Genomic DNA, 137,037 nt, shown 5'->3' on the forward strand with positions numbered 1-137,037 from the left:
GGGAGATGTTGGCGAAGGACACCTCTGATACAGGACTGCTATCCAAAACTATGTCAAGAACTCTTAACGCAACAGCAACAACAAACACAATCCAATTTAAAAATGGGTCAAAGACCTCAACAGACACCAAGATATAAAAAGAACTATTAAAACTCAGTAACAAGAACGTGAACAACCTGATTTTAAAATGGCAAAAGACTGGAGCAGATACTTCATGGAAGAAGACATACAGATGGCAAACAAGCATATGAGAAGATGGGCTATCATATGTCATCAGGAAAATGCAAATTAAAACAACCATAGGAGTTCCCATTTTGGCCCAGCAGTAATGAACCTGACTAGTATCCATGAGATGCAGGTTCGATCCCTGGCCCCACTCAGAGGGTTAAGGATCCAACGTTGCTGCGAGCTGTGATGTAGGTCACAGATTTCGAGTTGCTGTGGCTGTGGCTGTGGCTGGCAGCTGTACTCCAATTCAACCCCTAGCCTGGGAACTTTCATATGCCACAGGTATAGCCCTAAAAAGCAAAAACAAAAACAACAGCAATAAAATAACACTACACGTCTATTAGAATGGCCAAAATCTGGAACACTGACAACACCAAATGCTGGTGAGGATATGGAGCAACAGGAACCCTCACACTTTGCTAGTGGGGATACAAAATGGTGCAGCCTCTTTGGAAGACGGTTGGGCAGTTTCTTACAAAACTAAGTATACTCTTACCATATGATCCAGCCATTGCATTCCTTGATATTTACCCAAAGGAGCTGAAAACTTAATTCTGCACAAAAAGCTACACAAAGATGTTTATAGCAATATAACATAACTATTTATAATTGACCAAAACTTGGAAGCAACCAAGATGTCTTTCAGGTTAAAGAAACTGTGTTGCAACTAGATATTCGGCACGAGAAAGAAATGTACCACCAATCCATGTTCCCCCTGACCTCTCCCTCACCTTGCTCTCTTTGACCTAAAGTGCCTACCTTTATTAGCCTTTCCTTGGTTTCCTTTAACTCTCGCTATTGGCTCCTTTATTAAATTGCACTGATGGAACTTACCATTTGTTTTCCAATAAAGATACTGACTGAAACAACTAGAGATTCTAAATTCTAGCTATCAAAGATAACCTTTGGCTTCTTAATACAACAGTTGCCTGTTTTCTTGTCTGTCTTCATTCCTGGATTTGGCCCCTTGGAATCGGGAAATTGTCATTAAATTCTCAGAAGTTAGCCAATGTCGTGATCATAATAAACACTCAGTAAATGTTTCTTGCCTGAACTAATGTGATTTCTCCTTTTTGTGTCTATTTAACATTCAAACTTTAAACAGAAGTCACTGGAAAGAGGTAAAAGAAGCTAGACCAAATCTGTCACTCCAGAAAAACAGCCCTTTTTAAATCACGTTTGTTTCAGAGACAGACACTTAAAGGAAGAACCAATCCTTGCCATTTATTTGTCTTTGTCAAAGGAAAATGAGTGAAACAATTGTATTTAATTTGCCCTGTTGCCCACGCGGGCCATCACAATGCTCAGGTTGAGTGTTTACTTAGGGCTAAGATCCACCATTTCTCCAGGGAGCCCAATAAAGACATGCTATTGTCTTGACAAAGGAAAAAGAGGAAAACAATAGTGAACAGAAGACTTCCTTATGAAAAATGTTTGCTAGTTAGTATCTTCATGAATAAGTACACTTAGATCAAACTTACTGTATTTCATTGAATTGAAAGTAAAGCTGTTATAGTTTCTATATCTGTAAAATCTGACTCTTGGTGAACTCCCGCATCTCTTCCAGTGCTAAATTTCTATTTTTGCATAATTTTATGCATACCACATCCTTACTATGATGGCCAGTTTTTACTAGACTGCCAGATTTTCACCAGCTCTTTTTGGACTCACACATTATTTTCATGATGCTGTAACTAATAGCAATGCGTCAAAAGCAGAAAAATATTTTCAATTGATTTTAGTTTATCACAAGTTTGCTTCTCTTAGGATCAGCCTAATTTCTGCAGATCTTATTTTCTATGTGTGTCTAATTTTTTCCTGAGTTGTAAATACAAACTCTAAACATATTGAACCAACTATACGTTGTGAGATTTCAAGACCCCTTCAAAGAGATTGAACTCAAAGCCTCTGGCTAAGACAAGAATTACTAGACCCTTATCCTCACTCCACCTGTCTTATTATAATGCTCCCTCCCCACCTTGAGCAACCTGACCTACTCCTTCCTGCCCCTACTACAAAAGGTATGTGGCCCACTCCTCACCCTATCCCTATGGGGGCCTTATATGTCCCCCACCAACCAGCAAGTGTATCCTAAGACCCCTCTTTCCCCAACAAATCAGCAGGTCAGCAGGTGTATCATAAGACCTCTACTCTCTCCCTGGGCTATGGAAACAGACATGACCTCACACTCTGGGTCAGCTCTCCCTGACCATTAGAAAGCTGTCCTACTGTGCTAGCAGTGTCTCTTATCTCAATAAACTCTTCTTTCTTTTCATCTTGCTATGAATCTGGAAAATTCTTTTTCTGACTCATGTGCATGAACCACGACATACTTCAATAACACTTTGTAAAAAAAAAAAATCTACACAAGAAGTTTCACTTTAGCTCTAATTCATTGGAGCTCTGACAAATTTGATGAAACACAGAGAATGCGTACATGATAGTGAAAAGCTCAGAAAAAAAATAACTTTTGAGTTGTGCAAGTGCTTCCTGCTAGCAGAAAGGAAACTTAAATCTGCATGATTAGGCAAGAAATCACCCTGGTTTGACAACCACAAACACTCAGGAACCCTGTGCCTCTCATGGGATTTGCAGATCATCACTCTTGAATCTGTTGAACAAATTCATTGGAAAACTATTGATATAGACATAGAAAACTGTTCACTTCCCAAGTTAGATTGTGATCCTGCTGTTGGGAAATTTTTTGTGGGCCCCTTGAGAGTGAGGCTTTTAGAAAAACTGGTCATGAAAAAAATTACCCAAGTAATTTCATTAACTAGAACTTGAGAACACCAGCTCTCCCCACTTCTTTTTTTTTTAATCTATCATTTAATATCTAATCAACATTGTTAACACACCCATCTTGTAGGCACTGGGGACTATAAAACTCTATACTAAGACTATAAACCAAGAGCTATAACCATCACTCAGAATCCAAGCCACCGAAGTTGTGAATATCGTCAAAATTCTACCTGCCATAGGTTTGGTCCTGAGAGCTGTTCCCCAAGGTAGGGAGACTAGACCCTGACATGGCACCTCCAGGGAGAAGAGGCCCTGGACACAGGTGGCTGAGAAGTTGCCCTGTTTCAAGGAACAGAGGCTATTTGTGTAGGACCCCACAGGAGGTTGTGGAACAAACTGATCCTGAGCACACTGAGTGGTTAGTGCATTAGTTTTACCACAGGCTACTCTTAAGGGTCAGACTATTCAAGACATGGTCTCTTGCATATGAAAGAGAAGCTGTTAAGAGAGTCAGTGCAATTCCCCTTGGGAATTCTTTACGGATAAACCTTGAAGATTTGGGGAACAGAACTGCCTGACCACCAAAGTTTAGGCATTGAAAGCTGGATTCATTTAGAAACTGAATGCTTTGGAAAAGGTGAAAGCAATGAACTTTAAAATCTAATACAATCCCAAATGCCCAGATGCCTTCTCTCTGTAAATTTTCACCATACTCATGACAAGTGGTAGGAAAAAGAAAATGCAGTGATCTTTATTATACAACCTCTAACAGTGGGGCGGGCAGACTGCCTGCCTGCCAGGATTGACCCCTGCAGGTGAGATTGAGAAAATGGGTACATCAAGGCATGCAGCTGGCACCTTTAAAGAAGACACTGTAGTGGGTCTCTGGCTCTGGGCCCAGGCGGCAGTGTTCTTCTGTGTTATTTTAGTGCAGTGAGCACTAGATTTAACTGTTTGGGAGTTTTCCTCCATTAACTGCATACCACATAGGCCAAAAGAACTTGAGCTCCTTAGCAACCTCCCCAGACCCCACCCCATAAACTCACATTCTTCTTTCTAGAATGCTACCCTTTGGTGAAGTAATATGTCACTTTAAAAGACAGAAGATTATGGGCAGATGACTTAAATAGACATTTCTCCAAAGAAGACATACAGATGGCTCACAGGCACATGATGCTCAATATCGCTAATTAGCAGAGAAAAGCAAACCAAACCTACAATGAAGTTCCACCTCACACTGGGCAGAATGGCCATCATTAGTAAGTCTATAAATAACAAATGCTGGAGAGGGTGTGCAGAAAAGGAAACCCTCCTACACTGTTGGTGGGAATGTAAATTGGTGCAGCCCCACTATGGAGAACAGTGTAGAACTTCCTTAAAAAGGTAAAAACAGAATTACCATAACTATAACTAGAAAAGACACATGAACTCTAATGTTCATAGCAGCCCTATTTACAATAGTCAAGACGTGGAAGCAACCTAAATGTCCATTGACAGAAGAATGGTTTAAAATGTGGTACATATATACAATGGAATACTACTACAATGGAATACTACTCAGCCATAAAAAATCATGAAACAATCCCATGTGCAGCAACATGAATGGACCTAGATATTATCTTACCAAGTGACGTAAGCCAGGGTAAAACAAATATCATATCACTTATATGTGAAATATTAAAAAATGATACAAATGAACTTATTTACAAAACATAAGCAGACCAACAGACATAGAAAACAGCCTTGTGGTTACCAAGGGGAGAAGGGGCTGGGGAAGGATAAATTAGGAGGTTGGGATTAACACATACTATATATAAAACACTTCTACATATAAAACAGATAAACAACAAGGACCTACTGTATAGCACAGAGAACTATATTCAATATCTTGTAATAACCTCGGTAAAGCTACAATGCCATGCTGTGATGAAGTAATTATGATGCTTTAAGAGACAGAAGATTATTCCCAGATAATACTTCAAATCTACCAGCATTCTAACTGCCTTTGGGGATGCATTTCTTTAAGGTTAAGACACATTTTTTGAGAGCTTAGCCCTTTAGAGATGATTTATATTTGTTAATGTTTAGGTTAAAAATTGTGATTTTGGATTTTTCAGGATTCCTAGTAGCCCATCTCTGCTAGAATACAAAGCTGCACAGCTCATAAAATAATCTATTTTTTTCCCAAGCCAGTGCAGTATGTGTTTCCAATTTCTACACATTTATCCATTCTTTTTGTTAAACAAGATGACAAGATTATATAGTAAATGTATGTGCATAGAAAATAATTATTTACCCAGTCCTAAAATAGAGGACTATGGCACATGGGCCTTATCGACTAGGGAGGAATAATTAATTATCTACCACAACAGATGCCTAGTCTAGCCAGTCTGCTGGGGGTGGGGGTACCATGTCCAAATATTTAAGGTTATTTCTGGCTCTTTAGCTTAGACTTGTTGGCTCTGCCAGCTGAGCACCCTGCCAGGAAATACAGCAAGCCTAGCAAAACAACCAGCTCCATTCGACGCGCTCAGTGCAGATGTGCTCATGACCTGGAAAAGGCACTGATTCCTCTCTCACTTCCATCCATCTCTGCCAGCTTTGAAATGTAATGTTTTTATTTCATCAAAGCAATATTCAGTGCCTGGCCTGAGGATCTTTGTTTTTTTTAATTAATATGCATCCTTTTTTTTTTTTTTCTTTTTAGGGCACATTGAAGTTCCCAGGCTAGGGGTTGAACTGGAGCTGCAGCTGCTGGCCTACACTATAGCCACAGCAATTTGGGACTCGAGCCACATCTGTAACCTATGCTGTGCCTTGCGGCAACACCGGATCCTTAACCCAGTGAGCAAGGCCAGAGATTGAACTCGCATTCTCATGGATACTAGTCAGATTCTTAACCTGCTGAGCCATAATGGGAACCCCAATGTGCACCTTTTCTTTAAAAAATGTTATTATGTTTGATTTACAGTGTTGTGTCGATTTCTGCTGTCAATGTGCATCTTGATTTTGTGCGGTTCTTGCCTGCTCTTCCCTTTGAGCAGCAGGAGCCTGTAGCATCTCTGCTCAATGAGGAGCACACTTGCCTAGGGCATTGGTTGGTTGCCACTGACACAAAAACAATGATTGAAATTGTACGTGGAGGCACAACGCTTGGTTCTGCCTTTAGATGTTTTTGATGCTGGCTAAGTCTCGTTTCATTTGTCAAAAGTCCAAGGGCTAATTTTCATTATAAGTGAGTTTTTGTAGTTCTTGCTTTATTTTTAATGAAATTATTTTTACTGTGCATTTTTTTGGCCACATTCATGGCACGTGGAAGTTTCCAGGCCGGGGATCAAACCCTCGCCACAGCAGTGACAATGCCAGATCCTTAACCTGTTGTGCCACTAGGGAACTCCATACTGTGCATTTTAAATACAAAATCTGTATGTCTCATTATAGAAACAATGTATAAATAAAAGCACACTATAAAGCCACCACAAAGAATGAACTGTCTTCATATGGCAATAAGAATACTGTGCTTTTCTGCAACATCTTTTTTGGTTTTGCCCCAGGCTATGGATCGAACCTGTGCCACAACAGTGACCCAAGCCATAGCAGTGACAATGCTGGATCCCCAACCCACTGAGCCACCAGGAAACTCCCCACAACATCATTTTTTATATGTAGAATTCTACGAATCCAATTTTGCAGTTTTTAAAAAAAATCATTATTTTTTCTAATAACCTAGGTCTTATAAATATTTAATGTGAACTTTTAAATGCACGTAATGTAAGACTAATCTGATTTTATGGGGTTCCCGTCGTGGCGCAGTGGTTAACGAATCCGACTAGGAACTATGAGTTTGCGGGTTTGACCCCTGGTCTTGCTCAGTGGGTTGACGATTCGGCGTTGCCATGAGCTGTGATGTAGGTCACAGATGCAGCTTGGATCTGGCGTTGCTGTGGCTGTGGTGTAGGCCAGCAGCTATAGCTCCGATTAGATCCCTAGCCTGGGAACTCCATATGCTGCGGGAGTGGCCCTAGAAAAGGCAAAAAGACAAAAAAAAAAAAAAAAAAAAAAGACTAATCTGATTTTAGAAAAATCAGGTAATCAGTCCTCTACAAAATTATTACTCCCCTGATTGGTGGAAGTGTGTGTACAAAAAATGTGTTTTGTCCTTTGAAATTTCTATGTTTCAACCAATATTTTGTAAATGCATTGAAAATGCAGTTTATATAACTTTTTTTTTTTGTTTTAGAAGCAACTCCTCTCTTCAAAACAACTGCATGAGATCAAGTAGCTGTTTAAAAACTTTCAATGTCAGTGGCCAGGCAAGAAACATTTCAGACCATATCAATGGGCAATACTAACTCCTGAAGGCCCTCTTCACTCCAAAATTTTGTGCTTGGCCTTTTTGCTGCTCTTGCTCCAGGCTTTTGCTGTGTGTTGGGGCAGTGCAGGGGCCTGAGTTAGAAGCTGGCCCTTAAGAAGCTGGGGAGCCCCAAAGAAAACCATTCCTTTAACCTGACGATTCTGCTATAATTAGTATGGCTAAAGAGACGTCAGAAATAAGGATGAAGGTGTGCTAACAGATGTTTATCTGAAAATTCAGTGCCTTCTTTCTGATAGCCAGGGTCCACTGTTTACCTCCTTTTTCTTCCTTAAAGCCCCAAAGGCGGACTGACCCTGTTTTTCTTTGCTTTCCTAAACCTGTGGCCTCCTACATTGCTCGCAATGCCCTTGGGCACCGTGGAAGGCTCCAGCGCTGCCCCAGGCTGTCGTTTCCAGTCACCCACAGCCCAACACCTGTTTCTTCCTCCCTCTCTCCGATCCTTTCTCCCTCCCTTCCCTCTCTTCCCTCCTTCCTAGATTTTCCTGAACTCACTCTAGGGAAATAGACAAGGCTTTCAGAAAATAATAAGAGGGGTGCAACTGCAGACATTCTGAGGATCATATGACTCATGGTAGTCATTTCCAAACGTGTGTTTATGCACTTCCTATCTTTTGGTTGTTTTGAAACCACAGCAGAGGGTTCAGCACAGAGTCTCTGGGACCACACTTATGGGTTAGAATCCTACATGACCTTAGGCAGGCGACCTAATCATTCTGTGCCTCCATTTTCTCCTCTATAAAATGGAGATAAGAAGAGTGCTTAGGGAGTTCCCCTTGTGACTCAGTGGGTTACAAACCCAACTAGCAACCATGAGGATTTTGGATTCAATCCATGGCTTTGCTCAGTGGATTGAGGATCCTGTGTTACTGTGGGTGTAGGCCGGCAGCTGAACTTCCATATGTCCCAGGTGCAGCCATGAAAAGGAAAAAAAAAAAAAAAGAAGAAGAAGAAGAAGAGAACTTAGCTTTCACGGCTGTGAGGACTATGGAACATACACAAACATGGAGCAAATGATATATAAGTTCATTCGCCATCATTACTTTTATTTATTTATTTATTTAGTCTTTTTTTTTTTTTTTTTTTTCTTTTTCCCCAGCTACACCCACTGCATATGGAAATTCCCAGGCCAGGGGTTGAATCGGAGCTGCAGCTGCCATCCTACCCCACAGCTACAGAAATTCGGGATCCCAGCCAAATCTTCAAACTACACCATAGCTCACAGCAACACCGGATCCTTAACCCACTGAGCAAGGCCAGGGATCAAACCCGAGTCCTCAAGGATACTAGTTCCGTTCATTATCATTGAGCCACAATAGGAACTCTTCACCATCATTACTTTTAAAATTCTGGAAATCCCACATCCCTTTTGGTTTGTGTATGATTTTTGCTCCCAAGGAATCAGGACATGAATTATTTAAGAACCCCAGTACTTAGATCTCAGACACATCACAGAATATCTCCCCGATAACGAGAGAAAAGAATAGGTTCCACCTTGACTTAACATTTATCATGTTTTATCCAAGTCTTTCCTCACAAAATAGCCTAAGGAACACCCATGGGGCAGCCAGAAATGGACACATGTTTTCTGACTCATACTGCACAATTCAGGGAGCTGCTCTCCCAGCCAGTTATAGGGATTTAGGTGCAGACACTAGATGACACTGAGAAAAAGGAAGTTTGACCCTTTCGATACTCTCGGCACTTAACCTCTCTTTTTCAGAATAAGTTTCTTCCTCCTTCTGCCAGTCATTCTATTGTATGATACGGAGAATGAAAAAAAATTTCCCGTGAGTTGGCCTTAAAATTAGTTTAGTATTGAGAGTCCCTCGGTGGTGCAGCAGGTTAAGGATCTAGCCTTGTCACTGCAGCGGCTCGTGTCTCTGCCATGGCTCAGGTTTGATCCCTGGCCAGGGAACTTCTGCATGCCTCTGGCGGAGCCAACATGGAAACAACCTAAATGTCCATCGACAGAGGAGTGGATCAAGAAGATGTGGTACATATACATAATGGAATATTACTCAGCCATTAAAAGGAATGAAATACCAGCATTTTTAGCAACATGAATGGACCTAGAAATTATCATGCTAAGTGAAGTCAGCCATACAATGAGACACCAACATCAAATGCTTTCACTGACATATGGAATCTGAAAAAAGGACAGACTGAACTTCTTTGCAGAACAGATGCTGACTCACAGACTTTGAAAAACTTATGGTCTCCGAAGGAGACAGTTTGGGGGGTGGGGGGAATATGCTTGGGTTGTGGGATGGAAAGCCTGTGAAATTGGATTGTTATGATCATTATACAACTATAGGTGTGATAAATTCATTTGAGTAATAAAAAATAAAATAAATAAAAAACCAAACAATTAATTACTTATCTAACTAACAATTAGATTAGCAGTGCACACCCAAAAGCACTGCACAGCTTCAGAAATGTTTCCTGACTTGGGCAGAGCTAAGAAGAGGGCTTTCACTCCACATGCAAAGTCCTCTTTTTCTGATTCAAGTGTCTTTATTGTAGACACTTGGGGGTAGAGCTTGGGTGATTCTCCACATGATGCTCTGCGCTAAGGCCTCGATAATTTTTTTTTAAATGTATTAAAGGGTTGATTTTTCCTAAAAGTACTCTGGGTTTAGGCAAACATGCTGACATGCTTGGGTGGTTAATTTTATGTGTCCTCTTAGTGGGCCACCAGGTGCTCAGACATTTGGTCCAACACGGTTCTGGTTGTGTCTGCAAGATTGTTTTTGGATGAGATTAACATTTGAATTGAGGAGTTTCCGCTGTGGCTCAGCAGGTTAAGAATCTGACACAGTATCCATAAGGATATGGGTTCAATCCTGTCCTCGCTCAGTGGAGTTAAGAATCCAGAATTGTTGTGAGCTGTAGCACAGGTTGCAGATGCAGCTCAGATCCTGCATTGCTCTGGCTGTGGCACAGGCCAGCAGCTGCAGCGCCAATTTAACCCTTAGTCTGGAAACTTCCATACACTGCAGGTGTGGCAATAAGAATTAAAAAAAAAAAAATTGAATTGGTAGACTCTGTAAGCAGCGGGCACTCCCTAACATGGGTGTCATCCGTCAGTAAACTGAAAAAAAACTTGATCCATCGTGGCGGGTAACGAATCCGCTAGACATGGGTGGGTTCATCCCTGCCGTCAGTTAACATCGGCGGCTGGTGTGGTGCAGACACGGCTCGATCCCGCGTGCTGTCTCGTAGCGGCACAGTCGATTCGAAGCCTGGAACTCATATGCCGGACGGCCAAAATAGCACAATAAAACAAAGACAAAAAAAAAAAAAAAAAAAAAAAAAAAAAACTCTGCGGACTGGCAGCCTTAAGCTGGGACGTTGGTCTTGTCCTGCTTGAATGGAAACACTGGGTCTTGAGCCTGCTGACTTTCAGAGCTCAACTCAGCACCACTGGCTGTTCTGGGTCCCCAGCTTGCAGACCTTGGGATGTAATCATTTAATCATATGAGCCAATTTATTCCTAATAAATCTCTTCCTACATGTGTATGAATATATCCCATTGCTTCTGTTTTCCGAAGAACCTTAATACACATGCATTTTGGAAACTGCCTCTTTGTTAGCTGTGATGGGAAAAGCGTGCTGCTTGATCCAGCACCCAGAGGGAAGAGTTGGACCTGGGATAGTGTGTGCCCTGGACCCTGGGCGTCCTGCTCAGAAAGCACATTTGACTAGTTTCTCAAGGCCTGGGACAGGGCTTGCATGATCACGTTGTTTTTTTTTTTGCTTTTTATGGCTGCACCCATGGAATATGGAGGTTCCCAGGCTAGGGGTTTAATCGGAGCTATAGCTGCCGGCCTACGCCACAGCCACAGCAACGCCAGATCTGAGTCGCATCTGTGACCTACACCACAGCTCATGGCAATGCCAGATCCCCAACCCACTGAGCAAGGCCAGGTATTGAACCCATATCATCATGGTTCCCAGTTGGATTCGTTTCTACTGTGCCATGAAGGGAATGCCTCGCCTTGTTTTTAAGAAATTTTCAGACACTTTCTAGTGAATACCATGCCCCCATTTGAAAACTTTCTAATTACACAGTTAAGTGTTAACTTGGGCAAAACATAATCTGTATAGTTATTCTGCTTGTTAAGAGCCAAGTTGTCTTTGCCCAAAACAGGTAAGACAACGTCCACATTTTTTTTCTTTTCCTTTTTTTTTTTTTTTTTTGGCTATATCCATGGCATGTGGAAGCTCCCAGTCACCAGAGCCACTGCAGTGACAGTGCTAGATCCTTAATCCACGGAGCCACCAGGGAACTCCCACTATGTGTTTTCATGAACGGTTCGTACAAGAAGCTTTTGTTTTCATGAATGGAAGTGAAAACAGATCCACCAAGGACCAGAACATGGCTTCTAGCTACCAAGAGTGTGTCTGACCTGGATTGAGTGTCTAAAACTGTTTTTAGATTGAGTTTTAAAAACTGTTTTTAGATTGAGTTTTAAATTGAGTTTTTAAATATGATTAGGTTGTCCTTGACAATGAGGCTTCATCACTGTGGCTTGAATAAAATCATGATATACATATTCTGGACAAAGGTTTAGCACATCCCTAGAAAGAGTGAAAGCAGTCGCCTTTACTTATTGGGACAGTTACTTTGGTTGGTTGGGGGTGGGAAGGTGGGGGAGGGTAAGGGAAGCCAATTGAGGAATTTGAGTAGAGCAGTAATGTGATGTGACTGTGACTTGGGATCCCTCCAGCAGATGTGTGAGGCATGATCTGAGAAGCGGGTGGTGAGGCCTTAAGGGAAACTGGGGGCAGGAGACCAGGTATGATGCTGGCCAGAGGCCAGGCAAGAGAAGTTGAGGCTATGGCTGGGTTGGGTGGTAGAGACTGAGGCAGGGTCAATAAGACTGGCGTCTGACAGCATGTAGTCATGAAGGAGAGCAATGCCAAACTTGAATTCCCCATTTCTTACTGGGTTAAGTGAGCACTCTTCACTGAGACAGGTAATGTAGAGGGAAGAGCAGACACCAGGTAGGAGAGGATGCCTGCCATCTTGGAGGGATTCTATTTGAAACCCCTGAGACTTCCATGGATCACGGCATTGAGATATAGGAGGCATAAGGGGCAAACAGGGCTGAAAAATAAAATGATGGGTTACCAGCATAGAGGTGGGAATTGAAGCCAGAAAGATGGAGCATGACATGAAAAGAGCAGGGAAGGAAAATGCAATGATGAGGGCCACCAATATGCAATGAGACGGCGTGGTGGTGGGGAGAGGAAGTTCAAAGGGGATGAGAAGGAAAAAAACAAAACAGAGAAGTAGAAAAGAATATGGAGAAAGAGGTAGAAAACCAGGAGAGAATGGAGTCTCAGCAGCCAAGGGAGGGCTGCGTTTTCATGTTAAATGTAACAGAAAGATGGGTCTTCCTGGGCTCTCACCTGCAAACACGTGCCCTCTGTGCCCTTGGAGTCCTCTCCAACCGAAAATGGTTCCCCAAGAGCCCTTAGGGGGCATCGCCCCTGTGTTTCTCTCCCTTGGGATTCTCAGGCTTCCGTGGAGAGGGCATGTCTTCCCTGAGCATGGTGGACCCTCTTCCATCTACAGAGCCCTGGCTCTGCAGTATCTAGGGGTCAAGGGCACCGCATCTCCCCACTCTGCCCTTTGTGGGTCGTTTCTGCCACTAGCCCCCCGACAGTCAGGGTACCAAAGCTTCAGGGAGATTTGTGATTGAGTGATAGAGCATGGTTCTCTCTCCTGTGAGTTTCTGTTTGCTGGAGGTGGGTTCTTTGCTGGTGGGATCTCAAAGTGTGGAGCATCCATTGGGAGGAGAGTCAAGACACATCCACTAAGATGTGCTTAAGACGCCCGCTTCCTTCCAATGAGTCTGTGTTGGTTCCTCAAAAGGCTCTTTTGCCTGGTTCCTTTGTCAGGATGTGCTCACTCCTGGAGGCCCCTGCAAAGTCCCCTGTAGCCCCAGATCCACCTGGAAATTGCCATAGCTGTGTTCATTCTCAGCAATTCCTCAGATCCCATGCAACCATCCTCTGTTGGGTCTGTCATGTCATTTTGTCAACAGATGTGAAGCTCACCACTGGACACTGGCGGCCATGCCCACAGCAAGGCGAGCTCTTCTCTACAGAAGGACACGGGTTGGTGTGGATAAGCAGGTGGCTGCGGCAAGTAGAAGGTCACCCTTCACCTCAGCCAGACCCTTTCACTGGAGTCAGACTTCAGCAAGTCCCAGAATCCAAGAGGAAATAAGAGTTCCAGAAAGAGGTGGTGACTCTTCCAAGAGGTGAGGCTGTGAAGGAGAGAAGGGAGGAGGTGGACGGGAGCTGTAGACAACCGTGAAGTTTAACTCGGGTCTTTTGATCTGGAAGAGATTTGCATGGAAGGAAAAAAAATCATCATAATTTATATTTTGCTTTCAGTTTATGCTCCCTTCTGTTTTCCTGGTCCGGTTGGTTCTCTCACATTGTTATTTACTGAGCCCACATCAAACATGTGATGCTTTTCTGTAACTTGGACAAATCCCACAGCTACGGCCCTGATTGTTTCGGCCTCTTTGGCGGTTTTGTCCTGTGCTGTCCCGGGGGCGGGAGGGGCTGAGGGCCGGCAGGGTGACGCGAGTGGACGGAGGGTCCCACTCATGGTCTTGCTGAGGAACAGGAGCTGCAGGTCTCCAGGGGAGAGCAGGGCGCCAGAGTGCTTGTGTCCTCATGGCTGTCACCAAGGAGATGGGGGACAGGTTGGAGTCACAGAACCTTCTTCGCTGGCTGCAAGACCAGCCTCTTGCCCACTTTGCCCTCTGCCTTCACCCCACTCCCCTTAGCTGCAGACGCCTGCCTCTAAGCTGGGAGCTGCTGTTTCTGCCTCACTTTCCCTGTGGAGACCACACTGACTTAAAAAAAAAAAACCAAAAAACTTTTTTCCCAATTGGGGGTATAACTCACACACCATAAATCTCACCATGTTAAGCATTTTCAATTGTACAATTCACTGGCTCTTATAACGTCGTGTAAGAGTCACTATCATCTAAATCTAGAACATTTTTGCTTTGATCGTTTAAGCCCAGAAAATGAATGCAAGGGGAGGAACCTCATGAAAATAAAAGCTCCCGGAGTCCCAGAGGCATTCACAGTTTGGTAAGTAAAACCCCTCATTTCGTATTTTCTGTTTAAAAACCTTTTGCTCCTTGAAGCCCATGATATTGTGTAAAAAAAAAAAAAAAAAAAAGGTTTGCTTTATTTACAGTCTTTGTTAATTCACTAGTTCCTTTTTTTTTTGTCTTTTTGTCTTTTTAGGGTCGCTCCCGCAGCATATGGAGGGTCCCAGGCTAGGGGTCGAATCGGAGCTGTAGCCGCCGGCCTACGCCAGAGCCACAGCAATGCGGGATCCCAGCCACATCCGCAAACTACAGCACAGCTCATGGCTCTATTTTATTCTTGCAGCATGTTTCGAATCACTTCCAGGCCCGTTAGAGATGAGGGCAGAGAGTGAACAGTGAACAAGGCCCCTGGGTTTGCAGGCCTGCCGGGCCGATGCTGGTCATCAAGGTTCCACTCTGGTGCTGTGTGCTGGGGGGTAAATAATAGAAAGGCAACCAAGTCCGGGAGTCAGGTGCCCTTTCCCTGAGAAGGGGGCGTTAAAGGTGAGACCTGGGGGCTAGGGAAGGCTGGCGTGTCCAGGTCTGAGCTTGCCTAGGGTGTGGATGGGGTCAGAGGAGGCAGCCTGTGGTGCAGCCCTGGGCAGGAAGGAAGGATGGCCCTGGACCTCGCAGTCCAATGTGGCTGAGGCCCAGGAGTGTCATCGGGAGAGGAGCCAAGTCACACAGGACCTCGGAGGCCACGCTGGCGATTCGGGACTTTATCTTCCAGGGGCACCCATCGAAGGGTGAATGCGAAGGGGATGGCAGCTTCCTCAGCTGGAAGGAGACCACCTGGGAGGCAGTGGCAGGGCCTACCTGCCTCAGGCAGGAGGGCCTACCTGCCTCAGGATGGCCACGAGCATGCAGAGGAGAGAAGAGATTTAAGAGAGATTTGGGAGGTGGGAGAGAGAGGGATGGAGATAGGGGTCTTGAGGATGATGTCACTGCAAGGTGGATGGTAAGACTGGATGGAGTGCTGGTGACAAACAAGTTTGGAAGGAAGAGACCTGGGTTCCTTTGGGACGGGTTGGGTTTGAGGTGCCTGTGACGCATGTGTGTGGAGACATCAAGCTGGAGGCTGGGGTGTCTGGCAGTGCAGGAGACCAGACTGGGCTGGAAAGAGAAAGTTAGGAGAGGCAGAAAGTAACCGTGAAATCGCTCTTCACATCCAGGTATCACAGCATCCGAAGCACTTCGCCAGAATGCTCATTTACCTGGCCTTCCTCCTACCTGGGGGTGCCCACCTTGCTCTGCCTTGCTCCATGCGCTCCATGAACATCTCTCTTCGTCCAAGGACCCTCCCTCACTTAAGGCTCCATGGGGGAAGGAAGGTGTTGATTATCTGTGCACCCCCAGGACACATTTTAGAAAGTCACTAGGTTTCTGACTGATGGCTAAGAGAACACACAAATCCATGATTGTGTTAGAATCGGCATAAAAGCACGGATTAGAGATAGTGCTTGACATCAATTTAATTTCGTAGCACCCATTATTATAGTTAAAATAATCTCTGTTTATAAAGAGAAATATAAGATCATACAGGAGATCAAAAGGAAGGCAGCTTAAAAAGTACAGCCCCAAAATACATAAACGCAGAGTATCACAAAAATTCAGTAGTTTAAAAGCACTGCTTTCATCAGCTGAAGAACTGTTCTCCCTAGAACTTGCAGGGCATGCTTCAAAGGAAGACGGTCACTGGCGGTCACATCATACGGAAGGGCATGGCTCAGCTCAGGAAGTCATAAGAAGCTCCCCTCCGTAGTTCCAAAAGGGCTGGTCAGCTCAATCATTTCATTTCCAGTTGCACAGTTGACTCCTTTGATCTCTTCGACTCTACTATGGAGTCAGTTTCCAGGAGCCAACCTCGGCTAAACATGCCCCCAGGCAGAAAGAGAACAGGCACCCACCCTCCGCAGGGTGGGGGTTTTGGGGCAGGTGAGCAGCCCCAGTTGTGGTGCCCACCTGCCTTGAGGCACCAGCAGGCCTAGCGTTTGGCTCGGCATCACGGCCACCACCCTTTAAACCCAAAGGAAGCAAGACTTGTCCTCATCCATGTATAACCAAGTGCCCACAGGCTTCAGAAGGTGGAGTCTGAATCCTCAGGTACGACATCATAGAACAAACAGGGAGACTGTTTCTCAGTCACTTGCTCAGGTGCACGCAGTTTCAGTGACAAGGCAGAAAACAGTTTCAAATGATTAGGCCCGAAGCGTCATTAAACATGAAAGGTTGGGAGTTCCTGCTGTGGCACGGTGGGTTAGGAATCAGACTGCAGCGGCTCAGGTCACTGTGGAGGCACAGGTTCAATCCCCAGCCCAAGGCAGTGGGTTAAGGGTCCAGCTTTGCTGAAGCTGTGGTGTTAAGTCACAGCTGCTGCTTAGATTCGATCCCTGGCACTGGAACTTTCGTTTGCCGTGGGTGTGACCATTCAAATGAATATATATGAAAGACAACTGAACAAACTGCTTCTGCATGTGAAAAAAGAAAGCTGATGTGAGCCCACAGCCGCCGGGAGAGAGAAGGCCACATTTAGAAGGCATCTGGCTCAAGAAGTGAATGAAAGGCCCTAAAACAAGCAATACGCAGAGCAGACACATGGACAAAAAGGAGAGGAAAATTCTAGAACAGGGAGGACAGAGATGGGTAAATGTTCTAAGGAGGAAAGTCCTGGCCCAAAACTAAATGAAACATATTCATTCATCTGAAAAGGGGAAAGGAACTCTGCCAGACCTCAGTCCCGAGGACCGTATTTCCTACAATACATCATAGAGCAAGAGGAAAGGCTGGGTTCCTGGTTGAGATCTGTTATAACCACGGGAGCTGGACCCCTTTGCCTTTTTACACAGAAGCCACTGTTCTCATGATGTTAAAGACGGAACATCATTAACTTGGAAGCAAAAGAGACCAACTATCCAGAGATGGCCAGCGTAAAATCTCCATGAAGGAAAAGTCCTACTGCATGCTTAGGAAGAAGCCCCAGAGGAAGGAACTGTTATTAGAGTTGATTGCTCCACATTTCATCTGAGTGATGGGTGACAGAACGATGGGTACCTTCGGTACCTTCGGGGGACTGGAACCCTTATGTCAGTGATGCCACCTCATTCCACTTGTATTCATCAATATGTGGAATAACCGCACTCTTCCTCTTTTAGAGCGGCTACTTCTAAGGGTTCTAATGTACAACCAGTAATTAATAGAAGGTTGGTTCTAGGCTGGAACAAGTCGGAAGGGATGTGTGTAGATCTTAACCTCCAGTAGAGGGCAGTACCACATAAAAATTACTATTCAGGAAAAAACAGGTTCATCATCCTTTGTCTATTACTATGCTTTTTCTTTTTCTTTCTTTTTCTTTCTCTTTCTTTCTTTCTTTCTTTCTTTCTATCTTTCTTTCTTTCTTTCTCTTTCCTTCCTTCCTTTCCTTTCTCTTTCCTTCCTCCCTTATTTCTCCTTTCTTCCCTTTTTTCCCCTTCTCCTTCCTTCCCTCCTTCCCTGCTTCCTTCTTTCCCTGATCCTTTCTTCCTCGCTTCCTTCCTTCCCTCCCTCCCTCCTCCGCCACACCTGTGGCACGCAGAAGTTCCCAGGCTAGGGATCCAACCCAAGCCACAGCAGTGACTCAAACCACAGCAGTGACAATGCCAGATCTTTAACTTGCTGCGCCACCAGGGAACTCCACTATACATTTTCTATGTTATTGAATAATTATGATTTCGTGTCACAAAACAGAAGACTCGTTCATACAAGTTATCTTGAATATCGATGGGCAATCCTGGCAAACAATTTAAGCCCTAACCATTTAAAATCTTATCATTTTTAGATAATGTGTGCTTTATTTGCATCTCCTTTCCATGTGTCTCCTTCCTCAGTGTGTACATGTTCTGGGGCTGTGTGGGGTCCAGTACAGCTCTGCTCTCTATTCCCTTGGTGCAGCAGTCACTGCCACCAAATAAAATGCTTCTTACATAGGGTTTCATCACATAACATTGCAGATGGGAGTTTTGTTTAAAAGACTATACCTTGGAACTTAGCTAAAGAGATTTCATCCAGAATTCTAATAGCAAAAGGACCTGGTCATAAGCAATTTAGTTTATAATGTGGGCAACTGAACATCAGTCCCTACAGACAGTAATAGTGAGCAAAGCTCTCAAGTATTAATAATCTTAAATTTTAACAATTATTTGATTAGTCATAAAATAATCTCTCTCCTTTACCACTTTTGCTTTTGTAAAGTATCAGTATATTTATGCTACTACAGCATTTATTCGCTAAAAATTAGCTTTAAAGAAAGTTATTTGAGGTTATTACACAATTGAATTATGGCTCTATTTCAGTTGAGATTTCCTTTTGCTATTTCTGTATAGCACAGATAAAAGTCGTCCCCCACTTGGTCAAAGTCTAGAATCCAAATGAACTTTAATTAAAAAAATTTTTGGTTAAATTTCTCTCTGCTAACATCATACTCTTAATAATTAAAACTTTTCATAAGGTAAATGCCCCAAAATACAGACGTCTAAATGTGCAAATAATGGTAGAATGAAATGAAAATAACACATTTATACCAACTCTCTTGTTCTTAAAAAAAAAAAAAAAAAAAAGAATCTGGAGTTCCTGTCGTGGCACAGCAGAAACGAATTCGACTAGGAACAATGAGGTTGCGGGTTCGATCCCTGGCCTTGCTCAGTGGGTTAAGGATCTGGCATTGTCATGAGCTGTGGTGTAGGTCACAGACGTGGCTCAGATCTGATCTTGCTGTGACTGTGGCTGTGGCCAGCAGCTGTAGCTCAGATTGGACCCCTAGCCTAGGAACCTCCATATGCCATGGGCACAGTCCTAAAAAGCAAACAAACAAACAAACAAACAAACAAAATCGCTTCTACCCTGGCATTTTCCCCATAAAATTATAATAGGAACTCAGGCTTTCATAGCTAGTGATGGAAACTATCAGCCATCAGGACTTTGGCACCAATGCTGCCAAATACAAAGACGAATGGGTGGTGCTCTGTGGTCTCATGGTTTTCCTGTCACTCCTGGATACAAAGATACGAGAGTGTTCTTAGCTCTGCCCAGATCTGATCTAGCTGAACCCTGTTTTAACATTTTGACCCAACCCAAAGGTAAGTTTGGCTGACATTTATGAACAATAGCTATGTTCAAGAGACCTATGAGGATACAACCTGTCCAAAGTCAGTTAAGAGGCTGAAAACCTTCAGTCTGGAATTTTGGAAACATGTCCCTCAAAAGCAGTGCTGGTAGGGGCTGGTGTTCCCAAGTCAGCCCACAAAAAGCTGTGAATTCGGGAACCTGTGAAGTACAGAACTGAGAGTTCTACAGAAACATGTGCACCAGTCTTTCCATGGGAAGATTCCATCCCATTTTCTGGATTGTCACCCTGGGATTTCAGCAACGGATTTAGTTTCTATTTGCAGCTATGGCTCTGCTGGAGGGAGTTACAAGCCCATCTCCCTCAGCTGTGTTCTGACCACGGAGAGTGGTCCAGGGCATCCATGCGGGGGCCCTGAGAGACCAGGGACTGGTCAAGAGGGAGGGGGGCAGGGCAGGGTGGGGGGGCTGGCTGTTTTCCACCCCCTCCTTCCAGGCTGCCCTCTGTCAGGTGGAGGTGGAGGAAGTCTGTGGACACGGTGGGAAACCCGCCCATCCCCCCTCCAGGGTATGATGCTGAGGGTGGGACTGAAGGTACCACCTGAACAGGTCAAGGCCAGATGCCAGTGGAGGAAGCAGGTCTCCTTCCCATCCTCCACCCTCTCCCCTCCCCTGCTGCCTCTCAAGTGGTCACGGGCCCCATAGGCTGGTATTGAGCTGAGGGGACAAGTCTGCCCCAGTGGAAATGAGCTGCAAAGGCAAGGAGCCCAGGGAGTCCTCAGCAGCCAGGGGAGAGAGAGGACTCCTTGGTGGCACCTAACCTGGCAGCAGTGAGCAGGTCACTGGCTGTCAGGCTGGGACCCACTCCATCTATCCCCAGGTAGTGTCTGTGACTGCCCCCGCCCATCGCCAACCACTGGGGGTGTCAGGATACAAGGAGCCATGACCCCTGCCCCCAGCGCTGAGAGTCTGGTACCACAAAACACTAAAAAATCACACCCTTTCAGTTCCATCTCCCTAAATGTCAATAGTGAGTGTCACTGGCTCATCTATACCTTCCCACAATAAATCTTGGGCTGATACAAGGGACCATGTCACACACAGCTTAATGAGAACATAGTGCATAAAATCAACCTCCTAGAAGACAGCCCCCCACCCCACCCCCGGCCCCTTACAAGGTCTGTATGGAACCTGGAACTTGGCTGACAGTCAATACGGAACAATCACCTCTTTGGACATCACGCTGCCCAAGAATCTTTTTTTTTTTTTTTTTTTTTTTTAAATCTCTACATTTCATCACTGGCTGTTACTCCGAGGGCATCTTTCAATAAACCTGACATTTATCTGCTAAATCTGACAAGAGAAGATGAGCTAGATCTGACTAACATTGAATCAGAAGTGAGTAAGTCTCTATGGTAATTTTGTGAGGTTAGAGTTTACATTTGATGGTGAGGTGAGGCTGGTGCTATACCAGCAACCTCCCAAAAACTGCTGTAGCAGTTAGTGGGAAGCGATGCCGGCAGTTTAGAAAATAACTTTCTTTTAAGTTAATCCTAATCATTCTTGTACTCCAAGCAATGTTATGCATCATTTTTGCTTCTTTTAGTCAAGAATTTATACAGAATACTCCCAAGTTGGACAGAGTGCCTTAATTTTTTACACCCAAAGCCAAAACCAAACGGCACCTTTACAAAATTCTGAAGTAAACCAAGGCTTCTCTCTTTTTGACCCCCAAAACAACCCATCTCCCCTACAGCAAACTCTCCCATCTCCCACGCTCTCCACAGTCAACCATCAAATAAGAACACTGGTTGTTCTTTGGACCCAATTTCTCATTCAGTTTAAAATCCAAATTTTGATTTTTAATGCATAGCTTTCCTCCTAGCATCACCGTTAAAAGATTTCTGAGTCTTGGGTAAAGGGCTGTGTAGTGTTACAGGGTTCTGTTTTAAGCTGGGGTAGTGGGTACCAGAGGGAGTTACAGTTCACCCACTGGCCAGGTAATTTCTATTTCTTTCTGAACCGAGCTTCCTCTTGGGATGAAACATTTGGCCTGATATAAAAAGATGTAAAAGTGCACATTAATTTTTTAAAAGCAGTGGGTACCAAAAGAGCCTCCTGTGTCCTCCATCACCTCCCCCCACCGTGGTCCCCACGACCCTGCGAAATCCCTGACTCTCCTCCCAACATCCATCCGTTTTCATATTTCTTTCCAAAACACTCAAGCAGACATCTCTGCCGGTGCACAGCTTACACAAGGGTTTGCATAAGGAGGACGGCACACGTGTTCTGGAGGGTATTGCCACACAATGCCAACAGCTTGTGAATCCACCTAGTCCTTTACAGCCAAAAAAGTAACAGACAAAAGGGTAACTTCTTTCTGTTGCTTTCTTCTAAGCCAGTGGGAGGGCCATGGATCATAAAGGATCTTGTGGATGGTGACTGGTTGAGGCCATCCACAATCTTAGCTCCGACGGCAACCTTCAGGATTTAAGGGAGAGGAAACTTTTATTTTCACCCCGGCATGAATCCAAGTGACGGTAGCTTTGGCCCCGGTCCCTATAAGGAGCCTACCGCACCCTGTCCCCAGTTTCAGATTCAAATATTAAATTAAAACATGTGCAACACTAAAGGAAAATCCGCCACCCAGAACACACCCCATCCCTCCACAAAAGCACCAGGTGTGGGGAAAACCAAGGTCCACTGTTCCACATGCTCACCCTAAACTTAAAAAAGAACAGATTCAAGTCACTCCTTAACCTGGGCTTGTTTCAAAGTCCGGGGAGGCCAACAAGAAGGAGCCGGGGTCTAGACGTTCCGGGGGTGGTCTTCACGGCTCCTCTTGGGCCACTCCTCGTCCACCCACCTGCGCAGGACCTTCTCCACGTCGGCCCTGTGGTAGAGCCTGCAGAGCTCCATGAGCTGGCCCACCGTCCTCTGGCTGTTCCGGAGCAGGAACTCCAGGGTGGGGCTCTGCGGCCGCTGCTCCAGGAAGCACAGTTCATCGTAGGGCATGCCCCACTTGCTTGCAAAATTCCTCCAGTTTTTGACCGTCGGGTGACAGGGATCCAGCTTTATCCTGATCACGTCTAGTAAGTCCTGGTCGTTGAGCAAGTCGCTGATGGTAGGGGCCCGGAGCGAGCAGGAGGAACAGGTACACTTCTTGGCGCAGGGCTCGACCTTGCTTAGATCTGCAGGAACAAAGGACACAGCCCACTGTGTCAGCAACAGGCCCAAGACGTGTGTGTGTGTGTGTGTGTGTGTGTGTGTGTGTGTTCATCTCTTCCATCCTTTACTTTCCCGCTGAAGGGTAAGCAGCGTCAGTGTCGGTGGGTATCTCACAGAGGACTACACGCAATATTCATTTCTACATACGCACCAATAACATGCTGTTCTTGTCCTGTTTTGTTTTGTTTTACAACCACACTGCGGCATATGGAGGTTCCCAGGCTAGGGGTCAAATTGGAGCTGTAGCCACCGACCTACATCACCTACATCACAGCCACAGCGCCAGATCCCAGCTACATCTGCAACCTACACTGCAGCTCACGGCAACGTCAGATCCTTAACCGATTGGGCGGGGCCAGGGACCAAACTGGCGATCTCATGGATACTAGTTGGGTTTGCTACTGCTGAGCCACAATGTCCTGTGTTCTTGATGGCCAAGGGCAGTTGCTTTGCTGAAAGCTGTGGCCAGATTTTACAAAGCCAGTTTTCCTTCCTTTCTGAGACTCTATGTCCTGTGCTGTGGGGATGTGAGACTGTGAAACTGCTGCCAGAACGAGGGCTCCGGGGGCAGATGGCCAGGCAGCAGGGAGGGTGTCAGACACCGCCGTCCCATGAGAAAGCCGTGCATCCTTACCCGCACCTCAACCTTTACCCCTTCCAAGTCACAAGTCAGCCCTGACAGCTTTTTAATGCCAAGCGCAGCCTGTTAGGGTGTAAAGGATTTGCACAAGTCTTTGAAGGGTCTCTTAAAAAAAAAATACACACCCTAAAAACTGGAATATCCACTCTACTCCATATGTGTATTTGAAAATGAGTGATAACTGATAATGCCAGAACACTTACTTTTTAAATTTAGGGCCATCTTATCATCACTTTGCCTTTATCTGTGTTTTCCTCACCTAGTGGGGCTGCCTTTGAAGTGGAGCCAGCGCCCTGAGGTGTGTGAGCTGGGCTGGGCCAGCAGGTGGCTTGGGCTCAGCCTTGCCTAGAAGAGCAGCTCCAGCGTGGAAGGAGGGCTCCCTTCCCCATCAGCCATCTTGGGCCTCGATGTAGTACTTGGAGGCATGTTAGCAGGAGGATGAAGTTGGTAGGTAAGCGGTGAGTAGGTCAGAGGTAAGAAGTTAGCAGGGAAGAGGCAAACTAGTTATACTACAGCTGAGTCTGTATAGCATGGTAACCCCAGCGACCTAGATTCTGCAATAGCACTGGACCTCCTGTCTCCCCTGACCAGGAACATTAACAGCCAAAGACTGTGTTGGTGATCACTGGCTTGGAAACTTCTGGGAGGCTAGGATGCCTTTTTCTTTTTAGGGCTGCACCTGCAGCATATGGAGGTTCCCAGGATAGGGGTCGAATCGGAGCTGCAGCTGCCGGCCTACAGCACAGCCACAGCAATGCAGGATCTGAGCCACGTCTGTGACCTACACCACAGCTCATGGCAACGCTGGATCCTCAACCCACTGAGTGCAGCCTGGAATTGAACCCGAGTCAGGTTTGTTCCCACTGCGCCATGACGGGAACTCCTATGATGACCTTTTCTGCACTGAGCAGCAGACGTCCCCACTTAGGAAAGTAAAGAATTTGGAAAAAAAAGGGAGTCACTTTGGTGATTGGGAGAGTGAGAACCAGCCATTTTGAGGCACGTTCAAATGAAAAGATAATAAGAGCCATGGAAATTGTGCTCATACTCTTTGACCTGTTAATATACCTTCTGAGAATCACCCTGAGGTCATCTAACATATGTGTATATATGAACATTTTTATCACAGTCGTATTCATGTTCTCCATTAAAAAAAAAAAAACCTTAAAAATCAAAGGGGACTAGTGAAATAAATTATTATACTACTTGATGAAATATTATTTAAGTAATTATGAAGATGGCAGAGCAACCTAGAAAAATGTTTGTGCTGTTAAGTGAAAAGCACAAGACGTAAAGAATGCATATCCTCTGATTAAAACTGCGGGAAAACTGTGAATACTCCTACGGAAGTAGATGTACAAAAATAACCATAACCACCGTGGTTAAGGTGGTGGGATTTGGGTTCTATTTTCCTTTCTCTAGCGCTGTTTCTTTAGTTATTTCTATGAAAACTAAAACAATGTGTTCTATGAACAAATACATGATTTAGCACAGAGAAGACTTATCATGGAGTATCGTTCCTCCTTGCCAAACTTGTCTTAGGTCTTTGAGCCCAGCCCTGCCTACCTTCCCCCTGATTTGGTTCATCAAATAGCTCCTTTCTGTTCCCTCATCTCCAGCCACCCATCTCTACGGAGTCTCTTTCCTTTGTCTACAAATACGTACAGCGCTCCTCCACCATAAAAAAATGAGACTCTCTGGAGTTCCCTGGTGGCCTAGTGGTTAAGGATCTGGCATTGTCACGTCTGTGGCTCAGGTTACTGCTGTGGTGCGGGTTTGATCCCTGGCCCAGGAACTTCCCAGGTGCAGCCAAAAAAAAAAAAAAAAAAAAAAAAAAATCTCAAAGTGCCCTTTTTTGATTTCCTAATTCACTGAAGTCACTTTCTCTTACTTTTTTTTATTCACGGTTAAACTTCTAGAAGGAGAAATCAAAATCTGTTGCCTCCAATTTTTTTTTTTTTTTTTTTTTTTTTTGTACCTGAGGCATGCAGAAATCCCCAGACCAGGAACCGAACCCAAGCCAGAGCAGTAACCGGAATTGCTGTAGTGACAACACTGGATGCCTAATTGCTAGGCCATCAGGGAACCCCTGCCTCGTCAGGTTCTTAACGTTCATCTTCTTTGGCTTTGAGTGGCATCTGACCCAGCCTAGTTCTTGCCAAACCCTACAGAGACTGAACAAAGGTCCCTGCACCCCAACTGCAGAGTCCAGTCTCGATGCAGTAGAAGAATCCAGAGAAGCAGATCCCCACCTGACTTTGAGCATCACCCATACCTCCTGCTGCTGCTGATGTCCTCATCACACCAGCTCCCTGTGGATTCAGCTGCCTCTGGAACTGGGCCCAGGACCCTTTTGCCACTTCAGACACTGTCTATTGCACTGAAGGCTGTGTTTTCCTGCAGGTTCCTTCTGACAGCCATGCCCCACACCTCCCCAGGCACATCCTACCGTGTCTGGGCCATGGCCCTTCCCGTGTCTGCCTGACATTCTGAGACCCCCGCCGGCCTCATGGCTGAGTCCTTGGGAGTTACGGGGGCGTGCTCTAGTCCTCTTCTCAGCCTGAAACTTTTCCTGTCCATGTGCCCCCCCATCCCTTTGGTCATCTTCTCCACTCCCAACAATTCTACAAGGCCCTCCCGTTAGAATGGATGACCCTTTCTTTCAGCAATGGCAGGACCCAACACAGCCCTTGGCATGTGGTAAATGCTGTGCCCACGTGTGCTGTGTGAGTGAATGAATGAATGGTCAGCCCTGCCTGCTCAGCTAAGCACCAGAACAGACTGCTGAAAGGCTCCTCACGGTGTCCAGGTGACAACTCCAACTCAAAGGACCTGAAGCAGTCCTTGGATTTCTCCCCCTATGCACCCAAAGCACCTCAGTTCCCCTCTTTGCACCCGCAGTTTCCCAGCATCCTTACAGGCTTTTTTCTCTCCATCCAACCAGTTATCAGGGTCACAGCCTCCTTTGAAGCTCTTCATGCCACTCTTCCTTTTTCTTTTTTGTCTTTTTCTAGGACCGCTCCCACAGCATATGGAGGTTCCCAGGCTAGGGGTTGAATCGGAGCTGTAGCTACTGGCCTATGCCACAGCCACTGGGGATCCAAGCAGCATCTGCGACCTACACCACAGCTCATGGCAATGCCAGATCCTTAACCCACTGAGCGAGGCAGGGATCGAACCCGCAACCTCATGGTTCCTAGTCGGATTCGTTAACCACTGCACCATCAAGGGAACTCCTCTTCATGCCACTCTTCTATTTCCCATGACTACCCTGAATATAATCTGGGCTCCAGAAAAGCAGGGTGACTCAGTTCTCTGAATAGACCACCTGTATTTTCTTTTTCAAAGTTTGATTGAACTTAGAAAACCATATAAGCCCAGGGTAGAATATTTTAAAATTATATACAATTAGAAATTTTGTATAAACTTGCACATTAGGGTTTTCCCACGTGCTCATGACTAAGAGTAACAATTCGATGCAGACCCTTCTATTAAAATTTTGGGCCACATCTTTAATCATCTCACCAGTAATGGGATTATTAGGCCACAGGGTGTGGGCATTTTTTCTTTTAAGTTTTTATGTTGTTTAATTCTATACATTTGATTACCAAGATGTAATTCTATACATCCGATCAGATCTAATTGTCACAAAATATGGCCCTGTTGTTAATAGAGTTTGGAACTGCATGCCAAACCAACAATTCTTACGTGTGCTTTGTTATCTTGGAAACATTATCATCAGAATCCCGGGGACTGCTTTTCAAAAATACAGATGCCCATACCTCATCCCAGACCATAAAATCAGCATTTTGCACAAGATATTCAAGTGACAACACCGACTTTTGGAAATCCTACCCTGAAACCTCTTCTACCTTGCAGATCGAACCACATCATTTCAAAGCTCAAACACTTTGACCAACACCAGGATACATGTACAGAGTAAACTCTGACCAAGACTTTTAAGATACCGGGTAGACTTTCACTCTGACAGCTGTTTCTATGCAAACTTCTCAAGGGACCATAAAGCATTCATTATGGCCCCCAAGGGCTCAGCCTGTGTCGCTGCTCAAGGTACATCATTCGGCCTGGAGCTCTCCTTCCCTCACCTTCTTTGCTGGGCAAACCGAGACACTCAAGCCCAACTGGAACACCTACCTCCTCTGGAGAGCCTTTTCAAATCTTTTTTTTCTCCAATTTATGCTTATCTGGTTTTGGTAGACATTACGATTATCACAATTATTTGCCTATATTTCTGCCCATTTTGCAGTCCTTGAAAACAAAGTATGAGCATTTTAAGGCCATCAGTGCATAGACCCCAAACTGCTTTCCAGAATCAAAGCTGGACCAGTTTACACTCCAGCTGGAGTGTAGTAATGGTGCTTATCTCCTCTCACCTTTGTCAGCACCAAGTATGCGCTTCAAGAATCTTTGTCAACTGCATTGGTGGAAATGGATAGATTTCCTCCATGCCTTTTTTGGTGTTTTCTCTCCAATCAGTTTTCTGATTCTTTCCCTTTCACGGACCTTCCTCTAATTGAACTTCCCTGCAGCTACCAAACTTCGTCCATTCTATAAATCTCATCCCAGATACAGGCCTCCCAAGAAGTCTTTCAGCTCCTGCCTAGAAGGCTCTCTTACCCAGAATCCCATCATTTTGCTTGCACTCCTGACTCTGCCTTGCAGTGAGATACTCTGTCTGGTTTTATTGTTGTTTTTGCTCATTATACCTCAAACGCCCTGAGAACAGACCCATATCCTTCTGCAGTGGGTTCCACATCTTAGAGTTTTAAAATGTGGAATTATATTTCTATATAATACAGTGGGAGTTATTCTTCAGCTCCATTAGTAATGGTGAATAAAGAAGTAAGACTTTTGCTACATGATGGGACAGAAGTTTAATTCTTTAAAAAGAGAACTTTCTAATGTCGAAAGCAGTTTTGCGGTACAAGAGGGAAATAAGAGAAGTTGTGCAACTTTCTTTGCCCTTATTTAAAGGTGGGGCAAAATAATAATATTCTGTCAAGTGGAAAAGAAAGTGGTTTACTAAAGGATATGCATAATTCAGTTTTTGTAAAAGAAATAATTCAGTCATTCATATCCACATAAAGCATAAACAAATTCACAGGCATAGAAAAGAATCTGGGCATGTGCATAACAAAAATGTTAACAATGGATATTTCCTGGAGCTCCCTGGTGGCTCAGCAGGTTAAGGATCTGGTGTTGTCACTGCTTGGGTCACTGCAGTGGCACAGGTGTGATCCCTAGTCTACGTCATATGCCATAGGCACAGTTAAAAAAAAAATCCCAAACAATGGATATTTCCTAATTTTCTATAGTTACTGTGTTTATTGGATACTTATAAATATTTCTTAAATATCACAGAAAAATAAAGTAGGATTTAACCACTAAGTCCAGAATTACATGTATTGGTGTCTGAAGGTCTGCCCTGTATTACCTCCAAAAGGTTCAGGGTTGGCAGTGTTTTCTACTTTAGTCAAGAAGGGGAATGAGGAGTTCCCGTTGTGGCACAGTGGTTAATGAATCCGACTAGGAACCATGAGGTTGTGGGCTCGATCCCTGACCTCCCTCAATGGGTTAAGGATCCGGCGTTGCCGTGAGCTGTGGTGTAGGTCATAGACGCGGCTCAGATTCTGGGTTGCTGTGGCTCTGGTGTAGGCCAGCGGCTACAGCTCCGATTCGACCCCTAGCCTGGGAACCTCCATATGCCGTGGGAAGCGGCCCTAGAAAAGGCAAACAGACAAAAAAAAAAAAAAAAAAAAAAAAAAGAGGAATGAAAACACCAGTAAAGTTTCCATGAAACTCCTTTAAGCTTCTATTTCTTTCAACAGCTCATTGACCATTTACCAGTTTGTTTTAATATACATAGTGTGCCAAAAATCCATGGATTTTTTTTTCCTTTAGTATTTTCAATGGCATGCAGGCTAAGCCATTTACCAAACTGGAATCTACACAGACTGCCAACAGTCATGAATTTAAAGTTGCCTTTTAGAATCATAAACTGTAATTAGCTCCCTGAGGACTTAAGCAGATAAACATATTTCTTTTCCTATGAAATACACTTTGTCCTGCCCTGCTGTGAACACTATCATGTAAGAGTACATGAAAGGTCAGACTGGGTGATGCCTTGGGGAAGAAACAATTGTGGGGAGACAGACTTAAGACCAAAGAAGTTTTCACCAGAAATAGGGGAAGTCAGAAAGAGAAAGACAAATACCATATATCACATCACTTATATCTGGAATCTAATATATGGCACAAAGGAACCTTTCCACAGAAAAGAAACACGTGGACTTGGAGAACAGACTTGTGGTTGCCGAGGGGGAGGAGGAGGGAATGGGATGGACTGGGAGTTTGGGGTTAATAGATGCAAACTATTGCATATGAAATGGATAAGCAATGAGATCCTGCTGAATAGCACGGGAAACTATATCCAGTCACTTGCGATAGAATATGATAGAGGAGAATGTGAGAAAAGAATATATATATATATATGTATGTATGTCTGGGTCATTTCGCTGTACAATAGAAATTGACAGAACACTAAATCAACTGTAATGGAAAAAATAAAAATAATTTAAAAATAAAATAAAATGGAGATAATTAAGAAATAGGGGGAAAGGGGATCATTATTTGATGCTTTTCAGTGGCAAGCACAGGGTTGCTGTACAGAAACTCAGAAATTGTCCACTAAATGAATGAATAAGCTGTTATTACTGTTTGATGAATTTTAGGACCTGAAGAGAGGATAAAAACAGGACAGAAGGTCTTTTTATTTTTTATTTTATTTGTCTTTTTAGGGCTGCACCCTTGGCATATGGAGGTTCCCAGGCTAGGGGTCTAATCAGAGCTGTAGCTGCCAGCCTACACCACAGCCACAGCAATGAAGGATGTGAGCCACGTCTTCAAACTACACCACAGATCATGGCAATGCCAGATCCTTAACACACTGAGCAAGGCCAGGGATCGAACCCTCAACCTCATGGTTCCTAGTCGGATTCGCTTCCACTGCACCATGATGGGACCTCCCAGAATTGGTCTTTAAATACAAAAAGATGGGTTGATTCTTGATTGGGAGGAGGAAAGGAGAGTGTTATTGAGAAATGAGGAGTTAATTGTGTATAAAAATTTGCCTAGATGCTCTAACAAGTAGGCTCCTCGCTTGCCACATTTTGACCCTTCATGTGTCCTTCCATCAATGTAGAGCAAGAATGGATCACAGCATTAACTTAGGATGACTTCTTAGTTTAGAAGCCAAAACAGTGGAAGAACTTGCCCTTGGTCAGTTTTGTTTGAGGACTGGCTTAAACTAAGGAAGAATTTATCACAGGAGGAAGGGCCCAACTTCTCAGGGGTTTCCACCATCCCAGTAACTGCTGTTTATCAAATGCCTCACGGATAACCACCCCTGCACTGAGTCCTTGACATCCCGATCACCCAGTTCTGGATCTGTATCAGATGGGACTCATCAAATGCCAGTGCTCCGACTTCTGGAGCTTGCCTGCTCATGGCATTTAACATCTGTGGATTTCAGATTCCCCATCTATCAAATGGAGATAATAATAACTTCTGTATCTCATGAATTAAATGAGATAAATGATGTGAAAGCACATCTGTCAAGTCTTGTGTAAATGTTATTTAAAGACGTTAGGTTTTATATCTGCTTTTTTAAAGCAGTCTGGGAAGAAAAGAATCCCAATGCTGTCTGGTCTCTGCTGACACCTCCCAGCTCATCCTCTTCTCTATGGTGCTTCACTGCCCACATTTGTCCCCAAAACACTAAGCTCAGTGATGCCTCAGGACCTTTGCACCCGCTGGCTCTTCCCCCTGGAGGCCTCCCTCCTCAGAGCTCAACACGGCGGGCTTCTTTGCATTATTTAGACCTTGGTGCACCTTAAAGCAGCATCCTTTCTCTGCAGGAAAAATTCACTGTACTCATTTATTTTCCTCAAGGCACCCACCACCATATGTCATCACACATTGGTGTTTACTGTCCATCACTCTCAACTAGCATAAGCTCCAAAAGGACAGGGACTTGGATGTCCCCACTTCATTCCAGGCACAGAGTACGCACTCAATAATATTTTTGAGTAAATCAAGTGAAGGAAGAAGGTGACACAGAGAAACAGTCAAAATGAAAAAACTCTGGGCAGTCTAGAAAGAGCTACCTAGAAATTTCCAGATGAACGGAAACTGAGTATACATGAGGCAGAAGAAAGATTCCTCGTTGCTATGGAGAAGGGGTACACTGTCCCACAAAGGTTACCCACGTGGGCTTCAGAGGCATGCCAAGTGTTGATGCAAGGTGCCACCACGCAGGTATGCAACTGGGACAGGTCACTGAGCTTGCTGAGGCCACAGCCTCCCGCTCTGTACAGGGACAGTGATGCCTATTTCACGAAGTTGTTGGAGAATTAAACAAGATCCTCCAGGAAAGCCTGGTAAGCACGCAACAGAGATTGAGTAGCTGCAGATAAGGAACCATAACCAAGAGCAGTAGTTCTCAACCTTGGCCCCCAAATGGAACTCTTCCACCCCACCCCCCTCCCCTGCCCTCCCACAGAGATTTACAAAACTCCTAATGTTTGGCCCCACCCACCGAGATCCTTATTTCATTGGTTTGTGGGGTGGGGGGTGGGGGGGTGGGGGGGGTGGACATAGGAATTTTTTAAAGCTCTCCTAAAAATTCTAATCCCTGGGCAGACAGGGTTGAAAATCATTGTCTTAAAGACATCTGCTGGGTAAGTTCTTAGTCAGAAGGGCCTGCAGTGCCTTTTGGAATGACAGCCACATCCCTTCCAAAGAGACCATGTCTGTTTGGTGACTGCAGAGTCTGTGGAGAGACATTTTCCCCACGCTCATAAACAGAAGAATGGATTTTCCCAGGGGGCTTTTTTGGCCTCTCTCCCCCTACTCTCCATCCTCTCTCTCTCTATCTCTCTCGCACACATTACGCATCACGCCTTCAAGAAGAGTTCAGAACTCAAGCGGGTTCATCTATGAGGTACGTCTCTGTTGTTTAAAACAAAGAAAAGGTTCATGCTCAATGACACGGAGTCTAATGCTTGAGTTTGCAGCTGGCAGGTTGTAAAATGCTGGTCAATTAACAGTTAATTGTGCATTGGAACCAGATGCAGGACTCACAAGGGTCCTGACTGGCTGAGCCTGGAAAACGGCTCCCGTGGGGATGTTGGCAGTCGATCACAGATTGACTTAATATGCCTCCCCGCAGGGGAGGTGCTGTTTTATCTTGCACACCCTGGCTTTTCGAGCGCTATTATCACACGGGTGTTTCCTTGCAATGTGCTCAGTACCACTGCTGGCTCTCCATCATTTAGAATAATGGCCCCACAATAACTAGGTCTTGAGTTAGTGCAAACAATGAAACAGTACACATTTCATATTGGCAACTTCACCAACAGCAAAATACTGTGGTTCTGAAATAAAATCTCTCTCTCCCAGGTGTCCATAAATAACCAGATTTGTTAAATACCAGTAAGTGTCAAAGGAGAGTCAACTACTTCTGCAATTATGTTTATTAAGGGCACAAATTCATGCTTTATTTCCTGTGTGTGGTTTCCAATGTGGTTGGAAATAAACATATTCAAAATGCCAGTTTATGGCTTTGATAAATCACTGGGGTGAATACACACATTACTCATCAGAGGGAGTTACTAGCTCTGAGCTGGAAAATGATGAAGAATTATTTTTATCTACTGAGAAACCGACCCAAGGGCTTTGGGTGGGCGTTTGATCTCTTAACCAAGGGAAAAACAATATGATTCCATTTTCTCTCTCTAGAACATCCTTTTAAGAAGATATCAAGTTGGCAGCAGCACTAGGGAGTCTAACACACTGGATAAATCTTGGCCAGCAAATCATGCCGGGCCTCAATTCTGTCACTGAAATTGGAGTATAAACAGCGCATTAAAAAAAAAGAAAGAACGAAAGAAAAGAAACACACGTAAGAAAGGACCCAGGATGAAACTCAGCATAGAATTTTATATGAATCTGAAATCTGAAATTATGTGACACGACCTATTAAGTGTCACTTCGTAGACCTAATTTGAAAAAAAAAAAAACGAAAATCCTCTTTTACATACACTTCTAAGCTGTATTAGTTTTAGATTAGGCAAGTGCAGAATTCTACAAGGTCATCAGAAAGTCATTACTGAAAAACCGGCGACTGCGGAGAACAGGTGGGGAGGAGGGACCACGGTCCATGTGATAAATACCACCACTAAGAGGCTTTTAATTCTCCAATTTGGGAGTTTGCTTTCTTTTTTAATAACTGAGCCTTATTCCTTTAATACTCGAAGGTTTTCATTCTGAAAAATTGCATGAAAGCATTGTAAAACTTGAATATCTCTTTTAACAGGGTAAACCAAACATCATTTTTTGGGGGTTTTGTTGTTGATATTGCTGTTGTTTTAATTCAGGGTCCTATTAGGAATATCTTCTTTCTCCAGCTCTGCCTCCCCCACCCCCCAGGGGAGGGAGTTTCTTTATTCAACAGTTCCACAAGCGGCTTTGCTTTTCCAGAGGTTGCTGATCCTGAACGGTATTCTTATTCTTTCTTTGATTACAAACTGTCAGCTGTCATTTCTCACTCTGGTCTAATCCCTCCTTCTGTCCTACAGCCCTCCTTCCTCCGCACAAGGCATATTTTAACCAGCTATAAACTGATCACAGATAACCAAGGTTTTCAAATGACAAGAATTAAATACAAGCCAGGTTCTGAGTTAAGGCTCACCAAGGGCCTGATCCGAGGAAAGCAGCAAGCTTCTGGGAAAAGCAGCTCAGAGACTGAATCTGCAGGGTGGGGCTGGATTTTGGCTTGGTCCAGGCTGAAGACTCTGAGAGAGCTGGAAGCCTGACCTTTGCCCTGTGTGTGACACTCAAGCATTCCATGTGTGACTCACAGGACAGGCATCTGACCAATAGAGAGGCAACCTGGGGTGGTGGCCAGCGGAGGTGGGGTGGGGGGGGATTCAGGCCAGGGCTGGGGCTTGAATCCTACTTAATGACCTCTGTGACTGGGCGCCAGCCACGTGACCCAGCACCAGCCCCAGCCACAGTGCTGCTTCTGTGGCATCCACACAGTGAAGAAAACAATTGAAACTACAGAGTGGTCATGAACACTTTTTTCCCTAAGTATGTCTGCAAAGTGCTTAGGAAAAGGCCTGGCATATGGCGAATGCTAAATCAGCGTTTGTAAGTAAAACAGTAACTATTTCTTAGGTTGCTCTTCTCATTCAAAGGGGAAATAGGAGGATCTGCTTGTGACCATTCTTCCAAGTGCAAAGCCATTAGGTCAGTGTTTCTCACTTGCTTGTTTATGAAAACAAACAAACAAACAAACCCAAACCCAACCAAACATCGAACACTCCTCTGGGCAAAGCATCATGTTGAGCAGTGAAGATGCTAATTCCCACAGCACAATTTCTGCTCTCAGTAACACTACCTGCTCTCACTGCAAAGTTTGTCTTTGAAGGTCTTCCATTTCCTTTAAATGCAGGTAAAATTTTTTGGAGACAACCCCAAATTTGATTAAAGTGAAGCTATTAATTAATAATGACCTTACCTCATAAGAGTCTTTGAAGGATTTGTAGATATTTCTAAACAACTTACTTGATTCATTCTCATTTTAGCTGACATTTCATATCCAAGTGCAGGGTACTAGTCTTTAAAAAGTTTAAATGTATATTTTACCTTTTTAATTAGAAAAGAATAAGTGCGTGTCACAGAAAATCTAAAAAAGCAGATGAGCTTATGGAAAAAAAAAGTTCATGTTCTCATCACAGTCAGCCTTTTAGGAATTTCCTTGGTTATTTTAGCATGCATTGTATGTACTGGCCCACATCAGATGATTTGTTATATCTACATTTGTAAGTAGAGATTAAAGTTTTGAGGGAGATTTTTCTGATAACCACTCATGTTAGAACTTTTCTTAAATATAGGAGAATGAAAACAAAATTAAAACTGCCTCTGCGTATATGCAATGATGCACTCTCCTGCCCTACCTTATTCAGGTATGTACTTCTAATTTGAGCCTGTGTCCACTGCAGCATCTGAGCAAGAGAGATCATTATGAGCTGGTGGCCCCAGCCTCTTAGAGGCGTGGATTGTAGTCCAAGGAAGGTACGTCCCACTGGGTGTCTGGATGAGACCTGGACATTGGGTGTCCCATGAAAACTGATGGCCCAATTTCTCCCTTAATGATTTCTCTAATCACAGCAGGGCAGTGGCTGAACCAGGACCATAATCCCAACTTCTGTTTTCCAGAGGCATTCTTTTGCAACTTGATCTCCTTAGAAAGCCTGGCACACAATTTTGGTCTTTAATAAATAAAAATCTGTTGAGTGGGGAAAAAAAAAAAGTCACCTGTAATCTTATCACCCTGAGATAAAATTTGTGCTAACATCATGTTTCTAAGAGGGAAAAAAAGTTAATGATGCACTGACCATTCTGATTTTCAGCATGGTTACCTGGGCACAGTCTAGGATTGATGACAGATTGTCCGAAGGGTTTTATGGGTTCTCCCATCCTTCCTTAAAAAAAGAAACAAACCTGGAGTTCCCGTCGTGGCACAGTGGTTAAAGAATCTGACTAGGAACCATGAGGTTGCGGGTTCGATCCCTGGCCTTGCTCAGGGGGTTAAGGATCCGGCATTGCCGTGGGTTGTGGTGTAGGTCACAGATGTGGCTCAGATCCCGAGTTGCTGTGGATCTGGCGTAGGCCGGCAGCTACAGCTCCGATTCAACCTCTAGCCTGGGAACCTCCATATGCCACAGGAGTGGCCCTAGAAAAGGCAAAAAGACAAATAAATAAATAAATAAATAAATAAAATAAAATAAAGAAACAAACCCCTGGTGGTTTGGGTTATTCAATACACATTAAAAAATATTTTTAAATGTTGCTGAGGTTTCTTTTTTTCCTCTGATTATTATTTTGGTAGCTTATTTTCATGCTTAATCCATATTTTGCCCATGATTAATTAATGAGAAACCTAAACATTGCCAAAGTTTCTGTCTTACGATAAAGAAAAAAAAAACGTGGAGGAAAACAAGGCAAGAAAGACATTTTTTTGGTTAAACACTAAAAGCAGAAAGCAGTGGGGATCAGCATTCGATCTAAAGTCGGGAGGGCCCTCTGGGCCCCCTAAGCGCCGGAGGAGGCAGAGAGAGGGATGGGAGGCAGCGGGTACCTGAGCCGGCCCTTCCCACCCTTGGCTGGTGTGCCTAAGTCCCACTGTTCCCTTTCCCTGGCAAAGTTCCCCACTAGCCAGAACTCAGAGGGAGGGAGGAAGGGAGAGGGTCGGTTCTGACCCTCGATGGATACTAAACCCACCCAAATGAGGACCCTGCCCTGCCCAGCACAGGCAAAGGAGGGTCAGGACAGAGAACATACTCTTCGAAGGCTTTTGTGAAATCCTGTAAGATTTCTTTGCAGTTCACCAAGGCATGTGGTTAGAAAGTTTCTCTAGCCCGTAATACAGATTTCCAAAGTTCATGGATGGGCAATGGGACCCTACTGTACAGCACAGGAAAATGTGGGTGACCAGGTCGCTTTGCTGTACAACAGAACTTGAAGAAACATTGTAAGTCAACTATACTTCAATAATAACAATAATAATTTTTTTTAAAAAAGTTAATGATCAACATTGTCTCAAATGATCTTGAATTTTAGCCACACAAGCTACCCCAGAAACCCAGATATCTTTAGGGTCAACCATTTACCTGAAAGGGGATCTCTAGTACTGTCTGGAAAGCCATTTTCTTCTCCCTAAAAAAAAGAAAGAAAAAAGAACAAAAAGCAATCTTAAGTAAAATCATACCCATGTGTATTGCAGATGTTATCAATTTTCCAATGTAGTTAAATTTCCACCAAAACCGGGGTGGGGTAGGGTGATGGATCTTAAGCACAGCAGTTTAGTGACCGTGTCTCCTCCTAGAATATAAGCTCCTGGATGGCAGGAGTCCTTGTCTATTTGCTCCCCGTCCTGAGTCCTGAGTGGCTAGAATGATGTCCAGCACATAGTCCTCAGCAAATGTTTGCTAAATGAATTACTGTCCATGTATGTAATATATGTATGTATTCTGGCCATGCCCCCAGCATGTGGAAATTTCTGGGACAGGGATCAAACCTGAGCCACAGCAGTGACCCAAGCCGCCACAGTAACAACACGAGATCCTTAACCACTGCACCACAAGGGAACTCCTGTCCTTATACTTAAAAAAAAACTGTATAAATGCACACAATATGCTACCATTTTATTTTATATTATATTATGGACCAGTTCTCTGATTTTGTTCCCTATCTATTCTATGTTGGGCTTCTTGTTTGTCAGTCCAGGTCATAATTCTTTCCTGTATCTGTCATCCTTTTAAGTACATAGTACAAAGCAGTAAAGAGAAACTGTTAGGAAGCAGCGACCAATTCTCTTGTGAGGGAATCATGTTTCTGCCCGCCTGACTGAGGTTCTGTTTTTACAACCAAGGCCAAGCCACAGGATATACCATCTGAAGGGATTTACCTGATCTTGTGTGTGGGGGAGGGTGTTTTCAATGAAGTCAGCAGAGGAGACCCCCCAGTAGAAGTCTGCTTATGCTAACTCTATCTTTATGCAACTAAAATCTCTCTCAGCAGCTGAAGCGTCCCCTCTGCCCACAGTAGTGCAGAAGAAGCACTAGAGGTGGGCCAAAGCCCCAGATGTGGGCCCAGCTGCACACCCCTTACCAGCACTGACCTCTGATTCCTCATTTGTACATTAAGGTGGCTGGTAGATTAGCTTCCCCCTAAGACACACTCCATTCTCACGTCTCAAGATGTGTGAACTCCCAGATGTCAAGCATCTTAAACAGTCTTTGCCTCTTAACCTCCTAAGAAGCCTTTCTCCTTGCTCCCAGCTCATAATTTCCGATGTCTCAGCAGTGGACAGACATCTGCCTAATTACAAGCCCAATTTATCTCACACAGAAGAAGCATCCCCATGTCTTACTAGCTAGATTTTCCTCCCCAACTCATCTAAATATTTGCTTTTGTCTGGGTCCCGTTCCTCCCTACTGTCCTTACTGGAACAAAAAGCAACCTGCTCACCATCCATGCAGTTTCTAAGAGTTATGGGAAGTCTTAGAAAGAACAAAAACTCCTCTCTGCAATGTTTTCCTTCTGCAAGGTGAACCCAGAAGTTCAGCAATGTTAGGGCCACTATTCACTATTCGCTGGGTCGTGTGGAGACCTGCCTTTTCGCATCTGTGCCACTCCGGCAGGACCGGGCAGGCTCGGCCCTAACAACACTGTCACGGTTCTGCTCACTGAACTGGAAACTTGCACGGAGGAGGAAGCAGAAATAGGACCTTCCCATGGTGTCAAGAGACACAACTGTTACAGCTTGACATATTTCGTAGTACTAACGAAGAGGTCCTGCTAAAACATGCACTTGCCTTTTTTTTTTTTTTTTTGTCTTTTTTGCCACTTCTAGGGCCGCTCCCACGGCATATGGAGGTTCCCAGGCTAGGGGTCAAATCAGAGCTGTAGCTGCCAGCCTAAGCCACAGCCACAGCAATGCCAGACCCAAGCCTCGTCTGTGACCTACACCATAGCTCATGGCAACACCGGATCCTTAACCCACTGAGTGAGGCCAGGGATCGAACCCGCAACCTCATGTTTCCTAGTCAGATTCGTTAACCACTGAGCCTCGACGGGAACTCCAACATGCACTTGCTTTTAAGTAGAGACTATGTTATACAGTGTATTTGATTTGATTTCTCATAATCTGGAGAAAATTTTACCAAAATCTGGGTCTAGCTAGAATCGTCCCCCTGATGCAAGTGAGGGATGTGGGACATCGACTCTGAGGGACGTTGACATGAAGGTCGATAAGGACAGAAATTTTTTTTTTTTTTTTTGTCTTTTTGCCTTTTCTTGAGCCGCTCCCACAGCATATGGAGCTTCCCAGGCTAGGGGTCCAAACAGAGCTGTAGCCACTGGCCTATGCCACAGCCACAGCAACGCCGGATCGTTAACCCACTGATCAAGGGCAGGCATTGAACCTGCAACCTCGTGGTTCCTAGATAGATTCGTTAACCACTGCGCCACGAAGGGAACTCCAAGGACAGGATTTAGATCTACCATCTTTGTTCTTGCTTTGGATCTGTTCTGCTACTTTTTAGGTTAGTTTCCTAAGAGTGAAATATGAAAGGACTTATTTTTGTGGTTTTCAGGGTCTTCCTCATTGGAGATCTTTATTCAGCTCCTCTTTACTGGGTAGCTAATATTTACAAGCTCCAGGGGGAAACCCATTAAAGATAAAAGGAGCTGATCCCCTGACGGCAAGGCCTGTGCCCAGTCACACGAGGGAAATAGAGATGCATAAGAGTAACTGAACATAAGGCAGAAGATGGTGAACTCTGATAGGGAGGAAGAGGGGAGAGGTTTTTTCCAACTAAAAACCCAGAGGAGATGCAGAGATGAGCCCTGTTGTGGGTGGGGACTTGGGAAGAAGGGGCATTTAGCCAGAGGTCACGTGAGTACAGAAGGAAGGGGAAACGCATGAGGTCCCTGTGGGGCACTCTGCCTGAAGCAAATGCAGTGAGAGAGGAACAGAGGGAGAGGAGATGGGAAAATGGACTAAGGCCTGATAGCTGGTCTCGGGCAGCAGGAGTCATCAAGGGGCCCTGGCCAGAAGCAGGACGCCCTTGGAGCTGGCGAGGGTCAGGGCGGGAATACCTGCCCGGTGGCAGGGAGGCATAGAGGGACAAAGGCGGCCAGGCGCTTTGATGGGAGGGAAGCATGACTGACTGAAAGCTAGGACTATGAGCCCCCCAAACTACTCCTTTCGAGAGAAGGGGAAAAAGCTACAACCACAGAAGGGGTACAGCCAGACGGAGACAAGCGAGAGGAGGCAAAACCAAGAACAAGTTTTGAAGATGCGACAGAGGACATGTTGGATGGAGGAAGTCTCACAGGAGCAGAAGCCGCAGTGGGTCCTCAGGAGAGGCGGAACAGGAGATGCAGAGAAGGATGCTGAGGTGCTCAAGGGAGAAGAGGAGGCGGTGGGTGGGGGCATGCAGTGAGGTCGCAACCTAGAGCAGCACAAGGCATTCCAGTGGCAAGGGGGTTAATGAGAGAGGCCATGGAGAAGGGCTCTGAGGGCCACATGAAGACAAGGGCTCGTGAGGAGAAGAGTGAATTCTGAAAGCAGTTCTGGCAGCGTCTGCCTGGTGGGCAGCAAGGACGTGGAGACCCCCTCTCTTAGCCCTTCTAGCTGCTTCACTTTTTCCCGGCTTTGAGGCCCAGGCTCAGGTATCACCTGCTTCTCCCAAGTCCCAGTCTGGGTTACACACTGGGTGTTCCCACGGGTCCTGTGCCTGGCATGCCAGGCTGCTTGCTACACTGGGTGTGGAGGTTTCAAGTGTCTCTTCCACTCTAGACTCTAGACTAGGAGGCAGAGGCTCTTGCCCATGCGACATGGTAAAGATTAGCACCCATTTGAGACAGACAGATAACACAGAATATCTGCAGAAGGGAGGGTGAGTGGGAGGGAGGAAAGAAGACAAACAGCAGGGCTCTGAGTTCTCCAGCCCAAGGCAAGGACTGTTGTACCTCCGAGGCTCTCCTTACCACCCCACCACCCCTACCCTCCCCCCCATCATTCCCTCTGACCCTGCTCTCTGGCCTCATCTTGGTCACCACTTGTGCAGCCTCCACCCCCAGCCCATTCTTCTGGTCTTACCTGGCTCTTGTCCCTTAGTCACTGTAGAGCATCTTAGTATTGTTTAAAACACCCTAGATGTGTCCATCAGCTGCAGGCCCCTTGCCAGTCTCTAGCTCTTCATGAATTCTATGTGACTCTAAATGCTGAGTGTTGCTGGGAAAAAGCAGTGACAAGCCTCACACATCCACGAGATCACAAGTTTGATCTCGGCTGGGTCCCTGCTGCTCTTTGGTCATTCTTGGTTTCCCTTCTAACTGTCCTTATTAAGGCCCTTTTGGGTCCAGTTCCAAAACTTTTCCATTCATGCCCCCAGCCCCTAAGACGTAGGCTGGACCAAAGTATTATCCCCTATTCTCTCCTTCACTTCTATTTCCAAAGAGATGGTGTCTTTTCATCCTCAAGGTCTGTCCTTTATCCTTGGACTATGGTCCTGTGCAGATGTTTTTAACAGCACTTACTAGGAAAGGTGGGGCCATGTCTTATTTGTCTTTATATCACTAGCACTGAGCTCAGATACTGTGTTCTAAAAATCTTAGTTCAGTTTAACCGCACTCAGCATCATTGCAGGGTGGCCTCTCCATGCAACATGGGACTTGCCTCCAGGACCAGATCGGCTCTGAGGAGAGGTCTGAGATGGGCAGGGGAGCAGGGGTCCAGCTCACAGATAAGACACAGGATACAGAGGGTTCAGCAAGTCCTGCAATGGTTCTGGAAGCAGTGAGGGTGGGGATTTCCAAGAGGAGGTTGATTCCACTCAGATATTAGAGGGACGGAACACGCCAATAGGGAAGGTAGGCAGATGACACTTGGTGACCCCCAGGGTGAATACCAGAAATCCTCAGGAGGGAGCCTGGTGGTGGAACTGAACATGAGTATAGCTCTGGGAATGGGAGTCCAGGGGGCTGGGGACCCATGACTTGGGCACAGAGGCCTAGCCCTGGACATCCCTGGGGTGCTGGGTCCAGGTCTGAGGAAATGAATGGGCCAAGCACTTGCTCCATTAAAACTGATCCAGGAACAGAGAAGACAGAGTTGAGAGTCAGAGTGGCAGTGGGCTTACCTGTGAGCAACCCAGGATGGCAGGGGAAATGTAACAGGGGCTTAAAATGATTCCCTTCATCATCTCCTTTGCAGCTTGTCCCTTACCCTCCAAGAGATTCCCCCACCCCCAACCCCGGGCCTCAGAGCAGATATGAGCCTCCCCTTTTCTCAGCCAGCTCCCCCAGCCCACCCCTCCCTCCCACCTGCACTCCTTCCCCACTTCGTGATAGCTGACTTCCGCTGCGTGTGTACTATATGCCAGAGAGATGATGCTTTACTGGGTCAGCTCATTTCCTTCTCCAGATGCCGAGGAGCTGAGAACCACCCCACACAAATGATGAAACACTGCAGATTTCTATTCAGGGGACCCCTTTAAACCCTGGGTGAAGTTCAAGTGTTGGTTTTGTGGAAGAGAATGGTTTTTGGAGACAACTGTGTCTGTCTGCCAAAAGGAAAAGGTCTAGATAAGAAAAGAGAAGGAGGAGTTCCCGTAGTGGTGCAGCAGAAAGGAATCTGACTAGTAACCATGAGGTTGTGGGTTCGATCCCTGCCATGCTCAGTAGGTTAAGGATCCAGCGTTGTCATGAGCTGTGGTGTCACAGACATGGCTTGGATCTGATCTTGCTGTGGCTGTAGTGTAGGCCGGCAGCTGCAGCTCCAATTTGACCCCTAGCCTGGGAGCCTCCATATGTTGTGGGTGCAGCCCTAAAAAGCAAAAAAAAAAAAAAAAAAGAAAGAAAGAAAAAGGAAACAAACTTAATGTCCATTGACAAGTGAATAGATTAACAAAATGCGGAATACTATTCAGCCTTAAAAAAGGAAGGAAGTTCTGACACAGGCTACATCAAAGATGAACCTTTAAGACATTATGTTGAGTGAAATAAGCCAGACACAGAAGAACAAATACAGTTTGATTCCATTTATATGAATTACCTACAGGAGTCAAATTCAAAGAGACAGAAAATCAAATAATGATTTTCAGGGGGTGAGGAGAGAGAGAATGGGAAGTTAATGTTCAACAGGTGTAGACTTTCAGTTTGCAAAGATGAAAAGGTTCCGGAGACACATGGTAGTGATGGTTGCACAACAGTGTGAGTGTACTTAATGCCTCTGAACCATATTCCTAAAAATGGTCAAGATGGTAAATATTGTCTGTGTATTATACCAATTAATTTTTTTTTTAATATCCTTGGGAAATCTGCAGGTAACCGCAAAGTTGAATACCAGTGTTTTATATATTCAAGTAGGCTAAAGAAAACCCCCATTTTGTAAAACCTTTCCATTGTGAATACGGGGAAATTACCTTAGATTTGGGCAGATGTGTTAACTGTTGCCAAGAATTCTATGAGTAGGAAGGAAGTTGGCCAGGTGACATTAATTTTGCACCCTGGTTAGTTTACAACCCAGCAGTCAGGTCCCATTTCTGCTTAGGGAGCTGAAGGATCCAGGTGCTGAACAAGGGTCACCCTCGGGGTCTTACACATGGTGACTTCATACCAGGCTCCAAGCAGCAGCAAGCCCAGGACCAAGAAGACCCCCAGGGTAAAGCTCTCCACTCAGAGATGAACATGTGCCTGATGGGCCAAAGATTCTGACAGGCTGATGGGGAGGGTCCTAGCCAGCACCTAGGGGCTAGGTACCAGTCTTCTGGGAAACATGCGCTTCAAGACCGTCCACTCCATCTTTAAATGTCTCTGCTTGGCTAACTGATAACAAGTCCTATCATCATAATGTTGCCACCCAAGGGGAGGACAACTGAGTGGGAAAGCACTCAACAGGCTGGTTAAGCTGACTCTAGCCTAAGCCTGGCTGGAAACCATCACGAAGACCAAAGTTCTCACTGCCCACCTGCTGGCAATGACTCACAAGATAGCCAAAGAACCCGAGAAGAAATGCCTCCCTTGCAACCAACTTATACACCTGAGGTACCAGTTCAGTCGAATTACTTAACTAGCTTCTTTAGGAGAACAACCAATGCTAAAGCCTGGTGTCTCTGCTTAATGAAAATATTTTAGTAAAAAGGACTTTGAAAATATGATTTTAAATGCCTGAGTGTGCCAGGGTCACAGGGCTTCCACAGCATGGATTTAGACTGTTCCAAATGTTCTCCCATCCCTCGGCCAGCAAAACTCAAACACCTTTCAGTGGTACGAATTCCCAAGAATCTGTGTAAATCTTCTGAATACATATAGTACAATACAATAAATCTGAAGATTTATTGACCATCCACTTCTAAACATTAGGACTAGGCTCTGAGTCTCCTGTTGGGTTATTCTAAAGTAATTTATTCTTGGTTCTTTTTCTGCAAATTAATTACTACTCTTGTAGTAACTTTACATTTATTTTTTTTTTATTGAAGATAACATATAGAAAACTGGACACATTTATGTATCTGAAAATACACAAGCATAGCTCAGAGATGTTGCAGGTGTGGTTCCAGACCACCGTAATGAAGCAAATATTTCAATAAGGCAAGTCACACAAATTTTTTGGTTTCCCAGTGGATATTAAAGTATGTTTACACTATCCTGTAATCCATTAAGTGTGCAAATGCATTCTGTCTAAAAAACAGTCTACCTACCTTAATTTTAAAACACTTTATTGCTAAAAAAATGCTAACTGTCACCTGAGCCTTCAGCAAGTCCTACTCTTTGCAGTGGCAACATCAAATATCCCTGCTCGCAGGTCATCGTAACACATATGATAACCATGAATAAGTCTGAAATATTGCAAGAGTTACAAAATATGACACAGAGAGGCGAAGTGAATGTCCATAGACTTACTGGATGCAGGCTTTCCTTAAACCTTCAATTTGTAAAAAAAAAAAAAAAAAAAAAAAAAACCCCAAAACCACCACCACCAACAAAAAACCCGCAATGTCTGCAAAGCATAATAAAGCAAAGGGCAATAAAAGGAGAAATGCCTTTATTCCGGAAACTGGCTTTTAGAAATGTGTTTCATTCAATGAATTCAGCAAAGTAACAGGATACAAGACCAACGTTCAGAAATCAGTCGTATTTCTGTATACTAAAAATGAAATATTAGAAAAGGAATATAAAAATACAATACCTTTTAAAATTGCACCCCCCAAAAATAAATACCTGGGAATAAACCTGACCAAGAAGGGGAAAGACTTATATGCTGAAAACTATAAAACATTAATCAAGGAAATTAAAGAGCATTCAAAGAAATGGAAAGATATGCCATGCTCCTGGGTTGGAAAACTTAATATCATAAAAATGGCCACACTACCCAAAGCAATCTATAGATTCAATGCAATCCCTATCAAATTACCCATGACATTTTTCACAGAACTAGAACAAACAATCCAAAAATTTATATGGAACCACAAAAGATCCATAAAGCAATTCTGAGGAACAAAAACCAAGCAGGAGGCATAACCCTCCCAGACATCAGACAATATTGCAAAGCCACAGTCATCAAGACAGTGTGGTACTGACTGGTACCAAAAGAGACATACGGACCAATGGAACAGAATAGAAAAACCAGAAATAAACCCAGACACCTAGAGTCAATTAATCTTCGACAAAGGAGGCAAGAATATAAAATGGGAAAAAGTCTTTTCAGCAAATGGTGCTTGGAAAACTGGACAACCGCATGTAAATCAATGAAACTGGAACACACCCTCACACTATGCACAAAAATAAACTCAAACTACCTTAAAGACTTAAACATAAGACAAGACGCCATCAAAGAACAGAACATAGGAAAAATATTCTCTGACATCCACCTTACAAATGTTTTCTCAGGTCAGTCTCCCAAGGCAACAGAAATAAAAGCAAAAATAAACCAATGGGACCTAATCAAACTGACAAGCTTTTGCACAGCAAAGAAAACCATAAAAAAAAAAAAGACAACCTACCAAATGGGAGAAAATAGTTTCAAATGATGCAACCTACAAGGGTTTAATCTCTAAAATATATAACAACTTATACAACTCAACAGCAAAAAAGCCAACAACCCATTGGAAAAATGGGTAAAAGACCTGAACAGACATTTATCCAAAGAAGATGGCCAACAAGCACATGAAAAAATGCTCAACATCACTGGTTATTAGAGAAATGCAAATCAAAACCACTATGAGGTACCACCTCACACCTGTCAGAATGGCCGTCATTAATAAGTTTACAAATAACAAATGCTGGAGAGGGGTGGAGAAAAGGCAACCCTCCTACACTGTTGGTAGGAATGTAAATTGGTACAACCACTATGGAAAACAGTATGGAGGTACCTCAGAAAACTAAATATGGAACTACCATATGACCCAGCAATTCCACTCTTGGGCATATATCCGGACAAAATGTTCCTTGAAAAAGACACATGTACCTGTATGTTCATTGCAGCACTATTCACAATATCCAAGACATGCAAACAACCTCAATGACCATTGACAGATGAATGGATTAAGAAGATGTGGTATACATACACAATGGAATACTACTCAGCCAGAAAAAGAACAAAATAATGCCATCTGCAGCAACATGGATAGAAACAGAGACTCTCATACTAAGTGAGGTAAGTCAGAAAGAGAAAGACAAATACCATATGGTATCACTTATATCTGGAATCTAATATATGGCACAAATTAACCTTTCCATGGAAAAGAAAATCATGGACTTGGAGAACAGACTTGTGGTTGCCACAGACAGGGTAGGGAGGGGGATGGATGGGGAATCTGGGGTTAATAGATGCAAACTATTGCCTTTGGAGTGGATAAGCAATGAGATCCTGCTATACAGCTGTATAGCAAAGGAAACTATATCTAGTCACCTATGATGGAGGATAACATGAGAGAAAGAATGTATGTATGTGTGATTGGGTCACTTTGCTGTACAGTAAAAAATTGACAGAACACTGTAAACCAGCTATAATGGAAAAAATAAAAATCATTTTAAAAAAAGAAATGTGTGTCATTCAGGATACATTCACCAAAGGAGACAATGAGACAGATTCCCGACACTGCAAGGTTACAAAGACACACAAATATCCACACCACAAGGAACAATGCATGAGAAAGGCACAGACAGAGGGCCAGAGGAGCACAGACGTGGGAAGGAACCCACGTGAGACCTTGGGAACAGGAAAAGTTTCACCAAGGATGAAAGAACTAAAGATGGAAGAACAGAGATTTGAAATGAATGCCACGGTCCTCTGCTAGGATGAGAGCAAACCTGTGGGTTTGTGTACATTTAGTTTTTTCTTCTCTTCAACGAGTTTTCCATCCAATTACAAGGAAGACCCGCTACTTCTGGAGTTGAAGTGAAGGTCAAAGACGGTAGAGGCTGTTCCTGCAACTTTGAGGTGGGGCTTCAAGGTGTAATTTCATACCCCAGCTACAGTTTCAAAGATGAAAGTGGGAGGGGTTTTCCCTTTGTGTGTGAGTGATAGTTGGTTATTGTTCAGAAATATCACAAGGTATTTTACAGGAGATTATGGTTTGCACTTGCAAATGCGAGCAGACCACGAGGCTATGGATATTACTGAAAGGCAGGGAGGCTCTGCCTGGGTTTCTTTCATTCACAGATCCCAGGCTGGAGCCCAGAAAGACGGAAGGCTTTGCGATGAGGGAGGGCCTTCATGAACTCATTTCAGTTTCTGGTTTTCCTGTGGTGCCTAATTATGTGCTAGCTGGAGAAAGACCACTTGGCTTCAAGGGCCAGTATATGAAAAATTTACTGGGCCTAAATACCACCTAAATGTTTGATTTAGTCCATTGCTTTTCTTTGAAGAAAATACCAAACACACGCACATAGACAACAAGTATTCAAGATCATACTGTTTTTCAAAAAAGTGACAAGAGATGTGAACATCTTTTTCTCCCCAATCTCTCATCCCATCTCCCTCTCCAGAGGTCGCTGTTTACAATCTTGGGCACATTCCTTATTTATAGCCACACTCACAATCTACGCAGAGATGGTGTTTAGCCTGAAACCATATATTGTGAATATCTTTTTCTTTTTATGGCCACACCTGCAGCACATGGAAGTTCCCGAATTGGAGCTCAGCTACCAGCCTATGCCACAGTCATGTTAACATGGGATCTGAGCTGCATCTGCGACCTACACCACAGCTTGAGGTAATGCCAGATCCTTAAACTGAGCAAGGCCAGGAATGAAACCCACATCCTCACTGAGACATTGGGTCCTTAACCAATGAACCCATCGAGCCACAATGGGGACGCCTATATTTTGTGCGCGTGCACGCACGTGTGTGTGTGTGTGTGTGTGTGTGTGTGTGTGTGTGTGTCTTTTTAGGGTGGAAACTGAAGCATATGGAAGTTCCCAGGCCCAGGCTAGGGGTCGAATGGGAGCTGCAGCTACCAGCCTACACCACAGCCACAGCAACACCAGATCCAACCCACATCTGCCATCTACACCGAAGCTCATGGCCACACCAGATCCTTAACCCCCTGAGGGAGGCCAGGGATTGAATCCACATCCTCATGGAACTACTCAGGTTCATTAACCGCTAAGCAACGACAGGAACTCCTATTGTGAGTAACTTTTAATGTCAGTGGTCTGTCCTCTTTTCTTTTTTTCCTTTTGTCTTTTTAGGGCACGCCTGCAGGAGGTTCCCAGCCTAAGGGTAAAATTGGTGCTGTAGCTGCCTGCCTGTGCCACAGCAACACCAGATCTGAGCCACGTCTATGACCTACACCACAGCTCATGGCAATGCTGGGTCCTTAACCCACTGAGCAAGGCCAGGGAGCGAACCCTCATCCTCATGGATACTAGTCTGGTTCGTTAACCACTGAGCCACACTGGGAACTCCTTTCCTCTTTTTAATGGTTAAAACTATTACATGGTGTCAAAAGTAGCAAAATTCATTCAACCACTTCCTACCTAAGTGCATGTAAGTTATCTGCAACTCTTCTCTGTTTCAAACACACTCTGCTATGATGTCTGTCGTATCAAGCCCTTAAAGTGTGATCACTGGGTCTATGAGGAATAGATGTTGCCAAATAATTTTCTGAAAGTTGTATCAATTTACACTCTCAACCATGTATGAGGGCAGCTGCACCCTGAAACCTATGCCAACCAGAAGTTTAAGTGAAATCCTAACCCACTTGTGAAATTCAAAGGCATTACAGTCCATAGGGCACTGAACAATAATGAGAATAGATGCCATTGAGTCAACTGGAGCAGATGCAGTAAAGGACTGTACAATTTAATGAATGACATGCAAACTTTTATGTTGTTCTCAGGGAAATAACTACTAAGTGGTAGGAAGCAGGCATTTTTGCCCTTTGGCTTGGACAGGTCTTACACAAATATTTTATTTCGACTTGGTCCCAAAGACATACGCATTATTAGAACTCTATCAAATTAGAGTGCTATGATTTTTCTCTTAAAATTTCATTTCTGGGAAGTTCATTATAGAAAAAAGGACTCGAGGTTCTGAAATGATGACTGTGGTTGGGTGGCATGAATTTGCAGTGGGAACAGCAGCTTGCATTTCATTATTTTCTCCAGCAGTCAAAAACAGAGAAACCAAGTAGTCCTGGTTCACCCAAATGTAGGGCTGGGCAAGACAGTTTCCACCCCAAATCATAAGAGCATCACTGAAATGCTTGCTGAGTAGAGCTGTTGGCAGCTAAACTTCTGGGCAGAGGGAGGGAGGGAAGGCAAGACAAGAGACCAGGTTAGGTCAGACATGGGAGGGGTTGCTGCCAGGGACAATGTGCTACAAGATGCCATGGTACCCACGGATGGCAGAGCACAGCACGGAGGCAAGCGGATTACTGGAAGATCGCCATCCAGGATAAGTAAATGTCATCTAGAAAAAGTCAGGTGATACAACCTGAGGAAGCTGAGTACCAAATGGGAGACAGAACCAGCTTATGATCTTTTTTCAGCAAAACTGTCTAGGGTATCAATAGGCAGAAAGCAAAGATGCACAGCTCTTAAAGACCTGATCTGTACAAGTTCACCTGGTATTACTCTCAAATTTTTTCACTTGCTAATGATTAGTGCATCTGTCCATCAATTCTAACGTAGCACCTCCATCACCATGTCAGGGGAGAGAGAGTCAACCGGACGATGGGAAGGTAGATAAACAACACACAGAGGGAGCAGGGAGAGTAAGGAGGACAGGCAAGAGAGATGAGAGACGTAAATTCACAGAGCTGAACAGGTGATTTCCATTCCAGCAAAACCAACCCTTTGAACTTCTTTTTTCCTTCTTTGACTGTCCAGATAGCTCAGGCTTGGGAACCAACCCTCTCACAGCCTGTTTTAAGAAAGTGCAGTCTGTCTGCACCGGGAGATTGTGGTTGCAAAACTAACGGGAATCCCTCTCACCAGGGGTAAAAATACCAAGTGTAGGTTCTGAGGAAAGCTCTAGTTTTCTCTGGTTCCCCATGTCTAAACTTTCACATCAGGGGTGTAGGAACGCTGCAGTATGTCCTAAAAGCAGAACGATCCGACTTTCCCTTAGAAAACAAACTAAAGGACTCATCAGTCTATCAAACAGATCTTGTTGGAGCCTGAAAGGATTGCTGCGTGTGAAGAAGGGCAGGCAGGGGCCTGCTGGGCTGACTCATAGGAGATACCATCTATGGTGAGTGCAGGTTGGGTCCATTCCCTGTTATTATCATGCATGTAATTGCTTCGGCTTTGCAGCTGGTCTGCTGGGCCGGTGGCTCTGCCAAGGCAGTGAGGCCGCTGGAAGGGATTTTGCCAACCACCTCTCAGTTCAATTTCACGGAAAGGGCAGCCCCTCCACTTACCAATTTTGTTCCACTAGCTTTTACCCCAGTGCGAGTCTGCCAGGCTGACAGCATTGACTGTGGAAAGGTTCAAAATCTCCCTAGATTTAAGCAAGGCAAGAGGCCCAGCAGCAACTGGTAACATCAACTGCTACCGACTCAGAAATGCTATGGGGGCGTGGTATGGGAGGCACGCTAAGTAAGGGCCCCAGTCCCAACTCAGTCTCTGTTCTCAGATCCCCTCTGTGAAACAGAAGGCTGACCGACACCACTTCTGTGGTCCCCTTCAGCTCTAAAGATGCCAAGTTGTCCGCTGAAGTGTCTGGGCCCAAACCCACTTTCTAAATGGTCAGGATTAGCCATGCCAAGCCTCCCCTCTGGATCAGTACCAGGGGGCACCAAGCTCAGGAGATCATGTGCAAGGCTGCAGCCTACCTAAAGAATGGAGGGCGTGTGGGAGGACAGGGAGGAAGTGAGGGCCCAGATGGGAAATGAGAGGCCAGTGCCACACAGTGGGGAGGGACCCGCCTAAGATACAAAAATCTGTGTCTTTGGAAATAAAAGGCTTTTGTTTCTTTGGTGAATAGATAAGATACAGCATTAATCACCATTCCTGAGCTGCTGTTTTAGCATTTATCATTATTAGCTAAGACAGTTTTCCAGCTTCAATGTCTTGGCCATCATATTACATTTTACAGACCGGCATGCTTGGAGTTTCTGAGGCTTAAACCTAGGTATATATCCCTGGCCCCCATTTACTCTGGGTGACAGAATATAAAACTTTATTTTTGAGAGGCTTAATTTCAAAGAAATCAATTAGCTGTTGACAAGCTTTCAACAGATAAGAGAGCATGTTTTATTATTTTTTAATTAATTTTTTTTTCAGGGCCACACCTGCAGCATATGGAAGTTCCCAGGCTAGGGGTTGAGCTGGAGCTGCAGCTACCGACCTACACCACAGCCACAGCAACGTTAGATCCTTAACCCACTGAGCGAGGCCAGGTATTGAACCTGCATCCTCATGGATCCTAGTTGGGTTCATAACCCACTGAGCCACAATGAGAACTCCATACAGCATTTTTTTTTTAATATGGTGGTATTTATGACTAGGAATTAACTTTGAGCCTTGGAGCTTATATAGTAGAAGAATAAACTGGCAGTGTGGTTGATTAGGTCTAGCCTATAAATAGAGATATAAATGTAGTAGCCTTGCAGGGTGGAGACCAATACTGGGGTGTTCACCATAGCAGCATTAGAACAGTAAACTGGTTGAGACAACCTCCCATCATTGGGAAGTCCAGTAACCCTATGGTGTAGATATAACACAATAGAATGGGGATGGGACATTTTCCCACTATCTTAGGAGCTGTGATTGGGGCTCTAAGCAGAGGACAATGCTATGGGCACAGCCCACAGAAGGTGCCAAGGAAACCCCCAAGGCCCAGCTGAGAGAGCCCAAGAATAGAGGTATGCGCCCCGCCCATAGCTTCCAGAAGAGGAAGAGGTGTCTTTGAAGGAATCAGTGGAAGAAGTGATAGTTGGGGCTCTTTTCTTTCCTCTGCCCATAGGAAGAAGGGGCAGCTCTCTGCCCACACCTCAGCTGAGTGAAGGGGCTTCAAGGTCACCTGTTGGGGTGTCTGCCAGGAGGTGGGGACAGCCTCACTCCTCAGCCTGATATATGTTGATCTGTAGATCCTCATAGCCCCAGCCCCTCAGCCACTGAAAGACGCTACCCTGGGCGTACAAGGAAGCTAGAAGCCAGCTGGAACTGTCCGTGATGGTGGGACAGTAGGGTGAGTGTGCTGTGGCCCAGGGGACCAGAGCCATGGCCCCCTTGAAAGGACCCCACCCAGGGTAAGAGGTGCCTGATGTACCACTGGGTGAGAAGGCGCTGGGGTGCACTATTGGGAGCAGGTGGGGACACTCAGCTGGGAGTCATTGCCCGTATCAGGTAACTGCAGTGTTGAACTCCCACCTGCTGGAGAAGGGGAAGGGGAAACCAGGCCCATCTGCCCCTTTTTAGGCCTCAATATTTCAGATCAGGCTTGAGTTGGAGGTAAAGAGAAAGGCTTTGAACTGGATGAGAGATTTAAGTGCTGTATGAAGGTCATTTCATTTAAATATAATACTAACCAGATACTGACTGAGTACCTACTGCGTGCTAGGAAACTCATGTTATCAAACCCATTTTACAGAGGCAGAAACTGACAGAGAGGTTAGGTCACTGTTCAAAGTGATACAGCTAAGTGACAGAGTCAGGCGCCTAGGTCTGTCTAGGTCCTAAGCCCACAAGGAGGCTGGTAGCAGCCACAAGCATGGATTCTTAGAGTCAGACTGCCTGGGTAGTTCAAATCTTGGCTCTACTTTTCAAGAGTCATGTGATCTTAAACAAATGATTTGACCTCCCTGTGCTTCAGGGTTTCGTCTGTAAAATGGGTATAAAAACAGTACAGCCCACGTAGGGTCATTCTGAAAATTAAAGTTCATACCGGTAAATGCTTGGGACAATGCTTGGCCTTCAAATGTTACCTCTACTTTTCTTCCGATTACAGCAAATTAACTCCTTGTACAAAATGCTTACGATACTGTATTAAGTGAAGAAAGGGGAACAAAAAGCAAAGCAAAGTCATTCACAAGAGTCGAGGTAAGTTAGCTGGGCAAGTTCTGGCTTCCTGCTCAGAGAGCAGAGAGGAGGTAAACAGTCAGGGTTTGTGTTTTCTTTTCTTTTTTTTTTTTTTTTTTCCTTTTCTAGGGCCACTCCTGCGGCATATGGAGGTTCCCAGGCTAGGGGTCGAACCGGAGCTGTAGCTGCTGGCCTACGCCAGAGCCACAGCAATGTGGGATCCAAGCCGCATCTGTGACTACACCACAGCTCATGGCAACGCCGGATCCTTAACCCACTGAGCAAGGCCAGAGATCAAACCCGCAACCTCATGGTTCCTAGTCGGATTTGTTAACCACTGAGCCACGAGGGGAACTCCAGGGTTTGTGTTTTCTGATACTGATGAACTGCCACATACACAACACCCTGGATGCTAGGAGTCAGGTATCAGTCCATCGTTCCACTTATTAAATGCCTACTGTGTCCTAGGTTCCAAGAGAAAGGCTGAGATATCAAGACCAAGTCATTGCCTGCTGTTGTGGGCTGAATTGCCCCCCACCTCAAATTCCTATGTTGGAGTCCAAACTTCAGTCCCTCAGAATAAGACCTTCTTGGGAAAGAAGGTCTGGACAGAGATAATCAAGTTAAAATGAGGTCATGAGGGGGACCTCATGACCAGTATGACTGATGTTCTTATAAAATGGGGAAATTTGGACACAGACACCCACGCAGGAAGAACGCCATGTGAAGGTGAAGGCGGAGGCCCACCCAAGGATCTGGCCCCTGCAGGCTGCCCCAATTCTCCCTCAGCTAACTGGGCACACCTGGCAGCAGGTGAGAGCAGCTCGCATCTGTGCCGAAGGAAGAGCTGATGCTGAGGACATGTCTGGCTTCTTCTACCCGTGGATGCGTGGTCTACCCCAGCCCTTCTCACTCTAGCTACACAAAGTCCTGGAACACTTAAGAAACATCAGTGAGGGAGTTCCCTGGGGGCCTTGAGGTTAGGAGGCTTTCACCGCTATGGCCTGGGTTCAATTCCTGGTCTGGGGACTGAGATCCCACATCAAGCCACTAAGCGCCATGGCCAAACAAACAAAAAAACCCCACAATACCCAAACCCAAAATATCAGTGCCTGGAGCCCACCCCAGGCCACAGCAGCTAGACTCTGTGAGGAATGGGACCCGAGTATTGGTATTTTATGGAAGTTCTCCAAGTGACTCTAACGTGGAGTCAGGGTCTATGCAGAACCATGGGTCTATGCAGATCACAGGGGGGCACTAATAACTTGAAGTGAGAAAATTTAAATCTCTTTTCTGTGGGGCACTAATAGGTGCTTTTTTTCTAAGTTTTCTTTCTAGTTTTTTTCTTCTAAGTTCTAAATCTGTCCTTAAGGATTCTCATTACTGCCCATAGGGCTAGATCACAGAGCAGCCACTGGATGGTGCAAGACCCCAGCCCCTTTCCAGGGTCAATGTTTGAATCACCTTCTACATGCACAATGACATGCCAGGCTCATGGATTATCCAAAAAATGGCCAAGACTGGTAGGGTGGCAGGAGGATGTGGCAGATGAAGGATGAGAGGGTCACTGGAGACTAATTTCACCACAACTTCAACTGCAGATTTATGTGAATGTAAACTAAAACTATTCATACATCAACCCTGCTGTGCAACAGGTGCTGGCTTAACCCACAGCCAGACACTTCCTCCCTCCCGTTTGGTGATGTCATATGTGCGGAGGCAGTGGGTACACTGGAATCACCCATGGGGTTTGGGAAGGCTCTGCTCTTCCCCTGGCTGTTCTGGAAACTCACAGCTCCTTCCACCTAGCTCCACTTCTTTTCCCACCTCTTTTCTCCCCCCCAGTTCACCCACCCTGTGGAAACAGGACAAACCCCTTTGGGAGAGTCCTGGAAACCCCCGAGACAGCCCAGCAGCCTGGTTGCATGTCCTGCCCCCTCGGCCTCTTTGGGCTTGTGAGCCCTCTGCAAACCACACTGACACAGCCCAGCCTTTGAGGGGGTGGAGGCGGCCAGGCTGTGAACCTGAGCCACCGCAAGCTCTCCACTCCTGGGGGCTCCACGTCTGCCACTTCTACTTTCCTTAACATTTTCCAAAAATCCTTCATGTGCTCCAGGACCCTGATGCATAGCATAGCTTGTTTCTGATACTCTTCCACATGGCCACTCCCACCCACTCTGGGCAGTCCCGTTCCCTTCTCTGCACATCATCACTGGTAGAGATTTTTTTTTTTTTTTGTCTTTTTGTCTTTTTGCTATTTCTTTGGGCTGCTTCTGTGGCATATGGAGGTTCCCAGGTTAGGGGCCCAATTGGAGCCGCAGCCGCTGGCCTACGCCAGAGCCACAGCAATGCAGGATCGGAGCCGCATCTGCAACCTACACCACAGCTCACAGCAACGCTGGATCGTCAACCCACTGAGCAAGGGCAGGGACCGAACCCGCAACCCCATGGTTCCCAGTCGGATTCGCTAACCACTGCGCCACGATGGGAACTCCGGTAGAGATGTTCTATACTGGACAGATGTGCTCATGGTTAGTCTCACTTATTCATTACACATCCCCAAAGTATTTCTGCTGTGCCTGATGACATTTTAAGAGCTTAAAAATGATGACCTCACTTTTTTCCCCCAATGTCCAAATGAGCTATTTTCTTATTTTATTTATTTTAATATTATTTATTTATTTATTTTTTTTAGGGATGCAGGTGCAGCATATGGAAGTTCCCAGGCAAGGGGCAGCCACCAGCCTACACCACAGCCACAGCCACTCTGGATCTGAGCCACATCTGTGACCTACACCACAGCTCAGGGCAACTCTGGATCCTTAACCCACTGAGGGAGGCCAGGGATGAACCCAGCATCCTCAGGGATACTAGTTGGGTTTGTAACCCACTGAGCCACAACAGGAACTCCTATTTTCTTATTTTTTTGACAGTGGCCCCACCACTCACCTGGTCAGAAGCTGGGACTCTCTGAAATGGATCCCCAACCCTGTGCTCCTCTTCCATCCCAAGTTCCATCAGACAACAAATCCTTTACATCTCTCCCTTAAAATGCGGGATTATTTTTTTTTTCCTGTTTTCTTTCTTTCTTTTTCCTTTTTTTTTTTTATCCTTTTTTAGGGCCACACCCATGGCATATGGAGGGTCCCAGCCTAGGGGTCAAATGAGAGCTGCAGCTGCCATCCTACAACACCACAGCCACAGCAACTTGGGATCTGAGCCACGTCTGTGACCTATACCACAGCTCATGGCAATGCTGGATTCCCAACCCTCTGAGCAGGGCCAGGGATCGAACCTGTGTCTTCATGGATACTAGTCAGTGTCACTCCCACTGAGCCACACGGGAACTGCTCTTTTTCATATTTTCAAGCATTGTTAGAGGTTGAATGGTGTTCCTCAAAGACAGACATTGGAGTCCAAACCTCGTACCTCAGAGTGAGACTGTATTTGCAGATAGGCTCTTTACAGAGGTAAACAAGTTAAATGAAGCCATGAGAGCCTAAACCAATTAGACGGGCATCCTGACCAAAAGGGGGAAATCTGGGCAGAGAGAGGCATGCAGAGAGGGAAGAGGATGTGAAGAGACACAGGGGGAAGACAGCCGTCCACAAGCCAAGGAGGGGGGCCTGGCATAGACTTTCCCTCCCACCCTTGGAAGGAAGCAACCCTGCCCACACCTTGACCTGACCTCCTCCCTCTGTGTGCAGCTTCTTACAGCAGCCCTAGCTGTGAACACGAGTGCCTGTGGCCTGCACTCCCCTCTCTTCGTTCTTCCTCCCACCACCTTCACCCAGGCCCACGGGATGACCTCTGTGGGTGATAACATAGCCGCCTGGGGTCTCCCAGCCTCAGTCTTCCCATCCCCTGGACAAGCCACTATGAGGAAAACTTTCCTAAAACTCTGTTTTTAGCCCATTTCACAGGAAGGCCCCTCCAGGAACTTCCCAGGGCCTCGGATATCAGGCCCATGCTTCATCCTGGCCCTCAAGACTCCCTCTAGAGCAGTGCCTCCCTCGGTGGCATTTAGAGAAGACACGGGCGGGGGTGGGGGGGGGACAGGTGTGTTGGGGTGGGAGAAAGAGGCCTCTCTCTCTTCAAATAGGCTTGTTTGCCTGTTGAATGAGCTCTGTCCATGCCTTTTCTCTCCCTCTCCCTCTATGTTTATGTACTGAGACAATCTGAGAACCTGAGGGAGCTTCTTAGCTTAAACATTCCAATGCAGCTCTCCTTGCTAGAGATCCCACAATGCCAGATTTCACCAGAAGCTCTAAGCGTTCATCATTGTTGTCCCAGCATCCAAGAGACTAGTGGTGACACCTTCTTGGCCTCAAATATTTGATGGATGGATGGATGGATCATCATCTATATTCTTGCAATCTATTTCCAGTGCATCAAACGCTCTCACACCACCTCCTCATTATGCCCTCCCTGCTGTACGAACAGAACAAACTCTTTGGTCATCTAATACCTTTACTGGATTTCTTCCTTCCCTCCCCCATCTAAGTGCCATCATTCAAGGCTCCACTCCAGTTTGATATCAACTAACCCCACTTCTTGTCTTTACATCCAAAACGAAATTTCTGTCTTCACCCATCCATCCCTTCCTTTAGTCCTGCCTCTGAAAAAGAGCTGAGGTTCTTACTTGTAAAATCCCAATTCTTCTATCGGTGCCTTTGGTAAACTTGATTTATCTACACAGGTGTGCCTATCATCTGCCAGATTACAAACTCCTTGAGGAAAGTCAACGTGCCCCGTGCCCCGTGTCCTCCACAAAACCTTGCTGAGTATGTTATCAATGAATAGTTGCTAAGAAAATGAATCCTCTCCACCTTCCACAGGGAAAGCAAATCCCATTAATTTTTCCACTTCTTGCTCTTCTGCCTTTAAATTTTTAATCTCTCTACTCCCAGTGACACCTTATCCTTTAGAATCTGTTGTTTCCCACCCTTAAAATTTAAAAAAAAAGGCTTTCCTGTATTTTCCAATGCTTTCAAACAAAAGTTTATTATTTTTTCCTTGCTACCTTCATGAATATCACAGAACTACATAAACTTTCTTATCACCTACTCACTCCTTAAGCCTTTGCAATTATGCATTTGTCCCTATGATCAATGTCCTTCCCGAAAGGCCCGGTAAAGGACAAATCGAGTGGTGTCTTTGTAAGGCCTCTCCCTTGACCAAAGGATGATGTCAACAGCCCTTTCCTTGGCACCTGAAGCAATGCCCACCCCTGGCCTTTCTCTCTCTTTTTTCTGCCTATATTTATTAAGACTTACTATGTGCTTGATATTGTGGACACACTTCCGACCAAAAAGACACAGTAGTCCCTGCCCCGTGGGGCATGGTCTAATCGCTGGGAGAGACAAGGAACCCATCAGCAAACATCCAACTGTAAACTGTGAGCCCTCGAAGGGGAAGTACAGATGCCTCAACCACAGGCAGCTTTCTTCTGGAGCCGCCCTTCTGCCTGCCCTCGAGCTCCTCTTCTTCCTCTGGCCTCCAGACCGAAGCGTCCCCTCCATCCTGGGCTCTCCTCTGAGTTTGGACAAAGACTTTCTCCTTGATAGTCCTATCTTCCCCTGGGGCTTCGGCCATACCCTCCCAACGAGGGAATCCTGAACCAGTCCCCGGGGTGACACTGGCTGCTGTACTTCTCACATACCCCAAACTCCACAAACCCTCAGCGCCCTTTTCTGCCACCCACAGAGAAATGAATCTCCACCCCAGCAAGACACAAATCTTATCTTTCTCCTGAACTCCCCATTGGTTTTGTTAGTAGCAACTGTCTCCTGGTCACAGGCTTAAAACCTGGTCTCATCTTCTCCTCAGTCTCACATGGTCCCAGATATGGTCACGGAGCCATCACTTCAACGTGCCAATACGTTCCAGCCACCTTTCTCTGGCATTCAAAGCCCTGGATCCAACTCATCTTCCAGTCTCACCACCTCCCGATACTTCAGCTCCAGGCAAAGTATTTGCCACTCTCTCTCCTCAGAGACTTTGCTCACAGCATCCCTTTCACCAGGGGTGTTCTCACCTGCCCTCACACACAGCCTGGAACCTACTTTAGCAGTAAACCTCAGAGGAGACATCACACAGCCATTCAGACGGATACTGAGGCCATGTAGCAAACTGGATGAAATGTCTGTGAGATGATATTATACAACAAAAGCAAGATATAAAATTATCTGCAAACAGTTTTTGTAATTATTTATATAAAAATGTTTAAGGGAATACATCAAAATGACAAAAATAGTCCTATTAGAGTGGTGGAATTGTAGATGAGTTTTTTCATTTTTCTAGATTCTAAATTTTATTTAGTGTGGTTTTAAAAAATATATGTACATTTCAGAATAGTTTTAGATTTACAGAAAACCTGAGAAAATAGTACATTCCTGTATACCCTACACTGTTTCTCTTATTATTAATATCATACATTAGTATACTAATAGTACCATATCATGCCAATAATTTAATGTGGTTTTTAAAACTAAAAAAAAAAAAACCAAATAAACAGTGTAAATAAAGGAAGATGTCATTTTCCCCCAAAAAACCTCTTACTCCAACTTAGCATCCTAATATTTACTATTTTTCATATTCTCTCAGTCTCCTCTTGGCATGGATTCTTGACTAAAAACTGGAAAAATTTTTGCATTACTATTATTTGCCATATATTTGTGGATGTAGTTAGAGTAGTTAAAATGTTATTGTTTGATTGAAAGGTTCTGGGAAATGTCTTCTCTAACCAAGAGGTATGCAAAACATTTTCAGCGGATGAACCATATCCATATCTAGAATTTAACGTTGTGTACACTGCTTCTCCAATAAGTCTGGAAGCTCTGCCTGGGGTCTGGTCCCTCACCACCCCCCCAGATCTACCCACCCATGTATTGTATTTCATGTCCAAGGACACCCGGTCTCAGAGCATCTGCTCAATAAGTACGTTTGTATGTTTGTAACAAACTATAGAGGCAGGACAGTTCCAGTAGATGGAGTATTGACTCTAAATTACTAAAAGTAAAGGGTTCTTTAGGAAATTTTGAGATGTCAGACTTTTTTTTTTTTTTTTTTTTTTCTTTCAGCACCCAAAACATATGGAATTCTCGGGCTAGGGATTGAATCCAAGCCTCAGCTGCGGCAATGCCAGATCTTTAACCCACTGCACTGATCTGGGGATCAAACTCATGCCTCAGCAGTGACCCAAGCTGCTGCAGTCAGATTCTTAACCCACTGTGCCACAGTGGGAACTCCCAGACTTTCATTTTTGACACCGGGATACCGCACTGTTTTTCCTTGGCATTGTCTAAAAAAAGGCAGCTAAAATGAAATCTTAAGTAGAAGTGGATTTCAGTTTTTAAATTATAAAAATCACTGAAACAGCAAATGTTAAATACTGAAGAATGTACCTTCAGCTTGCCTTTAATGTCTGAACTATAGAAAATGAAGTGTGTGTGTTTTTTTTTTAAACGTTTCTTCCCTAGTGAGTTTTCTTTGTTCTAACTGCCAAGTTGGTTTCAAAGACTCTTTCTGGATATCTAGCAGTTAGAACAAATCCTATAGATTATGCAAAGAAATAACCAGCTGAAATAACTAGATACAGTGCTTTTTATAGGAATATAAGACACCCTGTTTGAAAACAGAAGAAATAAAAATCTCAAATAGGTTCCCCCTTTTTTTGGTTGATAAATCTTTTTTCATCTTGGAGGACAGTCTTTACTTGATAAAGGCAGAACTATAACACTAAAATTAGGAAAAATACAGAACGGTATCTTAACATATATTCCATACCTAATCTTTAATGATTTTGGAAAATCCCTAAAACTAAACAATGTAACATTCTTGTATCTTCAAAAGAGCCTGCACCATGTCACAAAAAAAAAAATGCGAGGGGCAAAACTGTATGAAACAAATTAAGGATGGCAGGAAAGGAAAAATTTATATTTTAGGTTCACTAAAATAGTTCAAATTCAGTCAGTGTCAAAGTCAATTATTAGACTGCAGTTCCGAGGAAAATGCTGAGTATCAGGATTAATAAATGAGAGTATGATATTCACAATGGGCAACTGCAGACCCCCAGGTCAAAGTTAAAAGGCGTACGTACCATTGGTGATTTTCAAAAGAACCATGTTTATGATTACAATTGCTTGTTTTATCAACTTCTTGTGTAACTTAGCTTTACTACAAAAGTGATTTGATTATCCAAGAATATCACTATTAATGATTTATTACTGACGGATGTTTTAAAAGCCCAAACTAAGCTTCAAATTTTGTCTTGCTAAAAATGAACTTGGCATTATGGAGAGAGCAGGACCCCAACCAGCCCATCTTGAGGCAAGACATCCTTTTTGAGACATTTAAATACAGCTTAGCAGACCTGAGGTATAGTGCAGTTTTGCTGATGAGACTGGAGTGAGTGAAAAGAGATGGGCTGGACAGGACAAGAAGTAACTGAAGTGAGCCAGGGAAGCTTCTGGAAGGATGTCCCTCAAAAGGTGAATAATGGAATGAAAAGCAATTCTCAGTCTCTTGGGACATTTTTGTCCTGTCTGAAGTTTAAAATAGCAAACACTCTTTTATAGTCAGAAAACAATAAACATACTTTGGAAAAGGACGACGAAAATTCTATGTTAATATTTGATATCTGATATCTGAACAAAGCAAAAGTTCTATAAAAATCACAAAGACTTTACTAAACTACCTGGTTTGTTGGGACTTAAAAAAAAAAAGTTACCATCCACAGGATGCCAACTACATGGGAAAAAAGCAACTCTCCTTGCTAACTCAGGTATACTCATGGTCTGTTTTTGGCAAATGGATAATTATTTATTTCAAAGAATGGACTAAAGCTACCACAGTTACTAAAAGTAACAGAAGTTGTATAGATATGCTACATTACTGGAATGCATCATTTCCAAACTATCTAAAAATCTTACCTTTTTTTTCTTTATTTTTACAGCTCTAAAAGATCATTGCTAAATAAATTCTAGCTGGGTTAGCATGTACCTAAGGGTAAAAACATATCTGAGCTGCTTCTTACCTGGTGCTGCATATCTGAATTGGTCGGGCAGTTCAAAGCAACCGGATCACACTCCTCAGCTAGGGGAAAAAATAAAAAGACACACAGTTTGATAAAGAAAGCACATACTCTGCAGTGTAAGGTCTAAACTTAAGACTTAATGGTGTGTGCTGCTTGGACATCTGGTAAACCAGGAGGGCCTTGAGTGGCCCCAGTCCACTCCTGTGGGTCAGACCCCCAGCTAGACCACGTTCCTTACCAAAGTGACCCTGAGCAGTGGGTTTCAGTTCTCACCAAACCAGTGAATTGTTCAGACAAGCCAATCACGTCCCTTAGGAACCTAGGAGCACCACACTCTCTTGCTAGGACAATGCTCGTCACCCACGGCCCCTGGTTGTTCACCCTGTTCCTGAGTGCAACCCCTGTGTGACCCAGAGTGGCCGGCCATGTCCTCCTCCCCCCAGGCTGAGTCTATGTGACTCCTTGGCTGCTGTCACTCTCAGCCCTCCAAGGTCAGCTGTTTCGTGTGGCCATTCCAATGACCCCAGGGCAGGAGCCCTCCCTCCCCAACAGGGTGAACAGGAGGCCATCCAAATGCACCCCCTCTGATGACAGTGCATCAGATTTCTTGGTGTTCACTATCTGACAACTGACTAAGCCTCGCAGAGAGCAAAGTGGGGTTATACTTGTCTAGATGGCTCACTCTCCTAAAAGTCAAACCAGAACTATTTCAGTCCTATTATTAAAGTGGCGATTGCCAGTGATCGTCAAAGAAATGTTTAACACCTTTCAGAATTAACTGTTAGGCACAGGGAACTACATTCAATATCCTGTGATAAACCACATGGAAAAGAATAGGAAAAAGTATATATATATATATATATATATATATATATATATATTTAACTGAGTCACTTTGCTGAACATCAGAAATGAACACAATATTGTAAATCAACTATACTTCAGTACAATAAAAAAAAACCCTCAACCCCCTCCCACCACCAAAAAAAAAAAAGATTAACTGTTAGGAAGGAATTCCATTCTTAGGTTGTCTTATATATGTGTTAATGTCACAGTTCCCTGACTTGTGATCAAGATTGTGCACATGTATTAAAAACTGATTTTGTTCCTCAGATTTTAACCTTTCATCATGGAATTCAATAGCACACGCTAACCTCGAAAGCTGACAGAAATAAGTATGTTATAAATGTTTAGTGGCATGTGAGTTTTTAGAGTTACAAAGCCTTAAATAGAGAATCATTTAACACAAGGTTCAAAAGTTAGGACTGAATGACAGCTTGATTCATCTATTTATTTTTACCTGCACTGACATTCACTGACCTATTATTATAGGCTGGGCTGATAGATTTGTTCACATAAGAGGCGATAATCATTGCCGCCTACACTATTCTGACTAGAGGAAAGGACAGTCTTCCCTAAAAGTATTGTCTGAGGAAATTTAAACTAAAAGCTCAGTCTTATACTGAGATCCTAGAGGATGTCTTTTTAAGCTGGAGCAGTAGAGATCTTACCCAGGTTGGGGTCCCCACGACGCAGTCCCAGCTCTCTGGCATCAGAATCACCTGGGGTGCCCGTTAACAATGCAGATCCCTGGGCTCCACTCCAGACCTCCTGACCTGGGACCCCAGATATCTGACACCTAATAGGAACCCTACAAAATCCGGGTACACAGCTTAAGGGTTGTTTCCTCACAGCAAAATGTAATGGACATGTGACTTCAGTCATACTTATTCTGCAATGGCTCGTGCCATCATTAACAAAGCATCTTTGTAAAAGTAGGGCTCTTTACTTCCCAACACAATGGTCGCTTGAATTTAAAAAGCAATTTTTGGAGTTCCTGTAGTGGCACAGTAGTTAATGAAACCAACTAGGAACCATGAGGTTGCTGGTTCTACCCCTGGCCTCGCTCAGTGGGTTAAGGATCCGGTGTTGCCATGAGCCTTGGTGTAGGTCGCAGACATGGCTTGGATCCCGTGTTGCTGTGGCTGTGGTGTAGGCTGGAGGCTACAGCTCCAATTAGACCCCTAGCCTAGGAACCTCCATATGCATTTGGTGTGGCCTTAAAAAAAAAAAAAAGGCAACTTTTCTTATGTGGTCTCCAAACACACCTGGGTCGCACCCCTCTCCCTCCCCTCTAACCTTCCACCATAGAAAATTTTGCAGACTAGTCACCTTTGTACTTGTGTCATCACTTGGGGGAGGGAGTTATTGGAAGTTTGCTATAACAGGAGGAGGCCAAGAGTCTCCGTCTAGGTTAGGTGGGAGGGAGTTAGCTTGTGGAATGAGTGGGACCAGGTCACATCAAATCAAATCATGAAGGTGGGAGAGGTTTCTCATTTCATGTTGGAACAAGGAAACCTACTGGCAAAATACCGTCAATCAATCTAACAGGTGAGATATCATAGAAAATATAACATATTGGCTTGCTAGTTTTCAGACAGACATTTTCACTCCAGAATTACTTTAGTGTTTTCCTTAGTACTTATTTTCTCCTAACTTTTTCACACGGCACTACTACGACTTCTACATTTAGTTAACAAATTCCAAATATGATCCACCCTCAAGGTCAAATTCCTCAAAATTATTAACAATAAAATCAGTCTACCTTTCTTCTCTTTAACTTTCCATTCACTCTACAATTTTTTGGAGCAATAAAAGGACAATGACACCAGAGAAAATGAAGATGATTAAATTTTGATTGACTGATGATGTACTTTGTACAATTTCCCCTCACTAGGAATAGTGGCTCAAAAATCAGAATTCTTTTTCCAAAGACACTTTCCTCTCAAAATGTGAGGAGTCATACTCCCTTCAGAAAATTCAAGCCAGTAGTTTCTAGGAGATAGAGGAATTCTGTGGCATAAAATAAACCCCAATCTTAAATTAGTCTTGAGTTTAATGCCTATAAACTCTCTCCTGACAGAAGCCTGACAGAACAAACCCCTGAAATCTCTAAAATGAGGGGAAGCAGAAGCTACACATTTGTTCCTGACAAAAAAATAGGTATTAATGACATGTTTTACCTCAAAAACACGCTGATCACTGAAATTACACAAGATGCCTATCGCTGATTTATGGTAAAACCGCATTATTCAGAACCACCCTCATTTGGACCGTGTTAAGGAACAGTGTTATACTGTCCATGCGTAAAGCGGGAATATCCTAGAATTATAATAAAGATTTGGTGAAACATGCTCATCTGCTTAAGAAAATACCTTTTTGAGGGCTTTTTAATCATATGGAAATGGTTCAATTACAAGTGACTTCTCTATTAAATACAGTATCCTCCCCCCCAGAATTCACTTAAGTGCCAGGTATAATCAGATTACATTTACTTTTCATCTATAAATTAGCCTCTTCCACTAATTCATATGGGCTTTATTTGCCTAAAAACAAATTCAAGGAGAAAATTACCATAGGCATTTAATGCTGATACTGGTATGCTTAAAAAAATACTGCAGACATTAAACTGCTCAATTCTTAAATGCAAATAGTGGAGCAGATTTTTAAACTTCTGGACATGGGTCATGACACATAAGATGATGTATTTCTTGGAGATAAGAAATTATGTGCTTAATGACACCCCCCACCCCCATGAATAAGGACAGAAGAAAGATCTGCAGTATGGTTACTTGTCATCGCCGTTTTTTGTGGGTTTTTTTGGTTTTTTTTTTTTTTTTTTGGTCTTTTTGTCTTTTGAGGGTCGCACCCACGGGATATGGAGGTTCCTAGGCTAGGGACCCAATTGGAGCTAGCTGCCGGCCTATGCCGCAGCCACAGCAATGCGGGAACTGAGCTGCATCTTCAACCTACACCACAGCTCACGGGAATGCCGGATCCTTAACCCTGAGCGGGGCCAGCGATCAAACCCGAAACCTCATGGTGCCTAGTTGGATTTGTTTCTGCTGTGCCACAATGGGAATTCCGTTTTTTGTTGTTTTTTTTTTTTTTTTTTTTTTTTTTTTTTTTTTTTTTTTTTTTTTGTTGTTGTTGTTGTTGTTGTTTTGTCTTTTTGGTCATCGCCATCTTAATTAAGGTTTTGTAAAACTCAAGCTCTAGGAGAAACCCAACAGGACAGTTACTGTATTATCAGGCTGCTAAGCAACAATCTTTTCTTTTTAAAACAGGAAATCACTTTCAAGGGTGATAAAAAAGATCTTCAGATAGATCAAAACAGGACAATGCATCCCCAGTTCAGTGGGGCTCAGCCTCTGCCTAAAACAGTTCCTCCTTTGCCACTCTGCTAGGAAAGCGTTCAACAGTCCTCCCACCTGATTGTTCAGGATTCTTTTGCCAGCTTTCCCTCCGCCCCTTCTGATGCTGGCGTGTGTCACCAGGCACCGTGCCAGACTCATTTCTTGGATTTTCACAATGCCCTGGGAGGCAGATGGGACATGAAACCCTGACACGGTCTCGCTGCGCTTGAGTCTCTCCTATTTGCCCCACTGGCCAGCATCCCATATTCTGGAAGCTTCTTAAGCAGGCTTTCATCTGGAGGTCTGTGACCCAACCACTCGGGTATGTACTAAAACATGGGTTTATGGACCTGACCCTAGACTCACTACATCCTAATTTCAGAGTAGCAGCGCCCAGAATCTGCACTGTAAACTAGTTCCCTAGATGACTCTTCACTGTACCGGGAAGGCCAAGGGGCACTGCCCAAGACTGACCCCCATTCGCCCTGGTGGCCTGGCTTGCACCTTTTACTTTCTCACTGAACTAGACAAACAGAGCTTAGGGAATTTGGGACACTGAGCAGTCATCCGTGGCGAGGGGAAGGGGGCGTGGGCTTGTGGGAAACTCCCCTAGAACAGCCAGGACTGGGGCTCAAAGCTGACCTTTAGCCCCTTTTCCCTACAGGAGGCAAAAGGAATGAAACTCTAATGATATCACTTCACGGAGCAGGAAAGCGAATAGGGAATGGGGGTGGAGACTTGGCAGGATCCCAGATGTAACTGCAGGCAGCCCTGGCAGGCAGTCCCCCTCCAAACCCTGCACTCCGGTGGCCGTGATACTGGGTACCACAGGGACTTCCAGGAAAACCTGCAGCTCTGTGCTGGGAAGTCCTCCCTCCAGGGAGCTGGGGCCCTGCCATCTCTGAAGCTGGTCAGATCCCACCCCACCCCTCCTCTCTGGGCTGTCAGCAGAGCACAAGGTAAATGCTCCAGCATAACAACCAGCAGCTTGGCCTCCCTCCTGGATACAGCCTTGCAGACTGTCTCACGGGAAAGTAGGAAAGGCTAGGGCCTTTAGGGTTTGCACCACGCCTGGTGCATTAGTCTATGGATCATAAAAGAAAGCTCTTTTGGCTTTGGGGCCTGACAAGCATCCCTGGCCTTCTGTCTGGGGTTTAAGTAGAACTGATTCCACACCCTCCACCTCCATCTTCCAAACTCAAGGCTTAGACCTGGCCAGCCCTCCATCCTCCTGAGAACAACGGATACAGGGATGGCCGCTGGACTAAACTGCTCCTACACAACTACCCCTCGAATTGTGCCACGGGTGCTGGGGGAAAGGTCTCTGTCTGCACTGTCCTGAGTGGCACCAGGTAAAGCTGGAGGTGTCAGAGCCCATCTTTCCCACTGTGCTGGGAAAGCCTGCCTGAGGACGGAGGCAACACAGAAGACAGAGCCATGAGAGAGAGCCTGGGCCTGAGACACCAGTCAATGCTTGGGTTCAGCAGTATCTACAGACTCCAAGCCAGTAAGTGTCACCCACCAGCCCCCACCTCTTAAACTAATTTCTGTTACAGTTCTGTCACTGGCAACCCACAATCCTGGCTTTCTTCATTTTACGCATATTAAAAAACACCATAGCAATTTGATATATTATTTGTTATAAAATAATTTCTGGATTTTATTTTTGTCTTTTTGGGGCCACACCCATGGCATATGGAGGTTCCCAGGCTAGGGGTCAAATCTGAGCTACAGCTGCTGGCCTACACTACAGACACAGCAATGCGAGATCTGAGGCCCATCTGTGACCTATATCACAGCTCATAGCAACACTGGATCCCTAACCTGCCGAGCAAGGCCAGGAATTGAACCTGCATCCTCATGGATACTAGTCAGGTTCGTTTCTGCTGAGCCATGACAGGAACTCCTAATTTCTGGATTTTAATAAGAAAATTCATACCAGAGATAATCATCAAGTCATGTCCTAAATTGTCAGTATGTTCCTGTTTTACAATTAAAAATAATGAAAAATTACTTTGCATGGTGCTTTGTTCAAGATAAAATAATCACAAGTTCAAGGTACATACCTTTAGGGAGTCCTGTATCTTGAATGGGATATTTGTCTGACTGTAAAAACCAACAAAAGAGGAGAGTTATTTTTAAACACCATAGCCAATTATAAGATCAAAATGAAAAGAAATCTTTGTCTGAGGAAAGTCATGATTTTAGTTCAAAACCTTGGATTTATCAATAGGCCTGACTCATTGCTTTATCTTATTCTCGATTTATAGAAATGAAATTAATGTTGATGAGAAGTTAATGCTGGCACAAGAAACAGAATAAGCCTTTAGTTCTGACCACCAAACCACACTTCCTCTTTTCTGCAGTGCTATTCTATCTATTGTCTGCATCTTAAAATTGAGGAACACTTGGGTGAGCGAATTAATGGGGAAAGGCCCATTTCTTCCATTTCTGTGACATTCACTTGGGTCAAGGAGCATGTGCTGTGGGCAGGACTCACTACTGGAGAGCCCTGTCCCGGGCTGCAGGAAGATCTACAAGGTAGGTCCCCTTATGCACAATTATGAACAGTTCCCCAACGCTTTAGTTGAGGGCAGTACTCTTATAGGGAATTCAAAATACCACATGCTCTTACAATCACCTATTTCTTTGTTGGTACCAACAAACAGGTAGGTATCTAAGGTTCTGAAAACTTCTACTCCAGATGATCCAATGTAGTCACTTTCTGCAGACTTCAAGGAGAGAAGACGGGAGGCACCCACTTCTCCACTTCCCCCGCCTGTCCCCCAACCCACCAGCCACCACATCTGGGCCTTTGGGTCCACGACTCTCCAGCCCAAACAAAGCTGCACCTCCCCACTCTCCTGCAGGTCTCAGTACCATCTTCCTTTAACAGAGGAGGAAGAAAAACAAATGTGGAACCAAGGATTCTTTTAAATGCCCTTTCTTGGAGGGTAGTGGTGAGCTAGGCAGCAAAGTTTCAGGAGCTCTTAAAGCCTCCAACCACTTTCTACCAAAGCAATCAATCACAGAGAATTTATTTATTTATATATTTTTAGGGCCACACCTGCAGCATATGGAAGTTCCTGGGTTAGGGGTCGAATCGGAGCTGCAGCTTCCAGCCTACATCACAGCCACAGCAACACAGGATCCTTAACCCACTGAGAGAGGCCATGGATCAAACTTAGATCCCCACTGAGCCACAACGTTAATGACCATAGAGAGTTTAAAAGTCACAGAAACAGATTCACAGACAAGGAGAACAGACTTGTGGTTGCCAAGGGGGAGGAGGTTGGGAGAGGGATGGAGTGGGAGGTTGGATTTAGCAGATGTAAGCTATTATATATGAAGTGGATAAACAACAAGGCCCTACTGTATAGCACACAGAACTATATTCAGTGTCCTATGATAAAAGCGCATAACTGAGTCACTCTGCTGTACAGCAGAAATTAACACATTGTAAATCAACTACACTTCAATTGAAAAAAAAAAAGTCAAATAGTTTTTCCCCAGACTAAATCCTTCTCCATACTCTGCTCCTCAGAACATGGAAAAAACACACCTGTACTACTCATCAGGCTCATTTCAAAGTCCTTGTCTATTTTCTCAGACAGACACTGAGTGTTTCAAGAGAAGGGATGATGATTTTGCATCCCCAGCTTCAGACTCTGTTTGTTAGTGCAATGAACAAGTGCAGGTTTCTTGGACAGACTGACAGCTGAGCTAGGCCTAGAGGATGCCTAGGGCTCTGGCAACAGAGGAAGGAGCATGGCAGTTGCACATGATGTGGAAGAGCAAGGCCAGGTGGCTGGAAGGGTGGCCAGCATGAAGCAGAGATGCATGTTGGAGGCAGAAGAGGACAACAGGGTTGGATACGAAATAATGGAGCCTGTTTCCACGGAAGACCCGGGAGGTGAGGCAGAGGAAATTAGGTGGGTGCCATTCTGGCATCTCGGGACAGTCATCACATGCTGCTGCCTGCTCTGTGCCCACCTCTGCAGACAGGAAGGTGGTCGGCACGGCCTTGCAGGAAGTCAGGCAAGCAAATCATAAAAAGCAGGGACTGGGCTGCAGAAACGGGAGAACCTGAAGGCCCCAGGGTAAGGCAAGAAGGCTTCCTAGACAAGGAACACCTGAACAGAGCCGGCAGGTGTTGGATTTATCAATAGGCCTGACTCCTTGCTTGATCTTATTCTCAAGTTACAGAAATGAAATTAAGATTGATGAGAGTTAATGTTGGAACAAGAAACAGAATAAGCCTTCAGCTCTGACCTCTAAACCACACGTCCTCTCTTTTCTGCAGTGCTAATTCTATCTATAGTAGGACACACGGGAGCTCACTAGGGAAGGAGGCAGGATGGAGCAGCACGATCAGTGCCCCAAGATGGTGAGGGGGCATGGGGCATTTGAGGAGCAGCAAGTAGCTGTACATGACCAGCTCCTGGGGCGGGGAGGCGGGGATGCTGAGACAAGGACACGGAGGGCTGCATCTGCACATCAAGGACTGTATATTTAATCCTGGAAGCAGCAGGAATATTGGAAATGTGATCCCCCCAAAAGACATGTCAAACTCCTATCCCTGAGTGCTCCGAACGTGACTTCACTGGAAATTGGGTTGTTGTAGATAGAATGAGTTGAGGTGAGGTCACACTGGTGTAGGGTAGGCCCTTCCTCCAACAGGACAGATGTCCTTGTAAGAGAAGAGATGCCAAGACACAGACACACAAGGACCAGACAGTTGTGTGACCTCGAAAGGGGTGAAGGGAGAGAAGAAGCTTGAGCCAGGGGCCACCAGGAACTGCCAGCGACCACTGGAGGCAAGAAGACACAAGACAGGATTCTTCCCTACAGGTTTCAGAGGGAGCTCAGCCCTGAAGGCACCCTGATTTCTCTCAATAATGCATTTCTGGAGTTCCCGTCGTGGCGCAGTGGTTAACGAATCCGACTAGGAACCATGAGGTTGCGGGTTCGGTCCCTGCCCTTGCTCAGTGGGTTAACGATCCGGCGTTGCCGTGAGCTGTGGTGTAGGTTGCAGACGCGGCTCGGATCCCGAGTTGCTGTGGCTCTGGCGTAGGCCGGTGGCTACAGCTCCGATTCAACCCCTAGCCTGGGAACCTCCATATGCCGCGGGAGCGGCCCAAGAAATAGCAACAACAACAACAATAATGCCGAGGGAGCGGCCCAAGAAATAGCAACAACAATAACAACAACAACAAAAGACAAAAAAAAAAAATAAAAATGCATTTCTGTTGTCTTCAGGCACTCTGTCTGTGGGACCTTATGGCGGCTACAGCAAACCAGAACAGGAAGGCTACAGAAAAACCACTGTGGCCTGGCAAAGAGCAGCGGTGAGAGGTGCAGGTGGGAGGTGAAAAGGGGGCTGCCAGGGAAGGGAGTGGGAGGCAGAGATAACCACAGTCAGGCAGTGGGAAGGGAGGGCTGAGGAGCACTTTACAGAACCCACAGCTTTCGTAGCAGACCACACCTGAGGGGATCATGAGACGTGACCACAGGGTCATTCTGCACTCTGTTTTTTTGTTTTTGTTTTTTTTTCTTTTTAGGGCGGCACCTGCAGCATATGGAAGTTCCCAGGCCGAATCAGAGCTGTAGCCACTGGCCTACACCACAGCCACAGCCACAGCCACGCCAGATCCAAGCTGCATCTGCGATCTATACCACAGCTCACAGCAATGCTGGATCCTTAACCCGCTGAGCAAGGCCAGGGATCGAACCCATATCCTCCTGGACGCTATGTTAGGTTCTTAGCCTGCTGCGCTACAGCTGAAACTCCCTGCACTCTGTTTTTATAAAGTTAAGAGATGGAGGTTTTTCCTATTTCCACAGTGTCTCAAAGCTTGAACCCTATGCAGTTCACATTTATCAAACTGTGTGCTGTGGTTAAACAAAGGCCATGAAAACAAACATTTCAGGTCTTCAAGACACAAGTGCCTTTGAACCACTCAAGACTTAAAGACACTGAATTTAATTATGTTAGTGTATTTTACACCATTCTAATTTAAAAAAAATTTATAGTTGATTTTCAATGTTCTGTCAATTTCTGCTGTACAGCAAAGTGACCCAGTCATACATATTATACATTCTTTTTTCACATTATCCTTCATCATGTTCCATCACAAGTGATTAGATATAGTTCCTCATGCTGTACAGTAGGACCTCATTGCTCATCCACTCCGAATGCAATAGTTTGCATCTGCTAACCCCAAACTCTCAGTCCATCCCACTCCCTCCCCCTCAGCAACCACAAGTCTGTTCTCCAAGTCAATGAGTTTGTTTCTTCTCTGTGGATAGGTTCATGATTCCAGATAGAAGTGATACCATATGGTATTTATCTTTTTCTGACTTACTTCCCTTAGTATGAGAGTCTCTAGTTAATAGAACTACCATATGACCCAGCAATCCCACTCCTGAGCATATATCCAGACAAAGCTTTCACTGAAAAAGATACATGCACCCTTATGTTCATTGCAGCACTACACAATAGTCAAGACATGGAAACAACCTCAGTGTCCAATGACAGATGAATGGATTAAGAAGATGTGGTACATATACACAACAAAATACTACTCTGTCACAAAAAAGAACATTCTAACTAAATTAATTAAAATTTTTCATGTCTCAGTAGATGGCATCCTGTAAACTCTTTGAAAAAAGGAACGACTCTCACACTGCATGCATGTTGAGGTTGTTGTCAAAGACATTTATTTGGCCAAAAGCAAGAGGCAGTGACACATAAGAAAGCAGGGCTTCAATCTGGGTGACTTTCTACAAATCAGTTAACTGTCATTTCCTCATCTACAGAATGGGGATGAAAACACATGTGTGTAGGAGTTCCCATCATGGCTCAGTGGTTAACAAATCCGACTAGGAACGATGAGGTTGCAGGTTCGATCCTTGGCCTCGCTCAGTGGGTTAAGGATCTGGCATTGCCGTGAGCTGTGGTGTAGGTCGCAGACGCTGCTTGGATCCCGAGTTGCTGTGGCTCTGGCGTAGGCCGGCAGCTATAGCTCCGATTAGACCCCTAGCCTGGGAACCATATGCTGCAGGAGCTGCCCTAAAAAAGGCAAAAAGACAAAAAAAAAAAAAAAAACAACAACAACAAAAAAAACCACAATGTGTGTGAAATCTTGTAACGTAGACATGCCACAGAGAGATTTCGGGAGGGCAGGGTATGGATCTGAAGCCCGCTAATCTCTGGGTTCAAATCCCACCTGCGCTGCTTCCAGGTTGGGCAATTTGCCTCATCCCCTGTGCCTGGGGTTTTCATCTAGAAAGCGGGCAGTACCAACCTTACAGGATGGTTTCAGGGAGTAAATGGGCAGCAGAGGTAAATCAATAAACGAGGTACGTGTCCACCTGACATGTGGGCAGCCCTCCATCACTGTCTCCTTACATCTCAAGTTAGACACTTTGATTTCTGGAGAAGGGGTCATTAAAAATAGCCCTAAAAGTAGACAAGCAGATGAAGACCTCACATAATCTGAGATCACCTCTGATATGTGAAAACGAGAACAGAGTCTAACGCCATTTCAGCCAGAGAAACCCAAAGTTTATGATGTCAGAGAGAAACAGCATGAAAAAGAAATCCATCTTAGAAAACCTTATTTTCGAGTTTCAGAACTTCATGAAGTACTAAGTAATTTTAAAAAGTAAAGAGATAACAAAAAGAAAAAAGTATAAACAAGAGTCATCACCATTAATGTAAAATTTGTAACCTACCATGTTAAGGGATATAGTGCTGGGGTCTGTGTCTTCCACTGGCTCCTTTGCCAAGTGATCTGTAAACAAAACAAATGGAGAGTATTTTCTTCAATTTAAAAGCACAAGTGTAGGATTAAGAAGATGTGGTACATATGCACGATGGAAAACTACTCATCTACAAAAAAGAATAAAATCATGCCATTTGCAGAAACACGGATGCAACTAGAGGTTCTTACACTAAGTGAAGTCAGAAAGAGAAAGACAAATAACCATATGATATCACTTACATGTGGAATCTAAAATATGACACAGCTGAACCTATCAATAAAACAGAAAAGGACTCATAGACATGGAGAACAGACTTGTGGTTGCCGACGGGAAGGGAGTGGGACGGACTGGGAGTATGGGATTAGTAGAGGCAAACTATTACATTTAGAGTGGATAAGCAATGAGGTCCTGCTGTATAGCACAGGGAACTATATCTAATCATTTGTGATAGAACATGACAGAAGATTATATGGGAAAAGGAATGTATATATATATACATATATATATGTATGTATGACTGGGTCACTTTGCTGTAAAGCAAAAATTGACAGAACATTGTAAATCAACTATAATAAAAAAATTAAAAAAAATAAATAAAAGCACAGGTATGTCCTTGGATAACTGTTTTCATATACATGAAAGATACCCATGGGAGTTTGGAGAAAAACTTACTTTCAATCATTAGTGGAGACAAATAAGAAGGAATGTCTTCAGAGGGCATCAAGACAAATAAGCTATATTTTTTAAAAAAGTATTTTGGAACAGTTTATTTATAAACATCTACAAATACTCGGAGGTACAAAAAACTGCAAATTATGTGGACATGATATTAATGACTCTTTTGCATATGGGATTCTGAGACAGGCTGGGACCTGGGACTCTTTGCTCCAGTGGCTATAATGTTTGCACCCAAACATCTTCTCAAGCAGCAAAACACAAAGAAACTCTAAGGGACCAAAACTAACTGCATGCATAGGTGCCTGGGGCAAATTATAAACAACACACAAAAAAGAATCAAAAAGGGCACAAACCAACAGCCATTTCTGAGGTGCCGGGAGCAAAGGCAGGGTACTGAACTGCTCATGATCCCCACAGAGGGCACTACCAAGGGGGGTGGGCAGACCACCTAAGCTAGGCCTCCAGACCAACCCATGGCCCCGCCCCCACCCTCACCCCACTTAAAGAACCAGCCCATGGGAGTTCCCATCGCGGCTCAGTGGTTAACAAATCCAACTAGGAACCAAGATTGCGCGTTCGATCCCTGGGCTTGCTCAGTGGGTTAAGGATCCGACATTGCCGTGAGCTGTGGTGTAGGTTGCGGACGTGGCTCAGATCCCACGCTGCTGTGGCTCTGGCGTGGGCTGATGGCTACGGCTCCGATTCGAACCCTAGCCTGGGAACCTCCATATGCTGCGGGAGCAGCCCAAGAAATGGCAAAAAGACAAAAAAAAAAAAAAAAAAAAAAAAAAAAAAAAAAAAAACCAGCCCACCCTCCTAGGAGAATGAACAAGGGCACCCCTTTCTTGTTTTCCCTCCCTTCTACTGCAGCCTGAGTCCCAGTAAAGCCTTGCCTGACTTTCTCCTCTGGCCTCTTACCAATTTCTATTGATTAAAGAGTCCAAGGATCCAGGTCAGCAACAATTTGCCTATAACTGCAAGCAGGAGGGGTTTAATTCTGACTTCTGCCTCTTTCCTCATGTCCTACTCTTCATCAGTGCATTTTTATCATTTTAAAACATCAAGCTTCTGGATATGTTTCATGTGAATTCATCAAGTCAAAAACACCCCATACTTTATCAAACAAAAAGTGAATTTGATTTCTCCATGGTTTGCTTATGTTTTACCACTTGTTATATTTAAGGAATTTAATGAGGAAATATAGACAAAGGTATAGGCCACCACTAAATTTTATTAATTCGTATAACTTTAGAGGGGAAAAAAGCTCCCCTTTCCCAAGACACTTGACAAAAGAGCTGCCAGAAAACAATCTTACTATCACCCGTGTCTATCTATCTGAGTGGGATTTGTGCAGTGCACAACCTGCGAAACCCTCCTAAGTGGCAGCCTTGGGGCCATCAAGATTCAACTTTCATTTTTTTCCCCACATCCTCATTAAGTACATACTGTGGCCCAGGTACTAGGTCCTGGGAATGCCTTGGGGGATCCTAGCAAACACAACAGGACAAATTATAAGAGAATGTGTTTGGCCTCACTGGATGCTTCCCATCCAAGAATGTGTCTGGGCTTTTCACATTTCTCTTCCTGCAAATGTTGGTGATGCCCAAAGGAGAAGTGGCACGAAGGGACCATCTCTGTTTTACGACAGCCTACTCGCTGAGGGGACTGGAGGAGGTGAGTCGGGGTGCGGGAGGGGGGCAAACAGAGAGAGGTCTTGCCAGTGTCTCTCCATGGAGCAGTAGGCAGACACCTGCACTTCATGAGTGGACACTGTGCCCTGGTCCCTAGGGAGTGGAGCCAAGGTGGCCAGACTACATCAGAAAATGCACAAAGGGTGCCCAGTCCCAGAAGAGAAATGCATGATGTGTGTCTGGCACAGAAAGAGAGGGTTGCTAGGTCTCAAGAGTCTTCTCAGGCTTGGACAGTAAGGACCTCAATGCCCACCCCAATGTACTTAAAGATTCAAGGTCCCACAGTTTTCTAAGCACCACATCATCCTCTTAGATTCCCGTGTCACCCTCAGGAAGGGGCCGGGGCTGCAGTTTGGACTGAAATGGAATTTTCTGCCAGCCCGGAAGATTACAGTTTCAGATTTGAATTTAAATCAATGCAAAGAAAATAAGAACAAATTGCATTGCTAACTTCACCCTGAGTTTGCAGAACCCCTGCTGCCCAAGCAACAGGCAATTACAATACAGAGCACTGGGTGTTAAGACAGCAGAAATGCAGAATGATATGGAAACACACAGGAGGAACACACGTTCAGCCTGGGGCACATGATGGGGAGAGGAGAGGGGGTAGAGAAGAGCCTGTAGAGGAGCTGAATCTGAAAGGATAAGTTGAAGTGAGCTGGGAGAAGGAGTCAGGGAGGGAAAAGCATTTTAGGCAGAGGGAACAGCATAGGCAAAGGCCTAAAGGTGGGAAAGAACATTATACATTAGTGCACTTCAAATAGGTCTAGCCAGACACCTGCATTTGGTTTCTGGCTTTTCCTTTCCATCCTTCTCATGTACTGGTTCCTGGCTGGGGAGGGGCAGCAACATCAAGTTCCTTCTTGCCTCCTCTGATCACAGCCTAGTCTCAACTTTTTCTTTGGTTTGTTTGTATGTTTGTTTGTTGTTTTTACTTTTTAGGGCCGCACCTGCAGCCTATGGAAATTCCCAGGCCAGGGGTCGAATTGGAGCTGCAGTCGCTGGCCTGCGCCACAGACACAGCAATGCCAGATCTGAGTCATGTCTGCCTACACTGCAGCTTGCAGTAATGGCAGATCCTTAACCGACTGAGTGAGGCCAGGGCTCAAACCTGCATCCTCATGGATACTAGTCAGGTTCTTAACCTGCTGAGCCACAACCGGAACTCCCATTTCATTTTCAATAAAGTGTATCTGGATGATAATCCTCTGAAAGATGCCCTCTGCCAGGGGTGTAGAATTTTAGCAGGTATCCTTATCCTGCCCAGATACTGCCCGCCAAGTCTGTGACAAGCCAGGCCTGTTTCCTAGAGAAACATGAGTATGTGAGGAAGGAAAATGCAAAGATACAAAGAGGAAGAAAACGGAGGAGGCAGCTGGGAAAGGTGGAATTACCCCAAAGCAGCAGTGAGGATGCAAGCAGGACAGTTACAGGGAAGGAAGACTGGGCCTGGGAGGAGGAGGCCCGGGTCCTGGCCACCATACCCTGAGAGCTAGTGGTCTGACCTTGAACAGGTCTAGGGTTGTGACCATGGATGACAAGTGAAGTGTTCCCATCCTCGGGCTCATCCTCTGTAAAAAGGAGGAGGTCCAGGTGACTGGTTCCTACACCTGGCTGCTCAGACCAGGTTTGGGAACAACTCCCCTGAGAACCTGTGATGTAACTGAGCCTCAGGGGTGGTAGGGTGAACAGGAAGATCCAGGCCACCAGCCCCAAGTGTTTGGAGGCCCAGCGCCTCTGAGATTTAAGGGACATCTCTGAGATTTAATGGAGCCTAAGATGGGAAGGGCACAGAGAATTTAGGTCTTGTTTTGTTTTCTGAAGCACAGCAGCCAAGTGAGTGGGCAAACAGGAAAGTGCTTAGAACTAGTCTTAGATGCACTGGCAGGTCTTTTCTTATTTCCTTTTGAGTGGCTGGAACGGCACCAGCCTCTGATGTAGCTCAGGCTGTGGGTGAAGTTCTTCCTTAGCGTTACTGCCAGATCCGCCCACAGACCCAGGCTCACAGGACCCCACGTGCTTCACCTGATCCTGGGCTTCTCCCTGGCCCTTGATGCAGTTCTAGAGGGCTTCCTTTGTTCTCACAGGCCCCGCGTTGGGCACCAAAGACTGCTGGGTCGGGGCTGACCCTGTCCACCTGAGACGGGTCCAGAAGTAAGCAGCTGTCCTACAGTATTTCTGAGAGTCCTTGGAGCCACATGTTTACAATACTGTTATGGATAACATCAAATCGTTTACTTAGAAGCTTTAAAATGTTTATTTTTGCAGGCCCCAGGTAACAGCAGGCTGGGCCCCCAGGCAAGGCTTTGATATCAGAATGGACCTGGGCCACAAAGGAGCCCTGTGTGAGCCCCCAAGGTGGCAGGACCAGTGTCTTGGCCAAGGGTGGGTAGGGACCTTCCCCCTGCTCCTGGCTGTCATGCTACTGTCCCCAAAGCTCCTGCCATTCTCCTGGATCGGTGACTCTAAAGGCAGAGACCACCCCAAATTAGCTGGTAACTGACCAGAGGGGGATCTCCATGATGGCAGTGAGAAAAATGCTTAAATCATGTGAGCATATTCTGGAGGTCCTCAAAAGGCATGAGCAAAACCCCAGGGAGCTGATACACACCCAGCCTGGCTCCCAGAGGCCCCAGGTAAGGGCAGGGGTGGGGGCAGACTGTGGTCACTTGCTTCTCGGCCTCAAGTCCCCGATCTGTACTATTTGGGGGTGGAGTGCCTCCACATGCCCTTCCAGCTTTAAAAGTCTGTGAGTGGTGAGAAGTAGTGGCCCCAAAGGTAAGAGAGCATCTTCAGGGAGTTCCTGTCGTGGCTCAGTGGAAACGGATCCGACTAGGAACCATGAGGTTGCAAGTTCAATCCCTAGCCTTGCTCAGTGGGTTAAGGATCTTGCATTGCCGTGAGCTGTGGTGTAGGTCACAGACGCAGCTCGGATCTGGTGTGGCTGTGGCTGTGGCTGTGGCTGGCAGCTATAGCTCTGATTAGACACCTAGCCTGGAAGCCTCCATATGCCCACAGGCGTGGCCCTCAAAAGACAAAAAAAAAAAAAAAAAAAAAAAAAAAAGAGAGCGAGAGAGCATCTTTCTTCAGGCAAAGGTTATGCCAACAGAGGAAGTGCAGGTGACAGCACTACCATCTTCAATTACAATTAGCACTTCCACTTAACTTGAGCCCCCCGGTTTACATACAGACCAGGTTCACACAAGCCCCAGTTCAGCCTCAAGGTAACCCTGAGAAGGGGCCTAGTGTTCTCTTTTGTCCATACTGAGTGCCCAAGGTCACAGGGCAAATGGAGAGCCAGAATTTGGATCTGGAACCTTCTGGCTTCAAAAGCTGCCTTTTCCCATGACCAGAAGTCCCAGGGGGCTAGAAGTGCCTCATGAATGGAGCACTAATAACAGACTCTTGGAGTTCCTGTCATGGCTCAGAGCTTAACAAATCTGACTAGCATCCATGAGGACGTGGGTTCGATTCCTGGCCTTGCTCAGTGGGTTAGGGATCTGGCATTGCCGTGAGCTGTGGTGTAGGTTGCAGATGGGGCTCTGATCCCAAGTTGCTGTGGCTGTGGTGTAGGCTGGCAGCTGGAGCTCTAATTAGACCCCTAGCCTGGGAACTTCCATATGCCGCAGGTAAAGCTCTAAAAAGACGAAAAGACCAAAAAAAAAAAAAAAAAATGGGGGGCGGATTTTGTGTTCAAATTTTCCCTTCTTATAAGAGAACCGGTCACACTGGATTAGAGCCCACTCCAAAGATCTCATTTTAACTTACCGCTTCTATAAAAGTAAGTGCACATCGTGAGGTGTTAGGGGTTAGGATGTCAGCAATATTTTTTTTGGGGGGGGGCACAGTTCAACCCATAATAGTTTTCTCTGGCACCCCCATTTATGCCCTTCCCATGTGCAAAATACATTCACCCGACATCCCCCAAAGCTTTCATCATTCTGGCATCAGCTCCAAATGCAAAATCTCACCCACCCATCCACCACAAAGACCCAGTTTTCAGCAGCTCCCAAATGAGAGTCCCCAGGAGTCCTAGGGACTGAGAGCTGCAGCCAGCAGCCTCTCCACCAGGGGCGATCGCAGACAGCCCAGCACAGGTGGGGGTGCGCTGCCCAACAGCGGCTAAGTCACACCCTGACATCTCCCTTTATGAATCATCTTCGGTAAAGGCTGACAGTTCCTTGAGACAGTTTCTCAAAGGAAGTTCAAAGACCTCCTCTAAAGATGGCCTTTCAGAGAAACAAAGAGGAAGAGTGTCAGGGCTTCCTGGCTTTCCCAGGCATCAGGTGCCAGAAGAGTGGTGCCTTTTGTGCTTTTTAAAGTGAAGAATTAAAGGCAATTCTTTGAACTTGTGATTTCAGAGTTAACTTATTTTTCAGTTATTATTATTTTTGTACCCTAGCTTTTGTTTTGACCTACAGCTGTTTTCACTACTGATTATAAAGGAGCCCCGAGTCCTAACGGTATTCAGGATCACAAAAGCTCTCAGGGCAACACACACACAGACACAGATACACACACAGACACAGACACACACACACACACACAGACACACACACACACACACACAGACACACACACACACGGTTGAGCTTAGCCTCTGCATCATCCTCAGACCTCAGAGCAGGGGTGAAAGAAGCCGAGAAAGGACCAGGAATCAAGAAGGTGTGCCTCTAGAGGGACTTCTCTGGAGGGTGGCCAAGCTGAGAGGGTCGCACTGAAGAGTTGAGGGAAGAGGTGAAGCAAGAGGTGAAAAAGGAAACGTAGATGAGGGGAAAATACTTGGGGAGAAAGAAGAAAACTTAAAAAACAGAGGCAGTGTAAGAAAGGGAAAGAAATGGGCTGAGCAGGCATCGGAAAAACCCACAGGGAGGGGAAGGAGAGAGGGAAGGAGGAAGGCAAAAAGGAAAACTACAGCCTGACCCCAGTCTCTGGAAGACGTGGAGAAAGCATTGGCTGGTCCCTCTCAAACAATGATGAGCCTCGAAATGGTTCCCCCTTGAGTCCCATTTCTGCTCCCGGGGCTACTGGAATTTTCGAGAACAAGGTGACACCTTGGACCCAGCGCAGGAGGGTTAGGAGGGGTGCTTAAGAGAAGAGATGCCACTTAAGAGGCTGTTCTGAGAGGGTATCAAGGGCCGAGTTCCCAGGGAGCAGCCCTGCTGTGCAGTGCAAACAAGACCGGGAGAATGAACAAAGGCAGAACGTGCGGCGATGTGCTCCGTGGCCACGGGCACTCAGCTCCTTGCAATAAAGCCACAGGCTGTACCACCTCCCCAACTCTCCAGACTTTCAAAGCCTCTTTCTTTGTTTCTGTCCTTAATATCTGTATGAACGCAAGCCAGATTTTATTCGAATTCAACAGGCAATTCTGACTCACTCCATGCTAGATGGTTTATTAGTGGTAGAGATGGAAAGAGATGGCTACACTGTAACCAGCATGACTGTTTTCCTTCCAGTGTAAATTTTCTTAGTGTAAAGAGGTTTTTTTTAAATTAAGCTCCTACAATGTGACAACAAATATCCACCTTTGTTACATGCATGTGAACATACAAACTTTTTTTTTTTTTTGGCTGCCCCATAGCATATGGAGTTCCCAGGCAGATCCAAGCCATAGCTGTGACTTAAGCTGAAGCTACAGCAATGCTGGGTCCCTTAACCCCCTGAGCTGGGCTGGAGATCCAACCTGCATCCCAGCGCTCCCAAGACACCACTGATTCCGTTGTGCCACAGCGGGAATTCCACAAACATCTTTATTTTTAACTTTACAAGGTAAACTCAGTTAACATATCTAACTTGATGAATCAGTTCCTAAGACACCAATATGGAAAGAGCTTCTTCTGCCCACTGGTGAAGCATAGGTGGTTAAATTTTATATCTTCCATTCATTCACTGAGATGATAAGTGTTCAGTCAGGGCTTACTATGTGCTGGGTACAGGACCAGGTGTTGAAGATAAGATGTCAAGCAAAACAGACATGCACTCTGTCCAAGAACTTAGAGTCTAATGGGGGAGCAAGAGAATGGTGAAATATTCACAGCTAGAAATGGTGACGAATGCTGGAAGGGTGTGCCAAGAGTGTGTACCATGGAGACTGATCTACAGCAGCTTTGATCTGAAATCTGGAAGGGGTGGCGGGGGTGGGGGGTGGTGCAGACAGCATTCCGGACAGCAGAAACAACCTGTATAAAGGCCAGGAGCCAGGAGGTCCAGGGGTCTTCAAGGACACAGAGGAGGCAACGTGGCTGCAGTGCAGAGCAAGAGACCGAGCAAGCTTGCCGACTGAACCAGAGGTCCGTGTACAGGGCACAGACACCATTTAAGTTATTGGAAAGTCAGCACAGGTTTCTAAGAGGTATGACAGGGTCTGGTTTGTTTTTAAAAGGTCACTCTGGCCACCTTTAGGTGAACAGGTTGGTGGAAGGCAAGAGTAGGTGTGAAAACACCAGCTGGGAGGTGAGTGCAGGAAACCAGACCAGGGGTAGGGTAACTGGGTCTGGGGTGGAGACGTGAAAATTCCATTTAACAAGTTCCACATATTAACCCCACCTGTGGCTTCTTTACAGTAATGGAAGGTGTCCTGGAGGTTACAGAAACTAAATGAGATATTAGAAAGAGGAAGTAATTTTTACTTTTTTTTTTTTTTTTTTTTTGTCTTTTTGCCTTTTTCTAGGGCTGCTCCCTCGGCATATGGAGGTTCCCAGACTAGGGGTCTAATCGGAACTGTAGCCGAAGGCCTACGCCAGAGCCACAGCAACGCAGGATCCGAGCTGCATCTGCAACCTACACCACAACTCATGGCAACACCGGATCCTTAACCCACTGATCAAGGCCAGGGATCGAACCCACAACCTCATGGTTCCTAGTCAGATTCATTAACCACTGAGCCACGACGGGAACTCCTAAATCTTTTTTTTTTTTTTTTTTCCTGGAAGAACCTTCATCTAACTGACAGAATTTCAGAGTGGGAACGGACACGAGGGTCTCTCTCAGAGGCCTGAAGATGTTCTTCAACATCTGCAAGTGACAAGGAGGCCACCCTGCTCTTTGTAGGATGACAAAAAGTCTGCCGACAAGTCTGGATTCTACCACCTGAAGTCAAGGAGACAGGTGCCTTCCAAATGACCCCCCTCCTATCACCATATCTCTATCCCACCACATGTGCTAGGCTTTCCACGTCGGTCTGTTCCAGGTTGTGAGCTTCTACCTTGGCTGGGCCAAGCAGACTCCGTACCATGACTGGAATTCCAGATCCTGAAGTGTCATTATTGTCAAACTAAAATCATGTTAGCTGCCTTGGTGGCTTTAACACACTGTGGACTCACTGAGGTTTGTAATACATTAAGCTGTGTTTCCCAGCCCCTGCCTTCTCTGGGGCTTTTCTACTTGTCCCCATTCGATGGGTCCCTATCAAGATCTTTCTGAATCCCCGTCATCGTAGTCATTTAATGAGATGTGAAACCACTGTTAGTAAAATCTAGCTTACCTCTCATCACCATGTCAATTTGGTTTTCCAAAGAGGAGGTGGATGTGGGGTGAGGGGGTGTGGGGTTTCTCCCTTAATTTCCCCTTTATTTTTCCAAACGAGTTATGGGGAGGAGAAGGCCACCCAAACTATTTCTTTGTTTTCCACCTTCCATGGATAAAATATTTACCATTCCCCACTCTGAAGAAGAATTTAGATCTTTCTTCCAAGTCTCCAGGAAACTCTCCCAGACCCAGCACATCCCGATGCGAAAGCTAAGTTAGTGATCTTCTGATCCACCTCCAGATACTTGGTCTCCTTCTCCTAACTGCTCAAGCTCCAAGGGAACAATGAAACATTTAAGCTCTGTCCCTGCCCAAGCCCAGGAAACAGACACGTTTCTCTAAACAGGTATTAATGCCATTCTGAACATCTGGTTCTCTCCCTAGCTTTTCCAACCTCAGCAAAACTAGAAAAAGCCCCAGGGTGCTCTAAGGCGATACATCATACACTTATTTATGTGATCAACAAACATCCACGGAGGATCAGTCTAGGTTATCAGAGAGCAGGGGCAGAGCATTCCTGGAAGGTGAAGTCTGAGGAAGATTTTAAATTCAGATGAGATTAAAGAAAAGTCAAGAGTCTGGCTTCATGTACAAACGCAGTATTTTACAACTTTAAAATTCAAGTGAGATCAAAGAAAAATCTAGATTGTGGCCTCAGGTGTCTAAGGAGAAGGGCAGAACCACAGGCCATTCTAATCAAAGGCCTCTATAGGTGGAGTCCCACAGGTGGGATCTGCCGCTTAGTTTCCTAGATACGAGTTTGTGAAATAGCCTCGAGGGCCAATATTTAGAACACAACCATTTAGATAAAGTTAAATGAGGAAAGAAGAGGAGAAATGAGAAGGTACGTGAGTGGGGAGAAAGGGAGAGTCCAGTAAGAAAAACTGAAATACAGCCCTTGCGCACTTTTCTGCCCGAGAGGTTTGACGGGCTTGTTTCAACCTGGCATCCGGGTCCAGAACAAAGCGGCCGGGGCCGCAGAATGGGAAGAGGGAAGAGGCGTCTTAGGCACGCGTGGGGTGGCGGGGGCCGCGGGGATGCAGGAGGCCAAGGCCACCAGCTCCCGAGGATGGCGGGGGCAGGGGTCCGGGCGCCGCAGCTGTCCCTTGCCCGGCCCCACGCGGACCCGGTTCGGGTGCCAGGGTCCAGGATAGTCCCAGGGCACCCCTCGGGATTCTCGGGGGGCTCGGCCCCGACTGCCCCGCAGCAGCTGCGGGCGCCTAGCAAGCTCCAGGCCCACGGTTCCCGCTCCGGGTGAGGGCGCGGCGCGGTGTCACCTTACCTGCGCGCAGAGGGTCGTCCGGAGAAGCCATGGGGGCGGGGTGGGGCGCTGGAGCAGGACAGCGGAGGAGAGCCGGGTTGCAGGGGCGGGGAGGTGGACCGCTCCGACACGCGGGGCGCAAACCTCGGCTGCCCCGCGCGCCCCTCCTCCTCCTTCTCTTCCCCGGCTTTCGACCGCTCTTCCCTGCGCTCACTTCCTGCTTGGTAATTAGCAAAGCCTCTGCCCCGCGCGTCTAGGTACCCCCTCCAGAGGCGCGGGCGGGAGCCCGGGTGTCGCGGGCCGGGGCGCTGGGAGGAGCGGCCGAGTGCCCGGGGGTTCCCAGCGCCCGCGGTAGGCGCCCGAAACAGCCCTAGGCCCAGGTTCCCCCCAGAAGGTCCCAACGCGGAGCTCCGCGCAATTGCTGCCGGGACCGGCTAGGAGACAATTATCAGCTTTGAAACCCGGCTGCAGTCGCAGGTCGTTTTCCTGGCTCCCTCGCCTCGGCTTCGATCAGGACACAACTCTCCTCCGCGCACAGGTCTGGGCTGAGATGCCTGGCGGCGATTTGATATTTAAACAATTTCCTGATCTTTAGGCAGAGTACGCCGCTGCATGATGGCACACGCTAATAATTTCTATTTTGATTTTTCTTTGGCATTGGTTATTACATGACCTCCAGGGTAAGCGCAGCACAAAGGGAGTGAAGAGAGGAAGCCTGATACGCACTCTCACTGCCTCTCTAGAAAAAGAGCTTAGGGCTCCCTCAGAAATGCGGAATTGGTCACTAAGGTTTAAATTTTAATTTTGGAAAAATCACCTGCGCACAGATTGGAATCGTTTACTAAGAATGTATTTAAGATTGCTACATTTGCACTAAACCTAGCATCAGTCATAAACCTATTATTATACAAAAATGAGAGGCAATTTAAATTCAATAGGACTCTCTTAAGGGTTTTAAGTAATCTATGTCTTCGCACCCAAGAAGAGAAAGTTAGGAATTGGTTTGGAAGAGATAGTAGTTTTTAGTCAATTTATCGCAAAGAAGCAGTCTCTGGCTAAAAACTCAGGTCTGAAAAATGCAGGAAAGTAGTAGTCTTGGTGACCAGGGGCTTGCTTTGTGCCTCTCCCCATCTGTTTAGTGGTCCTGAGGCCCATGACACTCTCCAGATTGCCCTTACTCTCTGGCATATGCCAAGGAGAGCACAGGAGGCTCAGAGAAGATGGTGGAGCTGTGTGTCAACCTTCTGGTAGAAAGGTCTCTGGGGAATTTGTCAGTGGGAGGATAAACTTCCTTTTGGTCTGCCTTCTAATACGAAGGTGAATTTTTTTTTTAAAGGGTATTTTATCTTAGCATGAATTTTTGAGGTTTGGTTTGTGGTTCTTTCCGTATGTCTCATGACGATGGAATTATTTCTGAGGTTGGTTGTCAGGAACCACAGGTCAAGCTGGCAACAATCTCAAGCATTGTTCTAAAGCTGGTTTGCTTTTCAAAACCCTGAACTATAATTCATCATTTTATCACTCTTATTATATCAAATGGAAGATGGGTGGCAGAAAGACACTTTAAGTTTAATTTTTTTGGCCATACCCACAGCAATGCAGAAGTTCCTGGACCAGGGATCAAACTCACTCCACAGCAGTGACCCAAGCCACAGCCATGACAATGCTGGATCCCCAACCCATTAGGCCACCAGGGCATGCCTAACTTTTTAAAAGAAAATTGACTATATATAAATATAGGTATAGCTATATATAGGTTATTATTCCCTTTCCTATGAATTGCAAACATAACCCCTCATTACCTTATTTTTCCTATGTGCTTTGTGAAACTATAAAGTATAAATTAAACTTTTTTTGGATTTACAAAAAACTAATTTAAAAACAGTTGTCACCCACTAGAGTTCCCAAAGGGCTCCCGTACAATCTATTTTCTGTCACATGATGTTCTTCCGCTTTTACTTCTATTGCTGCCCAAAGAAGTGTTTTTAAAACACTCCTTAAAATAGGCATTCTTTATTTTTCTTAGTAGCACCTAAATTAACTCCTGAATCTCAGAATCACAATAAATGGGGATTGGTTAAAAACAAACAAACAAATAAAAAAAAAAGACATGCCGGATTTGACTCATAGGCCTGTCACCATGAATTTGTGTTACTTTAGCAAGTAATCAAACCCTGAGTTGGTAAGAATTTGTTGGATTATGAAAGTTAAATGAAATAATGTATATATAAAATACCTAAAAGTGCCTGTCTTAGAATAGGTGCAAATAAACCAGCTACCTTCCTGCTTTCATTCTTTCCTTGGAATTTAGTCTGTTGAGAGAAGCTTCTGTTGGTGTTGTTATAAGAAATGAACCAATGTTTATTATGGTGTCTGTGCATAGCATGGGTCAATGGACTGGTAGTACCCAACGCACCAAACAAAATGCCAAGCCCTGGGAAACTAAAATGAGAAGTCCCTGACTTTTAGGAGTGTATGATCCTCCCCTTTTAGGAGAGACTTGCAGATATTCTTTCACTGCAGAACCAGGATAATGAAAGTTTAAACCAGGAAGGGAATATGCACGGAAGAAAGGCACTCAAGACATCATGAAAGTCAAAGGGCTTGGCGGTGACCGTCATCAGACCGACAGTTTGCCATGGAAGCTTTCAGGCAAATTTTGAGGTGGTCATTTATGATAACATGGTTAAAGCCTTAAGTGGAGGAAGGAGCTGTTAGTCTTGTGTCTTTTCACAGAGGATGACAATGATCAGAAATGTTATCCTCAAGTGAGGGAAACAACTCAAAACATAGTTTTTTGATTCATCATTGAAATGTGTTGGCTTTGTTCATTTTAGATCATTTGGAGTGTTACATACATTTATGCAACCTGAGATAAAAAGCCATATTATTGAAGCACATACTTCCTTATTTCAAAAGGTATGTACATTGTGTACCAATGAACTGAGCACACCGTGGTTAGAACTGTGATGAGAGCACATGGATTTAGGATTATAGGAGTCTCCTATGTTCCAGAATGGTACAGTCCCTCGGTTGAACTGGCTTGATATACCCTCAGGGAATTGTGTGTGGTGGAAGAGGCCCAAATGAGAGATAATACATGCATTGGTCTCCTCCTTTTTGGAACACGTATTTGGCTAGAGTATGTTAAGTCACTGGCGATGGATCTTTGTTGTTTTGCCGTACAACCTGTCATAGTAATGCCCCAGTTTTCTCCTGGAGAACCATCCTTCCACTCTCAATCCATGTGATCAGGTGGTGGCACCATGACCCCTGTCTCCTCATGCTAGGGGTTGGCATGTAACCCAGTCATAGCCTTTCCAAACATTGCTGGATGAGACAACAAGCCTTGCAGCTGCATAGGACCTTGGCTGGGACAGCTGGAAGGTAGGTGTTTCAATAACTAGCCCAAGACCACACAGCCTGCTGCGTGGTCGAAGAAACGAGGAGGCGTGAAATGTTTGGGAGGGTCCACAACATGGAGAGCCTTGAATGCCAAACAAAAGCATTTGAAACTATTTTTCAGCGGCAGGAAGCCAGAAAGCTAGTTTTTGAAAAGTGGCATATGAAAATTGGTGTTTTTGAAGGATTAGTCTGGCAGCTGTGTGGAGGAGAGAATGGAGCAAGGAGAGAATGCAAGCCAAGAGACCATTTAATCTTTACAATACACTATAATTTATTACAGGATTGAATTTACATCCTTGCCAAATGGGAGGGTAACTCATATCTGAAATTTTAAAATGTCCTTTTGTGACCTTTGAAAGCATTCATTGTCTTACATGAATTGATTGTCTTGCAGATTTACATATGTGCATAAAAATGCATTCTAAAATGTTAAAGGAGAGGCTGAAAACTTAAGTAAAATATGTGATGGAGCATGATAATGTGAGAAAAAAGAATGTATACATGTATGTGTGACTGGGTCACTTTGCTATACAGTAGAAAATTGACAGAACACTGTAAACCAACTATAATGGAAAATATAAAAATCATAAAAAATGAAATAAAATATGATCACTGTTGCTGATTTGAAAACTGTTTGACAGGGACACAACATTCTGGTGAATATATTTAAGCATGAATAGTTTTTCAAGGTTCCTCTGCTTCTCACTTAGGCAATGCCTGATCTTCTATGTACAGGAGAGTCAATCTCTTATCTCCTCCTATCAACTTACCTGAATTATCTACCCATCAAGATGCATGAGCTAGAAACCACAGTTTTTGTACCTTGTACCCCCAGAATGTAGAACACAGACTCAAACTGGTGACTCTGAAATCTACGGATTCACTAATCATTAAAAAAAAATTAGTTTAACAATTTGTCCTTTAGAATTTATTCTGAGCTAAGTCATGAAGGTGGATCCAAATGAGTCAACTGAGAACTTTTAGAATTAATCAGTGACTTTAGCTTGGAGGAGAGATAAAGTTCGATATGTCGAACACCAGCAGCTTTCAAGTACCAACAAAAACCAACTGGGCAAAAATGATCCCATTTTCAAGCAGCAAAGAAAGCCATCAAGTAACTAGGAATGAATTCAGTAAAACCAAGTAAAAAACATTGTGAAGAAGTTCCCGTCATGGCTCAGGGGTTAATGAATCTGACTAGCATCCATGAGGATGCAGGTTTGATCCCTGGCCTCGCTCAGTGGGTTAAGGATCCGGTGTTGCTGTGAGCTGTAGTGTAGATTGCAGAATAACAGGAAGCAGAGTTACCCTCCTGCCTAGAACAAAAACAGCAACAAAACGGACAAAATATATAAAACAACAGTTTTTAAGGCACTGCACAGCAAGCCAAGAAGGACAGTGATCCCCAAGAGCAGGCTTATGAAAAAGCAGTTCCTATGATTGCCCTAGCTTACTTCCTTGAGAGAATTTACAGAGAAAGGGAACCCAGGAAGAGTCCGATGGACTCCCTAATTTGAAGAAATGTAGTCAGAAGTCTGAGCAGACAAGGCAGCTGGAAGGCACAGGATAAAGTTCTGCAGAGACTTCATGGAAAGGTCCCTGAAGATCATGGAATAGCCTTCTTGACTACTCAGCATAACACCTGAGGTACATTCTTCACTGATAGGAAAGAACCCAAGACTGGGGAAAAGACGATTATGGGGATATGTGAAAGGATTAGAGGGACTAGTACCTGGTGCTCACTCAGGGCCAGTAATAGAGCTTTTTCCTACCAGCAAAACTGGGAAAAAAAATCCTTATACTTCATGGGCATTTGGTAGAGTGCCCAGAAGAGTTTTTCCTCAGTAGTGGGGAATAATTACCCCTAGATTGAGCAAGCACTGTTCCATTATGACCTAACAAATCTTAAAAGCAGGATAAAACTCTTTTCAAGTAACTTAGCTGTATCTCAAGAAGCTCAAGAAATACAAGTATAAACTGGAAATACAAAAATAACCAGTACCAACAAGGTACATACACAATGTCTGGGATACAAAGATGGCTAAGCTTGCAAGAAGAAGGAAAATATAGGCTCCTAATAAGGAGAAAATTTAGTCAATTGAAACCAAATCAGAACAGACACAGATGTGAGAATTAACAGAAGACATTAAAACTGTCATTGTAATTGTATTCCACAGCCTCAACAAACTAAGCAGATACATATAAAATACTGCACACCTGGAGTTCCCATCATGGTACAGCAGAAACGAATCTGACTAGGAACCATGAAGTTGAAGGTTTGATCCCTGGCCTCACTCAGTGGGTTAAGGATCTGGCGTTGCCGTGAGCTGTGGTGTAGGTCACAGATGCAGCTCGGATCTGGCATTACTGTGGCTCTGGTGTAGGCTGGCAGCTGTAGCTTCGATTAGACCCCTAGCCTGGGAACCTCCATATGTTGCAGGTGTGGCCCTAAAAAGCAAATAAAATAAAATAGAATAAAATATTACAAACCCAAAATAAAACTTTCACAGATTAAAACTGTAATGCCTAAATGAGGAATACACTAGCCAAGATTAACAGCCAATGAGACATGGCAGAAGAAAAGGTTAGTGACTTGAAGACATAGCAACTCAAAGTATTGAAAAAGAAAGTCAGAGAGAAAAATATTTTTTAAAAAAGAAATGAAAAGAACTGTGGCACAACTTCAGGTCACATGCAGCCAAAATCCTTGAAGTAGAAAAGGGAAGGAGGGGACCAAAAATGATTTAAAGAAATAATGGCTGAAAGTTGTACAAATTTGATGAAAATCTTAAACTAACAGATCTAAAAACCTCAGGGAGTCCCAAGCACCAGAAATATGAACTCACCTTCACCCAGGCATAGCACAGTCAACTTGCTCAAAGCCATATACAAAGAAAAAAATCTTAAAGCAGCCACAGGGAAAAAGTCACATTACAGAGGGACAAAAATAAGGATGACAACACACTTCTTATCAGAAACCATTCAAACCAGAAGACAGTGGAGCATCTTTAAAGAAGTGAAGGAAAAAACCAAGGGGGAGGGGGAGGGAGTGGGGTGGTTTGGGAGCTTGGGGTTAATAGATAGAAACTATTGCCTTTGGAATGAATTAGCAATGAGATCCTGCTGTGTAGCACTGAGAACTATGTCTAGTCACTTATGATGGAACATGATGTGTGAAAATGGAGTGTGTACATGTATGTGTAACTGGTTCACCATGCTGTACAGTAGGAAAAAAAATTGTATTGGGGAAATAACTATATAAAAAATAATAAAAAATTAAAAGAAAATGTTAAAAAAAAAGAGAAAAAACTGCCAACCAGAATTGTACACCCAGTAGAAATGTCTTTCAAAAACAAAGATGAAATAGACTTTTTCACATACAGAAGTTGAGAGTTCACTCTGGAAGACCAGCAATATAGGAATTGTTAAAGGAAATCCTTCAGGCAGAAAATGATACTAGATAGAAATTTGGATCTATACAAAGCAATGAAGAGCATCAGAAGTGATGAATATATGGTTAATTAGAAAATGATTTTTTTTCTTCTTATTAAAAGTATTTAAAAGCCCATAGATTTTTAAAGCAAAATAGTAACACTGTGGAGTTTATACTATATGTAGAGGTAAAATTAATGTCAACAATGGATCAAAAACCTAGAGGGGAGGAGTTCCTGTTGTGGCTGAGTGGTAATGAACCCAACTTCTGTCCATAAGAACATGGGTTCAATCCCTGGCTTTCCTCAACCGGCGTTGCAGTAGACTGCAGTGTAGGTCACAGATGTGGCTTGGATCTAGCATTGCTATGGCGTAGGCACAGGTCCAATTTGACCCCTAGCCTGGGAACTTCCATACATTGCGGGTGCAGCCCTAAAAAGACCAAAAAAAAAAAAAAAAAAAAAAAAAAAAAAGCCTAGAGGGGAAAAATGGAAGTACACTCTTCTAAAGTTCTTATGCGTAGACTGTTACAGTATCATTTAAAACTATACTGTGATATCTTAGAGATGTATACAATAAACTCTAAAACAACCACCAATATAACACAAATAAGAGTTAACATCTGATAAACCAACAAAGGAGATAAAATCAAGTCAGAAACAATATAGCTTGGCAGTTTCCTAAAAAATTAAATTTATAACTACTATATGATCCAGTTATTCCACCTTTAGTTATTCACCCAAGGGCAATTAAAGCATATTTAAAAGATTGAGCATAAATGTAAAACCTAAAACTATAAAATTTCTTGAAAAAACACAGTTTTTGTGACTTTGAGTTAAGCAAAGATTTCTTAAGTATAACACCAAAAATACAGTATTAATTTTAAAAAACTGATATACTGACTTCATCAAATTTCAAAATTTTTGCTTTCCTAGAGAAACTTAGAATAATGGAAAGACCAGCCAGTTAGGGGAGAAATGTGTACTGCAGCTTTATTTGTAGTAGCTCCACACTGGAAACAACCCAAATGTTCACCGACAGGTGAAAGGGGGAAAATACTGAGGTATATCTTTACAAGGAAATACTACTCAGCAATAAATGGAAGTTCCTGGGCCAGGGATCAAATCTGAGCCATAGCTGGGATGCTGGATCCTTTTTAACCCAGTGCACCAGGGTGGGGCTCAAACCCATGTCACCACAAAGGAGATGACAGATCCTTCACTGGCTGTGTCACAGTAGAAACTCCAAAGAATGGATTATTGATAACATAGAAGAGCGTGGATGCATCTCAAAATAGTTATGCTGAGTGAGAGAGGCCAAAAGAGAAAGAGTACCTACTGCATGACTCCATTTATATACACCTATTGAAATTCAAACTATCTATAGTGACAGAAAGCTGATCCATGGGTGCCTGGGCTCCAGGTTGGAAAGAATGATTACAAAGGGAAATGAGTCAACTTTGGGGGTAATGGAGATGTTCTCCACACGGAAAATGCACAGATGTGTGCATATGTCAAAACTTATCAAATCATATACTTTAAATATGTGCAGTTGATTGTATGACAATTATTCCTCAATGATACAGGTCTTATTTAAAGAAGGGATACATGCCAAACTCATAAAAAGGCTGATAATGGCTGGGCAATGAGAGAAGGACCAGGATTGGGAGAAAGGAATACTTCAAGGAGACTCTAGTGTTACCTGTAATTTTCTAATTTTACATGTGAATATTAATTTATGTATACTTTATTTAACTGAAAATTTAGAAATGAGTTTCATAAAGGTGGCCTGTTTAACAAAATCAGACTTGACCTGTTTGCCCCACCAACAAACACTGTTTCACAGATCTGTTTGTAAAGCTTCAGTCACCTGGAAAAATTGTTTTCATTCTTCTCATTTTCCAGGCTATGAAATATTCAAACATATATGAAAGGAATAGTTGATTTTTTAATCCATTTTACAGAATCAGTGGTGGTTAGTGTATCAAAGTAACGTGAGACATTTCTCATCTATGATTACACCATTAGCATTCCATTCCTTAATGTTATGTTATTTTGATCCCTTTTAAATTGCAAACAGTTTCATACTATTTTCAGTTATTCTTATCCAGTCAGGTTTTTTTTTTCTTTCTTTTCTTTTTTTGTCTTTTAAGGCCGCACCTGCGGCATACAGAGTTTCCCAGGCTAGGGGTTCAATCGGAGCTGTAGCCACCGGCCAAGGCCCCAGCCACAGCAACGTGGGATCCGAGCCACGTCTGGGACCTACACCACAGCTCACGGCAATGCAGGATCCTTAACCCACTGAGCGAGGTCAGGGATCGAACCCGCAGTCCTCATGGATGCTCGTCGGGTTGATTAACGACTGAGCCACGACGGGAACTCCTCCAACCAGGTTTTCTCTGGGGAGCATGGGAACATTGTGAAGGAAGGAAATAGAGGAGCCAGGAGATGGAAGTTCACGGAGAGGGAAGGTAGGGGGCGCCAGAGGCAAACAAAAGCGCTGAGGACCTGTGCCCTTGTACCTAAAACCAACACCTGTAGCACAGCAGTCTCAGAAGAAATGAGCCCTTCTACATCAGGAAGTTATACCATGCCAGAAACACACATGCAGAAACCTCTATGGGAATCAGTACCAGGGTAGGAAAACCTGAACTGTAAGTAACAAATGGCTGAAGGGCTCAACGTAGACCATTCTGAGAGAGAAAAACTCGGGGTGGGGAAGAGAGGACAACATATTATGAGTTTTACCGCTAGGATGTTGGCCCAGTTCTCACATTGAATATCAGCAGAGGAAGTAAGAAAAGAAACGATTTCAAAATACCCAGAACATTCTCACCCTCCAGAGGAACTATTCTACAAAAGCCTAAATAAACTATTGGGCTGTAGAGACATGGCTGATCCCATTGTTTCACAGTGGGAACTCCTAATTAAAAAATTTTTAAATGCCTACGGGTAAATCTAAGGATATGAAAGACCTGCGTGCTGAAAACTAAAAAGCATTGCTGAAAGGTATTAAAGAAGTTAGGAAAAAATGGGTATTTTTTCCATGGGTTAGAAGACTCAGTTTTGTTAAAATGTCAATTTCCCTCAAGTTAATCTATACATTCAAATCAACTCCAATCAAAATCCCAACTTTTTTTTTTTTTTTGGTCTTTTGTCTTTTTAGGGCCGCACCCACGGCATATGGAAGTTCCCAGGCTAGGGGTCTAATCGGAGTTGTAGCCACTGGCCTATGCCAGGGCCACAGCAACTCAGGATCTGAGCCGCATCTGCAACCTACACCACAGCTCAGGGCAACGCGGGATCCCCAACCCAATGTGCAAGGCCAGGGATCGAACCTGCCACTTCATGGCTCCTAGTTGCATTCGTTTCTGCTGCGCCAAGACAGGAACTCCCCAACTTTTTTTTATGGAACTTGAGAAGCTAATCTAAAAGTCATATGGCAATGCAAACTTTATAGAGTAAGAAAAACAATTCACCAAAGAAGTACAGAGATAGAGGGCTAACACTATCTGATATCAAGAATTTGTATATTGCTACAGTGATCAAAACAGTATGTATGCTATTGGCATTAAAAAAGACACATAAGTCAATGGAAGTGAGTCCAAAAAGAGACCCACACATAAATGGACAACTGATTTTTTTTTTTTTTTTTTGTCTGTACCCTTGGCACGTAGAAGTTCCCAGGCCAGGGAATGAACCCACACTACAGCAGTGACAATGTTGGATCTTTAACAAGTAGGGCACCAGGGAACTCCTGGACAAGTGATTTCTGAAAAAATCACTAAGGCAAAGCAATAGAGGTATGACGGACTTCTCAACAGATGTTGCTAGAACAATTGGATATCCACCAGTTAGGAAAAAAGAATTTGGATCCATACTTCACACGATATACAAAAATTAACTCAAAATTGATCACAGATCTAATAAAGACTAGAATCATAAAACTTCCAGAGGAAACAAAGGAGAAAACCTTTGTGACCTTTGGTTAGGTGTTTCTTAGGTACAACACCAAAAGTGCAATCCATAAAATAGTAATTACTTGGACTTCATTAAAATTAAAAACTTCTGCTCTTCAAAAGACACTGTAAAAGAATGAAGAGACAACAGAGGTGGGGGAAATCTTTGCAAAGCATCTATCTCCAAAGGGACTTGTATCCAGCACATATAAAAATCTCTTAAAACCTGACTATAAGAAAACAAGTCAAATTAAAACTGAGCAAAAGATTTAAACAGGAGTTCCCGTCATGCCACAGTGGTTAACAAATCCGACTAGGAACCATGAGGTTGCGGGTTTGATCCCTGGCCTCGCTTAGTGGGTTAAGGATCTGGCGTTGCCATGAGCTGTGGTGTAGGTTGCAGACGTGGCTTGGATCCCACGTTGCTGTGGCTGTGGTGTAGGCCATTGGCTACAGCTCCTATTAGACCCCTAGCCTGGGAATCTCCATATGCCATAGGATCGGCCATAGAACAGGCAAAAAGACCAAAAAAAAAAAAAAAAAAGATTTAAACAGACACATCACCAAAAAGATACACAGGTGGCAAATAAGTACATAAACAGATGTTCAACATCATGAGTTGTTACAGAGATACAAATTAAAACCACAGTTATATGCCACTACATACATTTTAAATGGCTACAGTTTGAAAAGATGACAATAGCAATTATTGGCAGTTTCATATATTGCTTGGAGCCACTGGGATTTTCATGTATTGCTTGTGCGAATGTACAATGACACAACCACTCTGGAAAATCATTGGCAATTTCTTAAAAGTTTAAACATATATCTACCATAAGATCCAGCCATACTGCTTCTAGGTATGTAGCTAAGAAAAGAAAGCATTATCCATACAAAACTTACACATAAACGTTCATGGAAGCTTTATTTGTAATAGCCTCAAACTGAAAACAACCCAAATGTCCACCCCTAGATGAAAGGATGAACAAATTGTGGTAAATTACACAAAAAAGACATTACTAAAAAGTAAAAAGGAAACATTGATGCCTACAGCAACATGAATTAATCTGAAAGTAGCTATCCTGAGTGAAAGAAGCCAGACAAAGAAGAGTCCGTTTGGTATGAATGAACACATTTATATAGAACTCCATGGCAATTATAGCAAAGTATAGTGACATAAAGGAGATCACTGTTCCTTGGGCACAGGTGTGATGGTGAGACTGGGGAAGGGTGGGAGGAAGGCATTACAGAGGGTTACGAGGGAACTTTTGGAGGTGATGGATATGTTCATTATCTTGATTGTGATGATATTTTCATGGGTGTCAATATATGTCAAAACTCACCAAATATTATACTCTAGAAATGTGCAGTTTATTGTGTCAATTATATCTCAATAGAGCTGTTCTTTAAAAAAACAAAACTTAAAGCCTGAGAATGTACAGTGTGTCACCCAGGATCTGTTTCCAGGCTCCAGAAATGGTAATGCTGCCTCTCCCTTTATCTCACTAGTGTCGGCTGCCTTCCTTTTCTGACTGCCCTCTGAGTTCACCTCACTGTCCAGTTTGGCTCTTCGGCTCCTCCATCATCAGTATAAATGAATGAAATTCTCTCTGACCTTGACTTGAAGATGCTTCTCTTTGCCTGGTAGTACTGTCTGCTATTTTTGATCATCAAGCAATAAGTATACTTAGTATATTTAAAGATACATAAAGATAAATATATATCTATATAGGTGCATACATACTTAAGCTGGTAGATGTAGCTCTGTGTGACCTTAGAAGAATGTCAAAAGACCTCCTTTTCTCTCCTTCAGGCTCCTGGATGCTTGAAAACCCTACTCTTAGTGTCATTCCTTGCCAGCCTTCTAGAGAGATGTGCATTTATTTTGGTGGGGTTTTTAGTGTTAAAAAGGATGGTGTGAAGTCAGTCAGGGGACTGAATAGCTTGAGGGGTGAAGGTGAGATGATGTCAGGAAAGAGATGATAGTAGCATAGACGGGCTCCAAAGGAGTGGTGAATTTGAAGATCAAGTTTATCTTCTTTACAACAGCGCTCAGAGCCACTTATGAATTCATTTATTAAAATGAAAAAAATAAAATAAAAATAATGGAGTTCCCCTCATGACTTAGTGGAAACAAATCTGACTAGCATCCATGAGGACGCAGGTTCGATCCCTGGCCTCGCTCAGTGTGTTAAGGATCTGGCGTTGCCTGAGCTCTGGTGTAGGTCACAAACGCACCTCGGATCCTGCCTTGCTGTGGCTGTGGTGTAGGCCAGGGGTTATAGTTCCAATTTGACCCCTAGCCTGGGAACCTCCATATGCCACAGGTACAGCCCTCAAAAGATGTTAAAAAAGAAAAAAGTATATATTCCTTGCATGTGAAAATAAATAACATATATTTTATGGAAACAACCACTTTTTCCAAAACAAAAGATGTAGTAAGAAGTGTAGCAATTTTATAAATTTGCCAATCTCCTTGTGCCTGGCTTAAGACAGAAGAATTCTCATATTTGTGTACTTAGTCTCTTGTGATATGTCATTTTGATTGACATAAATGAGGAAACCCCAGCCTCACAGAGATACGCAGTAGGAAAACAAAGGGTTATTTTACTAGCATTCCCAGTTTTAAATATTCTCCTTTGATACCAGATCAGAACTTGAGATTTCAGTTCACCAACTTGTGGCAGTTTCTTTTCTTTTTTAAAATTCTATTTAATTCAAGAAATTTTATTGAGGTATATTTGGTATACAATATTACATTAGTTTCAGTGTCCAACACAGTGATTCAAAATTTCTTTAATTACTTCATTTAAAGTTAATATAAAATATTGGCTATATTTCCTGTGCTGGCCAGTATGTCCTTGTTACTTATTTATTGTACACCTAGTAGTTTGTACCTCTTAATCCTCTACTCCTGTCTTGCCCCTTCCCCCTCCCCTCTTCTCACTGGTAACCACTAGTTTGTCCTCTACACCTGTGATTCTATTGTTTCTTGTTATATTCACTAGTTTATTTTGTAGATTCTACATATAAATGCTAACATACAGTATATGTCTTTCTCTGACTTATTTCACTTAGCATAAACCCTCCACGTTGTTGCAAATATCAAAATTTCATTCTTTTTTATGTCTGAGTAGTATTCCATTGTATATATGTACCACACCTTCTTAATCCATTCATCTGTGGATGGACACTTAGGTTGTCTCCATATCTTGGCCATTGTAAATAATGCAGCTATGAACATTGGGGCGCATTTATCTTTGAAATAATGTTTTGGTTTTTTTTTTTTTTTCAGACATATCCAGAAGTAGAATTGCTGGGTCATGTGGTAGTTCTATTTTTAGTTCTTTGAGACGCCTCCATACTGTTTTCATAGTGGCTGTACCAATTTCCATTCCCACTAACAGTGTGTAGTTTCCCTTTTCTCCACATCTTTGCAAACATTAATTTGTGTTGTTTTGGTCATATAGCCTTTCTGATAGATGTGAAACGATTTGTTGTTGTGATTTTAATTTGCATTTCTCTGATGATTAACAATGTTAAGCAACTTTCTTTGTGCCTGTTGGTCCTTTGCATGTCCTCTCTGGAAAAATATCTGTTCAGGTCCTCCACCCAGCTTTTAATTGCATGTTTTGTTTTGTTTTGTTTTTATATTGAGTTGTGTGAGCTATTGATACATTTTGGATATTAACACCTTATTTGTCATATCACTTGCAAATATTTTCACCTATTCAGTAGGTCATCTTTTTATTTATTTATTTATCTGTCTTTTTGTCTTTTCTCTGGTGGCACCCATGGCATATAGAGGTTCCCAGGCTAGGGGTCGAATCAGAGCTGTTGCCACCGGCCTACGCCAGAGCCACAGCAACGCAGGATCCAGGCCGCGTCTGCCACCTACACCACAGCTCACCGTAACGCTGCATCCTTAACCCACTAAGCAAGGCCAGGGATTGAACCTGCAACCTCATGGTTACTAGTCGGATTCGTTATCGCCACGATGGGAACTCCCATCTTTTCATTTTGTTGATGCTTTCGTTTGCTAAGCTTTTAAGCTTAATTAGGCCCCATTTGTTTATTTTTGCCTTTGTTTCCTTTGCCTTAGGAGACAGATCCAAAAAAATACCCCTACGACTTATGTCAAAGAGTGTTCTGCCTCTTTTCCTCTAGGAAGCAGTAGCCAAACATATTTATCAATAGTCCTAAATATCTTTAATTTATGTAAAAAAGAAGCCTATGTTTGGTAATTAATGTTCCAGTATCTTAATATATTTGGGGATGACACAGTAAACTTCCACTATTTAGCTTAATTTAGCAAAACTCTAAAGTTTCAAGTTACCAAAATCTGAAGAAACAGTTTTCAAGTAGATATTCCTAAAACATAATTATCCTAAAGAGTTTACCTAAACTCTTTTATTTCATTTACACTTGATTTACTTATAAAAATTTCATTATACCAAGTTATTTTTCTGGCTGACAAATTTTGCAACAGTTATAATACAATCTTATTTGATTTCTAGTAAACCTGAGTATATCAAATTATTATACGTAAAGTTGATAACTCTAATATTTGTCTGTATTAATTAAGCAGCAAACTTAAAATAACTTTAATACCAAATATTAACTTAATGCTAAATATTTCCCAGTTTACATAAACTTGAAATTTATTTGGGTTAGTTTCTTTTATAATTCTGAGAAGTTATAAATTCCTTTAGGTCAATTAAATAGAGCTCATTTGTAAATTAATTTTGATAACACCATCCATAGGTAAAGATATATCATATCTATAATGTACACACAGATATATAGACAAACACAGAGATCTCACAGTTTCATTTTTAAAGCTTTGTCATGAATCAAGTATTAAAATATAAAACTCACTAGTTTTTTTCCTTTTTTTTAATTGTTCTTTCCCCAATACATTTTTTTTTCTACTGTACAGCATGGTGACCCAGTTACACATACATGTACACATTCTTTTTTTCTCACATTATCATGCTCCATCATAAATGACTAAACATAGTTCCCAGTGCTACACAGCACGATCTCATTGCTAATCCATTCCAAAGGCAATAGTTTGCATCTATTAACCCCAAGCTCCCAATCTACCCCACTCCCTCCCCCTTGGCAACCACAAGTCTATTCTCCAAGTCAATGATTTTCTTTTCTGTGGAAAGTTTCCTTTGTGCTGTATATTAGATTCCAGTTGTAACAGATATCATATGGTATTTGGCTTTCTCTTTCTGACTTACTTCCCTCAGAATGAGAGTCTCTAGTTCCAACCATGTTGCTGCAAATGGCATTATGTCGTTCTTTTTTATGACTGAGTAGTATTCCATTGTGTGTATATACACATCTTCCTAATCCAGTCATCTATCAGTGGACATTTGGGTTGATTCCATGTCTTGGCTATTGTGAATAGTGCTGCAATGAACATGCGGGTACATGTATCTTTTTTAAGGAAAGTTTTGTCCAGATATATGCCCAAGAGTAGGATTGCTGGGTCATATGGTAGTTCTGTGTATAGTTTTCTGAGGTACCTCCATACTGTTCTCAAGAGTGGTTGTATCAGCTTACATTTCCATCAATAGTGCAGGAGGGTTCCCTTTTTTCCACACCCCCTCCATCATTTGCTATTTGTGGACTTATTGATGATGGCCATTCTGATTGGTGCGAGGTGGTATCTCATGGTAGTTTTTATTTGTATTTCTCTAATAATCAGGGATGTTGAGTATTTTCTTTTCGTATGTCTGTTGACAATCTGTATATCTTCCTTGGGGAAATGTCTATTCAGGTCTTTTGCCCATTTTTCCTTTGGGTTGTTGGCTTTTTTGCTGTTGAGGTGTATAAGTTGCTTGTATATTTTAGAGATTAAGCCCTTACCAGTTGCATCATTTGAAACTATTTTCTCCCATTCTGTAAGTTGTCTTTTTGTTTTCTTTTTGGTTTCCTTTGCTGTGCAAAAGTTTGTCGGTTTGATTAGGTCCCATTGGTTTATTTTTGCTTTTATTTCTGTTGCTTTGGGAGACTCACCTGAGAAAACATTTGTAAGGCTGATGTCAGAGAACATTTTGCCTATGTTCTCTTCTGGGAGTGTGACAGGGTATTGTCTTATATTTAATAAGTCTTTAAGTCATTTTGAGTTTATTTTCGTGCATGCTGAAAACTCACTAGTTTATAAATAACAGAATAAATTAAGTTTAGTTCCAAAAGTCCTCTTTTTCCTCAGTCTCAGGAATTGGAGATGGTCTAGATAAGAGTTTCTGAGCTCCCTAGTAGAACACTACAGGGAGAAAAATGCAAACTCCTCTAGAAGGACTTGTTCTTTAGGGTCAGAGTTCTGAAAAGATGTTTATCAAGTTGGCTTTCTCTAATTTTAACTGCATATGCAATAAACTGGTGTTGGAATATCAAAAGAGCCCCATCTTTGCCATTTTCAGGGAAAGACTGCCTTTAATTCCAATTAAGTACTCATAAGTATTGTAAGTTTCATTTGTACATAAATCTGGTTAGAATGTTAGTTAGAAGCTAGATTTCTGATGCCCCTTGTTTATGAAAGGCATTAGACCAGGTTCCCACCTATTCACTCAGTCCTGACCTCTCTGTGTCTTTCAACTAGGCTCTCCCCAGTATCCTTCAACTGGGGTACTTTTCCCCAGTGTTTTTCAACTGGACTTCCCAAGTATCTCTCAACTGGGGGCCCAGGTACTTGTAATACACCACCAAATAAAACTCAAGATCATCAACCAATTATCAGAAGATCCACAAACCAGGAGAGACTCACCCATATTCATTTAGATTCCCTAAGGAGGTAGATGGGCACAGTGGGCCCTGCTGGTACCAGAGCTCCAGATCCTGGAAGCATTCAGGCAAAGGAGAGAAGTCTGCTCTGGGCCCCTTCATGGTTGTCAAAACTGTCAACAAATAAAAATTGCACAATGTGAGAGCTATGAGTTCCAGGGTTTTTTTGAAGACACACTGAGGACTTTAGCCCAGGAGGCAACCTCTAGAATAGTTCTGAGGAACTTCACCAAAGAGTGGCGAGGTCAGTGTATATATGATTTTGGAGCAGAAGTCCATGTAATCAAACACACTTCTCAGTAGAAGGTTACTGCTACCGAGGCACAAATATCTTAATTATTTTAATGCTTTTCTAAGCAAGGGAAGATGCAAGAAATTGGGTTTATAAAAGTTGCTCCTGAAAATATCTATCTGAAGCCCTGTTCTGCCAGTTTTCCCAGAGCACAGAGGCCTTATTCCTGATCTCCTCCCTGGACGCCTTCCAGGGTGTGTTTAAATTCAACAATTGAAGTGGCTAATGTCACAATACTTGTACAGCTGGATGGCAAGTGACATTCTCTCATTGGTGATGTATTACACTAAATGTATATCATATTGTTTTTCACTTGATCTTTTAAAAAACTGTGATGGAGTTGCCATTGTGGCTCAGCAGGTTAAGAACCCGGCTAATACCCATGAGGATGCAGGTTCAAACCCTGGCCTCGCTTAGTGAGTTAAGAATCTAGCATTGCCTCTGTGGCACAGGTCATGGAATGCGGCTTGGATCTGACATTGCTGAGGCTGTGCCATAGGCTGGCAGCTGTAGATCCAGTTCAACACCTAGGCTAGAAACTTCCATATCCTGCAGGTGTGGTCCTAAAAAGACCAAAAAACAAAACAAAACAAAACAAAAAAACAACCAACAAAACCCTCTATGATATATTATGATTTGGGATGGGGAAACTAAGGCTTAAAGGAGTTAGTTAAGTTATCCAAGGTCACACAACCCCAAAAAATGAAGCTGCTGAGATTTGACCCTAAGTATGGCCTCCAACATTCTAGTCCTTCTCTTATTCTGACATTTACACCTAAAAATCCCTGGGTTTCTAATGGCACTTTAATGTGTATGAGTCATTTGTGCAAAATCTAGGATTTGTTTCCTGGGTAGGTACTGCAAAACCTACCTGGCATTTGAGGTCAGTACATTATAGGAATAAACTACGCTGTGTCTAGGCTTTTAAGTATCTAAATGATTGGGAGTTGGTCTTCAAAGGGAAAATAGAACAGCCTTGTAAAATAGGATTACCAACACAAAGCTTTGTGTCTTAGAATCTTTAAGCCTCAGAACAGAGAGTGCAGAAGAGAAAAAACTTACCTAACTACAAGAGAACTAATGAATTCCAAAAGAAAGAGCCAGTCCTTTTGCTAAGCAACACCAAAATCTGATTATTTGGTGCCTGCTCTCTTGCAAAAAGCAGAAAAGCCAAGTGATAAAAAGACACTACCATGTCTAATGGGCACTTAAAGTATTATTACACATTTACACAACTTTACAAAAAAATTGTCTCCATTTTAAACACCAAACCTTAGTCTAACACTGTTGGACTTCAAAGTCCCTTCAAGGAGAGAGAACACAAAGCCTCTGGCCAAGACCAGACCCTTATCATCGCTCCACCTATCTCAGTGTCATGCTCCCTCCCCCAACTTGAGCAAGCTGGCCTACTCCTTCTTGCCCCTACCAGAAAAAGTATGTGGCCCATTCCTCATCCCACCCCTATAGAGGCCTTATATGTCCCCAACCAACCAGCAAGTGTATCCAAAGACCCTCTTTCCCCAGCAAATCTGCAGATCAATAGGTATACCACAAGACCTCTCCTCTCCCTGGGCTATAAAAATAGATACCACACAGGGGTTGGCTCTCCCTGATTATCAGGAAGTTGTCCCACTGCACCAGCAGCATCCCTTATCTCAATAAACTCTACTTTCTCATCACCTCACTATGCTGGAAAATTCTTTTTTTTCTGACCCGTTTGCCCAGAACATTGCAGACACCTCTTGTGTCAGCAAGTGTCTTAGCCATAGTGGGTGCTCGGTAGTCCCATGTCTCAGAATCAGAATGGTTTTTACCACAACTTCCCATATCTGTGTGCAGATACAGATGAGCAAAGGAGGCCAAGAGATGAACAGCTGGCCTGAGGTCACACAGTTCTTTTCAGCAGAGCTGAAACAGCCCAGATATGTGGTAGGTGAGTGGTAACAGCCTTGGGCTCTGAAGTCAAACTGTCTTAGTTTAAGGCTCAACATTAATATTTAGTAACAGAGTTGGGGGCCAGTATAATGGATCACACCCAACTTATAAACTTACAGTGAAGGGTCCTGTGATAATCCAAAAGAAAGGCCAGCCATGTGGTATGTGAGCTTTCTGTAAATTCACTACCCTTAATGCCATTAATACTGAACAGCTTCTCTGTGTGCTGCTACCACACAACCTTCCAGGTCTTTCACCAATGTCTTAAAGGGTACCAGACTAGCCACTCCCTCGTATGCCTACTTGGCACTCAATTTTGAGCTACCCCCAGAGACAGCGCTTATCATCTGAGACTCTTTACATTAAAAGACAACCTTTATAGATCACACATCTCCCCCACACACAACTTCCTCTTACTTGCCTCAACTCTCCCAGAAGTCCCAAACTTTTTCCTTTGCTTAGTCTAAGATGGTATACAAGCCTCAGTCACTTGTCTGCCATCCTTTCATTTTCATTATGAAATTCCCATGCATTTTCATGCCTTATGTCAGTTTAATTTTCAAGGCCCCCAGCTGGAGAACCTAGTTGGGCAGAAAGAAGTGGTTTTTTCCTCCTCCACAGTCTGATTTAAATCAACTATTTATTGGGCTGACACAGGAGAAACTTCTGGGCTCTTTCTTAATCCAGCAGCCAACATCAGTAGAATATTGTCACTTGGGATTGGAGCATTTTACCACAACCTAAATTTGAACAGGGTCCATTCAGGGATTATATCTAAAGGAAGACTGAATAAAGCTGGGCATCTTCCATCCATGTTCACAGGTTGCTTCCATGCTCACAGGTTGTGGCTTCACGGGGCAGAAGTGTGAACAAGGCATCTTTAGGGAGGGAGGTCTCGGTCCTAGTGTCTGCAAACGTGGACCGTGCTGGGTGTCAGGTTTCTGAAAGCAGCCTCTGTTCACAGATCAAAAAAAGGAAAGCTCTGTTTTCGCAAAGTTCAGGCCAAATCCTGGGCCCTCAGGGCTGTGCAAGTTCGGAGCAGAATAAATGCAGTATTTAGAGCCTCTAAGCAAGGAGCGAGAGCCCTTCTGCGGCGTCAGGCGGGATCGGAAGGCGCCCCGGATACCCCGCCTCACTGGCCGAGGTGGAGCAGGAAGCCGGGGGAGACCCAAAGTCCCCTCACTTAGGCGCAGCCCCCAGTTTTTTCTCAGCCGACCCTCCCGCCTTCTCCCGCGAGGCCGCTCAGCCCTACAGCTCCCACAAGGCCGGCCGCTGAGGGCGTAGCTCTACAACTCAAAGGGGCGTGGTCGGTCGAAGGGGCGTGGCCGCGATACCAAGAAGTGAAAACTATGCTTCTCTCTCCCTACCCGGCTTCCCAATACTCGGGAGACTTCTCGAGGGACTGGTCCTCTGACCTCTAGAGTCACTCATCGTCCAGGAGCGTCGCCTGAGACTGGCACTCAGCGTGTGTCAAAGAGTAGGTTGGGGAGGTGCAGGGTGGGGACCAGGTTGCATTAAAGCTGCTGGGGGTTCTGGACTTCCTAGGGAGCCTGTCTGAGGCTCAGAATATTACTTGCGCTAGTTAGGGGAAGCCCTGGGGGAAAGCCGGGGCCCAGACCTCCACTGTGAGCCACAAACCAACAAAACTGGGGAAAAGCCCAACCTTTGAGATGCTTAGGTTATGAAGATGAGCAGGAAAGATGATAGCCAAATGGATGGGATGTCTGTGGACCAGTGCTAAAACTTTTAGATCTGTCCTTCAGAATTCTTTACGTGTCACTCAAAGCTTTTGTCTCTTTTTTTTTTTTTTTTTTTTTTTTTTGCCTTTTGTCTTTTTGTCTTTTGCTGTTGTTGTTGTTGTTGTTGCTATTTCTTGGGCCGCTCCCGCGGCATATGGAGGTTTCCAGGCTAGGGGTCGAATCGGAGCTGTAGCCACCGGCCTACGCCAGAGCCACAGCAACTCGGGATCCGAGCCGCGTCTGCAACCTACACCACAGCTCACGGCAACGCCGGATCCTTAACCCACTGAGCAAGGGCAGGGACCGAACCCGCAACCTCATGGTTCCTAGTCGGATTCGTTAACCACTGCGCCACGACGGGAACTCCAGCTTTTGTCTCTTTATGCCTTGTATTGTGTCCTGGGAGAGCTCCTGGTCTTAGTTTCCAGCTCTCTGGTTTGGTTTTTAGCAGTGCCCATTCTGCTACTGAGCCCACATCTTGAAAAGTTTTATTTCAGTGGCTGTTTGTATCTCCAAGATCACTGGTTAATTCCTTTTTTTTTTTTTTTTTTCTTTTTGGCCATGCCTCACAGCACATGGAAGTTCCCAGCCCATGGTTGTAATCTTGCCACAGCACAGATAAGGCCAGATCCTTCACCCATTAGGCCACCAGAGACCTCCATATGGTTAATTCTTTTCATAACTGCCTGCTCTCATTTCATGATATAATATTCATCCTCATTCCTATGATTATTTTAATTAAGCTGACTTTAATGTCCTGATTACTTAAAAAAAATTTTCCTCAGGTGTAAATTCTCTCTTTAAAAAAAAAAGAAAGAGAAAAGGTACATTAAAGTTGTTCTTCTTTTATGTTTTGATTTTCTTAAAATGTTTGTGGTTGGTGGTTTATGAGTTATTCATTGTTTGGTAATTGAGATTCCCTGATTTGTACTCTCTTTGCAGGGGAAGAAAAGGAAAGAAAAGAAAAAAGAAAAGAGGAAGGAAAAGAAGAGAGCACGGCAGGGTTTATTTATTTATTTTTTTAAATGAATGTGGAAAGAGACAAGATTTGTAGCCTGGTGGCTACCTGGGGGACCCCATCCTTCCTGAACCTGGTAGTATCAGGATTTTCCTTGTTTCTTTGCTGAAGCTCTCATTCTTTCTGCTCCCACCTGGAAGCAAAGATCCCATCCTCTGCTTCCTGAAGGCTACTTTTGGTGAAACTTCTTGTTCTGGCATCTCAGCTGATTATCCTTTCGGTTTCCCTTGGCTCCCTCCTCCTGGCCTTCAACCCCCTTTTCTCATGTACAAGCGGGAATGGTAGAAAAGAGGGACTCATGGAGCCCTCCCCATTTTTTTTTTTTTTTTTAGTATCTTTTTTCAGTACTTAAAAGGGAGTCGAGTTCCTGTTGAGCTCAGAAGTAATGAACCCATCTACTGTCCATGAGGACACAGGTTCGATCCCTGGCCTTGCTCAGTGGGTTAAGGATCCGGCGTTGCCATGAGCTGTGGTGTAGGTTGCAGATGCATCTCGGATTCCATGTTGCTGTTGCTGTGGCTGTGGCGTAGGCCAGCAGCTGGAGCTCCAATTTGACCATAGCCTGGGAACCTCTGTATGCCACGGGTGTGGCCCTAAAAAGACAGAAGACAAATAAATAAGTAAATAAACAAGTAAATAAATAAAAAGTCTTGTTGTCAATCCAAGTGTAGAGAATCAAAGTACATTGCTGTGCACATGAGCATTCTCTTGAAATTATACTGTTTACACTAATTACAAGGAACTTGTTCATTAATGGAAAATTAATGAGCCACAAGAGAAGAGAAAATGCTATCAAATTTCCCATTCAGATGGAATTTCTCTGAGATTAGATTATTTCTCATGTGAAAGTAGGATATGAGAAAAATTCATCAGAGAGAGGAGAGAGAATAAATGAGCAATTTAGAATGTTCAGCTTAAACTGAAAAATCAAAAACCAGTTCTAAATGCCTCTTATAAATAATTCTATTAAAACAGCAAAACCGATAGAGTACAAAATTATTTGATTCCAAATATATACCCTTGAACTTTTGTTATCATGTGGAAAATTACCCACTTGCCTCTGTTGGTTAGTTGGAATTTTGAAAGGAACTAGTATCTAGAATAGGAGGGGTTTAGCACTGAGTGAGGACAAGGAAATTTATGCTGCCAGTACAGTCTTGCAACAACTTCTGAGGTCCCACTCTGGTTTTGGATGGGAATCCTTCCCCTCAGGGAGCGAGTGACTGTGCAGAGTGAATGTGTGTCTTTAAAGGGAGGGCTGCCCAAGCCTTTGGAAGTGTGCCTGCCTTGTTCACTGGCCAGGTGACTTATTGCTTCAGATATCAGTGATAGACTCTAGTTAAAATCCACTTCCAGCTACTTACAAATTATTACAGGTGCTCCACCTTCAGAGGCCTTTGCAACCAGGCAAAACCCTTGTTGTTAAAGACATAGAACAGGGTACCACGTAGCACACACAGTGAGAAAAATTGACATCAACATGCACTCAGTGGTTTCCAGAAATTGTTGTCCACTAGATTGTAGGGTGAGAAGAGAAACATTTGGAAGTTTCCCAGGAAGTGGTGGATTTTTTTTTTTTTTTGGAAGATATGAAGGTGGGATTATCAGATTTAGGAGGCAATGAATAAAGCATGAGAAATGGCCTAGAATCATGAAGTTTTGTTGTCTTGGCAGAAGCAGAGATATAAGATTTGTCCAGGGCTGCACTGTGGTGGGTGGGCCACAGGGAGGTGATGAAGTGACTACTCCACAGGGTACCACCATTTGGGTTTGGGTATCAAGAAATCCCAATATTACTTGGCCAGTAAGATGCCATTTGTGGAGGGTGTCTGTGTGTTAATTCTTCATAGCTGAGGGCACTGAGTTGGATGGTTACTGATGTCCTATCTAGTTCCAATATCCCTAGTGTCTGTGACTTCTGTGTTCAGCTGCTAACCAGATGTGAGACCTTGGGCAATTCTTCATCCTCTGATTCTACCACCATGTGATGTTCTCCTGTGTCCCAAGCCCCAAAGTTTGCTTTATTCATAACCAGATGCAGGTTCTTTGGTCTCCAGTGCTCCCCCCATTATTTTTTTTCTTTTTAGAGCTACACCCATGGCATATGGAAGTTCCCGGGGCCAGGGATTGAATCAGAGCTGCAACTGCAGGCCTATGCCACTGCCATGGCAATGTTGAATCCAAGCCACGTCTTCAACCTACACCACAGCTTGTGGCAATACCAGATCCTTAACCCACTGAGCAAAGCCAAGGATCGAACCCACCTCCTCATGCACACTATGTCGAGTTCTTAACCCTTTGAGCCCACAGTGGAAACTCCAGTTCCCAGTCTCTTAATTGGGCTAACCATCACAGTGTATAAGGTGCTTGACAGCCCTGGGGGAAGACGTGCTGGTTCACTTCCCATTGAGGAGAGTGGAAAAGCTCTAAGAGAGGGCAGACCAGGAGGGGACATCCTGCCAGTGCTTGGGGCATGGGAAAGAGGATATTCATGACACACTTCTGGAGGGATGGCAGAGGTGCTGTAACTGAGTCCAAGCTCTTTCTGCTCACCACACGACAAGTCAGTAAGCTGGGAGACAAGTTGCTGGGGCAAGGAATAACGACTTTATTCAGAAAGCCAGCAGACTGGGAGGATGGCAGAGTAAGGTCTCAAAGAACCCTCTCCCCTCAGTCAGAATTCAGACTCCCTTTATACAAGAAAACGGAGGAGGGGGCCGTAGTTCATTGTTGCAAACTTGTTGGTGCAGAAATCCTTTGTTCTTGCAGCTGTCCACTTAGGTCATGATGTTCCTGTAAACCTCCATCAAAAGAGATGTTATTCTCTGTTCTGCAACTTTTTATCTAAAAATGTAAAGTTCATAGCCTTAAAAATAGGCTATCCTGTATATTTCAGGTTATAGGCAGCATCCTTTGGCGAAAGGTGCAGAGCCAGGATGACTAAGCACAGGTGACACAGGACAAAGGTGAAAGTAAAGCTAAAGGAAAAGGAACACATCTAATATGGAGTTGGGTTTGTTGTTCCCTATTACAGTGTCACCACTGGTTCCCCTGCAGTCACAGTACATGTTTGGGGGCAGAGTGTGGAGGAGTGTGGTGACGGAGCGGCAGCAGGCAAAGAGACTGACTCTGCTGAGCAATTAGAATGGAAATGTCTTGTTATCATTTTTGATTTTGTGAATGTGTGTTTGTGTGTGTGTGTGAGAGAGATTGAGAGTGTGTGTGTGTATTACATTTTAAACAAGGGAGCCAGGTGATGTTTACTTGTTTGGATGAGATTTTTTTCTGCGATAATGAGAAATTCACATGACTGTAAACAGTGCTAGACTCCAGACACAGGTTCAAACTGTTGAAGCGGGACATCCAGGGAGCCATCCTCTTATAAGAGAAGCAACCACTAGTCACAGGTAAGAGTGTAACAGAGAAGAGCAAGTCTGACTCCATGTTGGATCTGTTTCTTTTACTTTAACCTTTGTGCTTTGTTGCCTGTGGTTTTTTTTGTTTTGGTTTTGGTTTTTGTTTTTGTTTGTTTGTTTGTTTGTTTTTTTGGTCTTTTCTAGGGCCACTCCTGCAGCATATGGAGGTTCCCAGGCTAGGGGTCCAATCGGAGCCACCGGACTACACTAGAGCCACAGCAACTCAGGATCCAAGCCATGTCTGTGACCTACACCACAGCTCACAGCAACGCCGGATCCTTAACCCACTGAGCGAGGCCAGCGATCGAACCCGCAACCTCATGGTTCCTAGTCGGGTTCGTTAACCACTAAGCCACGATGGGAACTCCTGTTGGCTGTGCTTATCATGCTGGCTCTGCACCTTTTGTAAAAGAATGTTGCCTGTAGCCTGAAATATAAAGGAGAGCTCATTCTCCAGTCTGACCTTTAGAGGTATAACACACCTCCATTCACATAGAGTTAAAAAGTTGCAGAACAGAGAATAGTGTTTGTTTTGTTGGCTGTTTTTGATGGTTTACAGGAAAGTCATGACTTTACCTATGTAAAAAGAGGACAAAGGATCCTGCAAGAATAAGGATTCTGACACCAAGAAGTTTGCACCAACCAACCACCGCCCCCTGTCCCCCAACCTTTAGTATAAAAGAAGCCTAAATTCTAACTTGGGTAAGATGATTCTTTGGGACAGTAGTCTGCCATCTTCTCTGTCTGCTGACTTTCCAAATAAAACCACTAATCCTTGCCCCAACAGCTCATCTCCCAATTTATTGGCCTGTCCTGTAACAAGCAGAACAAGTTTAGACTTGGTAACAGATCGGAGGCCCTACAGTACAACATGGCTTATGTAATCTGGGCCCTGTTAAACATGTCTGGCCATTTTTAATCTAAGAGTATGATTCTTTGTTGTGTTAAGTACAATGGGCCTTGCTGCAGCACAGCAAGGAACTGGGTACAGCTCTGCCATTGGGGCCTTTAGGGAAAGTGCTTGGTAGTACAAACAGCAACAGTTAGCAGGTTTGGAGAGCTTACTCTCCTCTGTCCCAGGCACTGAAAGAAAAATAGATGTTTTTTTCCCCATGGGTTCTATTCCCAAGAGGCTGAAGCCCATCTGTTCTCTTTTACTGGCCCCTCCCTCCCTGTCTTCTCCAGGCACCGTGCAGCCCCACTAAGCCCCTACCGGTTAGGAAGTGCCTGATTCTGTAAAAGGACCGCAGTGTCCTCAGTGTGTTGCAAGCCTGGTCCTACGTTGAATGGTGGATGAAGACGCAGGACACTTCGTCCTTCTGATTGCTGGTAAGTCCATCTGATGGTGGTTTCTGGTTGGTGACATTATCTGAACTGGCCGAGTTGTTAAGTGTGAGATAAGAGTGGAGGAAACCAGACTGAAGTTAAGAAAGACGGGCCAGTGACAAACCGATTACAAGAATGTGATCAATGACCTGAGGATGGCAGGCGTGCTGTGTGGAGTAGATGAGAGATAAAAGGCAACGCCAGCAGCCCAGTTCTGTTAACAGATGTTCTGAATGCCAGTCTGGGAAGTGCCACATGCAGAAGAAGATGGTTTGTGGAACAGAGTGGCAGCATCATAGAGCAGGTTTTACCAGGCATTGAATGTATTGTATTTTTCATCCTGGACACAGTACTCATTAACCTCTAGTCCAGTCAATCTGTTGGTTATAAAAATGAGCTTTCTTCTAACTGAGATTTCTCATTGTGTAACTTCTTTTTGCAATGCAAGTCCTTCTAACCTTATCCCCAAATACCTGATCCTATCTAGTAAAGAAAATTTTGAGAGTTTTATATAGCTCCATAAACATTTAAGAAAACAAGGGACTCATTCTAGTTTCTTTTTAATCCTGTTGATGTGCCAAAAAAAGGACAGTAAATACCAGAAATCTTATCACCAAGCACAGATTGTAATTTATACCTAAGTCAAGATGTGATCAGCAAATAAATCTTCTGCCTCCTTAGAAGTCTTTTACCTTAGAAGACTTTCTGATACCTCTATTATGCTGTGTGAATAAAAGTAGTTAACAGTGTCCAGCTGTCATTAATCACAATTTAGCTTACCCCTAGAGGTAAGAAAAACAAAAAAACAAAAAAAAATTTTCATTACATTTTTATTCCATTACCTTGACATTGATATCAAATTATTCATTAGCTGAGTCCTACATCAGGAACCACAAAATTTTAATAGAACAACAGTATCCTTGATGGTATCATGGAAATGTAAGTGCCTAGTGCAATTTTCTTAATTTGTAAAATTAGATTAAACATTGCAGTGAATGGGTCAAGGCCATTGTCAAGCTCCATCAAGGAAAGTCATTAATTGCAGAAATCTCCCCTTGTTCTTCAAGATGACAGCCTCTGAGCTGACAGGTTCCATTAGTTGGCCACATATGCTTGACATCCTTGTGGACTTTTTGACAGCTGAACTGTATACCTCTGTTTAAGGGATTGTGACTCTTTCTCTTCATGCAAGAGTGCCACATTACTATTATTATTATTTTACTTTTCACATTACTGCCTTCATTAGGAAAGTTCTGCCTCAGGAGGTTGAATACTTCTTGCAAGGGAATTTTCAGGAGAACTACCTCCAAAGTAAACACCTGAAATGCGGCCAAGATAAAACTGAAATTCTAAACAACATCCATAATAACTTTATTGGTATTGATAAGGAAAGAATTTCCCCTTAATATCAGTTACATACATATCTGGAAAGATAACTTAAAAAGTAGAGCAGTCCAATAAATGGAAGAAAGAATAAACATAAAAATTCTGAAGAGTGGAGTTCCTGTCATGGCACAGTGGTTAACGAATCCGACTAGGAACCGTGAGGTTGCGGTTTCGATCCCTGGCCTTGCTCAGTGGGTTAAGGATCCGGCGTTGCTGTGAGCTGTGGTGTAGGTCACAGACATGGCTCAGATCCTGTGTTGCTGTGGCTGTGGTGTAGGCTGATAACTACAACTCTGATTAGACCCCTAGCCTGGGAACCTCCATATGCCGCAGGAGCGGCCCTAGAAAAAGGCAAAAAGACAAAAAAAAAAAAAAAAAAAAAAAATTCTGAAGAGCAAGACCACTGATGTATAGGGTCCGGGAGGCAGGATTTTTGCCTGTTTACCACTGTGTCTCCAGCACCTAGAATAGTGCCTAGCACTGAAGACACTGAAACTTAACCTGCTTTGAATAAATCACTTTGGGCTTTGACAGTGAGGTAGTTAATTCATGATCCTCAGGCACAGGTGGGGTTTGTACTGGACTATCAAGAATGGGAGGACCCCAATAGCAAAACTGAAGTGCTAAGATGCAAAATGAAACAGTTTGCTGGATCGGGGTAGATCAGAACACATTTCAAACAGGATTTATGTATGACTATGGTCTGTATGCATTTTGATAATTTTCCTTTGATTTGTTTTTTGTTTTATTTGGAAGTTCCTGGGCCAGGGATTGAGCCTATGCCACAGCAGTGACGACACTGTGTCCTTAACATACTGCACCACCAGGGAACTCCGATAATTTTCTTTTGAAAATATGAGTCAAACAGATGTCATCCACAAAGAATTCTCTTTGTCCATAGACAGAACCACAGAAAAAATCATCCTTGCTGGCCTCAGCTCGCTCACTCTAGGACTCTGAGTATTTCTCCCCATGGTCTTTCTGATGTCAAGGACTTTTCTGATGAACCTCTCCCATATTCAGTCCCGCTCTCGTCAGTTGTAGATTACTCACAACATTTGCAATCTTAGAGTTGCCGTGCTCTCTGATTTGGGGTCCTATGATGTCTTTGAAAGGCAATGTGTATTTTACATTTACAGTTTGGACTAGCCATGTGGCAAGTGGCCCATAGCCACGTGTGGCTACTGGCCATGGTATTTGGACAGTGCAGGTATAGAAAGTCCACACATTCTTCTACTCAAAAAATGAGCTATATGACATCTTATTTCAATTATTAGGTCAGGTGATGGTAGTAACTCAGTCATGGAATCATGGATTCTAAATCCGATGAGGCAGATTCTTCCACTGTGCCCTTGCTTACATTTGCTGTTATTATTACTACTGTTGTTGTGTTAATGCTTCTCACTCACTGCGTGTTTGATAAAAGAATTAGTGAAATGTGTGACTGAAGAAAATAGGATGGGCCATGACAAAGACTCTCCTCTCCTTGATCAAAGTAGATTCGGGCTCTTCTGAGCCCTCTTTCTGACAAGGCCCTGATCTTGGGCTCTGTCCTCTAATCCAGTGGCCCTGCCTGTTCCATCCAGTTTTAGCAAGAATCCTACTGAGTCCACTTATCAGAAAATGCCCTGCCACTGATATCTGATCAAATTCCATATCTTCTACCCTATATATTTCATCACCCTGGCCCGCCTTCAGCAGTGTTATCCTATCCATCTGATTTAACCAGAATCCCCACCACCACCCTTACCTCTGATGTTTCCTCTCAATTTTCCATCCACTGACCCTCTTCCTGCTCTTTGGCTGTACATCGTCATTTGTCCTTATTGCATTTGGAGTAGAACCAGATCTCTCTCCCATATTACAAAACCCATTGTAGGAGCTCGCCTTGAATAAAATCTTCCTTACCATCTTTTTTTTTTAATTGACGTAGAGTTGATCTACAATGTCATGTTCATTTCGAAGTGTAAAAATATATTCTTTTTCATATTCTTTTCCACGATGGTTTACCACAGGATTTTGTATATAGTTCCCTGTGCTCTACAGTAGGACTTTGTTGTTTATCCATTCTATATATAATAGTTAGCATATGCTAGTCCCAAACTCTTACTATCTTTAACAAGTGTCATGAGTGATTTTTCCGTAACAGTCAAGAGAGTGCTCGTGGGGAACCATGACAAATAAAGCATAACCTCCTACAATGAACATGTGTTGGATTCGCCTGATCAATTTTCTTTCCTCTTCCTCTGAAATACCCCCTTTCTCAATTCCAGGACTTAATAGAATTGCCAACTGAGGTTTTCCTAGCCCAGGGTGAACAAGTGAGTCAGTCTAGGCTAAAATTAAAATTCTGTTGGGAAATTGGACTTTGAGGATTCAAACCAAAGATGAAAAAGGGTGATGTTCCATTATTCTGATGGCTCTTTAATTATTGCTCCCTTGGTTTTGGGGTCTACCATAATTCCTGCTTTTCTGAAGATAATGATCATTTGGCTGAGTACCGTTCAAACAGTTCCTCTTCAGTGGACCATGTGGGTCAAAGTGGGGAGGCATAATAGATCTCTGTAAGTTTTTAAAAGATGCCTTAGTTCTGTTGCATATAGGTCTGGGTGGAGTAGAGGATGATTGGAAAAGGTGAAGTTATCGCTACTCACTGATTTTGTGGTTGTGGAGAGAGAAAAACACCCATGAACAGGGTGGGAGTGAGAATGGGTAAGAGAGAACTGTTCATAATCTTTGTCTTTCAGAACTGCGTGAGGCCTTCCTCACAAAGAAAAAATGCCCCAATGAGTTTCTTATAAATTCTGTTAAGTCCCTTAAGTTTGACTGCTGTGTCTTCCATTCCCTGCCAGATAGCTCTGACCATGATTTGACTGTCAGCCTCTTAACCTGTTGGAGAAGCCATTGGAAACATAAGGGAGTGTCCCCAGCTCCTACATCTCCTGTGCAAAACATCTGTCCACACCTGTGGATATCTTCCCATCCCATTCCTAGAGATATTGCTTGATCATTCCACAAGGTGCACAAGTGCTACTGGTCAGTGGCACGGACAAACTGGCCAACCTGGGCCTGCAGCAAAGCAAGGACTAGACTTATTACTCAAGCTGAACTGGGCACTCTAGGGCTTACCAGCCCTCCAGGAAGTCACATGGGAGGCACTCAATCTGTGTCTTCCCCTGACATGAGTCACGCTGGGGGGTTTCCAACTTTGTCAACACGCTTTCTTTCTAGGGGTTCTGTGTGGCTTCTGGTGCCTCACATCTTGTAGAGAAGCCGGGCATTAATTTACTTCCTTTCCAAAACTACACGGGCTTGTACTTTAGGGGTGGGCCTAAGAGACCTTCAAGTGTTTAAGAAAATACCACCAGGAGGTCATGTAGCCCTAAGATGACTGCAGAGATCGCCCCCAAATGAGGCTCTTCACAGTTATTCAGGAGAACCTTCCAGAAGGATAACTGACTCATCACTCATGCTCACATTGCAGACAGTTTTCCCCATAGTGGATGTCATCCAGTTGGAAAAGGGTACAAAGTTTGTCCTGACTTTAATGAAAGGCTCAAGGATTTGGACAAGGAGGTCGTCAGTTCAGCCTCAACTCCTTGGCCAGGGTTATAATGGATGTCAGAATTGCCCTAGACCTTTTCTCTGTGAGCCAAGTCAGAGACGGTGCAGTCACTGATACATACTGCTGCCCCTGGGGGAACGCCTTGCACCATGTGGAAAAGTCAGTACAGACCCTCAATGCCAGTGATGCTGTGAGATTTGTCCAGCTGGTTGGGTCCAGGGCCCCAGGAGCAGGGGGAGTATGGTTAAGGTCAATTTTGCATTGGTCTCTCCCTGCTGCTTGGATCCTATGGACAGTAGCTTTAAATGCTGTATGGGACAAAATGAATGGGTCTGGTCCCAGCCTCTATTGGTCAGCATCATCAGAGCATCTCATTTAAGAGAAAATTCACCAGAAGACAAGCGAATGTAGCAATAAGGAATGGATACTGTTGGTAGATAATTTTCCATGGATCTCTCATATCTGCACATCTTGTGAGCAGAGGCATGGAAAGCCCTTGTTCCAGACTGTCTTTTCAAAGATGTTTATATAGTGAACATTTTGGAAAATATAGCAGGAGGGTCTCTTTCAGAGCAGAGGGCAGATTTGTTTATTGTCCAGTATAATAAAGATAATGAGGTCAAGTTTGCTTACTGTCCAGTATAATAAAGATAATGTCTCCCTCTAGGGAAACGTCAGTCAGGCTTACTGTCTATTATAAAAGATTTGGGGTCCCTGTGCTCAGGCCTCCTCTACCATGATGCAAACCTCTTACGTGCCCACCATCTACCCGAGCTGCTCCAGGTTACCCTGCTGACCCCTAGGAATGAGGGGAACCAATGTGGATATGATCTCATGACACTTGCTGTGCCGTGAGTAATAAAGCCCTTTGTCATTTTGATATAAATATGTCATGTTTTCTGATAGCACCAATGAAACTAGCAGGCTGGCTTCTTAGCTTACAGATGAGTAAAATTACAAACTCTTACAGTTCTTGATAAAAAGTCAGGTAGGCAGCTGAATGTACAAACACTGAGTTCACAGGAAGTTGTATGTCCTAGAATAGTTCTAACTTGAGAATGAGGTGTCTGACCTTAGAGGTAAATGGCTTATCTGTGGTTGTGGCAAGATTGCAGCAGAGTTGAAACTAGAACGAGGTCTATGTGCTTATTGGTTAAGCCTGGCTGTGAAGTCAAGCTGCCTCTAGTCTTGGAGCCACTTCTTTTGCCACTTTTTGTTCTCTGACCCTGTTTCATAATTTCGGAGATGGGGTAATAATGACACCTACTATAAAGGGTTATTCTGGGTTTTGAGTGTTTCAGTCCTTGCCAGACACTTACCACAGTGCTTAGCACACATACACAGAAAACACCTGGCACTCAAAAAAACCATTTTCTAACATCGAGACTACTTATCAGTGCACTTTGTACCCACTGCCAGTTGGCTCGTTTGCCAAGAACTGATTAAAACAGAATTGTCTAATGAGAAACTGCTAAGCCAAACAGCGATGCTGTGAGAAACAGACACCTGGGAGTTTTTGTCGTAGCTGTGTCTCCAAGACTAGAAGCTGGCAGAACAGGCTTCAGAGACACAGGTCACCCCTTCATTAGCCAATCAGTCTGGAACTTTCATTATCATTATTATTATTATTTTTTTGTCTTTTTTCCTTTTCTAGGGCTGTTCCCACAGCATATGGAGGTTCCCAGGCTAGGGGTCTAATCAGAGCTATAGCTGCCGGCCTACGCCACAGCCACAGCAAGCCAGATCCGAGCCACGTCTGTGACTTACACCACAGCTCAAGGCAACACCAGATGTTTAACCCACTGAGCGAGGCCAGGGATTGAACCTGTAACCTAATTGTCCCTAGTTAGATTCGTTAACAACTGAGCCACCATGGGAACTCCATTTTATTTTATTATTGTTATTATTATTATTATTATTGTCTATGGTCTGGAACTTTCTAGCAGTGTTAAAGCTTCAAATTCCAAAGACCACCAGGAACAAACCCGTTGTCTGTTAAAATCAGATATGTTGACCCAATACAGTGAAGGAGGAAATTTTGCAGGAAGCACTGAATGCTGCTTACCAAGAGGGTGGACTCCCACTGATGGGGTCTGAAGCAAGTCCAAGGGAGGTCAGGCCCCTGGAGCCTGGTGATTGGCTAGGAGCAGCCTGGGGAGAAGTGTGAGCTCTGTGCTGACCTAGCCATGCCCCTCAGAGAATAGCATCAGGCCCCAAGGTCCAAGATCCAAGAGGCACTTTTCCCTCGGCTTCACAACCAGTAATAGAAGGGAACATGCTGGACGAGCACACCCACTGCAAGGACAGTGAGTCTAAACTGGGTCAATGACATGCCCTTGGAGTTTTAATTTCCAAGGAGAAAACCCACAGAGAACTTAAGGTGTCAGAAGCAGAGTCACACAATGGCAAGGTCCACAGGGAAGGACCTTTGCTTAGGACTTCAGTGCTGCCTTGATTGCATTTCAAGGTTTTATGGTTCAGTGTTTTCTTTGACTCTACCGATTGTCCAGTATAATTGCAATACAGCCCTTTGTTTAGAAAAAAAATTTTCTTTTTCTCGTAAATGTCAAAGAACCCTAGTTGAGGTGGGAGGAAGGGGCTAGGTTTTAAAATAAGTAAATGCTTTTAGAGAAATAAAAGCAGATATTAGTTTTGTTTTAAATTTTTTAAATTACATGCATGTTTTGCATATTGTATGTGTTCTGGAAAGTTGCATTACGTTTAAAGTTTTATCCGTGGCTGTAATTCATTATGAAATATTCCATTAAATGGATATGGATAGTCCATTGATAACAGAATTTGCAATTATGAAGGTGGACATCTGTGTATGTGTCTTTTGTGCAACCTGTGCCAATATTTCTACAGGATATATACCAAAGAATGTAATTGTTATGTCCTGAGGTAACCTCATTTTTAAACTAAGATCCTACTGCCAATTTCTTCATAATGGTTATAGCAGTTAACTCCCCTGCTTCACATCATTGAAATACTTTATATCCTTGGGGTTTTTTTTTCGGACTTGCCTGAGGCAAGTGGAAGTTCCCAGCTGCATCACAGCAGCGACTTAAGCCACTGCAGTGACAATGCTGGATCCTTAACCCACTGTGCCACAGGAGAACCCCTCATTAGGTTTTATTTTTCTTTTTACAGATGCACCCTCAGAATATGGAAGTTCCCATGCTAGCAGTCTAATCGGAGCTGTGATAACAGTCCTATGTCACAGCCAGTCACAGCCACGCTGGATTCGAACTGCACCTGTGACCTATGCTGAAGCTTGCAGCAACAGAGGATCCTTAACTCACTGAGTGAGCTCAGGGCTCAAACCTGCATCCTCATGGATACTAGTTCCCGCTGGGCCACAATGGGAACTGCTAGATTTTTTTTTTTTTCATGGCTGCACCTATGGCATATGGAAGTTCCCGGGCCAGGGCCGGGGATGAAACCCGCAGCTGCTCTGCAGCAACCTGAGCAGATGCAGTTGGATTCCTTTTTTTTTTTTTTTTTTTTAAGGGCTGCACCCTCAGCATATGGAGTTCCCAAGCTAGGGATCCAAGCAGAGCTGCAGCTGCTGGCCTGTGCCATAGCCACAGCAACACAGGATCTGAGCCTGTCTATGACTTACATCACAGCTCATAGCAATGCTGATTCTTAGCCCACTGAGTGAGGCCAGGATCAAACCTGCATCTTCATGGATACTAGTCAGGTTTGTTACTGCTGAGCCATGACGGGAACTCCTGCAATTGGATTCTTAACCCACTGCACCACAGCAGGAACTCCTTCTCTTTAGATTCTTAAATGTGGTATAAAATGAAATATTAAATGTGGTGTAAGATGAAATATTAAATTTAGCCATAAGATGAAATATTATTGGCAGTGAACAAAGTACTTATACAAACTATAACATGGATGAACCTTGAAAGACCACACATCTATATGATTCCTTTTATATAAAATGTCCATAAGAAGAAAAGCTACAGAGACAGAAAGCAGATGAGTGATTTCCAGGGGCTGAGGGGGTTGGAGGGAAATGCAGGAGGTATAGAGTTTCCTTAGGGGGCAGTGAGAATATTCTAACATTTATTGTGCTGATGGTTTCCCAGTTTTGTGTATATGCTGAAGCAATTGAATTGTACATATTAAATGAGTGAATTAGATGATATGTGAATTAAATCTCAATAAAGCTGTTACCAAAAAAAAAAGCCTGAGACTAGTTACTAGTCTAAACAGAGTAGGAAATACTAGCAGTAGTTAATAAAGTGGCTGATGGAGAAATTTGAAATAAAGAAGCCATGATTTTCGATTGCTTGTTGGAGATGGGTAAAGTTAGAGGTGACAGACTGTAACTCAGATAGACCTGCAGACATGGTGTCTCATGAATTGAGATGACATCAACGTAAAGAGGCTGTTGATTTTGTTGGCAGCATAAGTGTTTCCAACAGCTGCAATTTCAGAGACTGTCAAAGCCTAGTGATGTTGAGTGGCACAGGGCTTTGGGCATCCTATAAAATATAATAAATAGATGGCTACATTCTTTCTAACATACTCTGATTAAAGTAGTTTGTGAAATTAAAGGTAAACAAAGACCATGAGTAGTTTTATAAATATTTTAAAGGGCAGGGAATAATGATTGAATTGTGTCAACATGGTACAACAAGGACTAGTGTGGAAAGTAACATAATGTCTTTTCTATCAGAGGAAATCTTGGTTACTCCATTTTGCTCCCTGTGGGCTGAAATGCCCTCCTGCCACCCCCTCCTCTTTCTCTCTTCCAGTAACATTGTTTCAAATAGCAACGAAAGAATGCACCTGACCTGACCAATGGAAACAGTACATCACTTGCGTAGGATAAAGGGTCTCTAGCTGTTTTTTGAGTATCTGCGCCTTTCTGCAGAAGTAAAGAGCCTTGTCGAGATCTCTCCGTGTTCATGTGTCTCATTTTCTGACACTGACGATCTGAGCCATTTCCCCAACACTAGGACTGTACATATAAGACTTCAAACTGCCATGTACACATCTGTCTTGCTCTTTCTGGATAGCACATCTGCACTGCTTTCAGCAATGCTTTCTCATTCCCAGTAGAGAAATGAGAAATACTTTTGGAGTCCACTGGTGGTGCAGCAGGTTATGGATCTGGCGCTATCCCTGCAGCAGTCGGGTTGCTGCTGTGGTGTGGGTTCTGTTCTGGCTCAGGAACTTCGGCACGCCCTGGGCGCAGCTGAAAAAAAAGAAAGAAAGAAACACTTCTTATACATCTCTAAAACATGCTAAATATAACATAAATCTGTAATTACTGATTACTCTCCATTATGGCTTTGATGATACGCTATCCTCATTTATATCCATTTATGTCTAAATGGACTTTCATAGAGATGGGACTATAGTTCTAGATTGTCCAGAGATCCTAACTTAGTATTTAAGGTTTAACTACTGTCAAGAAATATGAGTTGTGAAATATACCTTAAAACAATCCAGAGTAGGATATTCTCTTAGAAAGTATCACGTTGTTTAAAAAAAAAAAAAAAAAGAGCAAAAAACCCTCAGACCACATATCCCAATTTGGAGGACTGAAAATTTTCTGTTGAAAATTCTCTCTATGGAGGATTGTCTTATTCACTTATGTATGTTCTAGTTCAAGTTTTCAAATAATAGTCCCTGAAGAAGTTAGCTGAAGTTGGTCACCATTACAGTTTTCTGCAGGCAAGACATTTGGAGTTATCTACATAATTCTGGCATTTCATTTGTGAAATGAAAAGTTAAAAAAACCCGCAGCTTCAAATGTATATATTTTATGCTCTGAAGATGATTTATTGTCAAGCAAGCCCTGCCAAAAGGCCATCTGATAAAATGGATTTTCTGCATGAGTGAAATCCTCATTATTAACACCATTCCCTTAATGGCTTCTAAGGAGTGTTTGCATTTTAGAAAGGCTAAGGTGTGTATGTGTGTGTGTGTGTGTGTGTGTGTGTGTTTGTGTGTTTAACCTGGAAATAGTCCCTAATGAGTGCATGAATGAATCAACTTCAATCAGAAAGATGCCAGGTATCTGCTGAAAGAAGCTGATGTCAGGGGAAAGCCTAAGAGGCGAGAATAGGAATGGCCCCTTCGGTTGCTATTAGGAGTCTGGGAGGTATGAGCATTAGTGAAACGGGCTCCTAGGGGTGGAAAGTGGTGCTCACGTATGTTCCAATGGTGGCAGCCTCTGCTGACCTCCCGGTAATGGCTGATGTGTGTTACTGTGGTCAGACCTTCAGCTTTTTCAGCAGGCCAGCAGCTTGGATATAACTGTGAACACTTCTTGCTAAATGTTGACAAATAATAACTTTTTTTTTTTTACCTTTTTGTCTTTTTAGGGCTGCACCTCAGCATATGGAGGTTCCCATGCTAGAGATCAAATCAGAGCTGCAGCTGCCAGCCTACACCACAGCTCACGGCAACACCGGATCCTTAACCCACAGATCAAGGCCAGGGATCGAATCTCTGTCCTCATGGATGCTTGTCGGGTTTGTTAAACACTGAGCCACAATGGGAACTCTGACAATTAATTACATTTTTAAGAAATCTGTAGGTCAACGATTTGCAAGCCGAACAGGTTAGTTCTATGGGTTGTATGAGGCCACAGGCCACCAGGTTGAAATTCTCACAATAAAACATTTTTCAAAGGAAGCAGAAAAGTATTGAGGACAAAAATATTGGCCTTTTCTCAGCTGAACCCAGAACTGGCAGCACTGAGAAGGCTCACCTCTGTCTGCTCTTTGCACAGTAAGTGTTTCTATGGCTTAGGCCAGCTCGATCCCTGAAGATGAGTTCAAAGGCAATTCTCAACTCTCTCAGCATTTTTAGAACAAGACGAGGCCCCATCCTTTCCCAGAGGTCAGTCTTCTGAGTTGAATAAAATCATGCGGGACACAGCTGATACTTCTACCAGGGATTTAAGAATATAAACCTTACTCCGCATTCCTCCCATATATGGGTTAGAACTTGGCTTCTTCAGTGACAAATCACTGGGAGCTTGGAAAGGAAAGTCTGGCCAGGGCGTTGGGAGTTGTGTGTTCTCTAAGCCAATTAAGTTTCTGCTATGGTTAAGAGCATAAGTCTGGGGCCAACTGCCTAGTCAAATTCTGATTCCCACTGACTTAGTAACTGAGTTTAACTCATCAGTAAAATGGAGATAATAAAATATCAATATATGAGGTTGTTGGGAGGATGAAATACATTGATAGTGTCTATACAGTTGTTTGCTATTATAGGAAAAATATTTTAGAAATTTGAGGAAACCGAGATGCTAATTGACTTGTCCAAAGACACACCACTTAAAAAAAAAAAAAAGTAGGTGTTAAGATTTGAACACCAGGCTCTCTAATTCCAAATACAATATTCTGATCTATTTAGACCATCCAAATTTTCTCACAACGATGTGGGGTTTGTCTGATTGCTTAACACAGACAAGTGATTTGTACAAAAACGGATTTTGTTGCAAATCGTGGTTGCACTGGAATTCAGTATGTTATAGAAATCAGTGGCGGTACTTCTAGGTAAATAGCTTTCTAAGCGGTTAAGTTTGAGTTCACGAGGCAAAGCTGGTCTTATTACCAGAGGGCAGGGAAGAAACAAAGCCTCCCTAGAAACAGTGGACCCCAGATAAAAAGGTTTATCCAAAAGTAGAGGAAACTAAACGTTTATCTTTTGGTGCTTGTCTTGGGATGTAGGAGGTCAGTTTGGGGTTGAGTAGCAAACTAGGCAGTAAAGCCTAGTGATTAAAAGAGGCCTCTTTGCAATAAATGGCCTTGTAAAATTCAGGTATACCAGGAAGTTCATTGAAAAACATTTTAATTAATTCAACATCTATCAGCAAAGGACTTCTCAAAAGCGAGTGCTCAAATAATAGTCATAAAACCTCAACTCACAAGCAGCTCCATCATTACTTACAGGTAAGGAAAGCAGAGAGATGACTTCTATGAGGTCACACAGGGATCTGTAGCAGAATTAAAACTAGGCTCCAGGGACACCTATGTCATTGGTTAGGCCATGACCCCAGAGTCAGATCACACAATCCTACTGATTGCTCTATTACTTTGGGGAATTATGAACTATTTCTGAGCTTCAGTTTCCTCATTTCGTAAACAGAAGAAAGCAACTCTTGCCTCACATGTGGTTCTGGGGCAGTGACCCATGAAGAGCACCGTGAGGCCTGGCATGTAGTGAGCTCCCCAGTGCTGCTGTTACTCAGACTGTGGGCAGCTAGTTCGGTGCACTTTCAACTGCACAGTCACATATAGGTCATTTAATCAATCACTGGTTAGAATGGACAGCTTTATTGGGCTGAGATAGAAGGGTACTTCCAGACCTCTCCATCCTCCATCCCTCATCCCCCTCCCCCACCCCTCACATCAGCAAAAGCCTGGACAACGCAAATCTGCTAGGTTTTTACCAGTCTGAGTTGAGGCTTCTCCTGGACAGGTTCACTCAGGGATCCTGGATCCATCAAAAATGGGTGGCAGGTGGGTTTGCGTGGGGTAGTCAGAATCTGTGGACAGGTTAATCTGGATGCATTTGAACTAACAGGCTGTAAGTCCTTCTGGAGGCCCAGGGGACGAAACCCAATCAAGACCAGCAGCCTTCAGCCCACATCTTCCCTTTGCTTGCAGGCCCCTTTGTTCCCCTCCCAACCTTTGGCCCCAAGTCGTGGGCTTCCTCTGCTTACTACTCTCCTTGCACATCTCCTCTCTGCAGGACAGGGGTTGGGGGGTGAGGGGTGGGTGGACTGGGAGACCCTGAGAAAAGACTGCAACCACCATGAAAAGGACGGATTGAGAAAGAAGGGGCAGGCCAGGGCTCCAGGGGTAAGAAGGAAGGATACTGGATTTCCAGTTTTCACCTTGGGCTACTGGAAGCTGGAGGAAGGTTTTTCTGACCCCTCTACATGATCAAATCTGTGATTGTGCGGTCTCTCATCTTCTGAGACCTGTGCTCTTAGAAGAAGCCATGGTTGGTGAGAGGCTGCTGGCTGGGGAGGGGGTTGCCTCCCAGAGAACCCCTCGGAGGGCCCCACCTAAGGCACAGGTGGACACAGGTGTTGTTAAGGCACAAAGCCAGGTGCCAAGAGCAGCCAGTACAGCCAGGCTGGGGCCTATTAGGTGGGTGGGAATGGACTGGGCCCCCTATAGGGATTTCTATGGTAAAGAAGTTGATGAGGAATGCTGACCACAGTCAGTAGCATATATGTGGATCATATCAGCACTTTTACATGTATCTGCCATGCCTCTTAACTTGGGATGAAATTCTTCATCAGCTGCTATTCTCATTTTCCTATGTTACCCAAAGTGATTGTTTTTGTTGTGGTAATATATACATGACAGGAAATTGACCATTTTAGGAAGTTCCCATTGTGGCTCAGTAGGTTACGAACCAGGCATGGTTATCATGAGGATGTGGGTTCATTCCCTGGCTTCATGTAATGGGTTAAGGATCTGACATTGCCACAAGCTGTGATGTAGGGTGCAGATATGGTTTGGATCTGGTGTTGCTGTGGCTGTGGCATAGGCCCGCAGCTGTAGCTCTGACTTGACCCCTAGCCTGGGAACTTCCATACCCTGTGGGTGAGGCCTTAAAAAGAAAAAAGCAGAAAAAAAACCCCAAATTAAAACTGTTTTAACTATTTTTAAGTATACAGCTCAGTGGCATTAAGTACATTCATAATGTTGCACAACCATGATCACTATTCATTTCCAGAACTTTGCATCATCTCAAACAGAAGCCTCACACCCATTAAACAATAATGTCCCATCCTCCCCCTGCACACCCCCCCCCCAGAAATCTCTATTCTACATTCTTTCTCTATGTACTTGCCTATTCTATGTTCCTCATATAGGAGGAGTCCTAAGTATTTGTCTTTTTGTGTCTGGCTTATTTCACTTAGCATAACGTTCTCAAGGTTCACCCACGTTGTAGCAGGTGTCAGAATTTCATTTCTTTTTAAGGTTGAAAAATATCCCATTCAAATATACCACATTTAGTTAATCCAGTCATCTGTTGATGGCCCCAAGGTTTTTAAACAACTAGCTATTTCATTTCCAAGATCTCTAAATTGAAAAAATATGGAATAACCTTTCATGTATGTGATCCCTTCTTTTAAATGTTTGAAGACACTAATTATCTTTCAAATGATTCCTGCCCTATTTGCTCTGTTACCTTCATGTTCTCCCAAGTCAGTCAGTCCCTTCATTTTCTCTCTTCCATGGTGTCAGCTTGCCCCACGTATGTGTTAATTTTATATTATGCGCTCATCTTCCCAAATGATACTCAGTAGAATGTCTGTTGCCTTTATTTGTACATCCTTTTGGGAGGAGGGGGTGAGGATCCAGGGAAATATCACAGATATACATCTTGGCCAATTTCGAGTGGGAATGGGGGAGAAGCAGGGTGTGTTAGCCACCCTCACAACTCCAACCTAGAGCCAGAGCCCCCTCCCCTCCTCCTAATGCCCCCAGGCCAGAAGAGGGACAGGCAAGGACCCAAGTGATGGGGTTACCTTTGCTTCAGCCCTCCAACTAATCAGCTTGGCTGTTGTCCCAGGTCCTCCTCTTGTGATGGTTTCTTCCAACTCCATACCCACATCTGTAAAATGGATATGAAAACAGAAAGAATGGGGATTCCTGGTGGCTCAGTAGGTTAAGGATCCACTGTTGTCACCACTGTGGTTCTGGCTTCTGCAGTGGCTCATGTCCTATGCCTGGCCCACGAACTTCTGCATGTCACAGGTGTGGCCCAAAAATATAGAAAATAGAAAGAATGACTTCATAGAATAACATTAAAATGTTATCCTCTTTTCTTCAACATTTCCATTAGAAAGAATATTTTCTGACAGTATCAAGGATGAATAATTCTTTTAAAGAAACTACATTGTACATTTGGATGTGAGACTGTGTGTGTGTGACTTCAAGTAATGCCATGTAAAAAAGAACTGCAGATTTTAAGTTATGTTTTAAATGTTCCATTATTTGAAAATTAGGCATTAAAATATTTCCACAGTGCTAGGGACTGAAGGGTCACATTGCAACTTAAGTTAACAATAAAATGATGATCCATTCTCCTTAGGTAAAAATAATTCTCTTAGGAATTCCCACTGTGGTGCAAGGAGATCAGTGGCATCTCTGCAACGCAGGATTCAGGTTCAATCCCAAGCCTGGCACAGTGAGTTAAAAAGAAAAAAAAATCTCTTAAGACAGTGTAAAAAGCTAACACTTGATACTTAAAAATATATGTAGAACACTAGTCCAATATAACTATCATATGAGTTATCTAATAACTATAACTTAAAAATAGAACCTATGTCTTTATAAAGAACTTTTTTGTGGATGAAGATTTAATCCTAAGCAAGAAAAGACAGGCAGAAAAGACAAACATGACACTTCTAAACCTCATATATGGTCTCATGAAAAATTCAAGTAAATGATGATGGAGTAGAAGGCTTCATATCAACAGGTTTTGAATACTATCGTCCTTTTTTTTTTTTTTTTTTTTTTTTTGCTTTTTAGGGCTGCACTAGTGGCATATGGAGGTTCCCAGGCTAGGGGTCTAATCGGAGCTACAGCTGCTGGCCTATGCCACAGCCACAGCAACACACAGGATCCAAGCTGCATCTGTGACCTACACCACAGCTTACAGCAACACCAGGTCCTTAACCCACTAAGCAAGGCCGGGGATTGAACCTTCAACCTCATGATTAGTTTCCACTGTGCCACAGTGGTAACTCCATGTCTTCCTATTTTAAATGACCATAATTTGAGGATGAATAAAATGTGGCAAGCCATCATAAAGTCCCAGCTGCTTGTAAACCTGCCCTCAGGAAAGCAGGGATTCCTCAGCTCCCAGGCTCTCTGATCAGGCTCAGCTCAGTACCAGCAATGACATAATCAGATTTTGTTCAAATTCTCTTTCATATTTTCCTTTTTTATTTTTAGGTGAAGAAATGTTTGCTCCAAAGATCCCAAGTTTATTTGTCTGACTCTTAAGACACACACACACACACACACACACACACACACACGAATTTTTTTAAATGAAAAAAGATTATGTCATTCTAAAGAGGCTCATTCAACCCATCCTTTATTATAGGTTGGGTAAAAAGAACTGTATAATCTGGTAAAAAGAATAGTTACTGGAACCTGTAACCCAAACTGAAGGAAACATGATCAACAGTTCATGCTGCAAACCCTCTACCAGTAGTGAAGCAAACTACTCTCTACCTTCCTAGTAAGGTTTGAAAAGTCAGTGATTTAACTCTATATACCACATCCAGTAATAGATGGCTGTTTTGTATAATCTATAACCACAATGCTCACATCCGCAGTTATACAATACGTAGGGTTCAAAGTCAAACATAACATATTGCTTAAGCATAGCAAGAAGTGAGCCATTAGTACATATTTTCCAAATTCCTCCCTTTGACTGCCTTCCACATCAGCTGGATATAGAGCACTGCACTCAGACCCTAGGTATGGGCACCTTTCTTAGTCAGCTTCTCCAAACAGATAATCACGAGGGCCAATCTTCATGTCCATTTGACAAATACCTGTCGACTGACTGTTTTGAATTAGCCTCCTGGCGCAGGGCTGAGCATCTAGTTAGGACCCACACAGACCCTGCCCTTGTCTTCATGAAGGTTACAGTTTGATGTCATTTGAAAAGTTGTGTCATGAAGCTTACTTTTGTGATTCTTACAAACCAAAATATGGTTCTAGTTCTAGCCCTTGTCTTATGTGATGCAGCTGGATCTTCTGAGGAAGCATCATTGAAATTAAAGGGAAAGTGCCTGAAGATAGCAAGGCGTCAGTATCAGCACATCTTATTTGTTATTTCATTTTACTCTTGCAGCAGTCTTATAGGGCTTAAAGTAGGCAGGTATGATTGCCCTCACTTTACAGATGAGTACACATAAAGGGAGGTTATATGTGACGTGGTCATGGTCATAAAAGTTACTGGATGGTGGGAAAAGGGCCTACAACCTTGGTTTTCTGCCACGCAGGCTACCAGTGAGCAACATGGCAATGCTTTGCACCTTTGGAGCAAAAACTCCTTTGTATTTCCTCCAAAGCATCCATCTTTGCCTGGAAAAAAATTCTAGTGCATCACATACCAATGAAAATATAGCATCATGAGAATCAGTGTTCCTTGAAAGCCTTTTTAGTCAGTTGTCTCTTCAAATTCCTATCTCAAGGCAACTTTTCCAGAGACTTCCCAGATTTTGAACCTCTGAACTTAAGGCTGTTTCCTTGAGCTGGTAGTAAACCTTCAAGAACAGAAAAGGACATAGAGATGCCCAGAAGTTTACCTCGGTTGGAAAGATCATAATCTTCAGAAAAAGATTTTGTTGTACATACTTACCTGTCCCCATCCGATCTTTCTCCCTAGCCAGTGGAGATCTTCCGTGTCATCACCACTGTAGTATTACTTACAGTTATTTCATATGTAAGGTAGCCATGTTAACATACATTTAAATAAAAATATACCTACACTCTTGCAAGCATATTAGACTCCTTTCATGTGTCTATGTTTTCTGTCCAGATCTTATCCATATATGTACAAATGTCACATACAGTTTTTTTGTTTGTTTGTTTTTGGGTTTTTTTTTTTTTTGTCTTTTTGCCATTTCTTGGGCCGCTCTCTCGGCATATGGTGGTTCCCAGGCTAGGGGTCCAATGGAGCTGTAGCCACCAGCCTACACCAGAGCCACAGCAATGTGGGATCCGAGCCGCGTCTGCAACTTACACCACAGCTCATGGCAACACCAGATCCTTAACTCACTGAGCAAAGCCAGGGATCGAACCTGCAACCTCATGGTCCCTAGTTGGATTTGTTAACCACTGTGCCATGACGGGAACTCCCACATACAGTTTTTAAGTATAGTTCAGCTTTTTTTTTTTTTCTTTTTTTGTCTGCTCTTGCAGCACGTGGAAGTTCCAGGCTGGGGAGTGAACCCACTCCACCACAGAGACAACACAGGATCCTTACACACTTCTATGGCAGGAATTCCATGGTTCAGCCTTTTTTTTTTTTTTTTTTTTTTTTTTTTTGTCTTTTTAAGGCCAGACCCTCATTCCCAGGCTAGGGATCAAATCAGAGCTTCAGCTGCTGGCCTACATCACAGCCACAGCAATGCAGGATTAGAGCTGCCTCTGCAACCTATACCATAGCTCATGGCAATGCCAGATCCTTAACCCACTGAGCAGGCCAGGGATCGAACCTGCGTCCTCATGGATGTTAGCAGATTTGTTTCTGCTGAGCCATGATGGGAACTACCTTTTTTTTTTTTTTAATGTGTATGTAAATAATGATACCCTAACTGACTTAAACACTCATTTTATTCACTTAAAAGATTTAGGATTGTTCTAAAGGAAGGAATGCAAAAACCATTGCTCTATATTTGAACCTACAACTGAAGAGTGAAATCTTTTTTTTTTTTTTTTTTTTTTTGGTCTTTTTGTCTTTTTAGGGCCGCACTTGCGGCATATGGAGGTTCTCAGACTAGGGGTCTAATCGGAGCTGTAGCTACTGGCCTACACCAGAGCCGAAGCAACACCAGATCCCAGCTGGGTCTGTGACCTAATACACCACAGCTCACGGCAACACTGGTCCTTAACCCACTGAGCAAGGCCAGGGATCGAACCCACAACCTCATGGTTCCTAATTGGATTCATTTCCACTGTGCCACAATGGGAACTCCACGGAGAATGAAATCTTTGTAAGAAATTCTTTCCTTTCTGGGTTAGAAAGGGTGAAAGAGAAATGTGAACCAGTTTTGCATTTAGACATGGGACATATCTGAGGTGGGATTATATGTACAAGAGAACAACAATAAAAAAATCCTTGAGGAAGAAAGGGACTAAGTGACTCATTAAAAGTGTTTCTAGGGAGTTCCCATCGTGGCTCAGTGGTAATGAACCCAACTAGTATCCATGAGGATGCTGGTTCAATCCCCAGCCTTGCTTAGTGGGTTGAGGATTCGGGGTTACTGTGAGCTGTGGTGTAGGTCATAGCATGGCTCGGATCTGTCGTTTCTATGGCTGTGGTGTAGGCTGGCAGCTGCAGCTCCCATTCGACCCCTAGCCTGGGAACCTCCATATGCTGCAGATGCGGCTCTAAAAAGCAGAAAAAAAAAAGTAATTCTACATTTTTTAAAAAAGGAAAGATTGGAGTTCCCATCATGGCTCAGTGCTAAATGAACCTGACTAGTATCCATGAGGATTTGGGTTCCATCCCTGGCCTCGCTCAGTGGTTTAAGGATCCACCACTGCCATGAGCTGTGGTGTAGGTTGCAGACATGTTTTGGATCCCATGTTGCTGTGGCTGTGGTGTGGGCTGGCAGCTGTAGCTCCAATTTGACCCCTAGCCTGGGAACCTCCATATGCCCCAGTTGAGGCCCTAAAAAAAAAAACTGAAAAGGCCAAAAAAAGGGAAAGATTGCTTTAAATACTCTCTTACAATAGATAATCTTATAAAAATGACAAATATGGCAGAGCATATTATTATTTTCATCAGAAAATGTATTTTGGGTTTTTTTTGGGCAATGCCCATGGCATGTAGAAGTTCCCTGGCCAGGGATTGAACCTGTGCTACAGCAATGACGTGAACCACAGCAGTGACAACACCAGATCCTTAACCTGCTGAGCCACCAGGAAACTCCAGAATATGTACTTTTGAATATTTCTCATCTTGTAATAAATGTACCTATGTAGCTCCGTGATAGAAAATAGCCATTTTAACAGGAAAAAAAAGTCATCTTTGACATGAAAGGACACCAGAATGCAGGACGACTTTTTCACAATCGATCTTCATCCCCTGAGGATTCTCTCTCATTTTAGTTGATCATTCTCTCTTTCAAGGAGCTTAGATAAGAAGTTTCCACTGTAGTGCAGTGGGTTTCGAATCCAACTGCAGGGAGTTCCTGTTGTGGCTCAGTGGTAACAAATCCGAATAGTGTCCATGAAGATGCGAGTTCAATCCCTTAACTTGCTCAGCGGGTTAAGGATCTCACGTTCCTGTGGCTGTGGTGTAGGCCGGCAGCTACAGCTCTGATTTGACCCCTAGTCTGGGAACTTCCATATGCAGAGGGTGCAGCCAGAAAAAGGAGGAGGAGGAGGAGAAGGGAGAGGAGGGTGGAGAGGGGGTAGGGGGGTTGGGGGAGGGAGAGGAGAAGAAGAGGAAGCAGCAGCAGTAGCAGCTTAGATAAGTTGTAAATTTGAGAAGTAGAGTTAGTATGGCCCTGGCAAAGCATAGGTCCTGAATCTTCCAAGTCTAAAACCTCTCTATAAAATGTCTATCCTGGCACATAAGGGAAGTCTCCTTGAGATGTAGATTCTATGTTCATTCACTATATGTAACTCACCCCCTCACCATAGTCTCAAGTGTGTGACATTTTAGACTTGCTCCTCAAAAAAACCAAGTGTGATTCCACACTGAAGCTCTTCACACACAGCCCTTCAGGCCACTCAGAATCACACCTGGTCAAACCAGGAATTGGGTGGTTGACTGGGATTTGCTTCTCAAAGCAGCATCAGCAGGGCCTGGGAGCCTGTTAGAAATTGCTGACCTCCTGAATCTGCCCTTTGAAAAGGTTCCTGAGTCTGAGAGTCTGAGAAGCACTAGTTCCCACATCTTAAGATTTACCAATCTGGCAGGTGCTTCTCCTCTCTGGTAACTTTGTATAAGTACCTCCCAGGTTTCATGGAAAGATTCTTCCTATGGAATGAAGACAAAGGAGTGAGGGATTGCTGGAAGACTGGTACAATCTCCTGCTGGTCTGTATTTATGGCAAATTAAAAATAGGGGGCCAAGGAATTCCAGCTGTGGCTCAGCAGGTTACGAACCTGACTAGTATCTTAATTCCTGGCCTCACTTGGTGGGTTAAGGATCCTCTGTTGCTGCAAGCTGTGGCATAGGTTGCAGAGGTAGCTCAAATATTGTGTTGTGGTGGCTGTGGCATTGGCCAGAAGCTGCAGCTCTGATTCAACCCCTAGCCCAGAAACTTCCATATGCTGCAGGTGTGGCTCTAAAAAGAAAAAAAAAATGGGGGGGCAAATAGTCACCTGATTCGACAACAAACAGCAAAGTAATAACTCCCAATGTAATAATAACTCAGAATTTCTAGGCAATGGGTATTAATCGTCTAACAGTCTGGAGATGACTATTCCCAATTACAGATTTGTCTTGAATTTGCATATTTGCCTTGTGGTTTAAGTTTTTGTTGGGCAAGTGACACAGATGGCTCATTTCCAGGAGTGGACATCTGAACACTTCTGCCCACTGTGTCTTGGGATGGGAGTTGCCAAGGAAAAAAAAAAAAACACACAAAAGCACTGGCTAGAACAATGCATTACTCACATGGAGGAGACAGAGCAAGATCAGCTTTAGCAGTGGCCCTGTGACCTGAGGGTGTCCCCTGTCAGCAGAGGCAGGGCAGCTGGCTCTCGTGCAACCCTCTTGAGCTGCACCAGAAGGACCCCATCCCCCCAATAAAGGACAGAGCAGGAGGGTTGGCCTGGTGCCATATGACACACACGCTTCATCAGAACAAAAGAGTACATGTTGAGTCTGAAACGAAGAATGATGTTCTCATACAAGGTGACAGGCCAGGCATGGGCCATGAGGAATTGATATCTTTGGAAGGACATGTTCCAGGCCTATGGCCTATTCTTCCTTGGGACCAGGGGTGTGGTGGGGATGGGTTGGAAAACTGTAGGCAGGAGATGCTTCTCCCAACAGGATTAGTTTTAGTAACCTTCCACCTTAGATTCACTTTGTATAAAACTATTCCATTTCTCAGTAACCTGAATTGAGGAGGTTCACAAACAGAGGTAAATGCCATTTCCCTCATTACACTGACCTAGGGCAGCTATTCCTGCTTCTCTTCATTATGTGGACCCAGGAACCCCAGCCTTTAGAGACACTTCTTAGGTGATAATAAGATAATGCTGTGAATGATTGCCTGAGGCTATGCTGTGAGCCTCACGGTGGCACCAACAAGTGAAAGGAGTGATCTGTTTCATTTATGTCATGCACATCATTCCTAGACCCAGGGTTAGGTTTTGGTTTTGATCTTTCTTCCACTAGGCAGCTGAGCTTGAACAGTGCACACTATTCCTTGGCATTATGAAATATCTTTATAGAATTTCCAGTGAACAGGATCCCAATGCCCCTGAGCTGCTGCTAGTAAGGTGGACCAATCATGGTCTAGCCGTGTGGCTATGTAACCATGGTGACACTTAGTATATGTGGTCAGGGAAAAGAAAAACAAACTGACAATTGTAAATCTTACCTTTAGATGTTACAAATTTTGTCAGATGGCTGCTTCCTTTTCACACTCTTCAGGGACTCTCGGGATAATGTGTTTTGTGATGTGCACTACTTTGCTGAAAGTATCTTTCATCGAACAGAAATCATTCATTGTGTTGCAATAAAATGTATCAGTTAGGTTTATGTTTTGAAGTTGTGTTTAATGATTCTTTTTTCCACCTCTTTGTTCCAAAGATGTTCCCCGTATCATTTTCTAGTAACTTTAGAGATTTGCCTTTCAAATTTAGATATTTAAGGAGTTCCCACTGGGGTGCAGTGGGTTAAGAACCCAACTGCAGCAGCTTGGTCACTGCAGAGGCCAAAATTGGATCCCTGGCCCTGGTGCAGTAGGTTAAAGTATCCGCATAGGTCGAAACTGCTGCTCAGGTTCAATCCCTGGCCTGGGAACTTCCATGTGCCGCAGGTGTGGCCATAAAATTTAAAAAAATTTTTAGATATTTAGTCCATCCAGAGCCCTTTTGTATGGTGTCATGTAGAAATAATTTAACTTTCTTCATATAGTAAATTGTTTTTTTCCAACTCATGCTGTAGTAAGTAATCTCTCCTTTTTCCACTGATCCGTGCTACTATTTTTACATATTCTTGGTTCCCATCTATATCCAAATCTATCTCAAAGCTCTTTCTTCTGCCTCATCTGTTCTTTGGCTACTATCACCCACTTAAAAATTTTTTTTTTTTTGTCTTTTTCTAGAG

At 43.9% G+C, this 137,037-nt stretch overlaps 1 protein-coding gene and 1 long non-coding RNA gene across 4 annotated transcripts; one reads left to right on the forward strand and one right to left on the reverse strand.

The window, feature by feature from the left end:
- Window positions 19,240–87,290, reverse strand: EDARADD (EDAR associated death domain). Of its 3 annotated transcripts, XM_021072012.1 has the most exons (7): window positions 85,745–87,290; window positions 74,534–74,592; window positions 68,863–68,902; window positions 62,601–62,659; window positions 37,192–37,237; window positions 22,433–22,757; window positions 19,240–22,047 (listed from the first exon to the last, which is right to left on the reverse strand). In XM_021072012.1, exons 1-7 carry the CDS (start codon window positions 85,773–85,775, stop codon window positions 21,984–21,986), a joined length of 624 nt encoding a protein of 207 aa, XP_020927671.1. In that variant the 5' UTR covers window positions 85,776–87,290; the 3' UTR covers window positions 19,240–21,983.
- On the forward strand, window positions 83,849–98,157 carry LOC110256688. Its single transcript, XR_002338567.1, has 3 exons — window positions 83,849–85,306; window positions 88,561–88,642; window positions 98,028–98,157. It is a non-coding gene; the product is annotated as an uncharacterized LOC110256688 (long non-coding RNA).

Source organism: Sus scrofa, chromosome 14, assembly GCF_000003025.6.
Source record: "Sus scrofa isolate TJ Tabasco breed Duroc chromosome 14, Sscrofa11.1, whole genome shotgun sequence".
Taxonomy (NCBI): Eukaryota; Metazoa; Chordata; class Mammalia; order Artiodactyla; family Suidae; genus Sus; species Sus scrofa.

What these genes read in the sequence shown, in the direction of transcription:
- EDARADD (XM_021072013.1), bottom strand. Translation starts at nt 86,911, where the DNA reads ATGCCAGAGAGTAAGGGCAATCTGGAGAGTGTCATGGGCCTCAGGACC. An exon ending in GCACTATATCCCTTAACATG is followed by an intron (nt 68,903 to 74,533) that starts GTAGGTTACAAA and finishes TGGTTTTTACAG; the next exon opens with TCAGACAAATATCCCATTCA. An exon ending in ATTCAGATATGCAGCACCAG is followed by an intron (nt 37,238 to 62,600) that starts GTAAGAAGCAGC and finishes TCTTTTTTTTAG; the next exon opens with GGAGAAGAAAATGGCTTTCC.